This window comes from Patella vulgata, chromosome 5 (genome assembly GCF_932274485.2).
Source record: "Patella vulgata chromosome 5, xgPatVulg1.2, whole genome shotgun sequence".
Lineage (NCBI taxonomy): Eukaryota > Metazoa > Mollusca > Gastropoda > Patellidae > Patella > Patella vulgata.
This window is the reverse complement of record NC_065883.2, coordinates 17,341,348-17,485,526: the sequence shown is the minus strand read 5'-3', so window position 1 is coordinate 17,485,526 and position 144,179 is coordinate 17,341,348. Positions and strand designations below refer to the sequence as shown.

The window sequence follows — 144,179 nt, the reverse complement described above, 5'->3', positions numbered from 1 at the left end:
GGGTAAGCAGAGAATAGCAATTTGATTGGTTGATGCTTTGGGACACGATAACTGTGGTTCTAATGAAGTGATAATGATGAAACTTGGTTTATGGTTTCATTACATCAATACCATGACTAAGTTTGATAATGAGCAAATTCTTCCCAGGTTAAGCAGGGGGAAAGGCAATTTGGTTGGTCGAGACTTTGGAACCCAATTAGGCGAAGGCCTTAATGGACATTTTCTGCTTAGGTCAAGCAATTTGATTGGTTGGTGCGTTGGGACACAATAGCTTTGGTTCTAATTGAAGGGGATAAAACTTTGGTTTATAATTGCACTACATCAATACCTTGGCTAAGTTCGATAATGAACATTTTCTGCTCGGGGTAAGCAAGGCGATAAGAAATTTGATTAGCCGACACTCGATAACCTTGATTATATTTGAGTGAGAGTGGCAAAACATCGCGTATCAATACCTTGACTATGTTCGATGATTTGATTAGCCGACACTCGATAACCTTGATTATATTTGAGTGAGAGTGGCAAAACATCGCGTATCAATACCTTGACTATGTTCGATGATGAGCACTTTTTATACGACCACATTTTCATGTGGACGTATTATGCCGTCGCCCCTGTCCGTCCGTCCACAATTGTATGTGGACTCTCTACAGGTCACAATTCTTATCCGATTTCGACGAAACTTGAAATATAGGTTTATCCCCAAAAGATCTCGGCTGCTTTCGATATTGGCATGTATCGGATCGAAACTTCATGGATTATGGCCCCTGTTTGTACGAAAAATCACGTTTTTAGCTTGTGGACCCTATAGAGGTCACAATTTTTATCCGATTTTGTTGAAACTTGAAATGTAAATTTATAACCCAAAGATCTCGGTTCCTTTCAATATTTGCCCATATCGGACCGTAACTTCCTGAATTATGGCCCCTGATTGTACGAAAAATCACGTTTTTAGCTTGTGGACCCTATAGAAGTCATAATTTTTATCCGATTTAAAAAAAACCGTTCTATTATATCACCGTTACACCCTAAGAATGACTGAGTTCGAATTTCGTGAAAATCGGCCTAAAATTGACAGACAAAATGGCCGCCGTTCGTTCCCAAATAGCGTAAGAATATGGTATATCAAGGTTGTGGACCCTATAGGGGTCACAATTTTTATCCGATTTTGTTGAAACTTGAAATTTAAGTTTATAACCCAAAGATCTCGGTTCCTGTCGATATTCGTGCATATCGGACCGTAACTTCCTGAATTATGGCCCCGGATTGTACGAAAAATCACGTTTTTAGCTTGTGGACCCTATAGAAGTCATAATTTTTTATCCGATTTAAAAAACCGTTCTATTATATCACCGTTACACCCTAAGGATGACTGAGTTTGAAATTCGTGAAAATCGGCCCAAAATTGACAGACAAAATGGCCGCCATTCGTCCCAAATAGCGTAAGAATATGGTATATCAAGGTTGTGGACCCTATAGGGGTCACAATTTTTATCCGATTTTGTTGAAACTTGAAATGTAAGTTAATAACCCAAAGATCTCGGTTCCTTTCGATATTCGTGCATATCGGACCGTAACTTCCTGAATTATGACCCCTGATTGTACGAAAAAATCACGTTTTTAGCTTGTGGACCCTATAGAAGTCATAATTTTTACCCGATTTAAAAAAACTTATTATTATATCACCGTTACACCCTAGGGACGACTGAATTCGAATTTCGTGAAAATCGGCCCAAAATCGTTCGTTCTCAAATAGCGTAAGAAAATGGTATATCAAGGTTGTGGACCCTATAGAGGTCACAATTTTTATCCGATTTTGTTGAAACTTGAAATGTAAGTCTATAACCCAAAGATCTCGGTTCCTTTCGATATTCGCGCATATCGGACCGTAATTTCCTGAATTATGGCCCCTGATTGTACGAAAAATCGCGTTTTTAGCTTGTGGACCCTATAGAGGTCATAATTTTTATTCGATTTAAAAAAACGTATTATTATATCACCGTTACACCCTAAGGACGACTAAGTTTGAATTTCATGAAAATTGGCCCAAAATTGACAGACAAAATGGCCGCCGTTCATTCTCAAATAGCGTAAAAATATGGTATATCAAGGTTGTGGACCCTATAGAGGTCACAATTTTTATCCGATTTTGTTGAAACTTGAAATATAAGTTTATAACCCAAAGATCTCGGTTCCTTTCAATATTTGTCCATATCGGACCGTAACTTCCTGAATTATGGCCCCTGATTGTACGAAAAATCGCGTTTTTAGCTTGTGGACCCTATAGAGGTCATAATTTTTATTCGATTTAAAAAAACGTATTATTATATCACCGTTATACCCTAAGGACGACTGAGTTTGAATTTCATGAAAATTGGCCCAAAATTGACAGACAAAATGGCCGCCGTTCATTCTCAAATAGCGTAAAAATATGGTATATCAAGGTTGTGGACCCTATAGAGGTCACAATTTTTATCCGATTTTGTTGAAACTTGAAATATAAGTTTATAACCCAAAGATCTCGGTTTCTTTCAATATTTGCGCATATCGGTCCGTAACTTCCTGAATTATGGCCCCTGATTGTACGAAAAATCATGTTTTTAGCTTGTGGACCCATTAGAGGTCATAATTTTTTATCCGATTTAAAAAACCGTATTATTATATTACCGTTCCACCCTAAGGACAGTTGAGTTTGAATTTTGTGAAAATCGCCCCAAAATTGACAGACAAAATGGCCGCCGTTCGTTCTCAAATAGCGTAAAAAAAATATGGTATATCAAGGTTGTGGACCCTATAGAGGTCACAATTTTTATCCGATTTTGTTGAAACTTGAAATGTAAGTTTATAACACAAAGATCTCAGTTTCTTTCGATAGATGCGCATATCGAATTGTAATTTCCTGAATTATGGCCCTTGATTGTAGGAAAAATCACTTTCTTGTTAGCTTGTTCTCTATCCATCTCTCGAAAATGCGGGCGTATCCTGCCTGGCAGCCGCTGGTTGCTTGTTATAATTAAAACGTGAAACTATTTATGAATTATTACGTTATTGTTGCTAGGATTTAAATAAGAGCAATTCGACTTGAAAAAAATCCTAATGAGTATTTCTTAATATTGTGGGGAGGGGATCGATCCCACAACAGATAAGGATTATGGCCTCCTTTGCCATCGTGTGGGTTTTCACCCGCTCTAGACTGACATCCCCCACCCCCAGCTACTCAGACGTAAAACTTTCCTTTATTTTGGAATAGATGAATCAAAATGTGGAAACGCCTTTTTGAAAAACGCGTATGACGTTCACCATGGATATCTGGAGATACCAAAGTCGGTGGCTACGGTGTTACGTCTATCTTTATAGACCTGTGGCCCCTGGGAAATTATTATGAAAACCAAAATCAACCCCTTTGTTGATAATAAATGCAACCTTAGACTTCATTTATGATGCATTTGGACAATTACACAGTTCGTTAGACCAACCATGGTTAGGGGAAGAATGGGGAAGAATGCTACACGAGTATGTGGCTGTTGCTACACATGGGACTCCACTTGAAAATGTATTTGGATTTACAGATATAACAGTGAGAGCTGTCTGTAGACAGAGAATCAAAACGTCTACTGCACTGGCCACAAGCGCGTCCATGCCCTCAAGTTTCAATCGGTGGTCACCCAAAATTGACTCAATAAACAAGTTTAGACCTGTTGAGGGAAAACGACATGATTGATAGAGCAGTTGGAAACCAAAGATTAATAATCTTCAAATGACCAGTCTTTGGAATTACATGGAGACCCTTAGCTACGAGAACGTGACTAAAAACGCTTGTTTTTAGCTACGATTGGATGCCTTTAGTTCCAAGTGGCAAACTCAATTTCTTTATTAATGCATGTACCATCTTAAAAATAAGTTAATATATACTATTAGTACTTATTACACATACGCAGTTCAATCTACTGAAACAACATTCATTTATCAGCAAATATTGACAATAAAATAAATCAAGCGTTGTTTTTATCAAAATTGATTCGGACGTTCATAATTACGGCGTATTACTACTGCGCAACTCTGATCAGATTAGTACTTTGATTGGCTATTGCACACGAGCCCCCGCCTTTATGTGTTACAGACGTAAATTTAAAATGTCGGAAAAACCAATCTACTGTCGCTTTGATTTAAAAAGGGGGGATTTGTTGGTTGTGGCAGAAATATTATAAATAACAATAATCAATCGTTGTTTTGATTTAAAATATTGTCAATTTTGTTTACAAATGCCGGGTGCGAATCGCTCCCGCATGTGCTACGTTGAAGTTAAAAGCACCATTTCTTATCTCGAAACACGGGGGGTTGAGAGATAAGGTTTGTTATCTAGGAGATCCTGCGTATCCAGTGAGAGAGAATTTACTATGTTCCTTTAACGGAGACATGATTTTGCCAGCTTTAAAGCGGAATACCGCTTTTTGTCCCGTTCTGTTCCGATTTTTGAAAACACTCTTATAAAAGCGTAATGAAAAGCGAACGCTAATATCATCAAAAATCAGTAGATAAAGGACTTAAAATCTTATGGAGGTGTGAATGATTGGAACAGAAGGTGAGGGCGAGCTTGTGGGATGTTTTATTCGCAACGTTGATACCCGACGAACTATGCCGGAAATAAATTAATTATCGTGGGAGGGGACAGGGAAGTTTAGAATAACACATTTCTAAACAAAATAGACAGAGCCAGTGAAAAGATCCGTAGTCCTAACTGCTCCTTATCTGGTAAATTACGTGGAAGTTGTGCTCTATGTTATCTTCTTTCATTGTATTTGATTCTTATCTTTGTTGCATATTCTGTATATATTTGCCTACTATTCACATACCTGTATCATTTGCTTGATAAAGACGAGAGTATTCTCGCCGAACCGTCGCTTCAGTAATTGTGTATCCATAAATTTGTACCAATTGTGTCTCTATGTTATTAATTGACAGGTAAATTTAGAAAAAACTGTTGATAGAAACACCGTCCCATATAAAATTGATACATTGTTCAAAACTGCTGCACATGTTTAAGAAACAGCTCCAGTACCTCTGACACCACTGAATGACCGTATAAATTATGTTGAGGCAATGGTTATCAATAACCATATCAGCTGACAAAGGGCCCTTGGTGAATTAAGTATGAACCGAACAACAGCCCTATAAAGACACTGTTTGGTTTGAGAAAACATTTGAAGACCAACTTTTAACGACTTTGAGATCTACACCATTATCATTCAATATGGATGAAAGCGCAAGTTCAAATTTCCAAACAATTTTGGTCAGTTATTCCCCCCCCCCCCCCAACAAAAAAAAAACAACAAAAAACAAACACAAAATAAGTCGTGGTGCAGCATTTTGCATCTTTGTCACTTTATAACGAGGTTTGGGACTTTCATGGAAAAACATTATACTCATTGGAATTAGAATTTAATGTGATGCGCGGGTCAAAATCAGGCCTTGAAATTACATGTACTCTAAAAAATGAAAAGGGCTGACATTTATCAAACCTTTCAAGTGGTCTGTTGGGCAACGTTTTAATTATGTATTTAACGACTTCGGGTGGTCTCCAGAATTAAGAAAAAAATTTCAGGACTTAGTGAAATGCATAACATAAAATACACAAAGCCCCTTTACACTTGATAATTACGCCTCTTCTATTGCTTCATAATTTTCGATTTTTCTTGAATATCTTGGTTCCTGTCGATATTCGCGCATATCGGATCGTAACGTCCTGATTTATGGAACCTGGTTGTACGAAAAATAGCGACGTTAGCTTGCGGTCCCTATATAGGTCACAATTTTTGTTATCGGTTTAAAAACCCGTTCGAATATATCACCGTTACACCATAATGATGAGTTAGAATTTCGTGAAAATCGGACCAGAACTGCCGTACAAAATGTCCGCTTCCTGTACACATAATATAGTGTTAAAAGTATGTAACATCAAGGTTGTGGATAGATGTCACAATTTTGATTCGATTATGATGGAACTTAGGACATGTCTTTATATCCCAACGATCTCGGTTCCTTTCGATATTTTTTAAGCAGATATTTAAAAAAAATGTAACCGGTTGGATCATGTTTAGTTTTCTTATTGTTGACCAATATGAAAAGTTATAAACAACTTGTAATACATATGTGGACAGTTTTAAACTTAAAGACTAATGTTTCAATTTAATGTAACACATTTAGAAAAACACATATATTTTGTATTTTTGTTCTACCCTTTGTCTTAATAATTGTATTTTCCTGCTTTTAGCATTAATTTTAAGTTACAGAAATGTAATTGAAAAAGATATTTAGTACTTTCTTTTGTCATTTCCAGGAACTAATGCAGAAAATAATTGCAAAAGACGGACATGACAGAAAGGATAAGATAATAGACAAAATGTGTTATCACAGAAACTTAACCAAGGTGATGATTTGATTCTATTCGTCGGCCTTTCCTCTCCTGAAGCTGTTTGAAATGAAGGCGCCAATAGTCCATGCGGGTAATACGGTTTTATCCCATGAAGACTTCTTCATTTGAGTTAAATAGTAAATGTGAGAACCTTTTATTTTTGTTTTTAGATTTAAACTAGTATTAAATGATATGTGTTATAAGTGAATTTGTTAAAGATTATAGTTGAACATGAATATGTACATTCATAAGTATCGACTAGAAGAGTACTGTAGTGGCGTTATCATAACAAGAGTTAGCTCTCTTTTAGATAATATTTATGTTTGCGCATGTCTCGTATGTACATCGTCGCTTCTAAACAAAATATAGTTTCTTACATTGAATACCAGAGTTGTTTCTTTATTCCCACGATACCACCGAGAATTGACGACGATTAACAGCAATAATCCTAGTATGATGTAAATATTGTATTTTCTGCAAATATGTATTAGATGGAGAGCAAACTGTGTGAATTAACAACATTATTTATTTTTTTATTAAGTATTCTGTTAACTGAAATGAAATGAAATGGGGGTTTAACGCCCTACTGTTTTGCTCCGACTGGGCCAGTGAAGACGGGCATACGCCATACAGTGTGCTATGAGGGAAATTGTACCTGGGCAGCGGCACAACTGCCTACTTATATCGAATTTCAACTGCCAATGTGTACACGGGACCTCGATGTTTCGTACCATCCGAACGACTAGACAGCTGTCCTTGTCAGGCCCTCCATCCTGCGCAATGATATGGGGAAACCACATCGGAATCGAAAAAGCGACCTCCAGGCAAGCGAGCAGAATTTTTGCTTAAATGTAATTGATATTTCTTGAAGAGGGAGATTTAATCAAGGGAGACAACACTATTTAGTGACCAAAATACGAGTAAATCCGTAAATTTTACCAGGACTATCAATATATGTAATTTCCTGTCTAAATCTGCCTGTACTTAACCAAAAATTCTTAGTAAAATAGTTGACAAAAAGCACTTTAAAATTAAGTTTCAGACCCCCTCATTACTTTAATTAATATCGCCAGAACAAAGGGGCACTGTAGCCTCGTTGTGGGTGGGACCCCCTTTATTTTTTTTGAAAACAGATAATATCATGTCTGTTAAAAGCGCTAATCTTACGGCGGTTGAAAAGGACTGGGGATTTGGAAATATAATGAATTTGTTTGCCTTCCTAGATTCTAACTGCCACTCTATGGGAGTCAAGCAAGCAGGCTTTTCCATTTACAGCCTCCTACTATCGAAGAATAATTGGAAAGCAACTGATGTTTTTTTATAAATAAACATCAAATTGGGATATAGAACTTAATATACAGTCCTGCCTCCTTTTACTTTCTCCAATTCAAATTTCATCTTATCTAGCTCTCTCTTACTGTTCCAATTTTAACTTCAGCTGTTCCCATTTTAACTTTGATTCATATGCGGGTTTTCTTTTTGCGTAAACATTATTTTATTTCAAATGGATGAACACGGATCAAGGAACAGTTATAGCCTATATCACCATTCTCAGATAAAGATAAGAAACCGTAACATTTAATTATTAGAATTGTTTCTTCGTCAGATTTCTATGTCACAAATGCAACGAATATAATTATTTTCAAAAAATGTGTACTTCTGGTAACAGTGGGCCTAGGCCTAATAGCATACGTTATGAGCCGAACAAAAGTTACAGAAATTTTAAAAGTTATAAGAAGACGGTTGACAATATAAATGTAGATGATCAAGGTGATGAAGATGAATTTTTCATTGATTCTATAGATGGAAATAGGAGCACCAATGAGGAATGGATAGTTCCTTTAATAAAGGGAGGATCAGTCATTCCTATAAAGTTGGACAGTGGTGCGGAACCTAATATTTTGGGCGTAAAAGATTTTATGCAATTGCAAAGCAGGCCTAAACTGAGAGAAACGTCTGTGGGGTTAAAAGCATATAATGAAACTGAAATACCTGTGAAGGGACAGTGTGTTTTAAATGTTGAACATAAAGGTCAAATATATAAAACTCGTTTTATTATCTGTGACGGGTCAGCCAGACCCATATTAGGAAGAAAATCCTGTGAAGCATTATTTCTTCTAAAAGTTGTCTTTGAAATAGAAGTTGACAACAAAGACAAGATTGTTGATTATGAATATCAGGATCTTTTTAAAGGCCAACATTAAATTGAAACCAGGAGCACAGCCAGTTGTAGAAGCATGTAAGAAAGTCCCATTCGCTTTGCAAGAAAAACTAAAAGAGGAGTTGAAACGGATGGAAGAAAATCAAATCATTATTCGTGTGGAAAGCCCAACCGATTGGGTCAATAGTATAATGTTTAGTACACAAACCAAATGGCAAGATTAGAGTGTGTCTTGATCCAAGAAATTTAAATAAAGAAATTTGTAGAGAACATTTCAAACTTCCGACGAGGGAAGAAATTATGAGCAAATTTGCCAATGCGAAAGTGTTATCAAAGCTTGATGCCTCAAGTGGATTCTGGCAATTGAAGCTAAATGAAGCTAGTTCCTACCTATGTACTTTTAATACTCCTTTTGGACGATATCGCTTTCTTCGTTTACCGTTTGGTATTAGTTCTGCCCCCGAGATATATCACAGAACAATACATCGGTTATTTGAGCACATGCCTGGCGTCGACAATTCCATGGATGACATTATCATCTGGGCATCCAGTAAATCGGAACACGATGATCGATTAAGAAATGTATGAAATAAAGTTAGAGAAGTAGGTCTAAAACTAAATCGTGAAAAGTGTGTTATAGGTGTTTCGGAATTAAAATTTTTAGGTGACATGATTTCAAAAGATGGGTTAAAACCTGACCCGTGCAAAGTGGAAGCAATAGTTGAAATGCAGGCCCCAACTATTGTACCGGAGCTACAATGATTTCTTGGAATGATAAACTATCTAGCACGATATTTACCAGACCTATCTGAAAAGACTGCATTCTTGCGTACACTTTTAGACAAGAAGAATAATTGGAATTGGACACCAAATCATCAGAAATCATTTGATGAACTTAAGGCTTTAGTATCAAGTGAACCTATATTAAAATTGTATGATCCATGTAAACCCATTAAAATTTCTACTGATAGTAGTATGCATGGAATAGGATGTGTTTTACAGCAAAAACAAGGTAGTGAATGGTTTGCTGTTGCATTTGGCTCTAGAGCTATGACTGAAACAGAAAGTCGCTATGCCGCAATAGAAAGAGAAACTTTAGCAATAACATATGCATGTGAACGGTTTCATCAGTACATTTATGGTCAAACATTCGAAATAGAAACCGATCACAAGCCGTTGATTGCTATATTTTCTAAGAGCTTAAATGATTGTCCATCGAGAATTCAGAGGTTAAGATTAAGATTGCAAAAATATGATTTTCGTTTAACGTATATTCCTGGAAAACATATGTATGTTTCAGATAATTTGTCTAGGGCGCCTAATAACGTTAAGGAGGTCTCTAGAACAGAAGATCACGCGAATACATATGTTTTGGGTGTTATGAATGCTTTGCCTATATCAGATAGAAAATTAGAAGAAATCAGAGTTGAAACAAGTAACGATAAAATTTTATCAGCTTTGAAAACTGTAATTTTGTATGGTTGGCCTAATTTAAAGAGAAATTGTAATGTTGATTTATTACCATTTTGGAACTTTAGAGATGAATTATCTGTAATAGACGGTATTGTTTTTAAATGTAATCGAATTTTGATACCATGTAAACTTAGAGCAGTTATGTTAAATAAGATACACACAGGTCATTTAGGCATAGAAAAGTGCAAAATTAGAGCTAGACAAGTTCTATTTTGGCCAAATATTAATACAGACATAACAGACATGATTAAACATTGTGAAAGTTTCCACAGATTTGTTTGAATTAGATAAGAAGCACTATATTATTATTGTAGATTCCTATTCTAATTATCCAGAGGTAATTCAGTTGTCTAGCCAGACTTCAAGGTCAGTAGTAAAAGCTATGAAATCTGTATTTGCAAGACATGGGATTCCAATGCAAGTATTTAGTGATAATGGGCCATGTTACCACAGTGAAGAATTTAAGCAATTTGCAAAAGATTGGGATTTTAAACATTTGACTAGCAGTCCAAGGTACCCACAATCAAATGGTTTAGCCGAGAAGACGGTTCAAACTATTAAACTTATGTATAAAAAATGTCATGAAAATCAAGAGGAAACTGAATTAGGGTTGTTAGCATATAGAAGTACTAAATTAGAACATATTGGGTTATCACCATCAGAATTGCTAATGTCTAGAAATTTGCGTACAAATTTGCCCACTAAATCAGAACTATTAAATGTACCCAATTCTGAAGATGTAACTAAGAAAAGGCAAGAACTACGAGATAGTCAAAAAGAATATTTTGATAAAAATGCAACAAAGTCCTTAAGTTTATTACAGGCTGGCAACGTAGTGACAGTTTTTAATAAAGATGATTCAACATGGTTAGATAAAGGAACCATTGTTAAACAAATAGCTGAAAGATCTTATTTAGTTAAATTAGATAATGATGTACTCTGTCGTAGAAATCATCGTGATCTGTTATTAATACCAGATTCTATTCACAAAGCAAACGAAGAAAATGAAGATGATATTAATAATAGTCTTGATGATTTAAAACATAATACATGTATTAATAATAATGTGTTACGTTCAAAACGACACATAGTACCCCCTGATAGACTTATTGAACATTCATACTTAAGCCTATGAAAGTTAATCATTTACAACCACCATAACATACATAATGTTAATTTTGTTTATTTAAAACTTTTTGGTTTTGTCTCATTTTGTGAAAAAGGGAGATGTAATGATATGTACTAATGTGGAGTGGTCTGAGTCCATGAGGTGTGAGTGACATCCCTTGGCTTGAGGGACTGGGAGAGGGAGAATAAAATGGTAGTCTCCATGTACATTAACACATGTTCAAGCATGACACTTGAATAAAGAACTATAATCAAATACGTCTACTTGAAGTCTTTAATACAGACCAAGACTAGACTTATTATAGGGGGGGGGGGGGTCGAACGGGGGTCCAAGGTCCAAGTAAAGGGTCATTGAATCGACGAAAACCACCCCTTTGTCTTTAGTGCAAGAGTCCAAAAAAGGGCTCCTGAATCGGAGAAGGGCCCCGTTTACATACAGTGCATGAGCCCCTGCTGTCCAATAGTTTTCATTTGTCGTTTTCTTATCTTTGTTCAACACACCGCATTGGGTGCTAGATATTCGCGTTTTGATGGGAGCCTGTTGATAAACAACATTCTTCAAATCAATATACACTGTGCTAAAAGGATTTACCAGACCCCGCGATCAATTTAGTTAATAGTATATGTACGTTTGTTGTCCATTACATGCAATGTCTGTGTATTTATGGCGCATCTACTCCGCGGGTTTGTCTTATTGGTGTGTGCTTATGTGTGGTGCCACTCTCATGCTCCAATGTCAATCGTAAATCACCTGCGTTCTACTAAGAGTCGGATTAAGATTGTCTTTACCTATCTGGACTACACCCAGTAAATTGTTCAAAAATATTCATTTGTACATGGCTAAGATCAATTAACATTCAAACAATTTGCTTTACCTTATTTCTTTCAAACAAATGTATCCAGCAATTGAAATAACTTCCACTTAATCTCTGGGGGCGAAGGCTCCGGCTGACGAAGGCCCCTGCTGCGACCCATTAGGCCCGTAGATGATATTGATCCCGTGGCAGTCATCAACATTTTTCACAAGTCAGAAAGCTTGAAAGAAACTTATTTTGTGAAATATTTTGCATGTTCATTGTCTCATATTTAGTGGTATTTTAGGTTTTATTTTTGTTTCCAAGAAGTGGGTTATTAATTATTGCATACCGTATGCCCGTCATTATTAGTCTTATACAGGTCACAATTCTATGGAATACAATTACTGCGTTTTACTGAGCGACGTTTCGACTAGGCTTCTCTAGTCATTATCAAGCTATGATAAAAAATGAAAATATGACAGGACAATATATACATGTACACCACAATGCTAAGTTAATGATGACAAACCAGGGATGTAACTTAATTACGTGTACCTAATGGTAATCTGATTTAATTGTACGCTAATAAGTAATAATACCAATTAACCTAAAAAATTGACTAATTGATTAATGGATAAGTTGTTGTGGAGTATACACAGTGATTAGTGGGTTTTAATAATACAAACGTTGCAAGAAAATGAAAATTGATGAAATGTTATCAACGACCCCTTTCACTGAAATAAATACAAATGGTAAAAGAATAGATTGTTGTGGAATATTTACAACGATTTGATGAGGTTTTGATAATGACAACATCCCACGAAGATGAGATTTGATTTGTGTTATAACCAAAATAATTGATATGTGGATGTTGATGCGAGTGATTACACTGATATACGAAAAACCCTTAGAACAATGACTGCACAATGATCAATAGTCCCCTGAAGGTTGACAATTTAAAATATTGAGTGGTACTTCACTGGATGTTATGGTGATGTAGAAAAGCAGGGTTAGAAATATTGAGTGCATTAAATTACAATAACCGCAGGCCTGAAAAGCAGAAATGCCTGAAAAGCAAAAATAGTTGGGAATTATTAGTTGTCATTTTTGCATATTATGATGGTTATTACAAACTTAAAGTTATTACTGGAATATTGATAAGTATTAAATATGATAAAAAAGAAAAAAGTAGAATTATGCTTAGCCTTGATTATGTGATAAGAATATCATACGCCCTGGGGAGGAACAATCCTTGATCTCTGTTCATCGTTGGTTTGTGTCGTCGTATATGAATGGCTTCATGTAATCGGCGCGCTCTCTTGTTGCTTATATTCTTGCATAGTGGTTTTACGTTGGACCATTGGACTCTGTGGCGAGGGTTGGAGTTCAAATGTTCAGCTACAGCTGAGTTGTTGGTTGCTGCTTTCGACTTGTGGTCATCTATCCTTTTATTTAATGGTCGCTTTGTCTCCCCGATGTATGCAATCCCACAATTGCATACTATTTGATAAACACATCCCTTTGGTTGTGGTGGTTGTGTAGGATTTTGTTTACCATTGGCTCTTAATATATCTTTAGTGCTGTAGCTTTTTGTGAAAGTTACATCTATTTCTGGTTGTTGCATTAGTAGCCGTTTGATTTGGTAGGAGACTTTGCCGTTGAAAGGAAGGAAGATTCTGACTGGGGCAGTCGGGGTTTTTGGTTTAGCTGCACTCGCCGACAGGGTCTTGTTGATGGCGTTTGTCACAAACTTCCCTGGATAGCCGTTGAAATTTGTGAAGACATGTTTGAGATGATCAATTTCCTTGGAGAGGCTCTCAGGATCACATATCTTTTTGGCACGGTTCACCAGAGTTGAAATTGTGGCCGATTTGACGCTATTCGGGTGATTAGATTTGAAATGAATGTATTGGTCGGTATGAGTTGGTTTCCTATAGACACTGGTGCGGATCGAGTTGTTGGTTTTAGATACACAAACATCGAGGAAAGGTAGTTGGTTATCATTTTCGGTTTCCATTGTGAATTTTATACGTGGGTGTTGCCTGTTGAGGTGTTGTAACAGTGTTTCTGGATCATCTTGTTGATTGATAATAACAAAGGTATCATCCACTTGCCTAAAGAAGCATGTTGGGGTTACGGTGGATGTTTGAAGCATGTGTTCAAACATCCACCGTAACCCCAACATGCTTCTTTAGGCAAGTGGATGATACCTTTGTTATTATCAATCAACAAGATGATCCAGAAACACTGTTACAACACCTCAACAGGCAACACCCACGTATAAAATTCACAATGGAAACCGAAAATGATAACCAACTACCTTTCCTCGATGTTTGTGTATCTAAAACCAACAACTCGATCCGCACCAGTGTCTATAGGAAACCAACTCATACCGACCAATACATTCATTTCAAATCTAATCACCCGAATAGCGTCAAATCGGCCACAATTTCAACTCTGGTGAACCGTGCCAAAAAGATATGTGATCCTGAGAGCCTCTCCAAGGAAATTGATCATCTCAAACATGTCTTCACAAATTTCAACGGCTATCCAGGGAAGTTTGTGACAAACGCCATCAACAAGACCCTGTCGGCGAGTGCAGCTAAACCAAAAACCCCGACTGCCCCAGTCAGAATCTTCCTTCCTTTCAACGGCAAAGTCTCCTACCAAATCAAACGGCTACTAATGCAACAACCAGAAATAGATGTAACTTTCACAAAAAGCTACAGCACTAAAGATATATTAAGAGCCAATGGTAAACAAAATCCTACACAACCACCACAACCAAAGGGATGTGTTTATCAAATAGTATGCAATTGTGGGATTGCATACATCGGGGAGACAAAGCGACCATTAAATAAAAGGATAGATGACCACAAGTCGAAAGCAGCAACCAACAACTCAGCTGTAGCTGAACATTTGAACTCCAACCCTCGCCACAGAGTCCAATGGTCCAACGTAAAACCACTATGCAAGAATATAAGCAACAAGAGAGCGCGCCGATTACATGAAGCCATTCATATACGACGACACAAACCAACGATGAACAGAGATCAAGGATTGTTCCTCCCCAGGGCGTATGATATTCTTATCACATAATTAAGGCTAAGCATAATTCTACTTTTTTCTTTTTTATCATATTTAATACTTATCAATATTCCAGTAATAACTTTAAGTTTGTAATAACCATCATAATATGCAAAAATGACAACTAATAATTCCCAACTATTTTTGCTTTTCAGGCATTTCTGCTTTTCAGGCCTGCGGTTATTGTAATTTAATGCACTCAATATTTCTAACCCTGCTTTTCTACATCACCATAACATCCAGTGAAGTACCACTCAATATTTTAAATTGTCAACCTTCAGGGGACTATTGATCATTGTGCAGTCATTGTTCTAAGGGTTTTTCGTATATCAGTGTAATCACTCGCATCAACATCCACATATCAATTATTTTGGTTATAACACAAATCAAATCTCATCTTCGTGGGATGTTGTCATTATCAAAACCTCATCAAATCGTTGTAAATACTCCACAACAATCTATTCTTTTACCATTTGTATTTATTTTAGTGAAAGGGGTCGTTGATAACATTTCATCAATTTTCATTTTCTTGCAACGTTTGTATTATTAAAACCCACTAATCACTGTGTATACTCCACAACAACTTATCCATTAATCAATTAGTCAATTTTTTAGGTTAATTGGTATTATTACTTATTAGCGTACAATTAAATCAGATTACCATTAGGTACACGTAATTAAGTTACATCCCTGGTTTGTCATCATTAACTTAGCATTGTGGTGTACATGTATATATTGTCCTGTCATATTTTCATTTTTTATCATAGCTTGATAATGACTAGAGAAGCCTAGTCGAAACGTCGCTCAGTAAAAAGCAGTAATTGTATTCCATAGAATTGTGACCTGTATACTCTAGTTCAATTACTAAATGCCATTGAAACAGATTATTAGTCTTGTTGCTGCGAAAGAGGGCGTTAACTCCAATTCATTTGTTTATCTACTGATTTGGACAATGAAATCATGAGTTCCACTTTGTATCTAAATACACAGGAAAGTGCTCAAAATCTCATATACGGCGATGTAATTTTCAAAAAACAAAACAAAACAATTATCTGGTGAGACGGAGAGGAAGATGGTTTCCTTGCAGCCGATGCACACAGATAATGGTTTTATAGTTGTCTTTAAACCATTGCGTTAAATAGATTCATCAATATGAATATTATTTCATGGTGTATGTATAAATATGTATTGTTTGCTATAGTGTCGTACAAAAAGCTTTAAGTTTTAAAACCGGGCTATAAATAAAGATTATTCACTATATTTTTATTGGACTTTATTATCGTATGACTTTTCCTTAACGGCTTACTCAAGGGAGGCAACCCTGTTTAGTGGCTATTGGACTGACACAGTTATAAATCTCATTCCCAAACTACTCTGAATATTAACCGGAGGGAGAGAGAGAGGGAGAGAGAGAGAGAATTTAACGCCCACTCGACACAAACTACATCATTCCGTGACTAACATATGGTTAAATAGTATTTCGATAATTCACTTGCGCGTAGGGGTCTTTAGCAGTAGAAGGAAACCGGGTGATCCAGAGAAAACCCACGAGGTTGGACTGGCGACCCTACTGTAACTAAATGGGAATAATATTTCCCCCAGATTGAACCACAGGTGCATGTAACGTGGAAACTATTTCAAAAATAACATCAAAGTATGACTAAGTATACATGTATGGCTAAAGTTACATACATGTAGGCTATGTTACGTCCAGTGGGGTTGGATGGCTGAATGGTTAGCGTGCGCGCGCTGTATCATAAAGTCTGTCATTGAGTCGACTGGCGTGGTTTCGAATCCCCGGTTGTACGTGACAAGGAGTAAGGTCGCCTGTCCAACCTCGTGGGTTTTCTCCGGGCCCTCCGGTTTCCTCCCACTGCTAAAGACCCGCTCTCTCTCTCCCTCTCTCTCTCTTTCTGTTGCGTCCACCCCTTGGGAGGTCCTGACAAGGACAGCTGTTCAGTCGTTCGGATGGGACGAAAAACCCAGGTCCAGTGTACAAATTGGCGTGCAAAATTTCCCTCATAGCACACTGTATGGCGTATGCCCGTCTTCATTAGCCCAGTTTAGGAGCAAAACAGTCGGACGTTAAACCCCCATTTCATTTCATTTCATTTCTGTTACGTCCATGTTCGTAAGCGAGATTATCAAATAACTGATCTGATTCCAATTTCTTACTCAGGAGCAAATAACTCGTCTGAAACCGATTCTCTTTCAGTAGACCACTTTGTTTCGTTAGTGATCCATGACCGTCGCTGGTTTATTTTTTAGGTAGATATACACAACGACGAACACACAGCTCAGACATAATATACTAAAGTGAACTAGTATAACGCGTACAGTTTTCTTTACAGTTTACCCGTATTATATGGTGAGTTTTAGAATATACTTTTATACTTTTCGAACAGTTTACAAATTTATTAGATCTAGAACAGTTTACAATATTCTATGCCAGATGTGTTCTTTTTTCGTTAGTAAGTGATCATTCTGCACAACCCGTTTGTTTTGTAGCTCGTCCACCAAAAATATGAAACATTCGACTAACTAAGAATTTGTTGATAATGTTATGAACGAGTTTGGATGTGTAATTATTCAGATGACTTCACATATGCGTCTACATCGTTCAATACTAAACCAATAACTTTAGAAATAACTATGGTTATTTTAAGAGAAAATTTCGAACGTAACGTAACATATTTTGTTTCATTTATGCTTTTACATCGTTCAATACTAAACCAATAACTTTAGAAATAACTATGGTTATTTTAAGAGAAAATAAAGCTCAAGGTCGAACGTAGCGTAACGGTGGTTGTGTGACATAAATATAAAGCTAACATATTGTGTTTCATTTAAACCTCAAATATCCAAAGTCTTAATTTGAATATCATTCTTTAATAATAGAAGAGTAAGACAGCATACCTTTTTGGGTGTTGTCACCTCTGTCCGTCGTCCGTCCGTCCGTCCGACATAAATAATTTAAATTTTCTACTTCTCTTCTGTACCGCTGCATATCATTATTATTACTGTTCATTTATTTAACATTTAATGACTAAAATATATGAGATAAGTTCGCTTGTCATCGGATAGCGAATATCTTAAATATATTATAATTCCCTTATCACTTATCATTGTGCTTGATAACGATAAGAGAAACGTCGTGCTTGTGTATAATAAACCAGTGATTGTTGTCCCATATAACTGTATAGGTTTGTAATATCATTTGGGATCTAAATCTTAATATTGTATTTTGAATTCATATTTTAATTTATATTTTTCATTTGTAACTCATTTTGGACATGTGGCAGATTAATTGTAAAATTTAATCTGCATCAGGTGTGGGGTGTCGACATAATATTATGTAAGACTAGAAGAATGCCCGGCTTCGCTCGGGGGTCATAACCCCGAAACCGGAAGTGGTAGACTAACGCCACCTGGCCTATGTTACTCCTCGGTCCGAGCTACCCCTATACCCCCAATTTCAGACTCGGGGCAGACCTAGTGTAGCCGCCAACCCCGAACAGACAGACAAACGGACAGACAAACGACAGTCACAAATATTAGTATAGATGTAATGGGTTGGACAAACTTGTATACTCGGAGTGCCTATATGATATACGATTTAGGCTTAACACGTATCGACACCTTTTGTCTCGAGCTAAGATATGTGACTCTTAATAATTAGTTGTCAATGTTCTGATTACTAATGCTATTAACTGTGACGTGCCTAGCTGACGCGAAAGATATTGCTGTACAGTATAAAAAGCCTAGTTGAGAATCAGACAGGCAGACCCGGAGAGAGACGGAAGAGACCTGTAGAGACCTAGAGGCAATTCGGCCCGGACCTCGGGAGAGTGCCTGCCCTCGATCCCGGAGAAGTTATGTCCTGTGAGGCCTAGGGGGGGGGGGGGGGCAGCTATAGATAGACGTAAATATACCCAACCAAATGATGTTCATATGTAGAATTGTACCTGTAAATATGTTATCCAGTTTTAATATATAAGAGTTATGTATTCTATCACAAATTTACTCACGAATTTGATAATCCCCATGCATAGCTGTATTACTGTAAATAAATATAGATCACATCATGGTAATTAAATTAAATAAAAGGATAGATGACCACAAGTCGAAAGCAGCAACCAACAACTCAGCTGTAGCTGAACATTTGAACTCCAACCCTCGCCACAGAGTCCAATGGTCCAACGTAAAACCACTATGCAAGAATATAAGCAACAAGAGAGCGCGCCGATTACATGAAGCCATTCATATACGACGACACAAACCAACGATGAACAGAGATCAAGGATTGTTCCTCCCCAGGGCGTATGATATTCTTATCACATAATTAAGGCTAAGCATAATTCTACTTTTTTCTTTTTTATCATATTTAATACTTATCAATATTCCAGTAATAACTTTAAGTTTGTAATAACCATCATAATATGCAAAAATGACAACTAATAATTCCCAACTATTTTTGCTTTTCAGGCATTTCTGCTTTTCAGGCCTGCGGTTATTGTAATTTAATGCACTCAATATTTCTAACCCTGCTTTTCTACATCACCATAACATCCAGTGAAGTACCACTCAATATTTTAAATTGTCAACCTTCAGGGGACTATTGATCATTGTGCAGTCATTGTTCTAAGGGTTTTTCGTATATCAGTGTAATCACTCGCATCAACATCCACATATCAATTATTTTGGTTATAACACAAATCAAATCTCATCTTCGTGGGATGTTGTCATTATCAAAACCTCATCAAATCGTTGTAAATACTCCACAACAATCTATTCTTTTACCATTTGTATTTATTTCAGTGAAAGGGGTCGTTGATAACATTTCATCAATTTTCATTTTCTTGCAACGTTTGTATTATTAAAACCCACTAATCACTGTGTATACTCCACAACAACTTATCCATTAATCAATTAGTCAATTTTTTAGGTTAATTGGTATTATTACTTATTAGCGTACAATTAAATCAGATTACCATTAGGTACACGTAATTAAGTTACATCCCTGGTTTGTCATCATTAACTTAGCATTGTGGTGTACATGTATATATTGTCCTGTCATATTTTCATTTTTTATCATAGCTTGATAATGACTAGAGAAGCCTAGTCGAAACGTCGCTCAGTAAAAAGCAGTAATTGTATTCCATAGAATTGTGACCTGTATACTCTAGTTCAATTACTAAATGCCATTGAAACAGATTATTAGTCTTGTTGCTGCGAAAGAGGGCGTTAACTCCAATTCATTTGTTTATCTACTGATTTGGACAATGAAATCATGAGTTCCACTTTGTATCTAAATACACAGGAAAGTGCTCAAAATCTCATATACGGCGATGTAATTTTCAAAAAACAAAACAAAACAATTATCTGGTGAGACGGAGAGGAAGATGGTTTCCTTGCAGCCGATGCACACAGATAATGGTTTTATAGTTGTCTTTAAACCATTGCGTTAAATAGATTCATCAATATGAATATTATTTCATGGTGTATGTATAAATATGTATTGTTTGCTATAGTGTCGTACAAAAAGCTTTAAGTTTTAAAACCGGGCTATAAATAAAGATTATTCACTATATTTTTATTGGACTTTATTATCGTATGACTTTTCCTTAACGGCTTACTCAAGGGAGGCAACCCTGTTTAGTGGCTATTGGACTGAAACAGTTATAAATCTCATTCCCAAACTACTCTGAATATTAACCGGAGGGAGAGAGAGAGGGAGAGAGAGAGAGAATTTAACGCCCACTCGACACAAACTACATCATTCCGTGACTAACATATGGTTAAATAGTATTTCGATAATTCACTTGCGCGTAGGGGTCTTTAGCAGTAGAAGGAAACCGGGTGATCCAGAGAAAACCCACGAGGTTGGACTGGCGACCCTACTGTAACTAAATGGGAATAATATTTCCCCCAGATTGAACCACAGGTGCATGTAACGTGGAAACTATTTCAAAAATAACATCAAAGTATGACTAAGTATACATGTATGGCTAAAGTTACATACATGTAGGCTATGTTACGTCCAGTGGGGTTGGATGGCTGAATGGTTAGCGTGCGCGCGCTGTATCATAAAGTCTGTCATTGAGTCGACTGGCGTGGTTTCGAATCCCCGGTTGTACGTGACAAGGAGTAAGGTCGCCTGTCCAACCTCGTGGGTTTTCTCCGGGCCCTCCGGTTTCCTCCCACTGCTAAAGACCCGCTCTCTCTCTCCCTCTCTCTCTCTTTCTGTTGCGTCCAGGGAAGTTTGTGACAAACGCCATCAACAAGACCCTGTCGGCGAGTGCAGCTAAACCAAAAACCCCGACTGCCCCAGTCAGAATCTTCCTTCCTTTCAACGGCAAAGTCTCCTACCAAATCAAACGGCTACTAATGCAACAACCAGAAATAGATGTAACTTTCACAAAAAGCTACAGCACTAAAGATATATTAAGAGCCAATGGTAAACAAAATCCTACACAACCACCACAACCAAAGGGATGTGTTTATCAAATAGTATGCAATTGTGGGATTGCATACATCGGGGAGACAAAGCGACCATTAAATAAAAGGATAGATGACCACAAGTCGAAAGCAGCAACCAACAACTCAGCTGTAGCTGAACATTTGAACTCCAACCCTCGCCACAGAGTCCAATGGTCCAACGTAAAACCACTATGCAAGAATATAAGCAACAAGAGAGCGCGCCGATTACATGAAGCCATTCATATACGACGACACAAACCAACGATGAACAGAGATCAAGGATTGTTCCTCCCCAGGGCGTATGATATTCTTATCACATAATTAAGGCTAAGCATAATTCTACTTTTTTCTTTTTTATCATATTTAATACTTATCAATATTCCAGTAATAACTTTAAGTTTGTAATAACCATCATAATATGCAAAAATGACAACTAATAATTCCCAACTATTTTTGCTTTTCAGGCATTTCTGCTTTTCAGGCCTGCGGTTATTGTAATTTAATGCACTCAATATTTCTAACCCTGCTTTTCTACATCACCATAACATCCAGTGAAGTACCACTCAATATTTTAAATTGTCAACCTTCAGGGGACTATTGATCATTGTGCAGTCATTGTTCTAAGGGTTTTTCGTATATCAGTGTAATCACTCGCATCAACATCCACATATCAATTATTTTGGTTATAACACAAATCAAATCTCATCTTCGTGGGATGTTGTCATTATCAAAACCTCATCAAATCGTTGTAAATACTCCACAACAATCTATTCTTTTACCATTTGTATTTATTTTAGTGAAAGGGGTCGTTGATAACATTTCATCAATTTTCATTTTCTTGCAACGTTTGTATTATTAAAACCCACTAATCACTGTGTATACTCCACAACAACTTATCCATTAATCAATTAGTCAATTTTTTAGGTTAATTGGTATTATTACTTATTAGCGTACAATTAAATCAGATTACCATTAGGTACACGTAATTAAGTTACATCCCTGGTTTGTCATCATTAACTTAGCATTGTGGTGTACATGTATATATTGTCCTGTCATATTTTCATTTTTTATCATAGCTTGATAATGACTAGAGAAGCCTAGTCGAAACGTCGCTCAGTAAAAAGCAGTAATTGTATTCCATAGAATTGTGACCTGTATACTCTAGTTCAATTACTAAATGCCATTGAAACAGATTATTAGTCTTGTTGCTGCGAAAGAGGGCGTTAACTCCAATTCATTTGTTTATCTACTGATTTGGACAATGAAATCATGAGTTCCACTTTGTATCTAAATACACAGGAAAGTGCTCAAAATCTCATATACGGCGATGTAATTTTCAAAAAACAAAACAAAACAATTATCTGGTGAGACGGAGAGGAAGATGGTTTCCTTGCAGCCGATGCACACAGATAATGGTTTTATAGTTGTCTTTAAACCATTGCGTTAAATAGATTCATCAATATGAATATTATTTCATGGTGTATGTATAAATATGTATTGTTTGCTATAGTGTCGTACAAAAAGCTTTAAGTTTTAAAACCGGGCTATAAATAAAGATTATTCACTATATTTTTATTGGACTTTATTATCGTATGACTTTTCCTTAACGGCTTACTCAAGGGAGGCAACCCTGTTTAGTGGCTATTGGACTGAAACAGTTATAAATCTCATTCCCAAACTACTCTGAATATTAACCGGAGGGAGAGAGAGAGGGAGAGAGAGAGAGAATTTAACGCCCACTCGACACAAACTACATCATTCCGTGACTAACATATGGTTAAATAGTATTTCGATAATTCACTTGCGCGTAGGGGTCTTTAGCAGTAGAAGGAAACCGGGTGATCCAGAGAAAACCCACGAGGTTGGACTGGCGACCCTACTGTAACTAAATGGGAATAATATTTCCCCCAGATTGAACCACAGGTGCATGTAACGTGGAAACTATTTCAAAAATAACATCAAAGTATGACTAAGTATACATGTATGGCTAAAGTTACATACATGTAGGCTATGTTACGTCCAGTGGGGTTGGATGGCTGAATGGTTAGCGTGCGCGCGCTGTATCATAAAGTCTGTCATTGAGTCGACTGGCGTGGTTTCGAATCCCCGGTTGTACGTGACAAGGAGTAAGGTCGCCTGTCCAACCTCGTGGGTTTTCTCCGGGCCCTCCGGTTTCCTCCCACTGCTAAAGACCCGCTCTCTCTCTCCCTCTCTCTCTCTTTCTGTTGCGTCCACCCCTTGGGAGGTCCTGACAAGGACAGCTGTTCAGTCGTTCGGATGGGACGAAAAACCCAGGTCCAGTGTACAAATTGGCGTGCAAAATTTCCCTCATAGCACACTGTATGGCGTATGCCCGTCTTCATTAGCCCAGTTTAGGAGCAAAACAGTCGGACGTTAAACCCCCATTTCATTTCATTTCATTTCTGTTACGTCCATGTTCGTAAGCGAGATTATCAAATAACTGATCTGATTCCAATTTCTTACTCAGGAGCAAATAACTCGTCTGAAACCGATTCTCTTTCAGTAGACCACTTTGTTTCGTTAGTGATCCATGACCGTCGCTGGTTTATTTTTTAGGTAGATATACACAACGACGAACACACAGCTCAGACATAATATACTAAAGTGAACTAGTATAACGCGTACAGTTTTCTTTACAGTTTACCCGTATTATATGGTGAGTTTTAGAATATACTTTTATACTTTTCGAACAGTTTACAAATTTATTAGATCTAGAACAGTTTACAATATTCTATGCCAGATGTGTTCTTTTTTCGTTAGTAAGTGATCATTCTGCACAACCCGTTTGTTTTGTAGCTCGTCCACCAAAAATATGAAACATTCGACTAACTAAGAATTTGTTGATAATGTTATGAACGAGTTTGGATGTGTAATTATTCAGATGACTTCACATATGCGTCTACATCGTTCAATACTAAACCAATAACTTTAGAAATAACTATGGTTATTTTAAGAGAAAATTTCGAACGTAACGTAACATATTTTGTTTCATTTATGCTTTTACATCGTTCAATACTAAACCAATAACTTTAGAAATAACTATGGTTATTTTAAGAGAAAATAAAGCTCAAGGTCGAACGTAGCGTAACGGTGGTTGTGTGACATAAATATAAAGCTAACATATTGTGTTTCATTTAAACCTCAAATATCCAAAGTCTTAATTTGAATATCATTCTTTAATAATAGAAGAGTAAGACAGCATACCTTTTTGGGTGTTGTCACCTCTGTCCGTCGTCCGTCCGTCCGTCCGACATAAATAATTTAAATTTTCTACTTCTCTTCTGTACCGCTGCATATCATTATTATTACTGTTCATTTATTTAACATTTAATGACTAAAATATATGAGATAAGTTCGCTTGTCATCGGATAGCGAATATCTTAAATATATTATAATTCCCTTATCACTTATCATTGTGCTTGATAACGATAAGAGAAACGTCGTGCTTGTGTATAATAAACCAGTGATTGTTGTCCCATATAACTGTATAGGTTTGTAATATCATTTGGGATCTAAATCTTAATATTGTATTTTGAATTCATATTTTAATTTATATTTTTCATTTGTAACTCATTTTGGACATGTGGCAGATTAATTGTAAAATTTAATCTGCATCAGGTGTGGGGTGTCGACATAATATTATGTAAGACTAGAAGAATGCCCGGCTTCGCTCGGGGGTCATAACCCCGAAACCGGAAGTGGTAGACTAACGCCACCTGGCCTATGTTACTCCTCGGTCCGAGCTACCCCTATACCCCCAATTTCAGACTCGGGGCAGACCTAGTGTAGCCGCCAACCCCGAACAGACAGACAAACGGACAGACAAACGACAGTCACAAATATTAGTATAGATGTAATGGGTTGGACAAACTTGTATACTCGGAGTGCCTATATGATATACGATTTAGGCTTAACACGTATCGACACCTTTTGTCTCGAGCTAAGATATGTGACTCTTAATAATTAGTTGTCAATGTTCTGATTACTAATGCTATTAACTGTGACGTGCCTAGCTGACGCGAAAGATATTGCTGTACAGTATAAAAAGCCTAGTTGAGAATCAGACAGGCAGACCCGGAGAGAGACGGAAGAGACCTGTAGAGACCTAGAGGCAATTCGGCCCGGACCTCGGGAGAGTGCCTGCCCTCGATCCCGGAGAAGTTATGTCCTGTGAGGCCTAGGGGGGGGGGGGCAGCTATAGATAGACGTAAATATACCCAACCAAATGATGTTCATATGTAGAATTGTACCTGTAAATATGTTATCCAGTTTTAATATATAAGAGTTATGTATTCTATCACAAATTTACTCACGAATTTGATAATCCCCATGCATAGCTGTATTACTGTAAATAAATATAGATCACATCATGGTAATTAAGATTTTTGAGGAATTTCATGAAAATATACTTATCATTTTGACTAATTTATTCTACTTAAAGATGGGTTCCCAGAAAAGAATTTATCGGGTGGTTATTTCCAATAATAGTATGGTAATTTTGATATATATGGAAAGTAGAGATATCCAATCTTACTAGAAAAATACTGGATTCCCCGAAAAACACTCATGGAGCGTATACAGGACAAAAATAATGTAAGGGTTCCCCTAATCGACAGCCCGGCGATTAGGAATTTCTGCACGCGTGATGTCAAAGATCACACGCGAACATTGAGCGCTTGATGTACAAGACTAGTTGATAAACTTTATGAAGAGTTAGACGTACAACACTTTCTGAGATAAAAATGACGGAAAAAGACGCGGGTAGTGGATAATCCGAGAATTTAATTAGGATTCGATATTTGTAATAAATAGTAAGCGATTAAAGACAACATCGTCTTATGTATGCAATGAATTCTCCTCTGACTTCCAAGAGAGGTAAGTCACGTGACGTAAACATGACCTCGTTTGATTTATTTTTATAGCAGGGCATTTCTTCGTAATTACAATGTTTGAGAAGGATTTGAAGCAAAATTATGACAAATTAATTAGTTTGAATATGTTTTTAGTCCATATATACCATTAAATCACCCAGTTTGCACGCGGGATTGTATCTTTAATAGGTATAGAGCTTGTTTGTATAACAAGTCAGATTTCTGAGACTACATAGGTGTCTTCGAAATCGTGCATATTTCGGACAATATCGACTTTTCACAGCTTAATTTCAATGTTCACTGTACAAACTGCAAATGTCAGCAGGTTTAGTTTTATAATTTGCCACGCTGTATCAAAGGGTCTGTCATTGAGTTAACTGGCGTGGTTTCGATTCCTCGGTTGTATGTGGTAAAGAGTAGGGTCGCTTGTCCAACCTCGTGGGTTTTCTCCGGGTCCTCCGGTTTCCTCCCACTGCTAAAGACCCCTACGCGCTAGGGAATTATTGAAATGGAATATTGTATCATGTGTTAGTCCCGACATGACGTAGTTTGTGTCGAGTGGACGTTAAACCCCATTTCTCTCTTTTTCGCTTTATAATTTACAATTTCCATCGCTCCACAATACCATTGCCACAGTGTTAAAATACAGAATACACTTTTCAATAATACAAATACAGTATAATAATTAGTTTGCACATTACACTTCTACATTCTGCAATTTGCATAATAGACAAATGCATAATAGAACTTATAGCATATTAAAACATATGGGATCTACGACAAAGCTCATGTGCATACGGAAAAAAGTCCGGACTAGGACGGAAATTAGTAATTTACGCGATCAAACTACAATGTCAATGTCAGTAAAGGGGGCAGAGATCAAACTGACATACAATAAGTTGGTTTACCATGCAATAAGGGCAAATCAAGCTAGCATGCAATAAGGAATTCGCTGGAAGACCATGACTCATGCACTCGGTATGGCTGATCCAAGCTTTCGATAAGACCCACATTTTTACTTCATACCCCCGCCCCCACACACACACCTTCATTTCAACTTTAATCTTTTTATCTTTTTTTTTCAAAGTAGGGAGCCATGGTGGATACGTGAGTAAGACGCTGGCTATAACCATGGAGGTCGGTTATTCGATCACTGCATTGGCCGAGAAAGTTCATTAGGACATTCCGACGTAGTTTCACCATGTCAGTGGTGCAGGAAGGAGGGTCAGACAAATAGGTCCCGTGTATACATTGGTGTGCACGTAAAAGATCCCTTGGCAGTTGGAATTCGACAAAAGAACAGGTCATAGTGCCGTTGCTAGGGCAAAATTGCCCTCATAGCACACTGTATGGCGTATGCGCGTGTTCATTAGCCCGGTCGGAGTAGATCAGTAGGGCGTTAAACCCCATTTCATTTTTTTCAAAGTATGTAAATATAAATGTTCCAGAAAATTATTTAAATATTAGAAAAAAGAAATGAATGTGCTTTTTAGTAACATGATATCTGGAATTTGTATTAAGACTTAAGAACTTAAGAACAGTGCATACAGAGATAAAAGGTCAATATTATATATATTATCAAGAAGCATGGCTGGAGGTCAATAAGTTCAATTTGATAACAGTTATAGATCACCTTGTTACATAAACCATGTAAATATAAATGTGCCAGAATATTATTTAAATATTTGAAAAGAGAAATGAATGTGCTTTTTAGTGCTAAGTAATATGAAATCTGGAATTCCTATTAAGATAGGTATGTTAACTTTAAATACACCCACCCACGTGATTTAATAGAGTTTCGTACAACCCGACTATGATCGTTTTTCTTTAGCCTTGTCAGTGGTGCAACACGGAGGGCTTGACAAGGACAACTGTCTTATTATTCGGATGGGGCGAAAATAAAGGTCCCGTGTACACATTACTGTGTACGTAAAAGATCCCTTGATAGTTCAAATTCGATGCAAGAGTAGGCCGTATACAGCGCCGCTGTCCGGGAAAATTTTCCCTCATAGCACACTACATGGCGTATGCCCGTTTTTATAAGCCCAGTCGGAGCAGAAGAGTAGGACGTTAAACCCCATTTAAGGTATATGTTCTAATAGGCTAAGTTCTATTATGCATGAGGGGTTGGATGGCTGAATGGTTAGCGTGCGCACGCTGTATCATAAAGTCTGTCATTGAGTCGACTGGCGTGGTTTCGAATCCCCGGTTGTACGTGACAAGGAGTAGGGTCGCCTGTCCAACCTCGTGGGTGTCCTCCGGTTTCCTCCCACTGCTAAAGACCCCTATGCGCAAGCGAATTATTGAAATAAAATTAAACCATGTTAGTCCCGAAATGACCTAGTTTGTGTCGAGTGGACGTTAAACCCCATCTCTCTCTCTCTCTGCTCACTAATAATTCATTCGAAGACCAAAAGTTGTTGTATGAGATTGTGAGAGGATATCTGACAATTCATCAAAAGAATTGACTGCCAGTAGATAAGTGAACACGAAAGAAAAACAGAAAAAGTCCGTGCATTACCATGTTTTTATAAGATTTACAATGAATATAAACAAGCGAATGTACGGACTATTTCTATTTTTCTCGTGTTCTCTTATCTAATGACATTCAATTACTTTATTTAATTGTCAGGTATCCTCTTACAGTCCCATATATCAACTTTTGGTCTTCGAAGGAATTATTAGTGAGCAGAAATTCGGCCGTATATCCGTTATCACTCGTCACATCAGTCAGTTATATAGAGAGACGGCTCGTGTTTTCCTTTGGCGTTCGTCACTTCCGACTCAGGAAACCTGTATTACTCGGCTATCGTAGCAATGATCTCTGTGCTAAAATTATTTTTGGAATGTGTTTAACCAGCTCTATCACATATGTGATAATGACTGGCACCAATATTGTCCTTTAAATAGTAAGGGCTAATACTGAATTGTCCTTACAATGTATCCTGGTATGTCAAATCACTCACAATGTTATATCATTAATTTTCAAAGCAGCTCAGATCACTGCATTCTGAAAAGTCCTCGCACTTCTCAATAAACAGTTCTTCGGGCATCATTGTCTCCATCCACTTAGGCTCCATTTCGTCATTCCAATCATTGTCACAAGCACCTGTGCCTTCCTAATCGTGGATGCCTGCTGCACACCATTCTCGAGCTATAAAATGCGCTCTGAGTTTATGAAGCTGCAATGTTTGACGAAGATGGCATACCTTAATTGCTCCATTTACGTTCTTGGTCTTTACCCCGTACAGCAGTGATACGTATTCGTCAAGGTCCTCGAACACTTGTGATGGGAGAAACATGTAAATCAATAAGTATAATTGGAGTTATTTTCCTTGGTAAAAGTTTCCATTTGCAAGAAAATGCGATGCTTATTTTTGTTGTGAAAGTTGTTTTGTTTACTTATTGTCCCATAGGGCCACTCCTAACTCCTTTAAAATCATGATGCGGAATTGGCCACTACAATATCTTCACATTTTATTCATGGCCACTACAATATCTTCACATTTTATTCATGGCCAATAGGCAATATCTTCACATTTTGACATTTGATTTATATACTAAAAGCACTTTTTATCAACGGGTACCCTGTGAAATCTGGGACTTCGGCTTTATGTGAGGACTTCTATCGTTATTCACACTCCAAGTCGTGATTATATACTTGACTATTGAGTTACCTAAACGTGTGTAGAGTACCTTTGGTCTTTTCTTTTAAACAGAAATCTCCCAGTTGTTATATGTTTTTACCAGCGTTATAAACAATGGAAGCTAAGTCATTTGAACCCGTTGATGGAGGTGGTAATGTAATGAAACTAAAGAAGATTGGTGAAAGAAGATTGGTCCCAAGTGTTCGAGCTGAAAACTGGTGTGGTATGCGTGACGTGAAAACTAGAGTAGATGACGTCTTTATAATAGAGTATGCCAAGTCAGGTGAAGTACCTCCATTTAGTTGGGAATGATTAAGATATAGCAATATGGGCCATTTTCCTTTATTAAGTTCGGTTTTAAATTTAATCAATGTTTGAACTTTGGGTACATCAACATAAATAACAAAACACTGTGATGTGGACGCGATTCATCCCGTTTTGAAGTATCTGATGAACGCTCATTCATGAGTGTTGTATTTAGATCAGTGACATGGTATTGTTATTTTCTTTTTATATATTTATTGTCGTTTTCTCTTGATATAGGCCTATAGCTAGCCTGGAGGTCGGGTGTTCGATCCATGCATTGGCCGAGAAAGTTCACCGAGATTTTCCGACGTGGTTTCCTCTTGTCAGTGGTGCAGAACGGAGGGCCCGACAAGGACAGTTGTTTAGTCCTTCGGATGAGACGAAAAACCGAGGTCCCGTGTATATATTAGAATGCACGTAAAAGATCCCCTGGCAGTTGGAATTCGATAAAAGAGTAGGCGATAGTGCCGCTGCCCGGGCAAAATTTCCCTCATAGCACACTGTATGGCGTATGCCCGTCTTCATTAGCCCAGTATAGGAGCAGAACAGTAGGACGTTAAACCCCATTTCATTTCATTTCTTGATATATAGGACTAAGTGTATGTAGAGGTGACCATGATTTTGAACAGCAACACATTTTTATCATTTGTCTTGTATAAATTTATTGCTATTTCCTTTTATAAATAGGACTTCATTGGATTTATGAAGATGTGGCCATGCTGCGTCGTGGAGAAACTGAACTAATGAATAGTATTATGGAATTAAATCATATTGACTTTTTGACACCGGCACTTGTGAACCAGATGACATCACCAAGAACTATGTGTACACATCGCTATAGCAATGAATTACCAGCTGATATGTTGGATCAGAAATGTAAAATAATTCAACTTGTAAGAAATCCCAAAGATGTGTGTGTTTCGTATTTTCACCACCTCCGAGAAATGAAAAGTTTAGAGTATGGAGGTTCATTTGATGACTTTATTTCCTTATATAAACGAGGGGACGGTAAGTATCGTAAGCTAGTATTTTATTTAAATAAATCAAAACCCATTCTCAATATTTACATTAAAATTTAAGACAAAATGGGAGGGATGGCCCAGAGAAAACCCACAAGGTTGAACAGGTGATCCTACTCAATGTCACGTACAAGCGGGGAATTGAAACAATGTCACTTGATGAAATGACGACAGACCTTATGATCCAACGCGCACGCGTTAACCATTCGGTACCATGGGGTTTAACTTCCTACTCTTATATCGAATTCCAACCGCCAAAGGATCGTCTACGTGTATGCCAATGTGTTCATGGAACCTTGGTTTTTCGTACCATCCGAACGACTATACGTTGCCCCTTGTCAGGTCCTCTGTCCTGCACCACCCACAAGGTGAAACCACGCCGGAAACTCCCGATGAACTTTTTCGGTCAATCCATGGATCCAACACGGGATCTCCACTGGACTCACCTGGCCCCCGTGCAGTTAAATATCAATTTATGGTGAAAACATGTTACTTACTCAACCTTTGCTATATGTTTATATTTTAAGTCCCCTTTAACTCGTGGGAAGATCATTTTCTTCACTGGAAGAAGTTTAAACATGACAATCCAGGCTATCCAATACATACAATTAGATATGAAGACATGAAAAGTGTAAGTATTTGTTTCATTATTTCTGAGAACAAGCACTTAAAGGTAATGTCCAACTTTTAAAAAACAGACAAGGGCGAGATATGTTATAGATATATATATATTCTAAGCATCATATCCCAACTTTAAATTATTTATTAAAAAATCAAAAACATGTATAAGTGAAATTGACAAATAAACTGTTTTGTCCCAATTTCAATTATCCATATTGTTTTCAATTTATTATAAAATCTTTTAAATTTTTGATATGATATGCATAAGAATATACATATATGTATAACCAATATTTCTTTGTCGGTCACCTTTTCTAACACTTTGGGCGATATTGACAAGAAAATCGCCATTGTCGGTGATTAGGATAATAGGACCGTTTATGCCAAATCTCAATTATTCAAAATTTTGTCAATTTGTGAAATAATTTAAATGTTGGGTATGATGGGTAGATTGGGCATATATATATAACATATATTTCCTAATGGGTCGAATTTTGGGAAGAAGAGTCAGAAGTTGACGCCATGTTTGGACAAATTTAATGGTACCTATAATACTGGTATTTATCCTTCCAATACCATCAATATAACTGTCAAATGTATTCAGATAATTCAATCGACTGTTCCTTAGTAATTGTCTTGACAATAAAATAACTCGATGACAAATGGTTTGCCTTTTTTTAATGCTTGTACCTTACTATTTTTTCAGAGACCAGTTGAGGAGATTAAAAAGATGGCTGACTTTTTGGATATTTCATGTTCTGAAATGATGTGTCAAAATATTGCCCTTGCAACAGCTTTTGCTAAAATGAAGCAACAGAAGGAATCCCTTGAAAATAAGTTTTTGTATGCATTCAAAAGTGGAAAAGAAATAATGTATAGAAAAGGTGAATCCTAAAATGACTATTGTTTAGCTGTGTATTATATAGTCCCCCATTAACGGTTCCTTATAGATCTACGCCTATGTATGGTAGTTCCTTGTAATCTTACAAGGGTCACCCATTACCACCGATTAACGGTTCGGTATAGGTCTGATCCTATTTAAGATGTATTTCCTTATATTTTTTTATGTTTATTTCAGGAGAAACAGGAGACTGGAAAAATTATTTTTCATCTGCAGAAGCAGAATCGTTTGATGCTTATTATCGACAAAAGTTAGATACACTTGATCATATATATCTATCAGATAAACCTTCATCTTCTTCCTCTTAATTTACTGCTTTAAAAGTACTAAACATATCCGACATGATAACATATAACATTAAAGTACATTAAATGGTGAAATTATCTGTGAAAAGTACAAGTGTACGGGTAAATTGAAAATTAAAGTTGCTGGATTAAATCGGGAATTTAGAAATTTAGATGTTGTGTGGAGTTTTCCAAAATATTTTCTTACTTGCATTAATTAAAATTTAGATAAAGAGCTGACTGTTCTTGCTATAATATTTCAAATGAATATCTTGGAAATTACATACAAATTTCTTTATTGTAAGCGAAATTTTAACCGTTAGACGTTTTTACAGGATGTTGCATAACAAATTGTTTATTATCGTAACAACTGTGCTTGTTATTCGAGACAGCCTCGATCGTGTTTTATCCGTTTAAATCTACGCCATCCGATGATTTAGAGAGTTGATTATAGACCTGTCATGTGAATAAATGTCTATAACTTTTAAAACCAGAATAAAGACCTGCAATAGGCAGATTTATCTCTTACATAATGCATCTTTAAGAACGCTTTATTTGGCTCTGCACAGCTTAATCATATAGACATTATACACACTAAACGTATATTCTCTAGACAGCATAACCGTATACATTATACATTCCCTCTAGATAGCATAATCCTATTTACATTATACATTCTCTGGGCGGGGGGGGGGGGATGGCCGAATGGTTAGCACGTGCACGCTGTATCTTAAGGTCTGTCATTGAGTCAACTGGCGTGGTTTTAAATCCCCGGTTGTACGTGACAAGCAGTAGGGTCGCCTGTCCAACCATGTGGGTTTTCTCCGTGTCCTCCGGTTTTCTCCCACTGCTAAAGAACCCTACGCGCAAGCGAATTATTGAAATAAAATTGAACCATGTGTTAGTCCCGAAATGACCTAGTTTGTGTCGGGTGAACGTAAACCCCATTTATCTCACTCTCTCTTTAGGCACCATAACCCTATATACATTGTACAAAGATGTATTTAATCTATTAATCTATAAGTGGTCAATCGAAACTTTGTTTATTATCGTAACAATGGTACTTGACTATATCGTGAAACCTTCAACCACTAATAACTTTGCCCAGAATAAGGAAATTTGACTGAAATTTTCATTATAATCATTTTCGTTATCTTTTATGGCAATAACGGCCACCTCGGTATTTACATCTTACATAATGCATCTTTAACTATTGAATAATGTAATCATATTATACGTCAGTCTGGTGGTTGGTGCCGAATAAATAGTTCTTATCTCTGATGGTATGATTTGATAAATATTTATTCTCTACCATTGTCTTCATTAACCCGCGGCGCGGTTGGTGCCGAAAAGTAGGTCATTCGACGCCATTTCATTTCATGTCATATTCGCTGTCACCTTTCCTAAAGGATTTAGAAGATTTCGGGGTTTTATTTACATGTAGTTAGTACAGTTTTATCAATATACGAATGTAATTTAATATACTATTCTTCTTTCACGCCGGACATACTTCGTTTGGGGGCTGACGATCCCAGGACCGGATCCAGGATTTTGTCGGGGGGGGGGGGCATACATTGGAGCAAAGGGTAATCATCAGAGTGCCGCATGCATTAGTGGTTTGGTGTGGTCCCCAGAGTCTTCGTCGCGGCCTCATTAAACAGAAACTAAAATGTGGGAATCCCATTGCTGGCTGCTGGGACTGGTTTGAACAGTGATGACCTGTCTCACTGGGGCTCGGGGGGGGGGGGAAGCACGGCCCCTGCCCCCCAACCCGGACCCGCGCCTGGTTCCGATAACTTGAACTTATCGATGGTGTGTGTATGTATGTATACCAAGATCCGCCTTGATATGAATTATAATAAATTATCAACCCAGACTCAAAGAAGACGATGAATCCGGGGATATGAACCCTCTGTGACAGGGGCCCTCAGTCCAATGGGGGGGGGGGGTGACATCCCTTGGTTTGAGGGACTGGGAGAGGGAGAATAAAATGGTAGCCTCCATGTACATAAACACATGTTCAAGCATGACACTTGAATAAAGAACTATAATCAAATACGTCTACTTGAAGTCTTTAATACAGACCTAGACTTATTATATGGCGTCAGAAGTAAACCAAAATCAAAATGAATGAGCTTCCAGTACCTAAAAAACTTGACTTAACAGGAAATAAAAGTGATAACTGGCGACGTTTTCTACAAGCTTTCCAACTGTATATGACAAGTACCAACCGAGATACAAAGTCCCAGAAAGTCCAGTGTGCCACATTTTTGACCCTGGCGGGTGAAGAGGCAGTGGAGGTGTATAATACATTCCAATTTTCGCCAGATGAGGTTGACAAATTAGAACCATTGATTGGAAAGTTTGAAAAATATTGTAGTACTAAAAAGCATCATGCTATTAACCAGCATATGTTTAATTCAAGAAAACAAAATGAAGATGAATCGTTTGATGAATATTTGCTAGATTTAAGGCGTTTAGTCAAAGACTGTGGATTTGGGGAATTGACAGATGGATTCCTTGTAGACAACATAATTGGCGGAGTCAAAGACAAGAAACTAAGCCGAAAGCTTCTTAATGATGATGTGGATTTAGATAAATGTATTGACATTTGTAGAGTGTCAGAAGCGACATCACAACACCTTGAGGGCCTTCAGAAGGATTCCACAGAAGTACATGCTGTACACCGGAACAGGAGACCATATAGACCACCAGCCCCACCTGGTCAATATGGGATGGAGTTTAAACCAAACTGTAGGAGTTGCGGGTATTATTCACACAGAGAGGAAGAATGTCCTGCTAAGGGACAGCGATGTCACAAATGCAACGAATATAATCATTTTTAAAAAATGTGTACTTCTGGTAACAGTGGGCCTAGGCCTAATAGCATGCGTTATGAGCCGAACAAAAGTTACAGAAATTTTAAAAGTTATAAGAAGACGGTTGACAATATAAATGTAGATGATCAAGGTGATGAAGATGAATTTTTCATTGATTCTATAGATGGAAATAGGAGCACCAATGAGGAATGGATAGTTCCTTTAATAGTGGGAGGATCAGTCATTCCTATGAAGTTGGACAGTGGTGCGGAACCTAATATTTTGGGCGTAAAAGATTTTATGCAATTGCAAAGCAGGCCTAAACTGAGAGAAACGTCTGTGAGGTTAAAAGCATATAATGAAACTGAAATACCTGTGAAGGGACAGTGTGTTTTAAATGTTGAACATAAAGGTCAAATATATAAAACTCGTTTTATTATCTGTGACGGGTCAGCCAGACCCATATTAGGAAGAAAATCCTGTGAAGCATTAGGTCTTCTAAAAGTTGTCTTTGAAATAGAAGTTGACAACAAAGACAAGATTGTTGATTATGAATATCAGGATCTTTTTAAAGGCCAAGGTTGTTTACCAGGAGAAGTTAACATTAAATTGAAACCAGGAGCACAGCCAGTTGTAGAAGCATGTAGGAAAGTCCCATTCGCTTTGCAAGAAAAACTAAAAGAGGAGTTGAAACGGATGGAAGAAAATCAAATCATTATTCGTGTGGAAAGCCCAACCGATTGGGTCAATAGTATAATGTTTAGTACACAAACCAAATGGCAAGATTAGAGTGTGTCTTGATCCAAGAAATTTAAATAAAGAAATTTGTAGAGAACATTTCAAACTTCCGACGAGGGAAGAAATTATGAGCAAATTTGCCAATGCGAAAGTGTTATCAAAGCTTGATGCCTCAAGTGGATTCTGGCAATTGAAGCTAAATGAAGCTAGTTCCTACCTATGTACTTTTAATACTCCTTTTGGACGATATCGCTTTCGTCGTTTACCGTTTGGTATTAGTTCTGCCCCCGAGAACAATACATCAGTTATTTGAGCACATGCCTGGCGTCGACAATTCCATGGGTGACATTATCATCTGGGCATCCAGTAGTTCTGCCCCCGAGAACAATACATCAGTTATTTGAGCACATGCCTGGCGTCGACAATTCCATGGATGACATTATCATCTGGGCATCCAGTAAATCGGAACACGATGAGCGATTAAGAAATGTATTAAATAAAGCTAGAGAAGTAGGTCTAAAACTAAATCGTGAAAAGTGTGTTATAGGTGTTTCGGAATTAATATTTTTAGGTGACATGGTTTCAAAAGATGGGTTAAAACCTGACCCGCGCAAAGTGGAAGCAATAGTTGAAATGCAGGCCCCAATTAGTGTACCGGAGCTACAACGATTTCTTGGAATGATAAACTATCTAGCACGATATTTACCAGACCTATCTGAAAAGACTGCATTCTTGCGTACACTTTTAGACAAGAAGAATAATTGGAATTGGACACCAAATCATCAGAAATCATTTGATGAACTTACGGCTTTAGTATCAAGTGAACCTATATTAAAATTTTATGATCCATGTAAACCCATTAAAATTTCTACTGATAGTAGTATGCATGGAATAGGATGTGTTTTACAGCAAAAACAAGGTAGTGAATGGTTTGCTGTTGCATTTGGCTCTAGCGCTATGACTGAAACAGAAAGTCGCTATGCCGCAATAGAAAGAGAAACTTTAGCAATAACATATGCATGTGAACGGTTTCATCAGTACATTTATGGTCAAACATTCGAAATAGAAACCGATCACAAGCCGTAGATTGCTATATTTTCTAAGAGCTTAAATGATTGTCCATCGAGAATTCAGGTTAAGATTAAGATTGCAAAAATATGATTTTCGTTTAACGTATATTCCTGGAAAACATATGTATGTTTCAGATACTTTGTCTAGGGCGCCTAATAACGTTAAGGAGGTCTCTAGAACAGAAGATCACGCGAATACATATGTTTTGGGTGTTATGAATGCTTTGCCTATATCAGATAGAAAATTAGAAGAAATCAGAGTTGAAACAAGTAACGATAAAATTTTATCAGCTTTGAAAACTGTAATTTGGTATGGTTGGCCTAATTTAAAGAGAAATTGTGATGTTGATTTATTACCATTTTGGAACTTTAGAGATTAATTATCTGTAATAGACGGTATTGTTTTTAAATGTAATCGAATTTTGATACCATGTAAACTTAGAGCAGTTATGTTAAATAAGATACACACAGGTCATTTAGGCATAGAAAAGTGCAAAATTAGAGCTAGACAAGTTCTATTTTGGCCAAATATTAATACAGACATAACAGACATGATTAAACATTGTGAAAGTTGTCAAAAATATCAACGAAAACAGTCAGCAGAGCCTTTAAAAAGTCATGAGTTAGCTACATATCCCTGGGAGAAAGTCTCCACAGATTTGTTTGAATTAGATAAGAAGCACTATATTATTATTGTAGATTCCTATTCTAATTATCCAGAGGTAATTCAGTTGTCTAGCCAGACTTCAAGGTCAGTAGTAAAAGCTATGAAATCTGTATTTGCAAGACATGGGATTCCAATGCAAGTATTTAGTGATAATAGTCCATGTGACAGACAGATTTTCATTACCAATTTGATGAATAAATTTAACCATGATTTTCAGTTAGCCTTAGGTCTAAAGTGTCCAAAATTGGTTGATGGACATCCGGGTCACTTTGCCAAATGTGAGTTTGGCGGCCATCTTTAAAAAATGGCCGCCATTTTTTTTTATTTGAAATAGTGCAAGTCAGGGAAACCTCCACAACTCCTCAACAGGTTCACCTATGGATATGTAAAATGGCTCAAAATGTTCATAATACAATTCTAAATCTGCTGGTATATGACTCATGTTGTTTAAGAAATGCTTTCGGTTTCAAAATAAAAGACTGATCTGAAAACAGCAATATTTTCGGGGTTTTTTTCATGATGTCTGTTCATAAGTTTACTAAAAAAATCTTGTTCAGACCCATATAAGCCAAATTATCTATTTGGTCAACTAAAGTGATTTACTAGATATCAGAAACATTGATCATAAAAAAATAATCTCTAATATGAGTGTCCAAAATCCAAGATGGCATAAATTCAAAATGGCGGCCAAAAGTTGCTCAAATGGCCAATTTGTCAGATAATAGTTATTTCACAGTTTGATATTACATGTAATATCCAATTGAAAGGGATTACTGACCTTAAAATTAACCAAAACACAGAGTGTTTAAAAAAATCCAAAATGGTGAATATTCATAATGGCGGCCAGAATTTCCGTAAAATGATCGATTTTCTGTTTAATGTAGCTTGTAATGTAGCTTGTAATATGTCTTTTTAAGCAAATGACACACTATTTGTGGATAACAATTACTAAAGTTTATTTCACTGTGACGTTTCAACAAGAATTTACATGTCGTTATCATGTTTTTACTGTTATGGCCTATTGCTCGTGGTTCATTATACCGCTTGAATAATTGTTTGATCTTTTGTTCTTGTGCTTATCTATACCAATTACAGTTTATACCTGTATATGTGCATTTGGTTATCTAACGGCTTGGGACACTACAATGCCCATACCAGCTGACTTTCCTTCGAAGAAAGCAGATGACTATTAAAATGGGTTCGTCTGTCCGTCCGTCACACTTTTTGGGACACAATAAGTCTCTTTCTAATTGAGCAAGAATGTTCAAACTTGGTGTAGGTGTTTATTAGGTCAATGCCTTGATGGAGTTCGAAGATGAGAATTTTTGCTTAGGGTAAGCAGAGATAAGCAATTTGATTGGTTGATGCTTTGGGACACGATAGTACTTTAGTTCTAATTAAGTGAGAGTGATAAAACTTGGTGTATAGTTTCATTACATCAATACCTTGACTAAGTTCGATAATGAGAGTTTTCTGCTCAGGGTAAGCAGAACGATAAGCAATTTGATTGGCCGAGACTTTAGAATACAATAACTCTCATTCTAATTGAGGTAGAATGTTCAAACTGGGTGTAGGCGTTCATTTAATGAATGCCTTGATGGAGTCCGATGATGAACGTTGTCTGTTTAGGGTAAGCAGAGATAAGCTATCTGATTGGTTGATGCTTTGGGACATGATAACTTTGGTTATAATGAAGTGAGGGCGATATTAGCATGACTAAGTTCGATCGTGAGAATTTTCTGCTTAGGCTAAAGAGCGATAAGCAATTTGATTGGTCAGGAATAACTCTGCTTTTAATTAAGGTAGAATGCTGAAACTTGATTTAGCTGAATGTCTTGACTCAGTTCAGTAATTAACATTTCGGGCTAAAGCTAAGCAGAGCTAAGCAATTTCAATGATCGATGCTTTGGGACAAGATAACTTTGATTCTATCTGATAGACAGTGATGAAACTTAGTGTATAGTTGATAATCAGTTTGATTGCTCGATACTTTTGAAAAAAATAAATGTGCGATTAATTAATATGGGTCATCTATTTATTTAGGTATTTCGACGGGGTCATCAGCCTCACTGTTGGCTTGTTTATCAATGTTATATGCTTGGTAAGGACTTGTGAAATCTTGTTGAAACGTCGCAGTGAATTAAACTATAGAATTTGTTAACCATAAATAGTGTGTTATTTGATTATGCTTCAATTACTAAATGCCTGACCCCATGACTCACCTACAATGCCCAACTAGTCTTATGCGGGACATATTGTGATCAATGGCCAACTGATAGCAGTGGCGGATTGGGCCATCGGGCGATCGCCCGATCAGACAAAAAAATGAAAAATATAATTTTGTCCAATTCGTCTAAAAAACCTTTTTCTGCTGAACATTATATGGTGGGGGGGGGGTATTGGACCGGCCATGGAACTACGATGATGTGGCCAGTGTCTTTAACGGGCCGCGACGCCATCACTGGAGTCTGGAATGGGCTGGTAAAATAGACTTTCTGGGCCGGGTGTGCTGGGTGTGGGCCGGAATTCGGAATCCTGCAATGGGGATTCCGAATTCCATCACAGGAGGAATCAACTAGCGCTCCCGGCAACAAAAATGGGACATTTTACAATGAAAATATTCCTACTTATTCAATATTCCTAACTGGTTAATCAAATGGTCAAAATTTTCTCAACTAGTCCCATTTTTAAACCAGTTAAATTCTCTTGACTCTTGACGATACAATGATAATACGTTAATTAATAATATGACGATATGATAATTTCACAGGTTGATGGTTGTAAATTACTTGTAGGTCGGGGTTTTGGCCTAAATTAATCGATTTATGAGATATATTATTTGACAAAGATTATAATCAGATATGCCACCAAATCGCATATTTGGGGTTCATTAAAAGGGGTAGCTCCGACAAGGGAGCCCGGACCGGTTCCCGGCCCCAATCCGCCCCTGACTGAACGTGTACCACTATATTTATCCCTGATCTTGCTTGACCCATTACCCACCTAGCTAGAGTGTCAACAATTTTAATGCGTAACCTACAGTTCCCAACAATTTTAATGCATGGTCTAGTCTGACCCACCTAGCAATTTTTGTGTCGTTTTTTTCGTTATTTATTGATTTTTCGATATTTGGGGTTTTTCGGTAATTAGTATCAAAAAAGTTTTTTCGGTATTTTGTCTGCATTTTTCGGTACTTTTAAGATTTTTATCTCGGTACTTTTCGCATTTTTTCGTTATATGGTACAACCGAACCGGTTTTTCATCAAAGACTCTATGCCTGGCAACTTTTGTGGTATAGTCTAGATAACGTATCCACAGATCCATTTCACAACAAGTTGAAAGTTTAAAAAGAATCGTTGCGAAGATAATTTGAAATGCATTAACGACTAGGCATCACAAAAGTAATGTCGACCAATTTCTTCTTTCGCTTTAGGCAGGCCTATGATATTAAAAGGATATCATCATTGTCGCTGTCCAGATCTCCTGTTTCTTCTTGTACTTTGGCTAGTGTCCATTGCTGAAGAAAAACAGTAGTTGCGATTGTCACAGTAATTCCAATGAGGTGGATGGTTGTGACATTAACAAAGAGGAAATCGTGAGCCATGCTTTTGGGTAAATGTATTTCAAATTATCTCTGTAATTATCATTTTTAAACTTAGAACTTGTTGTGAAATACATTTTACACTTTACACTTTCACAATTGACAAATATGAATCCATGATACCATCTGGCTAGATTCTAGATGATACCACAAAAGGTTGCCAGACTCTTCAAAGTAAAAATCTATCATATTACCATTTGTGGACCAGAAATGAAATGCAATGTGGATTAACGTCCTACTGTTCTAAACTTGGTCAATGCAGATGGCTATTCGTCATACAGTGTGAAATGAGGTAAAATTTGTCCAGACACAGGGGTCGAATTCCGGACCTCGTTGAGCCTTACCCACTGAGCCACTATTTCGGCCAATTTATAAACAAACAGAATAGATAAATTCTTAACAACTAGATATATTTGCAAAGATATATTAAAATTCCTTACAGTTTTGCTCGAATATTATTAAATCTTGTTTTCTGATTTACGAGATCTGGTATAATTAATTCCATCCTCCCCTAAAAAACTACTACACATTTTTATAATAAGCCAAGCCAAGAGAAAGACTGACAATTGTCCCGTTTTGTTCTTAAGCAATAATCTACGATATCCAAAATCTTTTTTTGAGGTAATATTTAAGTTTAGTGATCCTGAAAACCCCATAAATGGCATATTACAAGCCGTACAAAACAGAAAAATGACGATTATCTGAAAAATCATTCATTTTAGGGAAAATCTTGCCGCACTCTTGGATTTTAGCCATCTTGGATTTTGGAAATCCTTTTTTTAGATGTTGTATTTAAGTTTTGTGACATCGAAAACCCCTTAAGCGGCATTACAGGGCATATCAAACTGTAAAATGACGATTATCCGAGGCATCGATCATTTTAGGCAAATTTTGACTGCCATTTTGAATTTTCGCCATCTTGGATTTTGGGAAACTAATTTTATAGATCAACTGTAAGTACAATGACTACGGAAACCCTATATATGATATATCACAAGTTTTACCTTGCGTGATACTCATCCATCCTAACAAGAAATTCATTTTTCGTCAAATTTTGGCGACCATTTTGGAAATCAGACGGATTCAACCGAAAATGACGTCACAGAAGTGACACACTATCAAAATCGTCTTCAGTGACAAATTTTTCTTCAGAAACAACCGGTCCCCAAATATCGGTGTGATTGCGACAACCCTAAATAAACGTTCACATGGTTAGTACCCTATCTCGCCGAGGCACAACATTTTAAAATTGACAGTCTACTCAAGACTTTTGTTGAGTTTGCGGCCACCGCAGCTGTACAGACTGGGTCACTGACCGTATTTATTTATGCCAAATGAATAACTTAAGAAGACCAGACACAAAATTTGGCTAAATTTACCTTGAACATGATTTGGTAGTAAACTTTTAAAATAAATCTTGAAAAAAAATGCCAAAACGTTGCTTTTTTCAGAATAATCTGTTGATTTGGAAAATATATGATTCATTCACCAACATGTGTCATATAACAGCAGCTGTAGAATGTTATTGCGAACATTTTGAGCCATATTCCATATCAATAGGTCAATCTGTGAAAGAGTTATGAAGGTTTCCTTGACGCGCTCAATTTCAATGAAAAAACGGCGGCCATTTTTAAAGATGGCCGCCAAAATGGCATTTAGCAAAGTGACCCGGAAGTCCATCAACCAAATTTGAACACTTCGGGCACCAGGCTAACTGAAAATCATGGTTGAATTTATTCATCAAATTGGTAATGATACTCCGAAATCCGAGGTCTGCCACATGGACTATAATGGGCCATGTTACCACAGTGAAGAATTTAAGCAATTTGCAAAAGATTGGGATTTTAAACATTTGACTAGCAGTCCAAGGTACCCACAATCAAATGGTTTAGCCGAGAAGACGGTTCAAACTATTAAACTTATGTATAAAAAATGTCATGAAAATCAAGAGGAAACTGAATTAGGGTTGTTAGCATATAGAAGTACTAAATTAGAACATATTGGGTTATCACCATCAGAATTGCTAATGTCTAGAAATTTGCGTACAAATTTGCCCACTAAATCAGAACTATTAAATGTACCCAATTCTGAAGATGTAACTACGAAAAGGCAAGAACTACGAGATAGTCAAAAATAATATTTTAATAAAAATGCAACAAAGTCCTTAAGTTTATTACAGGCTGGCAACGCAGTGACAGTTTTTGATAAAGATGATTCAACATGGTTAGATAAAGGAACCATTGTTAAACAAATAGCTGAAAGATCTTATTTAGTTAAATTAGATAATGATGTACTCTGTCGTTGAAATCGTCGTGATCTGTTATTAATACCAGATTCTATTCACAAAGCAAACGAAGAAAATGAAGATGATATTAATAATAGTCTTGATGATTTAAAACATAATACATGTATTAATAATAATGTGTTACGTTCAAAACGACACATAGTTCCCCCTGATAGACTAATTGAACATTCATACTTAAGCCTATGAAATTAATCATTTACAACCACCATAACATACATAATGTTAATTTTGTTTATTTAAAACTTTTTGGTTTTGTCTCATTTTGTGAAAAAGGGAGATGTAATGATATGTACTAATGTGGAGTGGTCTGAGTCCATGAGGTGTGAGTGACATCCCTTGGCTTGAGGGACTGGGAGAGGGAGAATAAAATGGTAGCCTCCATGTACATTAACACATGTTCAAGCATGACACTTGAATAAAGAACTATAATCAAATACGTCTACTTGAAGTCTTTAATACAGACCAAGACTAGACTTATTATTATAGGGGGGGGGGGGGGGCGAACGGGGGTCCTCGGTCCAAGGTCCAAGTAAAGGGTCATTGAATCGAAGAAAACCACCCCTTTGTCCTTAGTGCAAGAGTCCAAAAAAGGGCTCCTGAATCGGAGAAGGGCCCCGTTTACATACAGTGCATGAGCCCCTTCTGTCCAATAGTTTTCATTTGTCGTTTTCTTATCTTTGTTCAACGCACCGCATTGGGTGCTAGATATTCGCGTTTTGATGGGAGCCTGTTGATAAACAACATTCTTCAAATCGATATACACTGTGCTAAAAGGATTTACCAGACCCCGCGATCAATTTAGTTAATAGTATATGTACGTTTGTTGTCCATTACATGCAATGTCTGTGTATTTATGGCGCATCTACTCCGCGGGTTTGTCTTATTGGTGTGTGCTTATGTGTGGTGCCACTCTCATGCTCCAATGTCAATCGTAAATCACCTGCGTTTTACTAAGAGTCGGATTAAGATTGTCTTTACCTATCTGGACTACACCCAGTAAATTGTTCAAAAATATTCATTTGTACATGGCTAAGATCAATTAACATTCAAACAATTTGCTTTACCTTATTTCTTTCAAACAAATGTATCCAGCAATTGAAATAACTTCCACTTAATCTCTGGGGGCGAAGGCTCCGGCTGACGAAGGCCCCTGCTGCGACCCATTAGGCCCGTAGATGATATTGGTCCCGTGGCAGTCATCAACATTTTTCACAAGTCTTAAAGCTTGAAAGAAACTTATTTTGTGAAATATTTTGCATGTTCATTGTCTCATATTTAGTGGTATTTTAGGTTTTATTTTTGTTTCCAAGAAGTGGGTTATTAATTATTGCATACCGTATGCCCGTCATTATTAGTCTTGTTGCTGCGAAAGAGGGCGTTAACTCCAATTCATTTGTTTATCTACTGATTTGGACAACGAAATCATGAGTTCCACTTTGTATCTAAATACACAGGAAAGTGCTCAAAATCTCATATACGGCGATGTAATTTTCAAAAAACAAAACAAAACAATTATCTGGTGAGACGGAGAGGAAGATGGTCTCCTTGCAGCCGATGCACACAGATAATGGTTTTATAGTTGTCTTTAAACCATTGCGTTAAATAGATTCATCAATATGAATATTATTTCATGGTGTATGTATAAATATGTATTGTTTGCTATAGTGTCGTACAAAAAGCTTTAAGTTTTAAAACCCGGCTATAAATAAAGATTATTCACTATATTTTTATTGGACTTTATTATCGTATGACTTTTCCTTAACGGCTTACTCAAGGGAGGCAACCCTGTTTAGTGGCTATTGGACTGACACAGTTATAAATCTCATTCCCAAACTACTCTGAATATTAACCGGAGGGAGAGAGCGAGAGAGAGGGAGAGAGAGAGAGAATTTAACGCCCACTCGACACAAACTACATCATTCCGGGACTAACATATGGTTAAATAGTATTTCGATAATTCACTTGCGCGTAGGGGTCTTTAGCAGTAGAAGGAAACCGGGTGATCCAGAGAAAACCCACGAGGTTGGACTGGCGACCCTACTGTAACTAAATGGGAATAATATTTCCCCCAGATTGAACCACAGGTGCATGTAACGTGGAAACTATTTCAAAAATAACATCAAACTATGACTAAGTATACATGTATGTCTAAAGTTACATACATGTAGGCTATGTTACGTCCAGTGGGGTTGGATGGCTGAATGGTTAGCGTGCGCGCGCTGTATCATAAAGTCTGTCATTGAGTCGACTGGCGTGGTTTCGAATCCCCGGTTGTACGTGACAAGGAGTAAGGTCGCCTGTCCAACCTCGTGGGTTTTCTCCGGGCCCTCCGGTTTCCTCCCACTGCTAAAGACCCGCTCTCTCTCTCTCTCTCCCTCTCTCTCTCTTTCTGTTGCGTCCACCCCTTGGGAGGTCCTGACAAGGACAGCTGTTCAGTCGTTCGGATGGGACGAAAAACCCAGGTCCAGTGTACAAATTGGCGTGTACGTAAAAGATCCCTTGCCCGTGCAAAATTTCCCTCATAGCACACTGTATGGCGTATGCCCGTCTTCATTAGCCCAGTTTAGGAGCAAAACAGTCGGACGTTAAACCCCCATTTCATTTCATTTCATCTTATGACTGTTTTTAGAAATAGACAGGGCTATATAATGAGGCTTAGTAGGTCTATATTATTTTAACTTTACAAATGTTCACAAAATGCAGATACATATTTCTTTTTGACAGTTGATCACCCTTTTATAGAAATATGTAGGAATATATTACAAGGCCTAGTATTATTTTACTTTTAGAATTCTGCCTGATCATTGTTTTTAGAAATAGGTGGTAGGCCTATATCACAAATTACCTACTTATCAAATCAGAACACCTTCCACATGTGCTACGGCCATTTTTGGCCAATCCTCTCTGCGTTAAAAACTTGAATATTTCCCAACCAATCTGCTAAAATAAAACACATGCGTGACATGGTAACGTTTTTAACTGGTCGAAAAGGTTTTTTAATCATTTTAAAAGACACAGTATGTACTGTAATAGTATTTTCCATGTTGACATTATCGGTACTTGGGATTATAACACATATTCTTATATAATTCTTATAGCCATCAAGACATTGAAATTTGAATTTCACTAAGCACCAAATGTGCAGGCAGAGAAATAATGTCCCGTAATGGGTTTGATTAAAAATCATTTGTAAACAAATCTAACTCGGGCCTCTACCTAGCCAATAGCATAGCAAAGGCCAGGGCTAAAACTGTGAAACCAAGGCTTACTATTTCGAGATTAATAATATGAAATATTTTGTTGGAATAAATGTTTAAGTTATTGATTTACATACCTTGATAAACAAACTACAATTTCTGTTATTTATTTTTAAAAACGAAAGTTATTGGTGCCGCGAACGCTTCATTGAATTGACATTGATGATTGATTTGTACTTGTTTGTACTCTGTAGACGTAGGCCTGTACACTCAATTAATGCATTGTGAAGGATCGTATTTTCCGTCCATATAGTCCAAGAATAGCTTTCACGGGTGTAAATACACAAGAACTAACAAGTAATCGGGTCAAAAATAATAATTATATTTTAAAAAATTTCATTCAATTACATGACGTCTAAAATGACATCAATAAATACGTCGAAATCCATGTGTTATTTGGCCTACCGGAAGTAAACATCGCACTTTCATCTTCGCGCATTTGAGGACGAGCATAATTCACTCTAAATGGCTCGTTGGCGTTCCAGTGTATTTAGTTCTATGTCCAGAATAAGGAAATCTGACTTATATTTTCAATATATTCATTTTTATTATCTATTTTCAAACTATACTAAACAGCAAAAAAAAGAACAAAAAAACCCCCGTCAGTACCATTTCAAAATCAGACAGGCACTTAATCAAATCATTCTAGAAAACTACTTACTAAATGGATCAAAGCAATTTTTCGTGAACAGTATGTTTACACATTAGTGATTAATTCATCACAATTCAAGACATTACGAGAAGGTTAAGAGTCTGTACACAGTCTGTACATCAGTATCTGGTGTGTCCACCGCGAGTGTCAATAACAGCAGCGCGGTGTCTGTACATGAAGTGGACCAGACGATTGACGAACTCCATTGGCACCTGGAACCACACTCTCAGAAAAGCCTGGCGCAATCCATCAGCTGTGTTTGGTCTCGGTACGACGTTATTAAGCCTCCTCTGAATTTCATCCCAAAGATGTTCAATCGGGTTTAATTCCGGACTAAGGGCGGACCAGTGCATAACGTTGACACCGTTCTGCTGTAGAAAGTCCCGAGTAACTCTGTCGGTGTGGGCACGGACGTTGTCATGCTGGAAAACTTTGTTTCGATGACGTGCGAAATGTGGTATGACGTGGGGCGTGAGAACTTGATCGATGTAGCGCACTGCTGTGATGCCGCCTCCTGTCACTGGACCAAGATTTTGGAACACCACAGAACGAACTCTCTGATTCAAGCCGATTCCACCCCAAACCATTATGCTTGGACCTCTCATTAGTCTCGTTCTATGACACATTGGTCAGAATAACGCTGGCCACGTCGACGCCATATTCTTGTCCTGTCATTTGTAGTTGATACGCAATACCGACTCTCATCTGTGAACAGAACAGTTCTCCATTGCCTGTGTCGCCAGTTCTGGGGCTGTTGGGCAAACTGTAGACATTCACGTCGATGGCGAGGGGTGAGGATCGGTCCACGGTAAGGTCTACAGCAATGGATGTTCTCTCTAGTGAGACGTCGTCGCACTGTATCGGTACTGATGGGTCTTCCGTGTGTTCCAACTGTCTGACGTGCTGTCTCAGATGCCTTTGGGAAGGGATTCTGCACGTGCTGTCGCACAACATGGCGGCCTTGTCGCCTTGTGGAAAGCCTTGGTCTACCAGTCCGGGGGCGATCATCCGTGGTGCTAGTGGCCCCAAGGCGTTGCTGAAGCCAGTAGATGGTCCGAACATTGACTTGGAAGTGATCGGCAACGGCTTGGGCAGTGTGGCCAGCGTCGAGTCTTCCAAGCGTCTGGTTCCTCTGAGCTGTCATGAGTCGTGGCATACTGCTGGCTTTGTAGTGTGAATGATTCAACCAGGTATGGGGTGTATCTTATAGGGCTGGTCCCGGTGAACAGCACGTCCAGCGTGAGTTACATGAAAATCATGGAGAACACACTACCTTCTCAGAAGTCAGGTTGCGTTTTTGAGAACATTTCCTGGGTTCAGTTCTGTGTTTGGGAAGGAGCCTTATTGCTCGGATAAAGATGGAGATGTTGTCACAAATATACAATAAAAACATTTGGCAAGTTTTATGCAATGCGTCTATTCATAGTAGCATACCAACCTGACGTTTCTTGTGCTGCTTAGTATATTATAGCAATAACGGCCACCTCTGTATTTAAATCTTACATAATGCATCTTTAACGTCAGTCTGGTGGTTGGTGTCGAATAAACAGTTCTTATCTCTGATGGTGTGATTTGATAAATATTTATTCTCTACCATTGTTTTCATTAACCAGCGGAGTTTTATTTAGTTACTACAGTTTCATCAATATATTTCGCCTGTCCAACCTCGTGGGTTTTCTCCGGGTCTCCCGGTTTCCTCCCACTGCTAAAGACCCCGAAATGACCTAGTTTGAGTCGAGTGGACGTTAAACCCCAATTTTCTCACTCTCCCTTTCATCAATATATACGGATCTAATTAAAATTAATTGTTTATTATTTTTTATATAATGTATAGAAAAGGTGAATACTAAAAATATAATACTATTGTTCTCTGTGTATTATATAGTCTCTTATAACTGTAGAAGGTCCACCCATTAACGGTTTCTTATAGATTCTTCTTTCACGTCGGAATACTTTGTTTGGGGCTGACCTTCGGATAACTTGGACAACGAAATCATCGGTTCCAGTTTGTATCTAAACACACAGGAAAATGCTCAAAATTTCATTTTCGGCGATGTAATTTTCAAAGAAAATATCATCTGGTGAGACGGAGATTAAGATGGTCTCCTGCAGCCGATGCACACAGATAATGGTTTTATAGTAATTCAACCCATTCCGTTAAATATATTCATCAATATGAATATTATTTCATGGTGTATGTATAAATATGTATTGTTTGCTATAGTGTCGGACAAAAAGCTCTGTTTTAAACCCCGACTATAAATAAAGATTATTCACTATATTTTTATTGGACCTTTTTTATCGTGTGACTTTTCCTGAACGGCTAACTCAGTCATGGGAGGCAACCCTATTTAGTGGCTATTGAACTGGCACAAGGCCCTAAATCTCATTCCCAAACTACTCTGAATATTAACTGTCGAGTAAAAGGAGAGATAGCAACAGAATGAGAGATTTAAACCTTGACTTCTTTACTGAAGTAAAATTGTGGACACACATAACACACAACATAGTAGGTCTAACTTCAAACCAAAGGTCTATACCTAATAATAAATGACAGTTCATCTGAATCCCTGTCAAACAAAGCTAACAAAGTTATTTTGTTGGCTATGATAAATTTTTCTAGCTAGAGAAAAAAAAAAAATAATTCACTTGCGCGTAAGGGTCTTTGGCAGTGGAAGGAAAGCAGAGGATCCCGAGAAAACCCACGAGGTTGGAGAGGCGACCCTACTCCTTGTCGCGTAAGACACTACGGGGTAGATGTGACTATCCCGGTAAATAAGAGCTAGGCTGTGACACTATCGTCTATGACTTTCTTCGACTTCACGTTGTGGGATCAATTATTTCAATCATCAATTAACTGACTCTGGAACACCGTTTATGTTGTTACTAAGTTTATATAATTAAATACATACAGCAAACTACAAAGTTATGATAGTACTTTTCGAGTTATTAAAATATCCACGGTCTGAGTTTAATATCCTTTCTAACTCAGACCAGAACGGCCACATACTTCTTGATATTTCTACATAAGGTTCGCGCTAGGATGATGTGTTCACCCTAGCCTGTAAGCCGAGGGGGCTACGATGTTCCCCTCTCCGGCCGCTCTATGATATCTGAAGGTAAATCAACCCATATCTTTCCTATATAGATATTATAATGCGTCATCTATTAGGGCGGGACAATTACCATTTTGGGTAAGTGTTTCGTATAGGCACCGTTTTACGTCAACACTATTCTAGTTAATTGTACTAATCTGTGCGCGAGATAACTGGGCCCTTATTCACGAAAACTTAAACTAAGTTACAACTGAAATATTAAGAAATACTGCAACTTCATTGGATATATGCAAATTGATTTTACTGGTCAGCCAATCGAATTGCAGTATTTCTTAAAATTTCGATTGTATCTTAGTTTAAGTTTTCGTGAATAAGGGCCCAGGACTATAGTACCCTACTTCCAGCAATGATACTGACATAACTGTCGGTGAGTTAGTCTAAGATAGAAGTAGAATAATGGAAGCTACTTCATTACCCTAGTTTTCGTCACACATCATTTAGGTAACGAATTTCTATATTAAACAAAACACCTTTCTTAAAGCTAAAATAAACCTTATAGTATTACACACGTACAACCGGGGAATCGAAACCACGCCAGTTGACTCAATGACAGACCTTATTATTCAGCGTGCACGCACTAACCATTCAGCTATATACCCCCCCCTCAAGTAAAGGGGATCTGTTATGTGCATTTTCCATTTGTTTATATATCCCATTCAAATGGCACTACTTCTTTTTTTCTCTGGTCCAGGACCTTAAGAAACTAGGTCATACAACAGGACAAAATATGAGTGAAGTTGACCTAGCTACAAATGCACTGGCCGTAATTTCTGTTTTGGGGGTTTAGCTACTTTTTTTTTTTTAATATCCATTGTATTTCCACGGTTGCCACAAACCCACTCCAGGGGTCATGCAAATTCATTTAGTTGGAATCTAGTCAGGGTTCTCAAAAAGAAGTTAAAATGTCTAAATTTGCCCCTAGAACAACCATGTAGGACCAATATTTGAACAATCCGAGAAGGCACTACACTTTTCTAAAATCCATGAAGTGGATGAATCAATCTAAATATTAAAATTTGCCTCTTTTTTTTTTTGATTACAAGTTTTTGTTGACAGTTTATAATGTTTAATGTCTCATCAATGCAATACTTTAGTCATTTTAAGATGAACATATGGTTCACTTTTATTTCAATAATTCGCTTGCACATAGGGGTCTGTAACAGTGGGAGGAAACTGGAGGAGTGAGGACCCAGAGAAAATCCATGAGGGACAGGCGACCCTACTCCTTGTCATGTACAAGCAGGGAATTCACATTGATTCAACGACAGATCTTATGATCAAATGCTCATTCGTTGACCATTCTGCTCTCCCCTCCCTTCTTAGTCAGATTACAGTGGCCTATCCCCATCAGAAGTAAACACAAAATGACATGCTCTAACACCACTTAAGCCGTGTGTTGAATTCTAGTTTCCTTAAACAATAATCTTTATCCCTGTATTCCAGAAGTATAGACCACGGTAAAATGCAAGTAGCATGAAAGTGCTGTAGTAAAGTTATACAGTGACAAGCAGAAGACAGGCGAAGTAATTAGTTTTTTAAACTAAAAAAAGAAAATGTTGGCTGTATAAATGAATTCATTAATGATAAATAAACTGCTTCATGATATATGTACAATTATTTATTCTGGTAGATGTAACATCACTGATCTCATTATACAAACCCATAATAGAAGCCATGTTTGGAATAAATACAAGGGAATATGCTGTGCTAATGGGACCATTTTAAATAATTAATAATGATACTAGAGAAATGGTTCAAGCCAATGAAGAAAGTCCATAGATCTACCATACAATAAAGAAAGGAGAATAGAAACCTAACAAATCATAGTTAACTGATCATAAATTTACTAGTATTAGTCATTATATTAAAATTGAATAGCTTAAGAATACAATAATATACATTGTGGCCCATCAGCAGCTTAACTTAATCATAAATAGGAAATTATAATGAAAAAAGAAACTTTAATAGCCTATTATATCACATACATCAATGAAAAAACTCACATGTTACTACACACTATCAACATAGAATAAAATCTTCCTCTTTATGTGAATATATTATATATTTATAGCTTGTATTACATGTACATTATGTTCAATATAGAGAGTAAAGAGTTCAATATGAAAAGGCAGCAAATGCGTGGAGAGTTATTTCCCTTGTATTTGCTGATATTAATAAAACAAGAACAATTATACACAAATACAGACAAACATTGAAATGATATTGAACAATAAGACTTCCATTGTGATCTTTATTTCTCTGCAACACAATACAAATAATAAAACTGTTACCAGTTAATAATATTTCATTGTTATTCTTAATTAAACACAAGATTTCTAATCAAAACAAAACAACTGAAATTCCAGATACATTCATGAATAATTGTCGGAATGCTTTTTTTTTTACTAGTAAAATATATCATCTCTGTGAAATCTTTCGCGCCTTGTGTTTTTTTTTTGTATAGTTAAAAGTTCTAGCATGACAAGTATTAAATTAAATACATATTGAACTGATACATATGTTAATTGAATTAAATAATATATCTCTAAAACAATCAGAACAAAACTATTTAAAGACGCACGTAAATAATATATACCAATGGATATCTTTGTCATAGTCCAACCTTAACAACTTCATGTAGTGGTCATCATTTTCTCAACACCTTTCAACATACAAATATGATATAAAAAAAGAAGAGGCAAAAAAAAGAATTACTTCAAGTAATTCTAAGAGATGCATGGATTTATATTATACTTTAAAATATTTCAATTTCAATTGTCTATTGTGCTACAAGTTTCTTTTCAACCAAATTTCTCGATTTCCATTTTCTCAATTTGGAGAACTTAAACCCTAATTCTTTTAAACCACACCCTTTTGAGAAAATATGTTAAAATATTCATGATATAATAAGTTATACTTTTTGAGCATTTCAACCAAAAGGGGTTTAAGAGAACTGGGGTACAGTGGATTGTGGGGGTCGTGTAGGAGAATGTCAGGAAATAAAAGTCAATGCTTATAAAAAGAAGTCATAATATAAATATGGTCACCTATTATATGTTTATAATATTAAATCAAACAATGACATATCTTTAGTTTTTAAATTGATGAATAGAGGATGTGAACTAAAATTCTTGTTTCCGTTTAAAAAAAAAATCCTCAAAAAGAACATCTTTTAATTTAATATCATATACAAACTTCCCACAGTAATACAGAGCTAGGTCTTTTTTGTACACACAATCGATCAGAAGGAAAAACAAAGCAAAATTATTTTTGTCACCATCTGAGAAATAAATTTGGCTTTATTTTTCGACTGCTATTAAAATATTTTCCCCCCATGTCTTTGTAAAATATGTGCTAAACGACATCAATAACCATGTGAAGTCAGCAACCACTTTTCAAAATAAACGGGATGAGTTCTTTTTTAGTGTTGGCTGTGTAAACTGTTAGTATTGATGTTCTCACTATGTTAAATAAATTTTAACAACATCCTCCTCCACTTTGTTTAACTGGAGTGCTTGAATTAATTTTTACTGTTGGTTTATGTTCTGAAGCGGCAGTCACAGGGCCCATTCTGTTCTTGATCTCGGCAGCCATCGTCATAAATGCTTGTTCTACATTTGTAGCATTCTTAGCACTGGTTTCTAGGAAAGGAATTCCTAACTGGTCTGCATACTCCTATAAATATTAAATTAATACAAAAAAATAGAAAGTCAAGGCATACAAGCACACCAGATAGCACTACAGCCCAAATCTTCAAATTTAACCCCCAGTTAATTAATATTGCTAAGATAATATTTGTTATGCCATTATGTCCGCATGTTGGTAACATCGAGGGGGGGGGGGGGGGTGTACCAACAATGGTAGTTTTTTTACATGCAGAGTTTGTTGAAATTTCTATACACAGGTTAAATGCATAAAGAGCAGAAGCTTGGTTTTAATGAAATGTGGTTTAACGTCCTACTGTTCTGCTCTGGGCTAATAATGAAGGGCATACGCCGTACAGTGTGCTATGAGGGAAATTTTGCCCAGACAGAGGCACTACGGCCTACTCTTATATTGAATTCCAACTGTCAAGAGATCTTTTACATGCATGCCAATATATACATAGAACCTCGGTTTATCGTACCATCCGAACGACTAGACAGCTGTCCCTATCAGTTCCTCCGTCTTGCAACACTGACAAGGGAGAACCACGCCAGAAAATCTGGATGAACTTTCTCTGTCAATGCAGGGATCGAACACCCAACCTCCAGGTTAGCGAGCCAGCATCTTACCCACTTAGCCACCGTGATCCCCATCCTGGTTTTAATATATAATTAATATCAATACAATGAAAATAAAATTCTGATTAATTTATTAAATATCTTTCAACCTACCTTTGCTGTTGTATAATCTACAACTTTTTTAGCTGTCAAATCACATTTATTACCCACAAGAAGTTTGTTTACATTTTCACTAGCATACCTATCTATCTCTTGAAGCCACTGTTTTACATTATTGAAAGACTCCTGAAAACAGAAGGATGGAATTTATGTTAAACTCAAACTTGCATTATATTGTTGCAATCAGTATTTCTATCCCGCACATCATCAGCAACTGATGGAAATGGGCCCAAGTTTTCTATCAATCATGTCATAGCCCTTGTTACCAGGGGTCTCAATAACCGGGTTCGAATCGCACTTTGCGAATCAATTCTTGCCCGTTGCTAATCAATTTGCCACAAAATAGCTAACTTGATTCGCACAAATGCTAATCATAAATATTGCTTCTTTTATTTCTCACATGGACAATTTTATGTCCCCTTTTTAACTGTAAAGAGTTGTGGACAGTTTTTATAACGATTTTTCGACATTTTTCGCCAGTTTAGTCACGATCATCTAGAATCTAATATCTATTACTGGTAAAAGCAAAGTTTTAGCACCCCCTATATGTGCAGAGTTACATCCCCCTGATTGTTTTGGGGTTTTTTAATGACAGGCTCTTTTTTTTGATAAAATAAAAATAATCCATTGATTTTCTTCACAAAATGGGATAGATATTATGGAATATATAACAAAGATAGGCACCAGTATTAATGCGGATAATAAATGACGAATTTATAACGGATATTTGCAGCAGGGAATTTTCGATCGACAACAGCAATCTTCGTAGTTGTAGGCTAATGTCTGTCAATTTTTCCGATGTAGGACCGATGCATCGCAAGTATCGATGTTAGATCCTGATGCATCGACACGTAAAATATTATTTGATTGATATCAGCACTGACGAGTGAATGGCTGTTACGTCAACAAATGACATGGTTGTGAATATTGAATGTTCAAAAGACGAATCAACCCAGAAATGTCATCAAAATTATTCTGATAGGCCTACTACGTGTCATGAGAGAAGATACACAGCAATGAGCAGACATTAAAATATTTTTAACAATAATTTTGAAATAGTGGGACTGAATAAACCTTTGCATAATATTGCAAAATTCAACAGATAGATTTTACTTCACAGTTTTCCGAAATTGTAGTCAATTGTCAATGGATATTCACACACTGCTAATCAAAACTGGACATTGCTAATCAATTTGCCTGAATTTATTTAACTTGATTAGCAGTTCTGCAAATTAAGTACGAAAAGTTATCGAGACCCCTGCTTGTTACATATTACATGTCATAAATTTACAAATTAGCGGCTTCAGAAAGCTTGGACTTTGTTTCTTTACTCGCCATTTTGACACAGTCACATCATATACGTTATATTTATAGCACAGCTTTCATGAGTTAACAGGTTTAAACATTGAGGCCTATACCTAATAACGAATGGAGCATGCTATAAATGACTTTTAACATTGACACCTGCTCAACATGCTTGTTGTTATTGCACAGAAAACCCACCCCACTTCTCTATATTTCTACTAAAACTAGTGTATATCAGCAAAAGAGTGCAATAACATTGAACATGTCTAGTTATTGCACGGTTAAGCTCCACCAAATCTACTAGAGGGAAAACCATCTACTTATTCAACAAAAAGAACAAAGGAAGATTTCCCATCCATGTTACAAATGATTTTTATTACATGCCAATTTGTGTTTAATCAGTGATAAGACTATAGATCAAAGAAACTGCGCACAACTGTATCCCCTAAAAGTAGAACATGAGTAACTGGCAAAAAAAAATCAGTTCCAGTTAGTTATACGGGAGCTTAGATCAACGGGTTGCTGCCTATTGCTCCAGTTGCTCAAAAATAACTTGCAACTAGTTCGCAATTGTACCCAGTTCTGTCAATATTAGGTTTAGTGATTTAAACAAATTTGTTAATAATTGGACTGGTCACAAATTGAAATTTTAAAAGTTAATTCTGGTATTTATAGTCTAGGTAAATGCAATGATTGAAGTTACACATACCTGGTCTGTAACATCATATACAACAATAATACCATGAGCTCCTCTATAATAACTAGATGTGATTGTACGAAATCTCTCTTGACCAGCTGTATCCCACTGAAAAAACAATTTCATTATGTATTATCACATACTGTAACCTGTCAGATTTACATAAACAGTTAAAACATTTTATACTTTATTTCAATTACCAATCATGACCTCGGTCAGCTATCAGTACTTAAAGCATGGGCAAGCTATATATGTCTACATTTTGGTTTAGAGCAGAAACGTAAATTTATTTATTGCTTTGAAAAAGTTACGCAAATTTCAGCTTTGCAATAAATACACTAACAGTAAACAATGGGAACATTAAAATACCTCTTTAGCTGGGTGAAAGCATCGGCCAAAAATTACCCACCAAATTTACTTGAACAATGAAAGTTATCAGGGGACTGGGTGACTGAATGGTTTAGTGTGTCCGTGTTAGTTCAGAAGTTCTGTCATTGAGTCAAGTACATATAGTGTGGTTTAGATTCCTCTCATGTACATAACATGGAGTAGGGTGACTGTCCAACACTGTTTGTTTTCACCAGGTTATCTGGTTTTCTCCCACAGCTAAAGACCAATTCTCAAAGACTGCTACTCATTTTGATTGTTAAAAGTGTTACATTTTTTGATATTTGAAAGTTTATTCATTGTTCACGTTTTAAAGGAGTAAACACTACATAACATGATTTGATTAAATTATTAGTAGGCATGTCACCAACATTTGGTGTCCCTTTACATATGAAACTGCAATACTCAGTATCACAGTAAACCTTCCCATGTTGAAGTTTCATACTGATTTACAAGTAGTCCATATGGATTGTTACGGTAAAACAAACTTCAACAATTTTTTAAAATCGTTATTTTATTAAAAATCTACAGGGACTATTCAGTTTGTATCAAGAATTTGGGAATATCTGTGTAATCGACATTCGCTGGCTAGAGGTGTTGGCACCTCACCCAAACTTTTAAACAATAATTTAAATGCTTCACTTTCCATTTGTATATTGTAACTATTCCTTTGTATTTTTTTGTTTATTTGTATATACATGTATGCTTGTTTTGTTTTTTATAATCATATCTACATTGTAAAGCGCCACAGAGCAGTCAGACTGACTGAATGTTCAGCGCTATAGAAAACGATTATTATTATTATTATTTATTACACTATTTCTGCTTAGATTTCTAATGAAGGCACCTCAGTTGAATAATAATACATCATAAACACATTAGTATTTCTTATACATGCACAGAAATTTAGTATTAAAAGTCTAATTTGGTATCCCTTTACACAAGAAATCTGTATGAAAAACGTTTTTCTTGGGAACTTGACAATAAGAAATCACCAACTGTCCCTCAAATGGCATACATTATTCATATTATTGGTATAATTTTATCAGTGATTGAGATTACTTAAAATTTTAGTATCTATGTTACACATTGGACCCCATATTAATGGAATAACCATTCTCCAAAACCGCCGACCGGAAGTAGTCGACACTTTGTCTAGAGATTGAAATGAGTTGGTAATTGCGGTCTGCAGTCAGCCACATGAAATATGTTGTAACATGTTATCTCGGAAGCCGCTAACAGGGAGTGGACGATATTTTGGCTACTCCAGATGTAATTAATATTATTGTAATCTGTGAGTTTAATTGAAATCAGTTGATAATTGTGGTCTACAGCCATGCCACATGAAAATGTGTGGTAACCCCATACACTACAGTGCTGGAGTTTGGGACTATAATCGCCGAACAACGCGGAAAAACACTCTTTCGTGGTGGAATAGCTAGCAATACGGCAGCTAGCCAAATCACCGCGAAATAGGGTGTTTCGCGGTGAATTATGGGGTTTCGCGGTGAAACACGGTGAATCGCTTGAGTGCCGATATCATCCCGATGTAAGCATGTTGACGAAAAATGTAATTTATTTAAGTTGAATACAAGATATGTTAACCGTTGGCGAGGCAGCTACGTTCGTATTTCTAACACACTGTACATGTATAACGTGGTGCCACAATGTACGTGTATGCAAACAATGAATAACTTACAATTTTTTAAACGTATCATTTCATCTTATTGGCTGCTATCAAATCCAAACTTTAAATTATATTCGATGAGATTTTACACATAACTTCATTACTCGCAGCTTCAGTTAATCTAAATCAACCATTCATAAATCACAGTGCCATACATGTAAATCACTCCCCAATGCGGTTAACCGTACGTCACGTGGTCAGAAACGCGCGAAAACATGAGATGTTGGGTTCGACACGGGGACTATATATTCTTACGCTGTGTTACTTGGCGAAAAGTATTTAGCAAATCTTGACTGTCACCGGTATATGATAATAATGTATTATGACGTATTAAAATAATATGGGTGGGAGGGGGTACACTGCGAAAGTCACAAAAGTGACAAATAGAACTTGCAACGGGAGTCGAAAGCGCTTTCAAATCAGACATAAGAAGCTCGTACCTACCGCAAAAATGAAATGAACGCGACACAAGTCCCCGATGTGAGAGAATATTAGTAAAGTATAACCGCTATCAAATCCACACAAAAATCCAAGGAAATCATTTTATTTTTGAAAAGAATAACTGTAGGCTCGATAGAAGAGCCTATTCTTCATGAACCCCAAACCAATGGTAACTGTCAACTTGTATGTTGTCATTCTCGTGCAGATTTGTTTGAATAACAGAAATGTCCCGTGTATCAAGATCAAAGAATAAAATCGCACGTAGCCATTCTTTGTTGTTTTTATGCGAATTCAATTAATCTAAAAGGGGCTCCGGCGCAATTTAAGGAATTATTTTTGAGCCAATATTAACCATCGCCAATTTTTTAAATCATGGGATAGAGTCAATTAACAAACAATACGGGTCTACTTTATTACAAAAACATTGGTGAACTTACCATTTTGTCTAAAATCATAACGCTAATCAACAAACAATACTAGTGTTCTTTATTACAAAAACATCGGTGAACTATATTGTTTTTGTACATATTGTATTTATTTATTTGTTTGTACTATATGTTATACCTGATGAGTCTTTGGCTTAAAGGAATAAAGAATTTGAACTCGAACTAATCGCTGTCGGGATGGCGAGCCAAGCTAGTTGATTATTAGGTAAATAAAACAATATAAACAACCAATGAGTAAAAGTGATCTATTCTAATCAATTAAATAATATACAAGTCAAGTACCGGTATTACCTTAACCGTGGACGGGTTTGCTTGTGGACGGATTAACGGACACTCAACTTACAAATATTAAATCATCGCCGTATTGGCACTGACTGACGGCACTTCGTGCACGGACTGTTGAATTCTCGTTTAATTTATTGTGTTAATTTCACTATTGTTTAAAATGTAAACAAAATCTTATCTCGACTACGTAGTACCGTATATCGAGCTAGTCTAGTAAGTAGTAGGCTAGGTTAATCCAGACTAAAACGAAAGTCCTTTTATTGTATTAATAACATTGGCTTCTGGTAGACTCGATTGTCATCTGAGGGATTATATTTTCTTTACGCGGTCTATTTATAGAACAGTAAAACGATTGTAAATATTGGCGCGATAAAAATTTAATTATAAGTCCAAGCTATTGTTGATAGAAAATAATAATGATTTACGTGTATCATAGATAGATAATATTAAGTAACAATAGAATGAAAATACTGTTTGTTGTTTTTTGAGTTTTAGGCCATTATTACTTATTTTATGCATATTTTTGGTATGAACTTTTTTGGACCAGTAAAATCTCATTCGGTCCAGCAATAGTTGGAATAATACCTGCCCAAATGTCCAGTAAAAAAAAATATCATTTCGCATGGACTGCAGGGTACATAAATATGCAGTAGGAAATCGACAAGTTGGACGTACAAAAGAATGGAATCATTCAGAAAGTGTACTCAAAATAAGTAAATTATAACGGGGTGAAGACGAGAATTAACACACTCGTGGATATTGTATAAATATATGAGGCGCATGTAATGTACACGTATGTGTGTGTGAAATGGCTTTATTCAATATCTGCTCCCACCGAAATGAATTGGGTGACATAAAGTAGATGTATATTGTCACAGCGGATATTATTCGCCGAGTAAAACAGCGTAAGAATATACATGTAGTCCCAATCTTTTGGCGCGTTTCTGACCACGTAACATACCGTTAAGCGACCCGCGGAGTGATTTACTGTACGTGCTGTATGGATGATTGATTTAGATTAACCGAAGCTGCGAGTAATGAAGTAATGTGTAAAAGCTCATCGTATATAATTTAAAGTTTGGATTTGATAGCAGCCCCAAATTGACGGATTACATCTAAGTTATAAACGAAGATGAAATGAAATGAAATGAAATGGGGTTTAACGTCCTACTGTTCTGCTCCTAACCTGGGCTAATGAAGACGGGCATACGCCATACAGTGTGCTATGAGGGAAATTTTGCCCGGACAGCGGCACTACGGCCTACTCTTATATCGAATTCCAACTGTCAAGGGATCTTTTACGTGCATGCCAATGTGTACACGGGACCTCGGGTTTTCGTCCCATCCGAACGACTAGGCAGCTTTCCTTGTCAGCCCCTCCGTCCTGCATCACTGACAAGGGAGAACCACGCCGGAAAATCTGGATGAACTTTCTCGGCCAATGCAGGGATCGAACACCCGACCTCCAGGCTAGCGAGCTAGCGTCTTACCCACTTAGCCACGTGATCCCCTAAACGAAGATGAATTGATATGTTTAAAAAATTGTAAGTTGTTCATAGTTTGCATACATTTTGGCCGGCGTTATGTATGTATAAAGTGCGTTGGAGAAAAAATCCTAACCGATACAGAATGCCGATAAATGTCTTCCCGAGATTACCTTACTCATTTGTTATTCAAACCTGCCTGTACATTATACATGTACACGTTTCCCGGGAGCATTACTATATTACAACTCCTTTAATTTATTATAGACAATATTATTTCGACCCTAGCTTAAGGTAGGCTCGCGAATTCCTTGCGGGAAGCACAGCAAAACACGATGTATTCTTATCGAAACACAGTGAATTCCTAGAGAAACACGGCGAATTCCTAGAGAAACACGGTGAATTCCTAGCAAATCTTAGAGAAAAATCGCCGCGAAATCAAGCGAAATTTCACCGTGAAATCTAAGAGGTTTTTTTCGCCACGTCGCGGCGATTTCGGTCCCAAAAATTTGGGAGGAACTGTATCTTGGAAACCGCAAACCGGAAATGGCCGAAAGTTCAGTTACTCAGATATTATCAACATTATCATAATTCGCAAGATATCGTAAAATGGATAATCATGACTTTGTTTTTATTGTAACAACGGTAGTAATGACGATCAAGGTTAGCCTAAAATTGAATCACTAATATATAAGTTCAGAGCAAAGACATTTGACTGAAATTTTTGCATGTTCTCTTTTTATTATCATATTTTAACTATAGCGAGAACTTTCAGCTCTTTATCTAATCTTACCTAATTCCCCTTTAACATTTAATGAGACCTGTGGTGGGTTTTTTTTGTTAGTGTTTATTTCCAATGTATGAAAAATCTTGTGTGCAGAATTTTCAACTATCTGAAAAATCTCTGTGCTTTCAGATTCAGAACAAAGAAATTATTCAGAATAAACAGTCAATATATCATGCTTTCAGTGATGGAAGCTATTAATGCAACCTACAGGGAATTCAATGCAAATTATATGGCACATCATCTGTTATATTCTCACTCAACTGTTTTGGTTTTTTTCTCGATGAATCATCAAATTTATTTGATTACACAACTAAACAAAGTGATTCAATTGACATTTTAAACAAATAAAATTGCAATATTGCTGTTAAATTTCCCCCCCGCAAAAAAATTATTCCTATTCAACATTTTTTTTTAGGATAGTATAATATTCTTATGAATATTCATTTCAACTTTATTCCATTAGGATTCTTAAATTAAGTTAAATAATGATGAACAAGTGAACCTGAGTGAGGCTGATGTCCCTTGCCGAAATCCCCAAATAAATAGATGACACATATTAATTAATTTCATGTTTATCTTTTTCAAAAGTAGCGAGCAATCAAACTGATTATCAACACTACCCAAAGTTTCATCACTCTATCAGACAGAATCAAAGTCATGCTCAGCTTAGTTTTAGCAGGAAATGTTCATCATTGAACTCAGTCAAGACGTTCGCCTAATGAACATCAACATCCAGTTTAAACATTCTACCTCAACTAAAAGCAGAGTTGTTATGTTCCAAAGTCTTGACCAATCAAAATGCTTGTCGCTCCTTAGTCTAAGCAGAAAATTCTCATCAAACTTAGTCAAGGTAACTATATAATGAATCTATACTCGGGAGTTTCATAGCTCTCACTTAATTATAACCAAAGTTATCGCGCTCAAAAGCACAACAATGTTCATCATTGAACTCCATCAAGGCATTTATCTAATGAACGACTACGCCAAGTTTGAACATTCTACCTCAATTAGAAGAAGAGTTATTGTGTTTCACAGTCTCGACCAATCAAATTGCTTATTATCCTCAGCAGAAAATTTTCATTATCGAACTTAGTCAAGGTATGGATGTAAAGAAACTACACACCAAGTTGTTGTGTCCCAAGGCATCAACCAATCAAATTGCTTATCTCTGCTTACCCTAAGCAGAAAATGTTCATCTTCGAACTCCATCACGACATCGACCTAATAAAAACCTGCACCAAGTTTGAACATTCTAGCTCAATTAGAAGAAGAGTTATTGTGTCCCAAAAAGTGTGACAGACGAATCCATTTTAATAGTCCCTTTCTTCGAAAGACGGGGGACAATAATAAAACTCAGTTCAAAGGGTTTCATATTAAAATAAACACAACAGTTCAATGGATAACAATTACTGTATTTCTATTAAAGCTACATTTCAACAATGGTTCCCTTATCGTTATCAAGCCCAATACTGATACAGGCAGAAGGTACGAAATGTACATACTATGTACAATCTAAACATTCAATGAAATCATTGATAAAAAAAAATGAAACCATATGCAATTATGAACGTCTAATCGTAATGTATACATAGATGAACACCAGATAATTAATAGGGGACGGAGTGTTAACCATGGATGTACATATACCTTGGTGTAGGGAGAGAGAGAGAGAAATGGGGTTTAACGTCCACTCGACACAAACTAGGTCATTTTGGGACTAACATATGGTTTAATTTCATTTACATAATACGCTTGCGCGTAGGGGTCTTTAGCAGTGGGAGGAAACCGGAGGCCCCGGAGAAAACCCACGAGGTTGGACAGGCAATCCCTACTCCTTGCCACGTACAACCGGGATTCGAAACCACGCCAGTCGACTCAATGACAGCATTTATGATACAGGGCGCGCACGCTAACCATTCAGCCATCCAACCCCCCCTTGGTGTAGCGAGATAAACTATATTAGCTGTCTAATAGGACAACAGAAAAGGGAATAGATCACATTGTACCTTAGTGCCTACAACAACACTGAACTATATACTTACAATTTGTAATTTGATTGTTTTACCATCCAATTCTATGGTACGGATTTTCTGAAAAAATAAATTAGATGTTTGTAAGTCACAACTTGCTTTTGTGTATGATATAAATTAAGAAATGCATTTTGAAACTGTGTGGAGGTCGAGGGGGAATCACTTTATATCAATAAGCTTCTTCGTGAAGTCTAACTATTATCTACATGTACCTGTTCTGTGGAAAACACCTAAACACTTAAAATGTGCCACTGCATTAATTCATGAGAGCATGATTATTTTTAGTACCAGAGCCCACAACCTACAAGCAGCTAATGAGAGGCCTGGCTGCTAGAGGTATGCATCAGTGGTGCTTTTTCATTGCATCTTAGTATATTGCATTATAAATATTCTAAGGTCTCAGTGTATGACAATACTTACAAAGTCAACACCAATTGTACTAATATAACTTTCTGTATATGTGTCATCCTGAAATACAAATAAAGCATTAAGTAGGCTTTAATTCTGTTAAAAAAAAAAAGAGAAGAAAATACATGTAATATAATTAATATATTTTAAGTGCAGCGCAATAAGCTGTAAACAATAATTTCCCCAATAATTCTAAATATTGAGCAAAATTTACTTAGCCCTCAATTATATATTTACTACATATATATACAACCCCATAACATAAAATTATTCAGTAATAACTCACTTTTAGAGTGTTCATTCTAAATTAAACAAGTATTATTTTCACTGAGAAAATGACAGACTTTTATGTTGACTGTGCACATGCAAGTTACACAGTAAGCTATATACTCCTAGACATGTTCTAACTATACCTATTCAACCTCAATAAACACACAAGTTACTTTCAATAGTGTCTGTTTGAATTACACAATTTAAAGAGAAATACAATTTGCCAAATGATAATAACATATATGTTCATCTTTTTAATTTTGACGAACTGACTAATAGTCACATTTTGCCTTCCTTTCAATAACCAATAATACAATGTACCAATAAATAAGAGATTTCATAATTGAATAACAGCTTATCAACACAAGTTTGTGTTTTGACTAATCGATGAACATCCTGTTTATAAAAGTGAGGATCTGTACTTGTTAAAATTGAACCATTGTCTAGATACATTAGAAATGTTATACTTACAGCAAACCTTAATAAAAGGCAAGATTTTCCTACACCAGAATCACCAATGAGAAGGAGTTTAAAGAGATAATCACTGTAAAAGAACAAAACAATCAATTATCACTAAGACAACCATAAAGTCATAAACAAATCTACCTAGGACATTTATCTGGATGAACTATTATTTAGAAGAGAAGTATTCTTGGCTTTTGAATATTATGTCATATCTCTTTAAATTGTGACCAACAGTTAGCCATTTGAAAAAAAAACGAAACAGGCAACTTTTGTCAGTCGTTGTTGTTTGTATTTTAGAGGAGAGCTGGCAAAAGCTCCTCTCAATCAACAAATTCAAAAAATCACTCCCCTTAAAAAGCTCTCCCAGTTTCGATAAGAAGAGTAATTTAGAAATTAAGGAGAGTGATCTGATATCAAGGAGGGTGATTAGTTGTGTGTATGAGAAATGGTTCTGAATATCAATAACTCCATGTCAGGAGTTCATTCCTGGATTTATAAATGATAATAAACCCCTAATGACATTGTAAAGGAGAGCGATTTTTGATTTTAAGGAGAGGGAAAAAAAAACTCCCCTTGGTCAACATTCAGGTGAGTGGCAGGAGCTCGAGTGATCGCTCGCCTTAAAAAGCAATGACTGTTTTGTTATTGTACAGTATGCCCATCACACCTTGATGGAAATTTTGCATTCTTTTTCGCTGAATTACATTGCCAGACCCATTAACTGCATTAGTTTTTCTCTTCTTTCTTTATTAATTTATAGTTTAAACTTAAAGTGAAAAGTTGCTCATTGTATACTACACAAGTTTCTCTGATAAATTTATCTACGGTAAGCTTATACAGACTACATCCATGTATATTTGCACAGATATTTAACTATTTATATATAACAGTTTTGCCAGAGACTGAGGAATTATCGTACGTAACTAACGTACGAAAATTAATTGGTGGCTAGCTTTTTTTTCGCACGTATACAGTGAATGGCCATTTTGCCCAGTAATCCCAGCCAGAATTTGGCTATTTTCTAAATTTGCGTTAAAGTTTAAAATATTTGTTTTAGAACTGAAACACATTAACTATTAGTCAATCAAAATGCTAAAAACATCAACAGAATTGACTGCGTATATCTGAAATAGACCCGACCGACGCACAAAATAATGCAATATGGCGGCCTCTATGAACAACCCTCGCAGACGCTGTCATTGAAGACAACATCAATTCTATTATGAGTTGTAGATGTTATTTTTGTGAAAAATCATTGGAAGAAGAGAGAACATGTTGGGACTGTACGAATTATATAGTCTTTATGGGTGCAACGGACACAATGCTGAAGATAAACCTGCATAGAATTATTTTCATAATTATATAGGATCTATTGTTCTATCCCCAGAAATAGGCTTACTAATTGCAAGTAGGTCATTGACTTGATTACAAAAAAAAGGTAAGCAAGTTTATTTGGAATATGCTGTACACCATAAAATAAAACAAAGATAATTATTGACTTAACAGTCCCATTGCCCATTCGAGAATGTGACCCCCATGTACCTTTAAGTCTATAAATAATAGACTTTGAGTTGACTAGTCTATTCTTTACTGTAACTCACTAGGCTACTCAGTCGATTTCAGATTTGTAGATTCATAATTCATTTTATATTATTATTAATTATTCCAAGATTTTTATGATACTTCTCTACACAAAATAATGATAATACGTAACAGTATACCGTTATTTACAATATAATAAGTCGCTCTCGTAAACGGTAAAATATTTTTGAACAACGCATTAGATATTACTGGGCGTATTGCTTCTTATGTTGTGTCAGCCATACAGCCACGGCACAGGACAGGTGCTGACATCATTCATAAACATTCGTTTACAACTCGTATTCATCAATATTTTCACCGTTATGTTAATAATTACGTCTCGTGTTGTATACTTACTATTCTGGATTCATTTTAATTAATTATTAAGAACACAGGATTAAGAAAAATAAATATATTTGGCTTCAATAATTGATGTTAGTTCTTGAAACAGTATCGACGTAAGCAGACATATACGCCTGCGAATAAAGATGGCTTCCTTCTTCCGATTTACAATTGCCTTGAGAGGGGGGTATATCAATTGCTATGAAAATGACGTCATGTCCCAACGTGGCATCATGTGTTTTCCGTTTCCGGTTGACGATTTATATGAAACGTTTTCATGTTTTATTCGAATGAGAATGAGTAAGACACAGTTAATAGCCGGAATGAATACTAGCTATAAATATCAGTGTTTTGGTTAAATAAAATGATAATGTATTCCTGATCAGTCTTGATATAATTCCGTCATAGATCGTATATGATTCCATTGTTATGTAATGCGAAGTTAGCACCACTATTCATGACAGTTCCTCGTAATTTTGTTGTTTTTGAAAATATCTGTGCTGCGGTCCGGATCAAAACGTCATTTATGAAAAGCCGCCTGGGTTTTCTCCGGGTTTTCCCTATTGTTTCCATCACTGATCCGAGGCATATTAACCCGATGCGCAATTTTTGTTTGTTTTTTTGTTTTTTTTTGTTTATAACATCTTTCGTGCGGATCAAAAGAAAAAGTAATCTATGAAAAACCGTGAGTGGGTTAGCCAACCTATTATACCTAACCTTAATTCAGGTTATTCCCATACTTTTTGGTCATAATAATATGGTCGATTATGCAACGCTTTCAATTATTTATTTATGGCTGTGCTCAAACGTACGCTATTTAATTCGTGCCGTGCTTTTGATCACATACTTGTGTGATCTGTCCCCGCAAAGCTGTGTCAATGCACTTAAACGTTTTATTACAAAAATGAAATGACATTAATGTGCGCACGCATTTTAGGGTGCCGTACTAGGCCCCACATAAAGGAATATGAACCGTTTTTATTTGCCAGTAGCACATATTGGCATGCGAGATATGTGTAAAAATTATCTAAAAACAACACGCTATAATTGTGCAGAGATATTGAAATTTATATGAAAAATCATTACAGACAAAGTTGATAGAGGACAGATCCTACACGGGGCGTCTAACATCCTACTTTGATCCTACACGGGGCGTCTAACATCCTACTTTGATCCTTAAACACATCGAGGAGTAATCAGCGCAAAGTTGACAATCCGCGCACCAGCGGGGTGATCACTCGTCAAACCTCGGGAGATTACGTTACTCTACATCTAGCCTCGGCTGTAATGACGGTAAGTGATATGTACCTACGTCTATACAATTGCGATGCGGCACCGGTTTACTTATTAGGAAAACTTGCCGCTTTAAAAAAAAGGGATCAAAACATTCTCCAAAGGCGTCGTCATGGGCAACGCCGTTTGTAATCCGGGAACTTGAAAGTAGTTTCAATGGCGGACTTCGTCATACAGCTGAGGCTAGATGTAGGATACTGGAATCTGCTGAGTTTTGCCGAGTGGCGGGGGGATGAGAATGCGCCCAACATACACATATCTTGCGGAGATTTTTGTCCACACTGACACCTGAAAATTGCTTTACAGTGTCTTACATCGTATTTTGCCCCACCCCCCCGCAATTACGGGATCTAGATAATTATTGGAAATAACTCTTAGATATTGTGGCTGATTAGTATCATGTCGTGATGTCGCCCTTCATAAGGCGACAACCCGATATCACGACAACCCGACATCACGCCATTTTAACCCGGCAATACGACATTTTCACCCGACACCACGGTACGACATCAAAAATGTCATAATGTCGCGTAAAAATGCCGTATTGTTGGGTTAAAATGTCGTGTTGTCGTGAAGTCGGGTTGTCGTGGTGTCAGGTTATCGGCCATATTCTTCTCAATACTATGATTATATACACTGATCCTGGTTTTGGTCCAGAAAGTTCCCCGGGATTTTGCAGCGTGGTTTCTCCCCGTCGGTAGTGCAGGACAAAGGGTCTGGAAAAGTACAATGTATAGTTGTGTAGATGGGACAAATTCAAGCTGCTGTGTACACATTGGCGTGCACATAAAAGAATCCTTCACAGTTAAAGTTCGATGAAGAACCCCCCCCCCCCTCACGTCCAGGCTAGCGAGTCAGCGCCTTACTCACTTAGCCACTGTAGCTCACCTCAATTCATTTCATTTCATTTCCTACTTTTCCGATCCAATCTGACTATTGAAGATAGGCATACGCTATGCAGAGTGATATGACGGAAATTTGTAATGAACCGTGGCATTTCTTCGTCGAATTTCGACAGTGAAGTATTCTTTTATGTGCACGCCAATGTGTACACAGGAGGTTGTTTTTTTTGTCCTATCTACAATACTAGACACTGCTCTTTGCCAAGCTCTTTGTCCTGCACTACCGACATATGGAGAAACCGCGCTGCATAATCCCTGGGAACATAATCAAAGCATTGAGAGGAATATGGCGGATAACCCGACACCACGACAACCCGACACCACGACATTTTAACCCGACAATACGACATTTTTACGCGACATTACGACATTTTAACCCAACAATACGACATTTTTACGCGACATTACGACAACCCGACATCACGATATTTTAACCCAACAATACGACATTTTTACGCGACAATACGACATTTTTTTATGTCGTACCGTGGTGTCGGGTGAAAATGTCGTATTGTCGGGTTAAAATGTCGTGATGTCGGGTTGTCGTAGTGTCGGGTTAAAATGTGATACCAATCAGCCACCATACTTAGACGAGCGGTAGAGCCCCCAGTTTAATGGATATTTTTCAACGGTCTAGACAGATCCTCTATAAAACTATTCTGGATTCGGGCATTTTTATTTTCAAAGCTTTAGCCTTCGGATTTTGGCGGAAGGTGGGGTGGGGGTGGGGTGTTAAAGTAGCTTTCATTTCGGTCAAATTACTTTACTCTGAACCGAGATGTTAGCTTTGAATTTTAGGCTAGCCTCGATCATCATTACTGAAACCGGTACGATGAAAAAACTCAGTCTTGATTATCCATTTTTACGTTTAATTTTTTTTTTTCAAAAAATGTATCCGCTAAAGTAGCTTTCATTTCAGTCAAATTACTTCACTCTGAATCGAGATATTAGCTTTGAATATTAGGCTAGCCTCGATCATCATTACTGAAACCGGTACGATGAAAAAACTAAGTCTTGATTATCCATTTTTACGTTTAATTTTCTTTTTTCAAAAAATGTATCAGCTAAATATCACAGGCTAGCAATGGCATCGAGAGAGTTGATTATGGTCGAGATAAGTTAAATTATGTCTAATTAATAATTTAGATAACATTTCGGGCCTAAAGAAAGACCTGCAATAGGAAGATCTAGCTCTTGCATAATGTATGTTTAAATGGCTATTGTGGAGTGGACCTTATAACACTGACCTTCTCCTCCATGACAGCTTAGAGGTCATTTTATGGGAAATTCTACTCCTACTTTATATCCGACGCCCTGCTGTCAGTTGTCATCGACTGGATTCATATCTTTGACAAGTTCATAGTCCCAACTCAAATAAATTCAAACGATTTGCCGCGACACGATTGATGCAGGATACCATACGGATATGGAAGAAGATGGTATATAGTAATAAACGACATGAATTGATTTGTTTTAATGTGAGATTTACTTTGTATCAAAATACTCAAAATAGCTCTTATTATATGACACAGTTGAGCAAATCATTCGTCAAATGTGATATGACGGAAATGAAATGAAACAGTTGTTTAACGTCCTACATTTCTGCACCAGACGGGCTAATGAAGACGGGGTCATATTAGGCAATATCATGTATACTACCGAGGGGGATCACGTGGCTAAGTGGGTAAGACGCTGGCTCGCTAGCCTGGAGGTCGGGTGTTCGATCTCTGCATTGGCCGAGAAAGTTCATCCAAATTTTCCGGCGTGGTTCCCCCTTGTTAGTGATGCAGGACGGAGGGCCTGACAAGGAAAGCTGTCTAGTCCTTCGGTTGAGACGAAAAACGAGGTCCCGTGTATACATTAGAATGCACGTAAAAGATCCCTTGGCAGTTGGAATTCGATATAAGAGTAGGCGATTGTGTCGCTGCCCGGGCAAAATTTCCCTCATAGCACACTGTATGGCGTATGCCCGTCTTCATTAGCCCAGCATAGGAGCAGAACAGTAAGACGTTAAACCCCATTTCATTTCATTTTATGTATACTACCGATGTCTATTGTTTAATCGACCCAAATATTTCAGAACATTCTTTTGTGTTTCGATAATAGCTTCCCCGCTTTGATTAATACGAGAGCATTAATTGAGTTCGTTTCGGGTAGGATTAAATGTAATTAGGTGTTTCAGAAATTCAATATATAAGAATAACAGATATCTATGATTATTTTAAAGAAAAAATGTGATTGTTTTAGCAGCAGAGTTTATGTCAGAGTGATTTGCATTGGCTGTAGCTTATATTGCCAAAATAGCTTTCTGTACGCGAAACACCACCATCATTTATTGTGAGCATAAAATTCGTTGTTTGGTTGTAGTTGATAAACCAGATCTTCCAAACATTTGCTATTGGTTATACTGAAACTCTTAAAATTTCGCTATGTGACAGAGGGCGTTAAAAGTTATAAATCCCATTTCATTTTACATGTATTTGGTTTCGTTAATAGATGGATGGAACGGAAGATCAAGCAATTCGACAGATCAATGAATACCCACGGTTTCTGGAATCTGTCTGCGATATGTTTGACTTATCCAAAGAATTGGCAATATCACGGTTGTTAATGTATACTATCTGAAATGTATATGCCCTTGGTTCCCAACCTCTGGGTCGCGACCCCAGCTGGGATCGCCAAGTGCTTTTCGTGCGGTCGTGGCGGACTACACTGACACTTTTGAAAAAATGTTATGATTTCATGAAAAACATATACATCTCTTATCTATACACCTCTTGCCACATTGCTAATCGTCTTTCCTCAATTTTTATCAATGTGTAAAATTGTAAACAATTTAAGTTATCAAATAAGTAAAACAATAATAAATATATATAATGATGATATTTCATAGTAAAAGGTGACCTTGTTCTTCGAGTGGTCGCGATCAAATGCTGGTTTCTGAAAAGGGTTTCATTGGTTGCAACCAACAAAGGGGTGGGAACCACTGGTATAATATGCACCATGGGTGATGACACGAACCGTGGTCCATGGTGTTGGTAATCAATTCCCGTTCAGACATAATTGGATTTGATTTTAGAAAAGGTTGAAGGGTTGGACATCACGGGAAACAAAATCTTAATTTTAATATCCAAAGTAAAATTTTTGGTATATGATCGTGTCTAACGACGGTAATTCCACCAAATAAACATTTTAATCCTGACTAAAAGTCTAGAACAAAACACGGATTCAGTTTTTCTAGGACTTCTGTTCTCCTTTCTGAGGAAATATTGAGGAGTAAGGATCGAACAAACAACGTGACAGAGGCAGATCATCAAGAACAGACACCAGGTTTACCAGAGTTTATGGCATCTTTGATATAATGTTAGATTGTGGTCCGATTTCTAAAAGATTTCTACTAAAGAGATGACCCGTTTATGGAAGACCAAACAGTTCATTTTTCAGCTTCTTTAGTTCTAAATTCATAGTCCTTAATTCTTAGTCCTTCATTTGTTGTCGTAGTTCGACATTTGTGTACTAAAATCAATATTTATATCTTAAAATCAATATGTATATCTTAAAATCAATATTTATATCTTAAAATAAATCAATATTGTTTTATAAATCAGACATTTGTCATATCAAATTTGAAAATTGTATCTTTGTTTTAATAAATTATGTTTTAACATAATGATAAAATTTCTTTTAGAAAATCAAACAATTACATTTACATTTAGCCAGAAAGATACAACGAAAAACAAATCTCGAACAACAAATCACTAAATATAAATCTCCAAATACCAATCTTGCAAACCCATTGTCTTAAAATGTGTGCTTCATGACAAAACGATTATCTTTAATGTAAACGAGCTCTCCTGTATTTCAACGAATAAACCCAACAGCATTCCAATGCACCGATAAAAATATATGAAATGAAATGAAATGAAATGGGGTTTAACGTCCTACTGTTCTGCTCCGAACTGGGCTAATGAAGACGGGCATACGCCATACAGTGTGCTATGAGGGAAATTTTGCCCGGACAGCGGCACTATGGCCTACGCTTATATCGAATTCCAACTGTCAAGGGATCTTTTACGTGCACGCCAATGATAAAAATATATCGAAGAATGAAAAGATAAAGAGTATATACCCTTCTTTTTAACTCCTAACCTGTGACTATATATATGAAGAATATATTGGAATTCCTATACGCATAAATCTGAAATTCTAAAACACTTACTATGGATTTACATATTACTAATAATCGGGTTAATTCGATAATATGTTTCAAACTACAGATGTGACGTCATCCTTTCATGTTGGCATTCCATTATTTCAATTAATGTTCGTACGGGCACTGTGCCAATCGCATATTATGCATATAAGATGGTAAAAAATACTACGTAATGTCTCGCTATATAGACCCTTAAACCATATGTATTAGACAGCACAAATAACAACCAAGCATGCAAAGCCTTTAACTCTTCCCTACGAACCAGGAGGGCAGCCCCCCCCACCCCACCTAACTTTCGGACAGTCTGACTTTTCGGTCAGACGGATAAAGTGAAAACAAAAAATATTATTTCATCTTGTTGGCAAAATAAATTGTCTGAAATGTATTGTAACACGCTTAAGGGCGAATCTTGCGTTTTGATTGGTCAATTAGACACGAATCGTGTACCATAATGCGTTTCAGGCCTATTGTAACAAGGGACTCGAAGAACGAGGCTAGAGATATGTCAAACGGTGACGCCATTCTGATCTGGAAAGCATGCGCAATAACATTCGGCAAACCTCAGCAGACTCCAGTACCCCACTCGGCAAACCTCGGAAGATTCCGGAACCCTACATCTAGCCTCGGCTGTATGACAGTAAGTGATATGCACCTACGTCTATACATTTGCGATGCAGCACGGGTTTACTAAGGGAAACTTGCCCGTGTTTAGAAAGAAGTTCTCAAAATTGTGTCGTTCGAAGAGTGTGTAGAATTTTCAGTGCAAAATTGTCCTTGTCTAAAGAAAATCGGATAAACTTGAAAGAAAAACAGCTTCAAACTTTGAAAATTTTGTATGATAAAACATTCTTCAAATATGTCGTCATCAATGACGTCATTAGTCGTCATGGACAACGCCATTGTAATCCGGGAACTTGAAAGTAGTTCTAATGGCGGACTTGGTCATACAGCCGAGATTAGATGTAGGGTACTGGAATCTGTTGAGGTTTGCCGAGTGTCCAGTACCCTACATCTAGATGCAGGGTACCGAAATCCTCCGAGGTTTATTGAATGACGCAATAAATACTTTGTTGACTGGAATAACCAGACGCTAGAGATTGCCATTCGATTGAAACTTCTAGCGTATTTAGCCGAACATAACTGATTTGAAATTAGAGTAAAAACGAAAACTATTGAATGTAAATCAGTTTATATACATTCATGTTACATTTTATATGCGTTGCGACCCAGCCTCTTATACCCTTACTTCACATTAGTGATGTATTTATAATATAAATCCTATTCTGCATGCTGATTAAATTAATGGAAAGCAGAAGCGGTTTATACCGGAGGCGTCTCAGACGGCAGCCTCTAAGTCCAACCCAAATTTTTTTGGATAATGTCCATAAAGAAAACAGAAAGAAAAGGCCAAAGCCAGGGAGAAAACTTGACACGGAACCTCTGATACAATTAACGTTCCCCCTCACCCCCCCCCCCCCCCCCACCATTTTCACTTGAGGAGTCCTCCGGTTGGTGAAGTTCATTTTTCTTTAGTCAATTTTGTTTCCAGGGAGTTGGTGATTAACAATTACAGAAGCTCTGTTCAATTAGAATCCTACATCTGTATGGAAAATACTATTTTTGTGCACAAAAATACCTATTGTGCACAAAAATACCTATTGCTTGGTAACCGTGCTGAGTAAAGTGAAACCTTGACAAAGAAACTTTGTGGTATTATGAATAATTGTCCCATTTATCATGTATTTCACCTCTGTATACATCTGTGCCATGTCAAAAATGGCAGATTCTTTATGTACAATCAATAGGTCACCCTTGTTTTTCACCATGGCGAATATAAATGAAAGTCCAATTTTTTTGGACTAACCAGGATAATGAAGATGTGTATAGGCCTACTCCATTCAGTTGGTATGTGGGAAATTTTACCATTTTTTCGATTTTCATCTGCCAAGAATTATTTTACGTTCACACCGGTTTTTTTTCGTCTTCATCCCACCCGAATGACTCGACCCTGTTCCTCGTCAGGCCTCTGTCATGTACCATTGACAATGGGAAACCACACCGGAAAATCCTGAGTAACTTTCTCGGCCAACGTCAGGATTGAAAACGGTAACTTGAAGATAGGATTGTTTTTCGTCAGATTTGGGCATTGAAATCATCGTTTCCGGTTTGTATCTAAACCAACAGAAAAGTGTTCTAAATCTCATCTGTCGCTAGGGCCCAATGGAAAAAGCAGCCTCAGACGGCCAATCCCTTAATCTGCCCTGATGAAAAGTTTATGCCTTGTTTATGTGGGATTCCATCTGGTTTGAACAAATTTAATAGCATGCAATACACATCTTACTGGGATCTTTAACACAAGGCATTCAGAAAATCACTCATGCAAAATGGTTAAGATGGTGAATTGTTAGATTTTCCATTGTTGAATCAAAGATTACTTTCAAAACAGTATATACAAGGGTCATAATCCGGCAGTAATTATAGAAAATTGTTGAAAATAAGTTTATGGATAAGGTACAGACAGCCAGGGTGATAACAATATATGACCACATTTAAACGTGGGCCTATAAAAATGAATTACATTTGGAAATGGCAATACCTCATTGAGTTCTATTAATCATATACAGGACACAATTCTATGGAATACAGTTATTGTGGATTTCCAGTTCAATTACTAAATTCCATTGAAGCAATTTGATTTAATCAATACCCAATTATTAGTTGGATATAAATACTTTTTCTGCTACATCACATATAATTTCAATGGCAGGGAATATGAATTTAACAATGTATGCTATCAACTTTTATTAAATAATCAATAATAAAGATAATATCACTTAAATAAAATTTTCAAAAGTAAATAAGGACCTGTGTACAATTTTATACTGTTATAAAATGACATCAAAAGCAATGTTCTCTGATTGATGAAATTAATCAAAACATACAGAAACACAATGAAAACGCATCACTGATTTCACTGAAAATCCTGGAGAGATATCAAGCAGCTAAAATGTAAGTTTTGTTATAATTGAAGGCTGGGCATTTACTGCAAATCAATATATGCCATAAAACATCCCCACATAGGGGAAATAACCTTCTGAATGGATGCATGTGTGATCCTTCTCCACTCTTTTGAATTAACACAACGATGCACTCTAGGTGTCCACGTATCAACCTTGGCATATCATTGCATCTTCAACAGAACTGTATGAGTATACTTACATGTGTAGCCTAGATTTTTGAAAGCCACATTTTATACCCCATGTCTGCACCATAGGAATGCAAATTTCAACTTTCCCATTCAGTTAAATTCATTTTTTTGTATGCTCCATCTGTGGTACATTTATGCAATCATGAAAACATCATTCTTGCAAACTATCAATGTGATCTGATATTACAAGACTACAAGATTAAATTCATTGTACCTCTCAAATCATCTATGGTTTGTTTTCATTGCATCTCTGTATATCATATCAGAAATTTTAAGACCCTCTGTCTTGTCTTCTAACAAACAGTCTGAATTTGGAAATTTCTCCTTAACGTTGCTGCAAGAGATTATGACTACAGTCTAGTAAGCTACGGTACATATGTTCTTATTCTAATATATCTTACTGAAAATTGATCTTTAGGGAGTCTACAAGTGGTCTCTACAAAATTTTCCAAACTAAAGTAAAGGGAACTAATCGAGAAACATATCACAAATGAAAAAGGGTGAAATGATAAGGGTTTACAGAAATACAGGATTATAAATTCAAACAAATACACGGGATAAAGACTATAAATAACCTATTTATACAAAACAAAAATTCAGACATACAAAATTATTCAACATGAGGTTTATATACTATTAATTCTGAATAATTTATAAACGATATAATTTTCACGACTACAAATGCATAAATGCATTGACTATACAAAACAGTCTATATCTGCACATTAAGATCATCTGAAGTCTTCAGCTGAAAACATTCCCTGAAACAAAAGATGAATAAATTATATAATGCTCTTTGGTGGACAACCCAGTAAAGTGAAATACAAATATGATATTAGCAAGTCATTTTTACAGGTCTGTGAAGTCAACGGGGTCTTTCGTGAAAAAGGAGGGGGAGTAAACTTCAGCATGAAATTGTAGGTATTCGGATAATGAATTTCATGAGCCGACATCACATTAATAGGAATGGTGATTATCTTGCTATGGGTTAATGTACCAAATTCTTTTTAAGAATAGCTATTAAGATGGCCCATGTTAAGATTTTATATGAAAATCGGTGGCACAATCAATGGGAAATTTGATTGAACAGAGTCAATGGGTCACATGGTCCTCAGAAATTGGTAAAATTGGTAAGAGTCTGCAAATTAAGTCATATAAACCAGAAATTATGGTACTAGTATTCACAAAAGGTCAAAAAAAGGGTATTTCCCTGGCAAAAATATTTCTTAAATGATATAAGCTAAAGCAGAGTTTTTCAAAATCAGTCACAGCATATTCATGTGTAACCTTAAAAGCTCATCCCTAAACCAATCCCATAAAAAGTCAAAATATAATTAACTGCCAATAATTTAGTGGAATCACTGATCATTGACTAGCTGGGCCTATTAAAGCAGAAACTGACTGGTCCAATTAAAGTTGACATACCTTAGCTCGTCTTAAAATGGAATCTTTGGAAGCATCATATGGTGCATCTTTACTAGGGATTTCTAGAACAGCCGGTATGGGCTCTGTATGCTTCTCTATTGCATGTCTAATCATCTCTGCATACTAAAAAGGAAAATATAGAAATTTTGAAAATAGTGCTTCAAAATATGTGCAACAAACCCCTAAAAAACACTACAACAACTTGTCACCACTCACCAGTATTCAGTGGGAAGTTACTTGCTCAAATAAAGAACACACTATCAATGCCTATCTCACAGTACTAGTGTTTTTAAAATTCTTCTACAAAGTTTAAAAATTAAACTTACTGTTTGATTTATCAGTATAATAGCTACATCATCACGTTTAATAAATGATTTAAAAACTTCCTCTATTTCTGGTACACTTGTATCTGAAACAATATACATATGTATTCTTTTTAAAAATTAAACTTACAAGTTCTGGGATATGAAACTACTCTCCCCAATTTCATATGACCAAGCAGAAAGATTTTTATTAAAGCTGGTGATTGTCATTTGCATATTTCGGAAAATATGTAATATTTTTTTACAGCTTAATCAATGCTAAAATGTTGTCAAATATATTAACTGATATTTAATTAAGAAAACAAAATCAAAATATCAATAGCAGCAGTGATTTATGGAGTGAGCTCATATCAGCTTTATAGCAGACAGTACCATATTCCATGGTGCATTGTGATGCATGCAATCTGATTAAAATACAGATCCATATTTCACTTCGTTTTGTTATACTTTCGATGGCCTCTACTACATGAAGAACTGACCGGTTGTAGTGAAAGGTCGCGTCGGAGGTTTTTTACCCTTTTACGTCAGACATTTGATTAACCAATCAACATTGATGTTTCTAGTGGGTTACCCACAGTTCCGTGCACCTCACGCCAAAAACTCGCCGTAACAGACTATTTCATTGGCTACTCCCTAACATCACCCAGAACGTGGGTTATATAACAACTCCCCCTGATCCTAGTGTAGTAAAGACAAGTAAAACAAAATTTTGAACTATAAAAAACAAAACGAAATAGGATCTGTGTTTTAATCAGATTATGATGCATGCAACTACAAACTGATTTACAGAAAGTCGTCATAATGGAATTTCTTCTCCCTGATCAGAACACGGTGATCGATTCTTTTCAGTATTTTAACGTAATTCCAGCATTGAACAGAGGAAAATAAAATCATTTACTCTTCATGAACCTAATACGAAAAATGCAAATCCTGTTTCAAATGTCAGATTCACATTTTATAGTCATTTTTTTCATTTTTCATTTCAGATTGCAAATTTATTCCGTTTCAAATCTGCATTAACTAAATTACATTAATGACATATAAATGTGATCTATGTTTACCGTATCAATTTGAGTTAGTATTTAACTGAACTTACTTTTATCTACAACTAAGAAATTTGGACGTCTATTTTTGTCGATTTCTCCTATTCCACCTAAAACAAACCCTGTACAGGTGTCCTGTAATGAAAAATATTGAATAAAATGCAAACACCATTCATTATGGCTATTAATATTTTAAATTCAATTTTTTAATACAGGGGTCTTATAAATCCACATCAAATGCTCTAAGCGCTGACCACACACCAAGCCCACTATAACACAAAACACACATAATGTCCTAATTAAAGATAACATTTGAAAAGATAGGTCTTGGAGGTTTGATTTAAGGAAGTTAATGTTTCAGCAAACTTTAGTTTTAAGGGCAAGGAATTCCAAAGTGTTGCAGAGATACATGTAAAAAGGCCTGGTACCAAATGTTTTCAATTTGTATTTGGGTGTCTCAAGTAGACATTGGTCAGAAGATGATGAAGGTCATATCATTGTAGATTCGGAGCAATATATAGATATGTGATTTAATATACATTATCGATTCTAATACAATTAACCAAGACGTATGTTGGATGGTATTGGGTAGAAATTTTAATATAGTACCAGTACTAAAATAAATTTATAAATATTTTAATGCTTTCTTATGATTTATGTGTGCATTCACTTTATCTTCCAACATATACAAATATTTTATATCTATTTATACAATCATGGTTTCACCTCATAAATATATTTGTGCCTTGGCAACCCAAAAATTTTAGCACCTTATGTTCATAGCATACTGTTACTTTTAGACCCTATTATACTGTAGATGCATATTTATATACAATCTAAATCTAAATAATAGAATCGATATTGACAATGTCAACAAATAAAAAATAAGATGTCGATGCGGATGTATTTGATGTCTGACGTCAATGCAACGATTACAATAAAGATGTTGAAAAAAGATGAAATCCGAACATGAAAATTGTCCTTGTTGGTTTTAGAAATGGATTAGAAACAATTTTTGGATTCGGTGGACTGCAAACGTTTTATATAAATCCAGTAAAATAGTTTAAATATACACAGCCTGTTATTTAGTTTACTTACTTCGTCGCCAATCACCGCGATAAGTCTCCCTTTCTGAGCTGCTCGGATCGCCATTTTGACTATCTTAAAATCACATGACTATAAGTAGCCTCTGTCAACTTGTCGAACGACCAGATACACACTATTCTACCAAACCAGCCGACCTATCAAACAAAACATTTGAGTAGTGTGTTTCTATGTAAATATATTGAGTATTTCTGACTTACATTATAGGTATTTTTTTTCAATTTTCATAGTGAATAATTTTGTTGCAAAGGAGATTTGGTCAAACATTAAAACCACCATAATAATGTTTTTCCTCAGATGTGAGTTATTCGCGTCTCTATATACATTCGGTGGACTCCGGCATAAAACTAACCAATGAAACGTTTCTGACCCAGTTGGACGAAGGAGTGACTAAATTTCGATTGACCAGACCCTAATAATGGATTGACAGGTATTCAAGCAACTCCCAAAGAAAAAAGAAATTTAATTAGAAGGAGCATGCAATCATTCAGGAAATAGATAAGATTCAGTGATATAATTTTAGTAATGAGTTATCTAATGAATTCGTGTATAAATATAAAATATCCATTGCTTGAATCTTACAAGGTAACATATAGATGCATTTAGGCCAATTTATATTGACTATTATTGCTGTTGTTAGTTGTTATTCAGTTATTGATAAATGCAGCCCCACTCAGACTCAGTGTCAGACTAAAAAAATGGTTGAAAAGATACCAAAATTACAATGCACCAAGTTATAGTACCTGGCTGTACCATAAAAGATCAAATCTCTAGATGAATTATTAACTGAATATAGAACTGTCAACTACACAACTACATGTAGGTAAACCTGACACGATCCTAGGAATATCAAGCTCTCTATTGACTCTATAATCCAGTAACAAATAGCCTGTTACTTATAGTAAGTAGGTGTTTAGGTATTTAGGCACAACGACACCATCAAACTTAGCTGCAAGTTACTTGTGGCGTCTTCTCTTGTCCGAGACAAGACGGAAGATATCAATAGTGGAACCATAGTCCAGGTCCAGACAATGGCACAGTGAGCAATTATATTTTATTATTAAAGAAGTTCTTAAGTTCATGATGTCATCAGATAGAAGTTGGAGGTGGACTGATGCACATTATTGTGGTTTAACATCACAAACTAACATTTATGGTATGACTAGAATATCGAATGTGAATGGAACTAATCGTCTGTTGGTCGCTTCCTTGAAGGGAGATGTTGTCTCTGTTGAGTATAAAAAGATACAAAATAAACTAAAGCCATGTTCAAGAGCAGTGCAATTTACTTATATACCAGGTAAACACAAGACTTTATATTTTATAATGCAATGGATAAGGCCTATACTGTCTAATTTATTATCATCATAGATTGCTTGATTACGGTGGGAATTAATGCCGCTTATACTGTCTAATTCAGTATATCATCATACATGTACATTCCTTGCAGTGGGGATCGATAAGGCTTTAACTCTCTCATTAGTGTCATACATTTGTATTTATTGAATTGATTTGCCTATTAGACTTTCACATAATCCGTTTGACAGGTATAAGGAGAGACTGTCCCTGTACACATGTCAGTGTCTGTACCGTACCTTACTTAGTCACATATTCCAACCATAACCCCAACTCGAGGTACTGTTACAATACACCATCATTGCACTGCAATACCTATCTTGGAGCAGTTTTTGAAATGAAAAGATTATTGCTCTGGAAAATTTGGTGAGAATGTTTTATTAGTACTAGCCTTACCATATGAAATCGATCTTGTAATGTCATCAGTTAGTATGATTTAAATTAAACATGCATTATGCAACAGCTAAATCTGATTATTGCAAGTCTTAATTTAGGCTTCAGATGTTATAGAAATTATAAATTAGATCTTTATTTAAACAACAAGACCAAAATCAACTCTGTAGACCCACGGATGGCTCGGCTACAGCTCGGATTTAAATAGGATTTCACTAATTGATTAAATCAGATAAGGGGTAACCTGATGAAAATACGTCAGTTAGATCGAGGCTAAATGATAGAGTGTACTTAGCGAGGCCGCTGTAAAGTGTTTCCGTATGCCATTGAAAACTTTACTTGATAATCGAGATATGTAGGTGGAGTTAACGCCTGTCAATCAAACGATCTGCGAAGGTGAAGACACATTTCGCTACCATTTCTAGGCAAATATTACAACAATGATAACTATGTTCAGAATAAAGTAATTTGACTGAATTTTTCAATATATTCTTCTTTCATCATCTACTTTTGAACTGTTATAGCAAGAATGGCCAACTCTCTATAAAAATCTCCCATAATGTATCTTTAACAAAGGATATTATTATTGACCAACTTTAAAAAAAATATGCACTTTGTTTCCTCATAGCTCCTTCACTATGGAGTGGTCTCATTCTGTTCTACTCCACTATACCCTGAGTTCATCCATGGGGTATTCACATATTTAAATTATCTGCCCTTGATCATAGCTTGAGTCTACGAATGAATCACAAATCAGTTTACAAACCAGTCTTAGCCTCATTGTTTACGTTCACAACAATATGGTGGCTTGTTTGCTTGATTAGGAGAAAATTTGCAAGAGATTTAATATAAAAGTTGTGACATGCACACAAAAAGATGCCATAAAACATGTTTTTGATGGGAAAGATGTTATTATGTCAGTCCAAACAAGCAGTGGCAAGTCGTTATGCTATTAAGCGTATGGTACATGAAGATAAGAATAGCACACTCATCAAGGGCAGATAATTTGAATATATCTCCCCCAAAGATGTGGAATGGAATGAAATGGGGTTTAACGTCCTACTGTTCTGCTCCTATACTGGGCTAATGAAGACGGGCATACGCCATACAGTGTGCTATGAGGGAAATTTTGCCCGGGCAGCGGCACTATCGTCTACTCTTATATCAAATTCCAACTGCCAAGGGATCTTTTACGTGCATTCCAATGTATACACGGGACCTCGGTTTTCCGTCTCATCCGAAGGACTAGACAGCTGTCCTTGTCGGGCCCTCCGTTCTGCACCACTGACAAGAGGAAACCACGTCGGAAAATCCAGATGCACTTTCTCGGCCACCCGACCTCCAGACTAGCGAGCCAGCGTCTTAACCACCTAGCCACCGTGGCTCCGTATAGTGGAGTGGAATGGAATGAGATCACTGGTGATACAAAGGATTGGTTCTTTTACGTGCTTACTGAAAACCTGGGTGGATCTTGGTTTTTCATAACATCCGAAAGACTAGACACTTTTTCCTTGCCAGGCCCACTGTCCTATACCACTGACACAGGGAAGCCAAGGTGGAAAATCCTGAGGATTTCTCGCGCAACTTTGGGAGTGAACCTGAGCATCATATACACTGACCCACCGTGGCTTCACAGATGCTTAAAGATAATAAAGATTATATCATTCGTGGTGTGAATATTGCGATACAACAATATGTATATCAATGTATTATAACAAACATTTGTTTTATCTTCTTGTAGCGGATGCAGAGATAGTATCTATTGATATTATGAATAAATGTGATCCTGGTTCAGGCTTAGTTGTTGGAATAACTTTTATTAGGGTAAGTATCAATGATGTATATGTGTACAGTCTAGATTTAAGGTTTGCCATTGAGTATAGGAAGTATCTCTCCTTCCCACACCACATTGGAAAATCTAGAGGAACTAGTTTGTGAGGCAGCATCTTACTCACTAAGCCACAATGGCTCCAGGTCTTGTATCTGACATTTAACCTTTGTGACAGACATGTATCAAAAATATAAAAAAAATAATACAGAAATTCTACAAATCTATGCCTGACAGGCAGGCATAAGATATCGTCTGTAACAGGTGGCGTATTTTTAGTCTTGTTATTAGTATTTTGAGAGTTGGAGAAAAATAGAATAAGGTTTTTTGTTCACGTTTCTTTTGATTACAGCTTCAAGGTGGTGACAATAAACCAACTGGTCAGTTTTTGAATCTGTATTTTTCTTTCGAAGAAAGTAGTGAAGAGGTTAAACAAGATATAATGGCCAGTAAGTAGAGGTTGTAATGATATTGTAAAATGGAGTACCCTCCCTTCTACTGCATTAGTATTCTCAGAAAAAGAGTTGAAATGTGCTGCAATGACTCGGCTAATGAATGTGGCCATGCACCATACAGTGTGTTATGAGGGGAATTTTGCCCGGACAGTGGTGCTATGGCCTACTTTTACATGTATATCGAATTCTGACTGTCAAGGTTATTTTACATACTCACAGGACCTCGCTTTTCCATCCCATCTGAACAATTAGACGCTGCCCTTGCCAAGTACTCATCCTGCACCACTGACAAGGGGAAACCATGCTGCAAAATCATATTGACCAACACCGGGAATTAACCCCAGATCTTCTGGTTAGTGATCCAGTGCCTTACTCTCTGAGCTATTGTGGCTCACTATGACTTATGATTAACATGGCCAATACATAAACTACTCTTTACTTGTTGCCAGCCTTGTCTTTCGATTGATGCCCACATAATTAGCCTGGCCCGCTAACGAGACAGAGGTGTTTAGTTTAAAGTAAATAGTAAATGAATAAATTTAAAGATATTAATGATATTAAAATATTAGTTATTTTGTTAGAATTCTAGCCAAATTATTTCCAGGTCATTCTTTATAGTTTTCATAAAGTTTATCCTGAGTAAGAAGAACCTATTGTGTTCAATGTAGAGAAGAACTTTTAGATTGTTGTGTTAGTCTCAGAAAATCAAGTGACACTTTAATAAACAAATTACTTACTGTAAAATAAATATTTCAATTTAGTGATGTAAGTGCATATTTTAATGTGATCATGTATTAGTATCACTCATCTGTCCATTATTCACAGAGGCGAAAATAATCCTGACAAGGACAGCTGTCTAGTTGTTTGGATGGGACAGAAAACTGAGGTCCCGTGTACACATTGGTATGTACGTAAAAGATCCCTTTGCAGTTGGAATTTGATATAAGAATAGGCCGTAGCACTGCTGTCTGGGCTAAATTTCCCTCATTGCCCACTGTATCATTTTGAAAATTGTATGAGTTGTTTAGCTCCTAACTATTGCAACTTTGCTGCCAGTAGTAGGCACATATTTTATTGCCTAGTAACCTATGTTATTGTTGTTTTGTTTTTTAGAAACTATAGAGTTGTCATTTGTTCCATACCAATTAACACACACTTTGTAAGTATCATTTATTGTAGTTGTTTTTATACGTCCACATTGAAATGTGGTCTTATATTGTCGTTGCCCCCGTCCCGTCGGTCCGTCCGTCCGGTGGTCCGGCGTCCACAATTGCTTGTGGACGCTCTAGAGGTCAAAGTTAATATCTGATTTATACACAGCGTTTAAGGTCATGAGACGAAGAATCCTATTGATTTTCAGCGATTTCCGATTATTACTGCCAGAGTTATGGCCCTTGATCACTTTGAAAAATCTTGTGGATGCTCTAGAGGCCTAAGTTAATATTCGATTGACTTTAAATTTATACACAGTGTTTAATGTGCTGAGACGAAGAAGCCTATTGATTGTCAGCAATTTCCGATAATTACTGCCAGAGTTATGGCCCTTGATCACTTTGAAAAATCTTGTGGATGCTCTAGAGGCCAAAGTTAATATCTGATTGACTTCAAATTTATACACAGTGTTTAAGGTCATGAGACGAAGAAGCTTATTGATTTTCAGCGATTTCCGATAATTACTGCCAAAGTTATGGCCCTTGATCACTTTGTGACGCTCTAAAGGCTAAAGTTATCATCCGATTGACTTTAGATTAATACACAGAGTTTAAGATCTGTTTAAAAAGTTAAACTTGAGAATGCCAGGAGTTCAATGTAAACCTCCACCCCCAAGAAATTAATCCTATATTTTACAGACCAACTACCAAAATATGAAACATGAATAAATAAGCCATTTCAAAAAGTTATCTTCCAAGTTCTCACCCGACAAGATATTTTGAAATGGAACAGCACCTGTTTTTTCTGAAATTGTGATAAGACCACTTCATTGAACTCTGTTTTTTTTATTGATCTATATTTTTAGGTTGGTACACAATAATGACAACAAAGAATCCATATTCCTGTTGTGTGGTAGTGATAATAAAATTCATATGTACAAAGATGTAAGATATTTTTTCGTTGATAATTTAACTAATATGTTTATAATCTAGGCAATTTAACCATCTTCACAGATCATGAGTAATAATTTTTTTTTTAGGGGGCAGGGCCAGCATTAGGCTTTGTATATGTATTTACTGAATCATGGCTAATGAAATGGGGTTTAACATCCTACTGTTCTGCACTGACTGGGCTAATGAAGAAGGATATATGCCATACAGTGTGCTATGAACGAAAATTTGGCCCGGTCATCTGCACTGCAGCCTATCTTATTTCGAATTCCATCTGTCATTGTGTTCACAAGACCACATTTTTTGTCCCATCCAAACAACTATACAAAGAATTTTTTTGACCAGGATTGAACATGGGACTTTCAGCTGGTTAGCGAGTCAACATCTTATGCTCTGACTGAGCCACCGCTGCTCCCGGGCTAATGGTCCTGTTGGAAAAACTGAAATGACCTATTAAATCACTGTGAAAGTTAAATACTTTCTTAGATAATAAATTATAAGCTACTGAGTGACAATTTATTTATTTTATGAAGGAAGCAGACAATAATTTTTTAGAAGAAAACCCTGATGAATATTTTCCAGAATTTAAGGATTGTGATAGCAGGTTTGTAAATGTTTTGTAATGGCAACATTCTTTAAAGCCGCAGATTGTCATTTGCATTTTTCAGTCAATATCTCATTTTCACGGCAAAAATTGACTGAAATTGATTATTTAGCATTTGATTAAGAACAGAAATCCAAAATATCAATGGTAACTAATCATCCGACTTGTATTCAATTGGAATAAGGAATCTGATGCAAAATATTTAATTCATCTTATCTTGTTCAATACCAAACCAGGGCTCACGCTGGCTTTCAATTTTTTTCGCCAAAATTGATGATAATTCCTATATAAAAAAAATGTTCATATTTTTTCCCGCCAACTGGAATATTTTATCTGCCAAAAATGTGTGATAAAAAAGACAACATCTAACAATGTTATGTTTCAGTTAGACTTATTATAAAAAAATTACCGATATATACAATACAATATACAACAACTTTAAAAATCTGTCTTTACATAATAGATTAGCAAAGTTTGGATTTAATAAGATCAGATTTTATTTTTGGTGACTTTAGTCTATTTGAGCACCGTACTGCACAATATATTTTTAGTATTTACACGTCAAATCCCATCCAGGGATTGCCAATTAATTTTTATACGCCCACATTTTCATGTGGACGTATATTGTCGTCGCCCCTGTCTGTCCGTCCGTCCGTCCACAATTGTTTGTGAACAGTCTACAGGTCACAATTTTTATCAGATTTCAATGAAACTTGAAATATAGGTTTCGATATTGGCATGTATCGGACTGTAACTTCATGGATTATGTCCCCTGATAGTACGAAAAATCACGTTTTTAGTTTGTGAACACTGTAGAGTTCACAATTTTTATCTGATTTAGTTTAAACTTGAAATGTATGATTATAACCCAAAGATCTCGGTTCCTTTCGATATTCGGGCATATCTGAACATTCTACAGGTCACAATTTTTATCAGATTTCAATGAAACTTGAAATATAGGTTTCGATATTGGCATGTATCGGACTGTAACTTCCTGAATTATGGCCCCTGATTGTACGAAAAATCGCGTTTTTAGCTTGTGGACCCAATAGAGGTCATAATTTTTATCCGATTTAAAAAAACGTATTATGATATCACCGTTAAACCCTAAGCGTAAAAATATGGTATATCAAGGTTGTGGACCTTATAGGTCACAATTTTTATCCGATTTTGTTGAAACTTGAAATGTAAGTTTATCACCCAAAGATCTCGGTTCCTTTCGATATTCGCGCATATCGGACCGTAACTTCCTGAATTACGGCCCCTATCCATCTCTCGAAAATGTGGGCGTATCCTGTCTGGCAGCCGCTGGTTTATAAATTTATGTGTGCGTGTACAATGGGCAAATTGTTATTTTCAGGTACTGTAGAGGTATCAGAATCTAAATCCCTGATAGAATGATATAAATTTCAATTATATTTGTAAGAGATGCTTACAATTATACCTGTCTTTAACTTTTAGAGCAATTTGGCGACGGTAATATGATACAAATGGCGAACTGTTTTCTCGCTCAAGAATCGTCACTATTCTTCTTTTTTTTTATGTTTTCGACCAGTGCTAATAATATAATTTGAAATAATATCCAATATGCATGCTTGTATATTTTACATGCCGTATATGAAACCACTGTAAATGGAATTCAGCTATCAAAATAATTAATTCTCTTCAAAAGGAACTGACGGCCATTTTGATTACATGTATTACCATTCTTTTTAAGACGAAACGAAACATCAATCAAGTAATCACCGCTTAGATTAATCATTAGGAGTAAATAATGACTTGGGATAGGCTTTCTATAGATCACTGGCAATTATCAATCAACTAATCATTAATCCAAGACAGTTGATTAGTATTACTCATTGACGCGATCCGGATTATCAGCCAGTTGATTAATTTAAAGTACCCCGCCATGTGATTGACACTAAAAGTAGCTAAGTCTCTAACTCAATAACATCCAAAATCTTCGACATTGAAAACACGAATTATTGATCAATTTAAATCAACATGATGTTGTGATCTTACCGGGAAAAGATGGCCTTCTGATATCCAATATTTAAGAAAAAATAAACATTTTACAATTGGTACATGAATCGTGTACCATAATGCGTTTCAGTGCTATTTGTAATAAGGGACTCAAAAAACGAGGCTAGGCATATTCCAGAAGTCATGTCAAACGGTGACACTATATTCTTATCTGGAGAGCATTCGCAATAAATACTATCGGTGTAGACTGGAATAACCAGACGCTAGAGATTGCCATTCGATTGAATCTTCTGGCGTATTTCGCCCGAGCCTTACTGATTAGAAATTACAATAAAACAGAAACGATTGAATGTAAATCAGTTTATATACATTCATATTACATTATTGTATGCGTTACGACCCATTTGTGTCAATTTCTAGGTCCCAAATATTAGCGATTTAGCTCCTTTAATAATGGTTAATCCAGGATAAATAGGATTAGAATTTGAAGGAATCGCCTGTACCGCAAAACATTATCGCCAAAAACAAATTTTAGTCGCCACTTACATATTTTTATCACAAATTGCTACTTTGCCGACCGACAGTGTGACCTCTGTACCAAACAATCTGATTAAAATACAGATCTATATTTCGTTATGTTTTTTTATACTTTCGATGGCATACACTACATGAAGATCTGACCGGTTGTTTTGGTAGGTCAGACATTGATTAATCAATCAGCGTTGGCATTTCTAGTGGTTTAGCCACAGTTCCGTGTATGGAATGCCAAGAAGTCACCGTAGCAGACTGTTTCATTGTCTTATCCCTCACTTTAATCAAAATGCCGGTAATATAACAACTTTTCCAGATCCTAGTGTAGTAAAGACAAGTAAAACGAAATTTTGAACTATAAAAAACGAAACGAAATAGGATCTGTGTTTTAATCAGATTGAATACAAATGAAATCAAATAATTTTGGGACTGACATTCCTTTTACATTTTCATCTTTTATAATCTTGTAGTTTTGCAAAGGATTCAGAATCCCTGAAATGACGATTAGTGGTTTTAATTGTTGATAAATCCTGTTACCTCTGTCTAAATACCTGTAATTTTGAAACCTTTATAACCTATCCTCTGTATTGCAGTTATGCACGGTTTGAATTTAAAATTTCTAAGCAAACTAAAAGATTTGAATTGATGTAACAGTAAAAGTAATCTAAAGAGCTGTGTATATGATTTCCTGTATTAATGTTTCAGTACACTACGACTTGTAATTAAATATACAGATAATTACACCAAAAGATTAACGGCTATGGGCTTCCAAAGTGGAACAGTTAAATTTTCTTTGGTTGATGTACAAAAAAATGGTAATTATACGCCTGCTGTGGTTGGATATTTCCATCACCCCTGTCCATCTATCTCTCATTCACATTTCCTGTAAAGCTCAAGAGGCTAAGGTTATCATTCGATGAACCTTGAATTTATTTGCAGTGTTATGTTATGTTCATCAGACGAGGAAGAAGATTGATTTTCCATGATTAGCTATAGTTACTTACAGAGTCATGGCCTTGCTCTCTATAAAAGTTTTGAGGCCACTCTAGCTATTAAAGTTACCATCTGATTTTCAATCGGGTCCATTTATTATTCCCATGATACAATGTAGCATATTGATTTTCAATTATTGATCAAACTGAAAGATTGCCCAAGTGAAATGAAATGAAATGAAATGAAATGAGGTTTAACGTCCTACTGTTTTGCTCGGAACTGGGCTAATGAAGACGGGCATACGCCATACAGTGTGCTACGAGGGAAATTTTGCCCTGACAGTGGCACTACGGCCTACTCTTATATCGAATTCCAACTGTCAAGGGATCTTTTACGTGCATCCCAATGTGTACACGGGACCTTGCCCAAGTGAAAGAGAGAAATGGGGTTTAACGTCCACTCGACACAAACTAGGTCATTTCGGGACTCTCATATACGGTTTAATTTTATTTCAATAATTCGCTTGCGCGTAGGGGTCTTTAGCGGTGGGAGGAAACCGGAGGACCCGGAGAAAACCCACAAGGTTGGACAGGCGCCTAAGTGAAAGAACCTTATTTGTTGGCGCTGATGACTTTGTTGCCTGGTAACCTATCTTTATGATCATTCTTTCAATTATATAGGGGATCACGGTGGCTAAGTGGGTAAGGCGCTGGCTCGCTAGCCTAGAGGTCGGGTGTTCGATCCCTGCATTGGCCGAGAAAGTTCATCCAGATTTTCCGGCGTGGTTCCCCCTTGTCAGTGATACAGGACGGAGGGCCTGACAAGGACAGCTGTCTAGTCATTCGGATGAGACGAAAAACCGAGGTCCTGTGTACACATTGGCTTGCGCGTAAAAGATCCCTTGACAGTTGGAATTCGATATAAGAGTAGGCCGTAGTGCCGCTGTCCGGGCAAAATTTCCCTCATAGCACACTGTATGGCGTATGCCCGTCTTCATTAGCCCAGTTCGGAGCAAAACAGTAGGACGTTAAACCCCATTTCATTTCATTTCATTTCATTTCAATTATATAAAGGGGGCACAATTTTATTTTTAAGAATGACATCGGTATGTCAAGAACAAGGCAGAATTAGTTTTTATGACATTTTCATTGACTATATAGACATAATATTTTGAAATATTAATGAAAAAAAACAACCTTACCAACCCTGCAAAAGTATTGTTTGTTAATATGAATTATTGATGTTATGTTATTTGTATTTTAAGAGGAGTATATTTCATATTCAAGGTAATAATAAGAACCCTGTCCCGTCCCAATATCCACCTGCCTAGTAATTTTTCTTTGATCTGCCTAGAAATAAGCATGCAAATAATTCTGGTTTCATAGTATATATTTTTGAGGTTATTTTATTCATATATTTGTAGTTATATTAAAAAGTTGGTGTTCTACACATGGGAACCCTATTACTTCTATAGTTATATTTAATCCACAAAATCAAGTTCCATGTCCATCTTTTATAGAGTCCTCACAAGGTATGTATGATGTAAACAATTTATTGATACATATTTAGAATGCACACTAACATCCATAAGGGATTGACGGTTCATGTTCTACAGATTTGTTTTATTATAAATTGCCATGCAGTGTGCTATTAGAACAATTTTACCCAGGCAGTGGTGCTACTGTCAATGGTTCTTTTGTGTGCACACCAGTGTGTACACAGGACCCCCCGAATGACTAGACACTGGCCTTTGCCAGACTCCATCATGCACCACTTACAAAGGGAAACAACTCCGGAAAATCCTGAGGAGTTTTCTTGGCCAACACCAAGATCCAACCCGTTCCCTCCAGCTTATCGAGACAGCACCTAATACACTGAGCCACTGCAGCTCCCAAAAGATAACATTAATGATGTTGGAAAAACTTATGATCCATGCATATTGATATATGCTTTAGGTATTATCTTGATATTGTGCAGTGTGTGTTAAATACAAGCATGATAGTTGAAGTTAATGCCTTGGTGAAATTCATCTCATTATTTCAAACATAACCATACAAAACAAAATGCCAATATTAATCTAAAATTATGTAAATAGTTGCTAGATCTTCTATATACCTCTAGTTTCCTTTCAAGTGAACTATGGTTTTCTTTTTATTTTCAGAAAATGGTGGCATAGACGAAGAACGCACATTAATATATCATTTATTAGTTACAAGTGCTCTTATGCCTGCTGTTGTTTATAGGTAAAATTTATTAATAGAATAAGTAAACTTTTTTCAGTTCAGAACAAAATGTACATTGAACATTTCAAATAGCTAGACCTCGTGGATTTGCAAAAATTCCTCTACTTCTGTGAAAATATCTCTTCTACTGTATGTTAACATATCTCTTCAACTGTATGTTGAAATATCTCAACTTTTTGTATGTTAAAATATCTCTTCTACTGTATGTTAAAATATCTCAACTTTCGTATGTTAAAATGTCTCTTCTACTGTATGTTAAAATATCTCTCCTATATGTTAAAATATCTCAACTATTGTATGTTAAAATATCTCAACTTTTGTATGTTAAAATATCTCTACTGTATCTCAACTTCTCTTAAAATATCTCAACTTCTGTTAAACTTGTTTTTGTAGGAATGTTTTAGTCGAAGGATTAGAAGATTGTTTAACACTACCTAACAGTGAGAAATATGATTCACCATTATGTTCTTGTGTTGTTGATATAGATTTTGATGGTCAAAATGAGATCTTAATTGGTACATACGGTCAGGTAATAAAAAATTTATTTCTGTCTTGGATATTTTCCCAAGGAATCTTTATTCTTGCATTTTCTGAAAACCAGTGAATAAAGTCTAATGGTGATTGACAGAATCACAGTGTTGAGAGGTTGGATACGGTGATATATACATTAAAGTCAATGGAGAAATTAATGGTGGTCTACCTCTAGGCCAATAGGGGATTTACTCCCCTTGATTGGAGTTATTGGGAATAGTCAGTCTGGACATCCCAAATTGACAGAATTGCGTAAATGTGCAGCAGATTTAAGCCCTGTCACAGTTCTGTGCAGTCCCGACATCAGAGTTGCTGTGAGTAGAATCAAGACGTAATTAAACACAACAAATATGTTTCAGCAGCATGGTTGGTTAAAATATTTTCTTACGCAGTCACCACATGCGTTGTAGCCCGAAATCTCCCATTTCACTCATTTGTCACTATTTTCAGGATTGAGAGAATTCGATTCCGGATTGTTCATTTGAGTGTCCCCCTAGAGAGTAAATCATAGAACAGAAAAGTAAATCTGAAAAATCTAGGTTTATTTAATACACTGATTGCTAAACTAATTAGAAATTTATAAAATGAAATAAAAAGAAATGGGATTTAACATGTTACTGTTCTGCAACAACTGGGTTAATGAAGACGGGCATATGCCATGTAGTGTACTTTGAGGGAAATTTAGCCTGGACATCGGGGCCATGCCGACTCTTATTTCAAATTTGAAGTGTCTAGGGTTCTATTATGTGCACGCCAATGTGTACATAGGACCTCCGTTTCTCTGCCCATTGGAACGAATATACATTGTCATTTGCCAGACTCTCCGTCCTGCACCATTGACAATGACGGAGAACCACACCAAAAAATCTGGATGAACTTTCACGGCCAAAGCAGTGATGGAACACAGGACCTCTAGGTTAACGAGCCAGTGTCCTACTCACTGAGTCACCATGGCCCCCGATTTGAATTTTATACCCCGACATTGTCATGCATTTGTATATTGTCATCACTCCTGTCTGTCAGTCTGTCATACCCAAAAACGTTTTATTTCTTTAATATTAAGTGCAGTAGACCGGTAAGTAATTTAAATTTTACTGTACAACGCTATTATTTGTTTTATTTAACAGGAATTGTTGGCCTATAAATATACTCAACAAGATGCCGGTTCAACGTTAAAACAAACAGAAGACATTATACCTGACATTAAAAAACGATTGAAATTTAAAACATTGAACGAGGAAAGTGAGACTTTAAATTTGAAGAAATTAAAAAGTTCATTGGAAAGTGTTGCAAGTTGTGCTAGTCGGAATCAATCAAATGAAAGTTCTCCTGATAGAAACTATAAAAAAGAAGGTTTTGAGTTATTGTGGACGAGAAGTTTTGCTTATCCTGTAGTTGGAGTTGATAGTATAGATATTATGGGGGATGGTATGGAAGATTTAGCAGTAGTAACATTAAAGGGCTTGCACATATTACAGGTATGGCATATCATTGTTAGCTTTGGCCTTAAGATATTTTGGACAGTATGTTTAACATATTACAGGTATTGCATATAATTGTTAGCTTTTGGCAGATATACTCCGGTAATGTTCCGGACGTAAAATCTATCTGAGTCGTTATCTAGTTTTTAACTATCATAGTGAGAACTGCCAACTGGTTATCGAATCTCCCATAATGTATCTTTAAAGGGATAAATTTCAACATATTTGATGTATTCCCCATAAACTCATGATGGTTTTCAACTAAGTTTGAAATGTATTTCCAGGATTGTGACTTTTTCTAAATGATTGATGGAATCAAGGAAATATGGTCTTCTATGTTAGCATTATTCTCACTATGTAAAATCCTAAATGCACACATGGGTTTTCTCTGGGTCCTCCAGTTTTCTCCTAGAGCTAACGACCCCTACACGCAAGCAAATTATCGAAATAAAATTGTTAGTCCCAAAATGACCTAGTTTGTGTCGATTGGGTTTCCTGTTTTATTCATAATAAATAATTTTACTATTTTCAGCCTGATTTAAGTGAAGTAGCTAAGGTCTGTTTAGAAAGATTACGTATATTGGCCGATACTGGATCAGAGGTGGATGATGCTTACCTGGAACTACAGAATGAAAGTTTAGAAGGAGAGATATGAAATATTTCAAATTAAAATATTTATCTAATAAAATGTAATTGTTCTTCTTCCATGATATGGGTGGGTTGGATGGTCGAATGGTCTAACGCATGCGCTTTAGATCATAAGATCTGTCATTGAGTCAAGTTGCGTTATTTCGAGTCGGCACTTGTATGTGACAAGGTGTAAGGTTGCATGTCCAACCTTATGGGGTTTCTTTGGGTCTTCAGATTTACCCCCACTGCTAAAGACTCCTATTTTATCATGTTATCATATGACCTAGTTTTTGTTCAGTAGATGTCAAACCCTATTTTTCTCTCTCTTTTGTGATATCAGAGGAAGCTACGGTTGTCTTGCAATAAGATCCAGGGTTTGAACCAGGCATGAGCTATAAGCAGAACCCCTGGATGTCATTTGTCAGGGATTGTGGCTAAAGAGCGGGAAACAGGGCTGTAACTAGCTCAGAGCAAAGAGTAGGGGGGAAGTGTTCTCGGGGATGCTGTAATATTGACGAACAATGTATATCTATGTTTTTTATGGGCCGAAAAAATTTTCACAGGGGGGGGGGACTTTTTTCGAGCCCCCCCCCCCCCTCTGTGCCCCCCTAGTTACGGGCCTGGCGGTAAAGGAAAATGTGTTTAGTCATGTACAATTGAAGGGATTTATAAATTTGTCCCCATAAAGATGTTGATATCCCATGGGTGAACGGTTAGCTAAGACGTATAATAGCTAAGACGTATAATACGCAAACGTAATACGATAGAATTCATAACCGGGCCAAAACGCATGAATTTTTTTGGGTGAAAATTTTGTTATATCTGACGTAAGAAAATTTAAACAAGAATACTACGATATAGTGATAATAAAATTAAATCATATAAATTAAATAAAAGGGCTTGGTGGACACTTTTTAAAAGTCATGCTTTTCATACCGTCAAGTCCTCCAGGGATTCCCTACCCTGAAAGTTAAAGATACACTGTTTTATGGCCGATTGTGAAAAGGCTTATATTTTAAACTATTATTTTTCGAGTCAATATCATCTTGAGAATGATAACGATGATCCTCTGGAACTTTACGTTATTTGAAATTGAACAACCTGTTTACACAGCAGCTGAGGTAAGCGATCAGTTAACCTCACTTTCGACAAATAAAGCCAGTGGACCTGACAGAATTAGCATTATTTTGACACAATGTGCTACGTCCAGGGGCGTGGCTATACTATTTTGAGCCCGGGCCCTCTTTCGCGGGGGATAGGGGGGGGGAGTCCGGTGGGGGGGGGGGGGCTCTGCCCCCGGCCACCGGAGGTCGAGAAATTTTGCAAAATAGAAAACATTTTGGTGCATTCGGACATATCCTCCAGTAACAGTGTATAGAAAACGATTGACTCGGACTCGGGAGACCCTTTCCCTTTGCCAGAGGGGCCCCTTTGTCTGCCTTTAGGGTCCTCCCTAACTAGGGTACATTTTCATTTTTCTCCAGCACCCCAGCTATAAAACGCTTTTGGCTACGTCATTAATCCGCCCCCTCTGCAAATTGTTTAATTTCTTACACAATGTATCTGTATTTCCGGACACATGGAAACAGGCTATCGAAGCTTGGTGACATTCTCGATCCTTCGAATTATAGACCTATATCATTATTAAGTTTACTTGAAAAAGTCTTTGACGTTTTTAAAAGACTAATTTACAAAGATATACACAATTTTTATTAACTAATCATCTATTAAGCAACTTCATTGGATATATGCAAATTGATTTTACTGGTCAGCCAAGCGAATTGCAGTATTTCTTAAAATTTCGATTTTATCTTAGTTTAAATTTTCATGAATAAGGGTCCTGTACTATTTGTCAATTAATGGTTATATTTCTTCAGCTCTCGATAACGGTAAAGAAGTAAAAGCCATCTTTAGTGATATTCGCACAGCCCCTCGACCGTGTGTGGCATAAGGATTTGATTCACAAACTGAGTTGTTTCGGTATCCGAGTTAACTCCTATATTATACTCTTCAAAAAAAGTAGGGGATATTCAGAAACAATACAAAACTGCGGAAATTCACTTCTGTTTTTATTAGAGGTAACCAGTGTATGTTAATAACAGGCCAATTGCCTACACATGAACATAAACAGTTTATATGGGCGGCTTATCTGACGGCCCCATTTCACTCGCAAAGAGATACACCGTCAAAAGTGAAAATGGACGTTTTTGATTTGTGTCTTAATAATGAGTAATTATTGCTCCACCAATCCTCAGACATTCGGCAATTCGTCGTGGCATGCTCCTAATCAACCGTCCAATCACGAAATGGGGCAATCTGACCCACTCCTCTTGCAGTGTCACGGCCAATTCTTGCAGTGTTGTCGGTTGACGTCGACGAACACGTCTCCCGATCAAATTAAACGTAACACACTAAAGATACGCTAAACAGTAAATCGTATGCAAGAACCGATATGAAAGCAAACATGGATAGATTAACCAGCACGCGGCAGTTTTCATAAACCCTTCCTTGAAGTGTCAAATTTGACAATGAACTCCTCCCACGTGTATGGCACTATTGCGTGTCGCATGTGCAGCTCAGTGGTTCTGTTGGGGCGATAAGTTCTTCATCTGTGAACATACTCTCAATGCATGTCAAGTATCCATGACTATTTATCATATCACGACCTGCATAGGTATTTGCATTTCAATATCCCCTACTTTTTTTTTGAAGAGTATAGATTAGAATAGAAAATAACCAGTAGTTAGTAAAGGCGAAAGCTCTAACTTAAATAATATAACCGTAGGTGGCCCACAAAGATCAGTATTTGGTCCACTTCTTTTTTTTATTTATATCAATGATAATACTGAAAATATCGATTCTCATATACGTTTAGCTTTGTATCTAACAATTGAAAATCCAGATGAATGTGAAAATAATATTAAATTTAGAATTGAAGTTGATTAACAGCTGGTCGACTAAATGGAAAGTAAGATTTAACCCCATGAAAACAGCTTCCATGACATTCTCTAGAAAACAATTCCAAGCTTCTTTTGAATTAACAACGTAAAAATTAAGGAATCGATATACTACAAGCATATTGTCAGTGAGATAACCACATTGAATATGTAATATTTAAAGTTAAAACACTCTATTGACTGTATCCGTGGCTTAAAAAAGCGCGTTTCTTGAATGTCTCTAGAAATTATTTACAATGTATTTATTTTTAACCTTATTTGACACCCTGGGTTGGGACAACTGTAACAAATTTGAGTCCTTAAAATTAGAAAATCTCCGTTTAGATGCATTAAGAACCATAACAGGTCTTGTTCACGACACTTCCCATAATGTACTTTATACTATGAATATTTATATAACCCACTAAGTCTTCTTGTACCGCCTAAAATTTCTGAAGCACAGTCTTGCTCTGTTCTTAAAATGAAATGAATTGAAACATATTGCTACTAACACTTTGGAATAATCTTTCTAATGATACTCAAAACGCCTTCACTACACTAAATTTCAAGATTAATATAAGTGTGAATGATCATAAAATACATGTACCCAAATATTACTACGTTTGTGAACTTAAATTTTAGATTATCTATTCCAGACTTTATTTAATTGTATTGAAATACATAATTTACAAGCTTCGGCTTGTTTTCATATCCATTATATCAGTATTGTAAATACTCATGTTGTACTCGAAGTAAAATATTGTTTAAACCAATAACAAAACCAATGAAATTATTCATATTTTGCAAATTCATAAATTCAATTTTGTCGAACTTTAATTAGTGCCGCTAGGTAAATTTATACTGCTTATATTTATATTCTTTCATTATGCATTAGGCGTGTAGGTAATAGAACTCTTGACAGTTGAAATTTGAAATAAGAGTAGGTTATAGTGTCGCTGCCGGGCAAAGTTTCCCTCATAGCACACTGTATGGCGAAAGCCCGTCTTCATTAGCCCAGTCGGAGTAGAATGCTAAACCCAATTTCATTTCATTTCAGTTTATTGTGTACTTCGTCGTAACTTTGTTCGTGAGAGAGTGAGAGAAATGGGGTTTAACGTCCACTCGACACAAACTAGGTCATTTCGGGACTAACGTATGGTTTAATTTTAATAATTCGCTTGCGCCTAGGGATCTTTAGCAGTGGGAGGAAACCGGAGGACCCGGAGAAAACCCACGAGGTTGGACAGGCGACCCTACTCCTTGCCACGTACAACCGGGGAATCGAAACCACGCCAGTTGACTCAATGACAGATTTTATGATACAGCACGCCCACGCTAACCATTCAGCCCCCCCCCCAAACTTTGTTCGTATAGATGTCGTTATGTGAAATAGATGAATACAATACCAACTGAAGTTATCACCAATTATGAGTCACCACCCAAGTATAATAAATATTATATAAAGTAAAGTCATTTTAAACATATCTGTCATTAGTTGTATTAATTTTTGTGGGTGTTTGATTGAGTTGAGACGGAAGGTTTGGTTAGATTGATCATTTACAATAATACATGAAACAAGTTAACCCAATAGAAAATAGCCGATAATACTTTTGGTTATACAAGATTAGATTGATCATTTACAATAATACATGAAACAAGTTAACCAATAGAAAATAGCCGATAATACTTTTGGTTATACAAGATTAAATTTATGTGACAAAACAGGTCAGCACTAGAAGCCAACCGTTTTGTAAATGGAGGCAGTAGCCATTTAACTAACTACGGCAGTTAGTTATAGGAAAAATAAAATCGGAAAAATTAATTCAAGATCGAATCCATACTTTTAATTAAACAGGTTTTTTTGTAGTGAATGACCACATATTTTGTAAATTTGTTTCCCACCCGATTAAGTATATTTGAATTTTTAGTCTTTGATATGATCTGTGGTTATCTTTTTGGTAGCAGGGCATTTATTTCAGGTTGGGCCGCACATGTTCAACATTTTTTTTCTTCAGACTTGCCGGGATTATTTCCTTTGGTCAAAAAGATTATCCCCGTCGAAATTCAGTAGGCCTATGTTTCGAATGCATGTCGCAGAAGTATCGCCTCGTTTACGTCCACATGGAATCCCGTGAACGCAATTATACAGGACAGTGTTCTTGACAATTGTTTCCTGTGATATTGTTCATATTTTTAAATGAAATGAAATAGGGTTTAACGTGCTACTTTTCTGAACCGACCAGGGAAATGAAGACGGCGAGTAGCATTATTCTGACTGTTAAAGCTTTTGAACCCGATATAGAAAAAAAGTTCTTAAGGAAATTCTTAAGAATTTGTCTGGATATTTTCTAGGTTGTGCATTAAGATCAACCCAAACTTTGGGGAACTTAAGGAAATTCTTAAGAATTTGTCTGGATATTTTCTAGGTTGTGCATTAAGATCAACCCAAACTTTGGGGAACTTAAGAAATTAAACGTTTAACGTTTATCTTGTTTTAAAGGAGCTAAGTCGCTAATATTTGGGACATAGAAATTGGTACAGATGGGTCGCAACGCATACAAGAATGTAATATGAATGTATATAAATTGATTTACATTCAATCGTTTCTGATTTTACTGTAATTTCTAATCAGTTATGTTCGGCGAAATACGCCAATATTCTCAATCTAATTTCAATCTCTAGCGTCTGGTTATTCCAGTCTACGCCGATAGTATTTATTGGGCATGCTCTTCGGATAAGAATATAGCGTCACCGTTTGACATGACGTGTTGAATATGCCTAGCATCGTTTTTCGAGTCCCTTATTACAAATAGCGCTGAAACGCATTATGGTATACGATTCGTGTACCAATTAACAAATGTTTATTTTGTCTTAAATATTGGATATCAGAAGGCCATCTTTTCCCGGTAAGATCACAACATCAATGGTGATTTAAACCGACAAATAAATCGTGTTTTCAATGTCGAAGATTTTGGATGATATTGAGTTAGAGACTTAGCTACTTTAAGTTACTACTATGGCAATTAAACGGGATACTATTGATGGATCTCAAACTCAAAACTTATATACAATAGAGTGGGTACGTCGACTCTGAAGACTGATCCTGGTATGACATTATCCATCCCTTGCTAATTAAACACTGGTATTAATATGCCTATTCAGTTTTGAATCAGATTATGTTGATAGGTTTTCTTTGTAACTGAATCATGCATAAAAAAAAACCTTTCAAAACCCTTATGTAAGTGCTGCACATTATAATCTTTGGAAACCAATAAACGAGTTAAGAGTCCAATTGGTAAGTATTTCTGTCCCGGTAGTTATTTATATCAATGGCAAAGTGATTTTTTCTTTTGAAAGTTGTTGTCAACAAGGAAATTTGTTTTAATAAAATTTAAAAATGGGGTACACGTACTGAAAGTTAGTGAATTGTACAGTTACCAACAGTTCTAACATTAATAGAGAGGATCATTAAGTGATACAGTTTGAAACTGTGTTGACGTATCCATTCATTATATCATTGTTTACCCGGAAATTGCTCCCAAAAAATTTGAAAAATATAAAAAAATGAAAGCATTTAGATGAACGATATAGTTCCCTGGGGCCCTTGTAGTTTTAGTAATTAGTTATTTATAAAACACTATATCACCATCAATAGGCTTAATTACGGCGGATAACGACGTTATATTATGATGAATTGGAGACAATGACGATACAAACTAAAAACAAAATGTATAAAAGAAAGCGTAAGGAACTATAGCCTTTAACCAGGATCAAAGAACAGAAGAGAAAGGAAACAACAAGTGACATAAAAACAACAGTAAGTGGTCTTTCTTTTATCCTTGTTTTATTCGTATGCTGGGTGTTCAAACACTGGAGTCTTTCGAGTCCGTCTCCGAATTATAAACAAAACTTCTGACACAAACCGTACGTATGTTAAAGATCTCTTTGCATCGGGAATTCCAAAGACGAGTCCAGGGGCGAAATTTCTCCCCTGCATATCCCACTTTTTAGGATAGAAACTTAAACTGCTAATAGTCGGCGGAGATAAGGCTGAGAAATGATTCAAAAACGGAGTTAAAGCCCCTGTCATCAAAACCTTGAACACCTTCCAATTGATTAAGAGTTTGAACAACTAACTATTTAAGAGTTTTAGATGGAAGACAGGTTCTATGACTGAGCAACATACTGTGACGCCCTGCCTCCACCAAATAACTTTCCTTACATTTAAACATGTCAAAACCGTGATTCATGTCTTTAGAAGCATACTGAAGTAACACGTCTATCCTTTGATGATCCATGACAGCGGGAATTCCATGACGAGTAGGCGAAAACGCAAATGCACTTGCACGGGTTTTATCCGTGTTCATTGGGCCGGTTTTATGCAGAACAATAGACATTAAATCCCATTCATTTTCTTTTCTGGAACATCTAATACAACTTTGTTATGGGAGCGTCAGTCACTTTGACACGTTCGCGAGGAAGAGTTCACGCACTGTTACTATGCTTCTATAATATGTACGTTTTCTCCGCATTGTCTCCAACTACTTTAAAGTTACAATTTCATATTTTTAAGTTATATCTTTAAAATGTATTAAAATAAAGCCTTAAAATCGATGCTATGTATAAACAGTCCTACCTTGATAAAGAATAATTCTATTAATCCTATAATTCACTATTGCCAGTTGATAAATTGGCAAAAATATTATTTTCAACTTCAAATTCAAACGTTTGAAGATAGCTACTCCATGGTGGGGAATAGAAAACAAGGGAGTTAATTGAAAGGTAATTGTGTTATTATTTCCGGTGTTATGATTTTTAAGTGTGAGAAAGACGCCTATGATCGTATGATATTGAGTTGACAACCTATTGAGCAAAAGACATAGAAATAATTATGTTTTGACTTTCTTAGAAAATGTGAAATTGTAACTTTAACTGCATGCACGGAAAGGATAGCGCTTCTTATTTTCTATACAAAAACCCAAAATGGCGTTTTATTCCTGCATATATTATTATATCAAGTATTCTGCTGCTCGTACAATAATTGGTATTGAAAGTTCTTCATTGATTTATTTTTGTTTTTGTTTTTCAGAAAAAAACCCCAAACATGATGTTATCTGTATTTACCCTGGCGATGTGTGTTGCCGTAGGATTGGCAGTTTATGATCCATATGATCCAAACTGTATAACAAATCAAGGTATAAGTGCTATTGGTGTTGACCCTAACTGGCGAATTAACCGCGGAGGTAAGTTTTAAATTTAGTCAGTATTATGACAGTGTACCCAAGATCGCCCGTTATGAAAATAGTCTAATTACTCATTGGCGATAATGTGCTCAACCCTCTCATGAGAGATGCCCACAACACTGGCAATATATCGAATGGTCAATCATCGATAAACCAAAATCATGTCAGGCACCCGGGTAATGTTTTCTTGGATGGTTGCTCTCTTTGCGCCGCTTAAATTCCGCAGCCCAATTCTTAATTGTGGAGAAGGAAGGGGCATCATCTTCTAAAATGGAGACCATTTCGGCATGTATTTGTGTTGGGGTTAGTCCTTCCGTTGCAGGTACTTCATGATTGTCATATAACCAGTTTTTCAATAATAACACTACGGCTGTAGTTCTTATGTGTATGATTCATTGAATGATTGTACTTGTAGGTGGAAAATGTTTGTTTCAACCCAAATGATCTATTAGTACGGACGGACGGGCAGGCGTGACGACAATATATGTCCACATAAAATGTATATAAATAGTTAAAATGAAAAATACAGGTTGCGCATATACAATTAACATTTAGATAATAAAAGTTTATATCTTTTAAAAAGTTTAAAGTAGCTAAGTCTCTAACTCAATATCATCCAAAATCTTCGACATTGAAAACACGATTTATTTGTCGGTTTAAATCAACATTGATGTTGTGATCGTACCGGGAAAAGATGGCCTTCTGATATCTAATATTTAAGACAAAATAAACATTTTACTATTGGTACACGAATCGTGTACCATAATGCGTTTCAGCGCTATTTGTAATAAGGGACTCGAAAAACGAGGCTAAGCATATTCCACAAGTCATGTCTAACGGTGACACTATAATCTTATCTGGGGAACATGCCCAATAAATACTATCGGCGTAGACTGGGATAACCAGAAGCTAGAGATTGAAATTCGATTGAGAATACTGGCGTATGTCGCTGAACCTAATTGATTAGAAATTACAGTAAAAAAGAAACGATTGAATTTAAATCAATTTATATACATTCATATTACATTATTGTATGCGTTGCGACCCATTTGAGTCAATTTCTAGGTTCCAAATATTAGCGACTTAGCTCCTTTAAGTCCCGTTTTCCATGTTTTTCGCGGCGTTTGACAATATATCACAGATTTCGATAACAATACACTGGCTACTTATGGTCCGATCTGGGTAAATTTAGATTTATTGTTGAAGTGTATAACTGTGTATATTTCAGGTTCATTTATTGGGCGACTACAACCAGATATGCATATCGGTAAGTAAATACGATCTGATATTAAATAAATTAATGTAATTAAATATATTATGCAAGAGCTAAATCTGCCTATTTGCAGGTCTGTCTTTAGGCCTGAAATGTTGTCTAAGTTATTAATTAGACATTAATCAACTTATCCAGACCATAATTAACTCTCGATGTCATTGCTGGATTGCGATATTTATTGGATTGGGATCTGATTTGCTGCTCAACTTTCATTCATGATTTAATCATGAAATGGATAATCGAGACTATGTTTTTTATCGTACCGACTTTAGTAATGATGATCGAGGCTAGGCCGAAAATTAAATCGCTAAACTCCCGGTTCACTTTACATTAGGCAACACAAATAAAATAACTTGTTTCTCGGGCACCGCCCGCACGCAAAATTGGTTGCGCGTGCAGTCTATTTATTAGTCTTGATGAAAAAAAAATAAATATGTAACGCCCGCCCGCACATCGACAAGCAAGTCGTAAAAAAAATATCCCGCATGTACCTACATCCGCCATACATGTATATCTATTCAAATGTATTAAAACTGATTCAGATGAGCATGCTGTCTTTTTTATCCGAACAATGGCGAAGTTTGGCAGATTTGCCTTTTTTATTGATATCGAAAGAACCTCCATTTTGTATCACGTGATATTAATTACCTCCCCTGATAAACTAGAATTTGATTCGTGTTAAAAGTCATTGGCGACAATATTTCAATCATTCGATCGTAATCGGCTCATTATTGCCGGCTTCAGTCGGTCCTTGTTTGGAAAATCCTATTGATAAAATAATGAACCGTAGAACAGGTTAATTAATTATAGCTAAGAATACGATACGATGACAATAGTCGTCATAATGCATACCTTAGAATCTGGGTCATTATTAGCACATTTACGGTAGTTTCGATAATCCGGAAAATAATAATTGGATTACCGATTTGATGGTTTTACTGACCAGTTGTTAGTTAGATTTAAATAGTCATTCAATATAAACACCGGATAGAACACATCGAATATCCCAAGAAACAGTATTTCCGGCAATCTCCAATACCGATGACACGGTGTGACATGCATTGGTTGGAATTCGGTAAATAATTATAAATAAACCGGCGATACTAGATTTAGTTTTAAATACTGTTTACCATGATTATTATTTTTGATACACCTGGTGAAAGAGGCTTAGTTTTTAAAAATATTGCTGTCTTTATGGAGGGCTATTACATAGTCGTATGGAATTTTATTTTAAACCAATTTCAATTATGTGAATTAAATATGGAAAATTATTTTCCTTTCAGTCAGTGTTCAGTCTCAGTGTTTTAGTAGACTTGATTTTGGGTTTATGTTTTAAATATGTACAATAAAGTTGAATATAACGGAAAGCAAAAACGTAAACAAGTAATGACTTTCTCATTTAAAAAAAAAAAAAAAGAAAGACCGCCCTCCCGCCCCAACAATTTTCAGCAATAGCCAAATTTTATTTTGCACCATCAATGAGTAAAAAAAAAAAAGAAACCGCCCTCCCTCCCTACAGTTTCAGCTGTCAGTTGCCCGAGAAACAAGACATTTATTTTGTGTGGCCTTATTTAGTGTTTATCTATTATAGTAAGAACTGCCAGCTCTGTATCTAATCTCCCATAATGTATATTTTGGTTTATCAAAAATACAAACCTCTTTGTGATATTATGCACGATGGTTGAATCGTTTATACATGTGTATATCTTTGTTGTCTGTACACAAAACGCCGGCGATAAGTTCCCAGCATGATCAACAAGAACCAGCGGAATCTAGCGAGTGAAAAATGTCTATTCAGCCCGACCATGGCGACTCTAAGCCATGCCCCCCCCCCACCCCGCCCGTACGCTACCAAAAATCCAAAAATGGCACATCTCTTTCCTCGATTCCTGTCTAGCCTACATGCCTATCTTTATATATTCTTATAGGTAATCGATGGAAGAGGAGCACTTACAATGCCAGAGGAGTTGACTGGGCAAGAGATAGTATATGGGATAACGATCGACGGGGAAACCGACGTGGCAACCAATGGGACAACGGCCGATGGAACTCACAGAGAGGCAATGGCAGATGGAGGAACAGCAGACGGTGGGACAATAGAAACAGAAATAACCAATGGGAGCCACGAAGAAACTATTAAAATCTTTCTTGGTATATATTAAATATCAATAAAAAGCTGTGAAATGATACAATAGTTCATTCTTTTAAAATGAATAGAGATTTCACTTGCGCCTCAATTTTTTAAAACCTTTGTGTATCATTTTATAATTACTTCGTGAAAAGGGTGTATCAAATCGTCAGTTGAGTCACTATTCCATCACCAATGATTACAATTACAGTTGTACGTTAAAATATACAACTTGATGGAATTCTCGGAATATATAGTCAGTCGCTTGTGCGGAAAAAAAAACATCGGGGTAGATAAAAAAAAAAATAATTATTCGTCGTTTATAGATATTAGCCATTATCGACGACACCTTTGTTTACAGTCTTTTGGGTGGCGGAGCCACGGTGGTTAGATAACTTGGACGTCCCGTCTTCGATCCCTGCGTTGGCAGAGAAATTCATCAAGATATCCCAGCGTGCCCCCTCCCCCCACCTTTGTTAGTGATGCTGGGCAGATGGCTTGGCTAGTGACAACGTATTGTCGTTCGGATGTCGTGCACGTAAAAGATCCCTTGCTGATCGCACAAAATTTCCCTGTATGTCGTATACCCGTCTTTATTAGCCCAGTAGGAGCAGAACAGTAGGCCGTTAAACCCCATTTCATTTAATTTCATTTGGACAGGACAAGGATAAATGTCAAATAAATTATATGTAAAATAATTTAGGTCGGGTTATAAAATAGTTTATTCGGCTAGGTGGTATTAAAGGGTCACATCTTCGAACAATACTGATTATTTCACTGCTTCTTAATTTCCACTAAAAAGTACACAAATTAATTTCTTGAACATCTATTTAAGAAACCAAAACAACGAACGAAATCAGATTACAAGGAGGCTGATCAAAAGATTTTACCCGGTACTTATAGGTGGCACTGACCTGTTGATATCGTCAAGTATATATTGTGAGGTGGATACATAAAATATTATATGGGAGTCCCTTTAGGGCCTTTTATTAAGAACATCCCGTCAACAACTTAAATTTTCCAAATGGACTTAAAATGATAATCTTATTTGTACTGTAATAGTACATCTACTGATTGTTGTATTTTGTTCACAAAAATTCATACAAGTAAGATCAAATCATCCACAAGGCTACTTGAGCTACCACCCATCTTCAGGCACACCAATTATTCCATCTGCCTTTTCGACTGTGTTAGTCTGTTCATATATTTGACCAATAGCCATAGTTGAAACCTCGGTTTTACTCTCCACTGTGAAACTCCAGGACCAAATAGTTAAGCCCACACGAACATTAAAAACCACGGGTGAGACTTTGGTAAACAGTAAGAACTAGTATCAGATAAATTTGGTTTGCGGAAATGATTTAAATAATTATTATAGTGTTTATCCAAACGAGAAACACTGAAATCACAATCACAGAAGCGTGATGAAATAATCAAAGATAAAAGAATATCTCTCACAATAATGACCCCCCCCCCTCCCGCACCGCCACCACGAGCTCTGAATAATTAAAGAAAATGAGCATTAATATAAAAGGCTAGGTACGGACTAAACAATATCATGAATCGTAGAAAACAGTTTTTTTATGGTCTACCATAGGGTTTCTACACCCCCAAACGGCCTCTCCACCATGCATCATTTCCACTCTAGCATTTAATAGCAAGCGTTTAATATTTAATATGGCACAAAATATATTCAAGGCAATTCAAGAGTTCTAGAATCAAACAAGGCAATTTGGCGAGATTTTATCTCAAAAATTGATAATTCGTTGCCCGAAATGTCGACCATTTTAATAATGGTCGCTATCTTGGATTTTCAGTTGGCTAATTAGCTTTTTCAACAGAGTAGTCCCCAGTTGTATTTGTACCAATTTTGATACATGTATCCATCCTTGAAATATTCCCTAGATAAATGCAGTTATCTGCTGGTTTATATCTTATCCAAGGACATAAGAACTCGACGCACATCCGGGCTTCAAATTCTACTCAATGCCCCAATCCAACGAAAGCCCCGGGCTAATGCTGCTGTCAGTCATTATTGATTACCTGGAAAGTAGATTTTAAAAAAACAACAACATAAAACACACCATATATTATGATGAACGATTTAGTCCCTAGAGGCTCATTGCAGTTTTACATGTAATTATTTATTTTTATACAAAAATCCTACATTGTGCTAGTCTTCAAGCCGTGTTTTTATGGAATCCGACAGTCACAACTATTAGAGAATCCAGGTTAATCCTAATAGAAATAGGTTAAAAATATATCACACCTATTCAAAATCATCTTCCCTGGTGCCATATCAAACGTAATACGGTTATCAAGTGTACTGCCCACGTTGTGATAGTTGAACATTGTGTGGAACACCAGTGTCTATGGTGATCCATGTGGATTTAAGCTATCTCATATCGAAACAGTTAGAGCAAATTGTCACAGAAACACCACTGGTGACAGGTTGGCCAGATAGCAATGAAATGGGGTTTAATGTCCTAATTTTCCGATCAATTTTGTCCAGACAGCGACGTTTCCGCCTATTATGCTCATCATACTCATGACAATGATATGCCAAGGCTGACACCTGAACACCGAAAACTCGCCATTGAGTTAATGCAAGAGGGCATATAAGAGTCGATGGACGCAGCCTTGCAACGAGAGTCGAAAGGGATTTCACACGTATACTGCTTTTAGAAATGGGCACACACTCTACGTTTCAATGTAGTGTAAAACTGTTATGGTCCCTGTTGGTTACTGTCATTATTTTCAGGTGCAATATATCTCGCCAGCATTTACAGTCAAATCATTGCGTATTTTCGTTGCCCACTATCTTCTCGACATCTATGCTCAGTGCGTTGTTATTCGGTCAATGACACATGCCATGGCAGTAATTCTCTTCGAAATTATATGACAGGAGAGCTGATGCCGGAATAACAAATGGATGGAGACACAACGGATGGAGAGAAAATAATGGATGGAGGAATAACAAATGGATAGAGACACAACGGGTGGAGAGGAAAAAAAATGGATGAAGGAATAACAAATGGATTGACACATAACGGATGGAGCAAAACAAACGGACGGGGAAATAACATGAATGGAGACATAAGAACGAATGAGGAGAAAAATACTAATGGAGGAATAACAAATGGATGGAGACATAACAACAGATGAGGGGAATATCACAGATGGAGGCAACACCGGGTGAAGACATAACAACAGGTGGAGAGAAAATAACAGATGAATTAATAATAAATGAATGGAGACATCAGAAAAGAAAACCAGGTTATATACTCGGGGAACTTTCTAAATCAGCACCGGGATCGAACGATTATTGAGCCAGTGCTCATTGATTCATGTCGACGAATTATTGCTTTTTAAACAGTGTAGCCCAATTCTCTACCTTATTGTACATGACAGTATATCTTTCTGGGTATTATATAACGAATTTATTTTCCTAGGGCACCCGGCGGGTGCATAATATGTCGTATCCTGAAATAAAACACGTGCTCTGCTTATTGTCTATCGCCAAAGTTTGTCAGAAACCATTAAGATTTTGGGAGCCAGGTTAGGTCCATTCCCGATGTTGGATTTTCCGGCATAGATTTCCCTTGCCAGTGCTGCTGGTGGAAGGGCCAGGCGAGGAACAGTGTCTAGTCGTTTAGGATGGGACTGACCGATGTGTCGTGTACACATTTACGTAATAGGCCCCTTGACAGGTCGTATCGTAGCATACTGCACAGGCTTTACTCACAAAAATATACATGACACAGCTCCATTAAATCAATAGGTTTTAATTTTATAACTAATGCATCATTGAATTGAATTGGAACTTAAGGTTCTACTTTTTTTACCGGACAGCGGAGATTACGTTTACTCTTCATCCAATTCTAACTGTCAAACATTATTTCAGTGGGCGCCAACGAGTGCACGAGACCGCGTTTTTGTCCATCCCAGGGATTAGAAGATCTCTGACCTAAACCACTGTCAAGGGAAGGGAGACCCGAAATAAAATCGAACCCCGGACCCGGCGGTGAGTCTAGTGTGCCAAGTGCCTTACAAACTGGGGTTTAACGTCCTATTTTTCTGTTCCAACCGGGCTTCCGAAGACCTATAATCGCAATGCAGGGTACGATCATGGAAATTTTGCACGGATAGCAATTGGATTCCAACTGTAAAGGATTCATTTATGTACGCGCCAACGTGTGCACGGTGCCTCAATTCATCGCCCATTCGAAGAACTAGGCACTTCCTTGCCAAGCCCTTCTTTCTGCACTATTGACAGGAGAAGTCAATCTGGGCACTCAGGATGCAATAAACATATATATCACAGGGTATCACCTGGAGATTTATTTGTGCGTCATCAATTCATTTATCATAACTTAATTATTATTAATCATCGGTCATTATTAGAGTATATCACCCGATAGACTATATAGGAGTATGTTGTCGGCTAAATATATCGATATTATTGAAACATTAGATTGCGTAACAAATATCATTATTAGCATATCACAGCTTGTCAGATATATAGTATTTTCTTCTAATATAAAATCATTGAGTCGATTAGTATGGTTTTAAGCCTGTGTGTGTGCCCCCCCCCCCCCACACACACACTGCCAAAGACCTCTACATACAAGCGAATTAATGATATAAAATTACCTATAGTCTTTGTTTTGTGGACGTTAAACCCCATGTTCTCTAGCTGTCTAGTTAATTTAATGTGGTAGACAATGTTTCGTACGAAATTTGCCAGAGAATCCGATCGTGTTTGAAAGGCTTACCCAAGCATAAATTTTCGCGTCGCGTAAATATGCGTCTCTGAGATGAGCTTAGTTCTATTACAGCATGATTACAGATATCTCCAAAGATCACCATAACAACTAGCCTACAATTTCCCGGGGGGGCTGAAGTCGCTCGACAGTCGCTGGGCTATTAACAAATAATTAATGTCGAATCTTATTAAAGAATTCTTCGGCTTCGACTCGGGAGCAATTGTTGGTTTCACTAATGTATCATTTCAGAAAGTTAATACCCCTTTACCATAGAATAAAATAATTTACAGATTTGCAAGGTTCCACCTCCTTAAAATTAGCACGTAGATCAAGCAGCATGCAGACAGGCAGACAGACAGACAGCAAAAGTATGAAAATTCCGAGAAAAACCCATCCAAAATAATGATTAAATTCTAGTCGTTATCATGGTTAAAATCACATCAAATATACACCTTTGTTTTCTAGGATACACATAGATTCATAAAAACGCCATGATACAACATTTCTTCGTCTAAAAGTAGCAAAAAAGACGACAATTATATACGGGCCTTTTCCGTATAACAGCCGTTCGATACGTGCTTTCGTATCGGTGTGCCGTATCACAGGTGAGAAATGCACACACATTGATGACGTCACACTCAAAATCCATACGGATACGCGATAGGGACCAGAAATTTTCGCTTGCCAAACGTCTCTATTTGTCACCCACCTCCCCCATCTTACGAGAGACGCCAGCTAAATTAAATTTGTAAAAATGATACAAACTGGGGTTTAACGTCCTATTTTTTTGTTCCAACCGGGATTCCGAAGACCTATATACGCAATGCAGGGTGCGATCATGGAAATTTTGCACGGATAGCAATTGGATTCCAACTGTAAAGGATTCATTTACGTACGCGCCAACGTGTCCACGGTGCCTCAATTCATCGACCAATCGACGAACTAGACACTTCCTTGCCAAGCCCTTCTTTCTGCACTATTGACAGGAGAAGTCAATCTAGGCACTCAGGATGCAATAAACATATATATCACAGGGTATCACCTGGAGATTTATTTGTGCGTCATCAATTCATTTATCATAACTTAATTATTATTAATCATCGGTCATTATTAGAGTATATCACCCGATAGACTATATAGGAGTATGTTGTCGGCTAAATATATCGATATTATTGAAACATTAGATTGCGTAACAAATACCATTATTAGCATATCACAGCTTGTCAGATATATAGTATTTTCTTCTAATATAAAATCATTGAGTCGATTAGTATGGTTTTAAGCCTGTATGTGTCCCCCCCCACCCCCACACACACTGCCAAAGACCTCTACATACAAGCGAATTAATGATATAAAATTACCTATAGTCTTTGTTTTGTGGACGTTAAACCCCATGTTCTCTAGCTGTCTAGTTAATTTAATGTGGTAGACAATGTTTCGTACGAAATTTGCCAGCGAATCCGATCGTGTTTGAAAGGCTTACCCAAGCATAAATTTTCGCGTTGCGTAAGTATGCGTCTCTGAGATGAGCTTAGTTCTTTTACAGCATGATTACAGATATCTCCAAAGATCACCATAACAACTAGCCTACAATTTCCCGGGGGGACTGAAGTCGCTCGACAGTCGCTGGGCTATTAACAAATAATTAATGTCGAATCTTATTAAAGAATTCTTCGGCTTCGACTCGGGAGCAATTGTTGGTTTCACTAATGTATCATTTCAGAAAGTTAATACCCCTTTACCATAGAATAAAATAATTTACAGATTTGCAAGGTTCCACCTCCTTAAAATTAGCACGTAGATCAAGCAGCATGCAGACAGGCAGACAGACAGACAGCAAAAGTATGAAAATTCCGAGAAAAACCCATCCAAAATCATGATTAAATTCTAGTCGTTATCATGGTTAAAATCACATCAAATATACACCTTTGTTTTCTAGGATACACATAGATTCATAAAAACGCCATGATACAACATTTCTGCGTCTAAAAGTAGCAAAAAAGACGACAATTATATACGGGCCTTTTCCGTATAACAGCTGTTCGATACGTGCTTTCGTATCGGTGTGCCGTATCACAGATGAGAAATCACACACATTGATGACGTCACACTCAAAATCCATACGGATACGCGATAGGGACCAGAAATTTTCGCTTGCCAAACGTCTCTATTTGTCACCCACCTCCCCCATCTTACGAGAGACGCCAGCTAAATTAAATTTGTAAAAATGTTACAAACTGGGGTTTAACGTCCTATTTTTTTGTTCCAACCGGGATTCCGAAGACCTATATACGCAATGCAGGGTGCGATCATGGAAATTTTGCACGGATAGCAATTGGATTCCAACTGTAAAGGATTCATTTACGTACGCGCCAACGTGTCCACGGTGCCTCAATTCATCGACCAATCGAATAACTAGACACTTCCTTGCCAAGCCCTTCTTTCTGCACTATTGACAGGAGAAGTCAATCTGGGCACTCAGGATGCAATAAACATATATATCACAGGGTATCACCTGGAGATTTATTTGTGCGTCATCAATTCATTTATCATAACTTAATTATTATTAATCATCGGTCATTATTAGAGTATATCACCCGATAGACTATATAGGAGTATGTTGTCGGCTAAATATATCGATATTATTGAAACATTAGATTGCGTAACAAATATCATTATTAGCATATCACAGCTTGTCAGATATATAGTATTTTCTTCTAATATAAAATCATTGAGTCGATTAGTATGGTTTTAAGCCTGTATGTGTCCTCCCCCCCCCACCCCCACACACACACTGCCAAAGACCTCTACATACAAGCGAATTAATGATATAAAATAACCTATAGTCTTTGTTATGTGGACGTTAAACCCCATGTTCTCTAGCTGTCTAGTTAATTTAATGTGGTAGACAATGTTTCGTACGAAATTTGCCAGAGAATCCGATCGTGTTTGAAAGGCTTACCCAAGCATAAATTTTCGCGTTGCGTAAGTATGCGTCTCTGAGATGAGCTTAGTTCTTTTACAGCATGATTACAGATATCTCCAAAGATCACCATAACAACTAGCCTACAATTTCCCGGGGGGACTGAAGTCGCTCGACAGTCGCTGGGCTATTAACAAATAATTAATGTCGAATCTTATTAAAGAATTCTTCGGCTTCGACTCGGGAGCAATTGTTGGTTTCACTAATGTATCATTTCAGAAAGTTAATACCCCTTTACCATAGAATAAAATAATTTACAGATTTGCAAGGTTCCACCTCCTTAAAATTAGCACGTAGATCAAGCAGCATGCAGACAGGCAGACAGACAGACAGCAAAAGTATGAAAATTCCGAGAAAAACCCATCCAAAATCATGATTAAATTCTAGTCGTTATCATGGTTAAAATCACATCAAATATACACCTTTGTTTTCTAGGATACACATAGATTCATAAAAACGCCATGATACAACATTTCTGCGTCTAAAAGTAGCAAAAAAGACGACAATTATATACGGGCCTTTTCCGTATAACAGCTGTTCGATACGTGCTTTCGTATCGGTGTGCCGTATCACAGATGAGAAATCACACACATTGATGACGTCACACTCAAAATCCATACGGATACGCGATAGGGACCAGAAATTTTCGCTTGCCAAACGTCTCTATTTGTCACCCACCTCCCCCATCTTACGAGAGACGCCAGCTAAATTAAATTTGTAAAAATGTTACAAACTGGGGTTTAACGTCCTATTTTTTTGTTCCAACCGGGATTCCGAAGACCTATATACGCAATGCAGGGTGCGATCATGGAAATTTTGCACGGATAGCAATTGGATTCCAACTGTAAAGGATTCATTTACGTACGCGCCAACGTGTCCACGGTGCCTCAATTCATCGACCAATCGAATAACTAGACACTTCCTTGCCAAGCCCTTCTTTCTGCACTATTGACAGGAGAAGTCAATCTGGGCACTCAGGATGCAATAAACATATATATCACAGGGTATCACCTGGAGATTTATTTGTGCGTCATCAATTCATTTATCATAACTTAATTATTATTAATCATCGGTCATTATTAGAGTATATCACCCGATAGACTATATAGGAGTATGTTGTCGGCTAAATATATCGATATTATTGAAACATTAGATTGCGTAACAAATACCATTATTAGCATATCACAGCTTGTCAGATATATAGTATTTTCTTCTAATATAAAATCATTGAGTCGATTAGTATGGTTTTAAGCCTGTATGTGTCCTCCCCCCCCCACCCCCACACACACACTGCCAAAGACCTCTACATACAAGCGAATTAATGATATAAAATTACCTATAGTCTTTGTTTTGTGGACGTTAAACCCCATGTTCTCTAGCTGTCTAGTTAATTTAATGTGGTAGACAATGTTTCGTACGAAATTTGCCACAGAATTAAATCGTGTTTGAAAGGCTTACCCAAGCATAAATTTTCGCGTCGCGTAAGTATGCGTCGCTGAGATGAGCTTAGTTCTATTACAGCATAATGGCAGATATCTCCAAAGATCACCATATTAACTAGCCTACAATTTCCCGGGGGGGGCTGAAGTCGCTCGACAGTCGCTGGGCTATTTAAAAAAATTAATGTCGAATCTTATTAAAAATATAATTGTTGGTTTCACTAATGTATCATTTCAGAAAGTTTATACCCTTTTACCATAAAATAAAATAATTTACAGATTTGCAAGGTTCCACCTCCTTAAATTTAGCACGTAGATCAAGCAGCATGCAGACAGGCAGACAGCAAAAGTATGAAAATTTCAAGAAAAAAACATCAAAAATAATGATTAAATTCTAGTCGTTATCGTGGTTAACATCACACCAAATAAAAACCTTTGTGTTGTAAGATACACATAGATTCATAAAAACGCCATGATACAACATTTCTGCGTCTAAAAATAGCAAAAAAGACGACAATTATATACGGACCTTTTCCGTATAACAGCTGTTCGATACGTGTCGTATCACGTATGAGAAATGCACACACATTGATGACGTCACACTCAAAATCCATACGGATACGATAGACGCCAGCTAAATTAAATTTGTAAAAATGTTATCTTATCCGCAACTTTATTAATGAACAGTTTATTTACAACAAATTAGATGATGCTATAAGCTGGTGATCGCCATTACACAACTGTGACTACATCAAACCAGATTAAAGCTGATACCAAGAACAATCGATCGATTACTAATTATTAGAAGATTATCTAACAATTACCAGCTAACGGTAAACAATTAACAACCGATGATGATAATCGATTAAAGACAGCTATTATTAACCAGATTAGTGTACAAAAGCCAAATCACAAATCATTAAAACTGATTATCAAACAAATGCTTTAATGAGAGTTATGAAATGAAATGGGGTTCAACGTCTACTGTTCTGCTCCGACTGGGCTAATGAAGACGGTCATACGCCATACAGTGTGCTATGAGATAAATTTTGCCTGAATAGCGGCGCTATAGCTTACTCTTATTTCGAATTCCAACGGTCAAGGGTTCTTTTACGTGCACACCAATGAATACACGGAACCTCGGTTTTTCGTATCACCTGAACGACTATACGTTGTCCCTTGCCAGGCCCTCCGTCCTACACCACCGACAAGGGTGAACCAAACCGGAAAATCCAGATGTAATTTTTCGGCAAACGCAGGGATCGAACACGGGACCTCCGGGTTAGCGAGCGAATGTCCTACCCACTGAGCCACCATTGCTCCTGGCCTTGGTACAAATTACTGGACATCTGGTTTAACAACAGTTATGGGTAATGAATGAATGAAATGGGATTTTAGTTTAACGTCCTACTTTTCGACAGGATTATTGAAAACGAGCATACGCCACGCAGTGTGCTATGGGAGCAATTTTGTCCGTGCAAAAGTATACAAGAGGTTTTTTTCGACCCATCTGAATGACTATGTGGTGTCCTTTATCACTGAACTACCGTCACCTCCGTGAGTGTCCCGTATTCGACGACCGGCTTAAGTCTGGTTTTCAAGTGTTAGGGTAGACCATGAACATATGGGCATAATAAAATAAAAACTTTGATAATTGGCATTCGATAAAAATATACTGAAATGCCGTTGATCCGTGTAAGAATGCGATACATTTTTTGAAATTTTATTTGGCTACAATTACAAAAAGAGATACAAATGTCTCGAAATCATATGGCCCATTGGACCAATATAGATAGATAAATGCATATTTCTATAACGGGCCTTTGTTAAAATGCTGTTCTACTAATCACGGACAACAGCGTCCAAAGTATACACATCATAACCGAATGTTAAATGGTTTCATACAAAAAACTGACAAATTATGGGTAATTGAAATTGCCCCCCCCCCCCAAAAAAAAAACGCCCATGTCGATAATCGGGAAAACCATTTTTGTTAAAATTACAATCACCCTTATTTTCTTTTTCAAATTATTTTAATCATTTAAATTTTGGATATGATGTAAAAACAATATGCATATCTATAACATACTAGACCAATATAAATGTATAAATGCATTTTTCAATAGGTCTTTGATAAAATTGGCAAGTCAAAAGAACTAACGTCGCCCTGCCAACATTCTTGTTGCTGTGTATTGCTGTCCTAAAATTAATAAATAGTCAGATACAAATATCTCGCAATCAAGTAGTCCATGGTAACGATTTAAATATATAAAATGCATTCTTCTAGAACGGTTCTTTGATAAAATTGCTACGAAAAAACCCAACGGTCTTGTTGTTGTGTTTCGCTGTCTTGGAATTAATAAATAGTAAGTTAAATCATTTGCAGTATAATATAAGATCTCGAGGGTTAAATAATAAGAGAATTCCTGAACTTGACAACTCTATTAGCGATGTTCTAGTGGTGCGGAATATTAAAACTGGAATACCTCCGCTAGGACCGTGCCACCTGCTGGGCGGATCCTGTAAATACAATAGACTATGTTAGAGAGGAGACAGGCAGTTAGTTCAGAGATCCAAACCTCACTTGACGTGTATATAGTGTGGGACAATCACAGGAACCTGTTGCTGACATTTTGGGCAACTTATTCTTATAAATTGGAAGCATGACAACGCTTCTGTCACAATAAACGGAACAATTGTACAAGGACGCACTTCGATTAAAGGAACAACTTTGATTGGTAAGTTATTTGTTTAAGTTTTTTTTTATATAAGCATAATTGACTTAAATTGACTTTAACTCACATGGTATATCTTTAAATTTTCATAAAATTTTCCGAAAAATAACTCCTGTGTTAACGTATATCCAGAATTGTGTCAACGTTTTGTTTAAACTGTAAGTTTGGTGTCCTGACCATCGTATCTTATCTCATCGGTTTCGACAACTACTTGATCTTATCTTCCACATGTAATTGTACATGTATATTTTACTTTGGCTTTCATGTTATATTACTTTTAAAAAAATGAAAGTGAAATTTGGCTTTGGTATTGTAAACGACCCCACCTCCCCACCACCCAATAAAACAACTCTCGCAATAATTTAAAGGATTAAGAAAATTATAATTATAAATTTAAATTAAAGAAATGAAAATTATGAATTTCTTTTATTTTTGGCATATATGTTTTAGAGTTACACTGGCTTTTAATGTTTCTTCTGGCTGGAATAAGTTTTTTAAAAACCGCGGTAAATTTGTTGGTGTTAAAATGTTTTTCAAATATTTTTCAAAACTAAAACATAATAAACTAAGACATAATAAACTTATGTATGAATTTAATAAGTTGATAAATTCATACATAAGTTTATTATGTCTTAGTTCTGAAAAATATTTTAAAAACATTTTTTCAAAGCTAAAACATAATAAATTTTGTATGAATTTATGAACTACATGCACACTTCGCTAATTCTGATAAAATATCCAGATTTCTTGATGACACGAATAATTATTGGTGCTCAATTTATATATTTAAATATATTATATCCAAAATATTTAATCATTGAATGGAAAGAATATCGCATCTAACAGGAATGGTACATTTGTTACCAAAAATATCGTGTCTTTCGAAATACTTCAAGGGAAAGTATTTTATTTTTGATAATCCACAACTTTTAGCGTAGCCCCAATTTTTCTATTTTGTGAGCTTGCAGGACGAATAATGTTTCAGCACTGTTTGACGCTCTGTAATATCCTGGTTGTTAGCCAGCGTCTTACTCATCGAGCCACTGTGGTTCTAAAATGATCGTGATATGTTGAACTATGTTTCAAGATGAAAATATATATACAATAGATAACACTCGTAATTACTGTTTTACCATTCTTTCAAGGTACACGTAGTTCTATTATCTTACAACGATGTATTGTTATTACATTATCGATACCATTAAACAACACCTCTGCTCTTTAAAGGCGTCAGATCCACACTTGATAAAAATAATGTGACAAAAAGAAAAATATAACAAAATGTTTACTTTAACATCAGTCAAGTGGAACGAAAGCCCCCCCCCCCACACACACACCTCATCAGACTAGATCAACCATGAAATGTAGAGTCATTAAGATGGATGGAACCTTTAAAGAGTTTGAACGTCATTTATATTTTAAAGTATTTGATAACCAAAAGATAATATTTGCGAAAGATAATTAAGTTTTTTATTGACCAACTAAGAGTATTGTCGTGGGATATATTAATTTATTTAGTTTTTAATAGGTTGTTGCGGCTTAAATTTGTTAATGAATAATAGCGATTCTTTGTATTTCTAAATAATAATGATAATAATATGAAAATTTACATCCAGTTACGGATCAAAACCCATGAAATCTTTTGAAAGCCTTTGATTATACAGAAATTCGATTGACTGTCGTATTAACATCAAGCGTCCAGAATGCGCTTTTCTTCAAAATTTGTATTATTTTTTTTTTATTAAATTGGCTTAAAACGACCATTGGTAATCTGTCTTTTTTAATTATCCAGAATAAAATGTTATTTAATTTTAATTAAAGAATGGATGAATGAAGTGGAGTTTAACGTCCCACTTTTCTGAACCTATCGGGCATTATGCAATGCAGTGTTCTATGAGGGAATTTTTTTCCGGGCAGCAAAGGAATTCCAGCTGTCAAGTGTTATTTACGTGCACACTAACGTGACACAGGAAATGTAATGTCATTATTTATTTTCAGACACAAGAAACAAAGAAACAGATATGCAAAAATTGGTAATAGCACTAGTCCTGGTGGCAGCAGTGATGATGGTAGAGGTTACAGGTCAAGATTCTATGTTGGCGCCACCTGACAGGCCCTCAGAGTTCAGAAGTCCCGACGAACTCCGCAGATATCTCAAAGCTCTCAACGAATATTATGCAATTGTAGGACGACCCAGGTACTGTAAATCATGCATATCTACTATTCAAACATTAATAATAAAGACATCTAAATGATGATAAAATGAAATGAAATGGGGTTTAACGTCCTACTGTTCTGCTCTGATTGGGCTAATTAAGACGGGAATAGATGACAAAAGAAAACACAAAAGACAAACAATTTGTGCTATGTACGATGCAATTAATATGCTATGAGAATAGCTGGATAAACATGAACACGTATTGTTTTAGATAGTCTGTGAAGATGTTTTTTGTTGCTTAGGGGGGGGGGGGGGGGGGTACTTGGGGGTAAAACAACCCCAACAAAACGTTGAAGGTACACTGTCCTGGGCAAAAAGTCTCTACCAAAAGGTCAAGCTACAATAAGTTTACTAGACATAAACATCTTTAATGTATACTAAATTATATACCACCATTGATACGTTTTCTCAAATTCTCGAGCGAATTTGAACATATGATATGATTGTAAATTAGCTTTCCTGGAATGGGTTTCGTTACTGCTGAACACTTAGGCGATGATCGTTTCAAAGTTGTTGAGTTTCACATCGATTCAATCGTTATAATCACTTGAATAGCTAACAATATCAACGCCGACAAATTAATAATCATGATAGGTTGTCTCTATGGTTACAGTCCGTTATGCACATTATCCCATTACGTTACAAACATACGTTAAACGTTAAATTTCACAGCGTCGGTAATCCAGATGATTGCACCATTATCACATATTATATGATTAATTAAGTCTACGGAATTTCCCTTTATCAATTATAATTAACGTATATTAATTAATATCATGCATTTACAGGTTTGGAAGAAGTGTGAATAAAAGATCCGCTGACAATTTTCTTTTTAAAACGGCCAAAAAACTCGGTAAGCGTATGCTACAAACAATGATTTTCTTAAATATAATTATATTCTAATTAACACAAGTAACATTAACAATTATTTTTCTGAAACTTACAATTTTACCGTGACCAATAATATGTCATATGACTATTTATCATAATTATGACACCTATGTTATTCCATACATTTATTGTAACCGTGACCAGCATGTCATGTGACTATTTAGCATAATTTATTACCTAATCAAATTTTATTGTTTATTTCTTGTTAGAATAGATTATGGTTTCCTGTACGACGATGAGGACTGGATGCCCCAATACTGAACCTCATAATACCAAATGACTAGTCTATTTTTAAAATAATAAAATACAAGAAAACTAATTAATATTTATACGTTAAATCGGTTATTTAAAAGAAGAAGATTAATTTAACTGTATGTTAACCAATAAAATGACTTAAAACCACCTTAGATTTATTATTTAAAAGAGAACATTCTCTACTCTGTACAATATTCGGACTAATGTTTATTAGTAACCTGCATATACATTGATTAGTCTATAAATAAAATGAAATGGAGCTTACGTCCTACTTTTCTGCACCAACCGGGATGATAAAGATGAGTAAGCAGTGTGCAATGCGGGAAATTGTAGCTGGACAGCGGCACTACGTCCCACTCTTACTTCGAATTCCGACTGTCAAGGATTGTTTTACATGACGTCACCGCGGTTGATTCATGTGATCCCATTTATAATGTGCTTATTGTGTTAGTAGACCATGGAAACATAGACAGAGATGGGATTTAACGTCCACTTGACACAAACTAGGTAATTTCGGGACTAACATATGGTTCAATTTTATTTCAATAATTCGCTTGCGCGTTGGAGTCTTTAGCAATGGGAGGAAACCAGAGGACCCGGGGTAAACCAACGAGGTTGGACAGGCCACCCTACTCCTTGTCACGTACAAGCTGGAAATCAAAACCACGCCAGTTGACTTAATGAGTGACCTTATGATACAACGCACACGCACTAACCATTCGGCCACCCCCACCTACATGTACAAGTGGGCAATCAAAACCATGCCGCCTGACTCATTGACAGATCTTCTGACCCAACGCGCACGCGTTAACAATTCGCCCCCTCCCTCAATCCCACCCCACACACATAGGCATAGACGCTAATTTTATTGTGTTATGATGCAAATTCTCTTACGGTATAGTAAATGCCGGGAGTTATGTAGTTTACATATATATTATCTCATGTGTATGTAAGATATTGCCAGTACATATAATTAATTATGTACTGGCGGCACCTAATTTGCATATGAAGTGCGTTTGAGTCACATGGTCACATCTGAAATAGGCGTAATATGTTCGCAAATAATATGGCAACATGCATATTCATTATGTTATAGTCAATAAACTGAATTTCGGTAATGGCGGGCTTAATTTACATTTTCTGAAGAAAACGCTCGAGGGTCTACACACCTCAAAGATTTAGAAACTGCAAACATATAACTGTGTGGGATGTGTGTACCAATTGTACCCCCCCCCTCCCACACACACACACACACACACCCACACACACCCACACCCACACTGCCGGCCTTTCACTGCCCAATTAATATTTGTGTGGGGTTTTAATGACAGTTCTCTTGAAGGGGTATGGTTGTTATAAACCTCGTTATTAGCGCCTCCTTTGATAGATCTCGAAAGCCTAGAACTGAAAAATATTTTAAACAGCAAACGCTGTTTCACACAGCAATAGTTTCTGGATGAATCGCCGCATTATTAATGCTGGCATTGGTTGGTTAAACATAGATGATTTAGTGCTAAATGCGCTGAAAATTTCACGGCCTTGCCTTTCTATGTAATAAAACAACGTTACAAGGTGAGGGGGCATAACTCTTAAAATACAGATGGAAACAGCCCACCAAATGTTCCTACGCGAAATTTATTTATAGTCTTTCTCTCTCTCTTTCCCTTTTCTCTCCATTTGCATGGCGATTTTTGTTGACTTTTTGGTGTAGAATCAAAGAAAAGGGTTTGAAAATACATTTTCTGCCAGGTGTTGGTGAATATTCATGATTATTTTGAGGCGGAAGGATACAAGAGTTGAGAAGTTGGTTAGGGGCCGAAAATTGCATGTTTACTTATCTCTACTTCCAGCTTGTGTATCTCAAGTTTTTCATGAAGAACCTCATACGTGCTTTTGGTCAAGAGGCTGTCACATGTTGCTCCATCTGTGGTAGAAAGCGTTCTTCCCAACAAAAATTTGGGAAGAAATTAGAGCCGTAAGAAGGGATTCTGTCATGATAAAATAGGAATACCTTGGAATTTGTGGGTTGTTAGGATTAGTACGCCCGATAAGTTAAGACATGTTGATCTTGGGCGTATTTCAGAGATATTTTACTGTAGTTATTATAGGAAATTCCATTTTAAAACGTTTACAATTAAGGGTAAACGCCAAAGTTCTTTGCATTCCGGGTGGGATGCTTAATAACTCATTTATTTATTTATAAATATAGGTATCAAAGATATCTTGAGTAAACGAACGCAACAATACGAATATAATCTGAAAAAAAAACTTTAAGGAAGCCTGCAAATAAATCCAAGATACTAAAATTTATAGTTTTTCTGTTTCTAGTAGTTGAACTAGAAATGTGGCGTTAAATAGACAACTGACAATTTTCAATGCACACTTAGCGTCGTTGGTCATGAAAAATCATCATAGGGAGTTAATGGCAAATGATAATATTATTGTCGCACCGAACTTAGCAGACGGTTTATACCTCAAGGATAGAGGCTTATCAAAATTAATAACAATTTTGCTATTCCTTATGTGTAGGACGGCGATAATTTTTGAAGCCATGGGCAATCGTTATTGGTATTTCTGTAGCCTGTTATTTAGTAATATTAGTGAATGTGTATTCACATTCTACTCCACTAACCCCTGGGTTAATCTATGGTGGGGGGGGAAAACGTTTTTAAGTTATTCGCCCTTGATGATTGTGCTATTTTTATCGACCAATCCCATAAATCTTTACTTGAAAAGGAAGTTGGCAAAGGGAAGTAACTCCCATCGGACAAATTTAGGAGTTAGTCAGAAAGTATCCTAAATGAGAGTAGTCCAAATTATTCTAAATGCGTATTTTTAACAACAAAGTTTATGATATATTAATGAAGACCGGGCGTTTATATGTATGTAGGTTCAAGAGTTTTAATGAGAATCGTTCGTTCCCTGAGTTTTACGTCCACGTGATGTCGTAGACAAACTATTGTGAATCAAATTGCCAAGTATAAGTTCAATAATAATAAACATAGCAGAATAAAACATTTCAGACAAAGAACGAATAATAATAACATAGATGTTACACATATTTGAAATCAGCGAAACATACTACAGATTTTGATAATACAATTAAATATAAATGAATTAAAAATATATACATTATTTACATAAATCATTCAGTAAATGGACATAAATATGGTTATCTACCCTTATAAAAACGAAGGAGAAACGAATGGTTTGTAATCAAGGCCCGGGCAGATAATTTGAAATCCTGGAAACCCTATGGATTAACCCAGGGTATAGTGGAGTAGAACGGAATGTGAACACTGGGGATACCGAGGATGCAGTACCTCTAGTGGTATCGTTCCGGTCTACTCCACTATACCCAATCTGTTTTTGCAGACCTAATGCGACATCCGTCTTTTATCTCTGTCCAAGATGACTGACCTTTAAAAGGTCAGACCGCTGTAGTTCTAAGGGTGACGTCACATCACAATGTTTACCAACAAAGCAAGGTGGCATCGATAACACTAAAAAAAGATTACTTCTGTGGCTTGTTTTTGTTGTTTTAAAACAAACACGAGCAGGTCAATCAGATTAGACGGTAAAAAATGTACTTCTGAAAGAATTCAGAGTAAACAAACAGAAAAAAACGTCAAATTGATGGTCACACGTGCGTTGTAGTAATATGAACTGGTACGGGCAAAATTATATCGTTTTACCCATTATACGCCTCCGCGTACTATTTTTTGTAGCTATTTACGCTAAATATGGAATATTTTTTTTATCAAGATATACTTCAAACACCTTTATTTATTTTTCTAATACTAAAAAAAAATGTTTCAGAATTTAATTTGTCGAAAGAAAAAAGTTAATATTTTGTAGTCATTAAGTCGCATCGATGTCATCCTTATCAGTGATTGTAGCGGCCAAGCGAATATTCACTGCGGATCAGTGTGCACTATACCCTGTAAGTGACACATTATTCAGGTATCAAAAGGATGGGTAGCGTCAGCCCCTATAGATCTCTAAAGTTTTGGCAGTGTCAGCTTGTAAGTGACATACTATTCAGATCTTGGCAGTGTAAGTCTTTAAGTGACATTTTATTTAGATTTAAAAACTTTTGGCAGTGTCAACCTGTAAGTGACATATTATTTAGATATCAAAAGTTGTGGAAGTGACATAGTTGTGTAGGTATCAAACGTTTTGGCAATATCAGCTTGTTAGCGACATAGTATGTATATATCTCAAATGTTTTGGGGCAGTGTCAGTCTGTAGGTGACCTATTAGTCGGATCCTCGAGAGTTTTGGCTGTGTCAGCCTGTAACTGACATATTATTTAAATCTCAAAAGGTTTGGCTGTGTCAGTCTGTAATTGACATATTTAGATCTCAAAAGATTTATCACTCAACCATCTAATCTGCAACCCAAATCTCTCACCCGATAACCAGTATAACACATAATTTGAAATATGCCTTATCCCTTAAGAGACAATATTTAGATTTATTTGAATATACGACAATCTTCCACAAAAAAATCGAGGTGCATTCCTTATAAACAAAAGAGATTTTACCTGTTCCGCACAGACGGCCTTCAAATTATCTGTTCTCGAGGGAGACCGGGTTTTCCAAACCAAAACGAATGTTCCAATTCGTACCTCTTTTATCTACAAATAAACGAAATAGCCCATAACTGACCAAATAAAGAGTCCACGGAAGATGCAGCCATTCTTCACTGATAGATGCACAAAACCGACCTATTTCTCGGCTTTTCTGGACAATCATCTTTATGGATCTTGCTCTTCCCATTCATATCCTCATAAACAAGAAACTGACGCACAGCGAAATAGGTGACATCATACAGTTTGATTCCGCCAACTTTCTAACAAACTTACGATAAGAAAATATAATTTGTTATAAGATGTCAAAAATAGACCGACATTCAATTACAAATTTAGAACAAATTTACGATTAGAAATGTGTGATGAAATGCCAAATTATAGGCCGACACTGTCAACTGTCAAACAAGAGAGAGAGAGAGAGAGAGAGAGAGAGGGAGAGGGGGAGGGTTTAACGTCCACTCGACACAAACTAGGTCATTTCGGGACTAACATATGGTTTAATTTTATTTCGATAATTCGTTTGCGCGTAGGGGTATTTAGCAGTGGGAGGAAACCGGATGACCCGGAGAAAACCCACGAGGTTGGACAGGTGTCCCTACTCCTTGTCACGTACAACCGGGGATTCGAAACCAACTGTCGAACACATATAATTTTAGAAAGAATAGAATAATAAATAACCTGCGCCAAATCGTCGAGATCGACAGTGCGCCAATTCACAGTTATAGGCTGACATTTGCAAAGCTTTGGAATGTAAATATATCAATTACTGGCTGACACTGCCAAGATCTGAATAAAGTGTCACTTACAAGCAGACACTATCAATATTTTTGAGATCTAAAAATTATGCCACTTAAAAGCTGACACTACCAAACTTTTTAATACATGAATAATGTGTCACTTACAGTCATAAACTTATCACGAAACAGAATCTTTATTGATTTTTAGTCAACAAAGGGCCTTAATTTAGTAAAAATAAAAGTGAACTGAGTCCCATTAAAATTAAAGTTTATCCGACAAAAATCGAGACAAACGTGACAAAAGCGAAATTGGTAATCTACGTGACGTAAGCTGCGTTACCTAACATTACATTACGCGACATTATTCGCGTCAACGTTACATTTTGTTCACTCAAAGTGACCTCCCCTTTCGACCTTCACGCTTTGAAGGTTAAATCGTCCTAGATGCCATCTTATTTTTCAACGAGGAGAACTTATACTATAAACCGTTATTTATGTAATTTTCAAGGTAAAATATTTCAATTTTGGATTTTTTTTAAAACAAAAACTAATTTATTTCAATGTTATATAAAATATACGCTTCTCTTTAAAATTAAAGGAACAAAATCATAAGTGCTAGCTTTCAATTGAATAGCCTAGATTATGTTATGAAATTAAACGCTCATTTTTGAAAGCAAAACAGTAAATATATAGTGTTATGATGCCCATTGCGAGATTGGACATTTCATTATTATTGTGGTTGGACTTAATATTTATTTCTATGTAAGATCCTCATCCGGTGTATCTTAATTATTAATTAGACATTAATTAACTTATCCAGACCATAATCAACTCTCGATGCCATCGGTAGCCTGTGATATTTAGCGGAATTGAATAAAAGTTTTGAAAAATAATTAAACGTAAAAGTGGATAATCTAGACTTTCTTTTTATCGTACCAACTTTAGTAATGATGATCGAGTCTAGCCTAAATTTCAAAAACTCTCTTGGTTTAGAGTGTAACAATTTGATTGATTTGTTCAGCATATTCTCTTTACGGTATCTATTTTTAACTATTATAGTAGTCTATTATAGGTAAAACACGAGCAGAGATTCAAAGAAACTACAGAGAAAGAAAGAAGACCAAAGAAGGTGAAATATATTTCGCCAAAGAACGACTAAGGACAAAGAGGTATTACGTTCATCGTTCATGTTTGAATAACACCGCATATAGAAAATGATGAATTAAATTTTGGTGATTACCGATTCAACGGAAATATTTTCACAAAGTTCCTTGCCTGCAGAATCGGTCATTCGAACGATTATTTGCACAGTCATCGAAACCTTTTAATCTCTCTAAACTTATATTCGTTTCAGACCCCTATTAATAATTGTTAAATTATAGTCAATATAGTGTTATATTATCCATGTATTTAAAGTGTTGGGAAAACAATACGTGCAGAAAACAATATGAATCATGTTTTATAACATAACACGTCAGGTCAATTGCATAATTACACTGTGTCAGTTAAAATGATTTTAAAGAGACATAACATAAAGAGACCGTCGCAAAATTTCAACACTTGTGTCCAAGCGAATAATTCGCAGAAAGATATCCAATCGACCACGCGCCTGTCTTTCCACGCCGACGGAGTAAGAAAATATTGACATATTTCTGTCCATGGTTCAATAATAACCGACAATTTTGTTCCCCGCCATGTAGGTCGTCTGTCAGAGAGAGAGAGAGAGAGAGAGAGATGGGATTTAACGTCCACTCGACACAAATTAGGTCATTTCGGGACTAACATATGGTTTAATTTTATTTACATAATTCGCTTGCGCGTAGGGGTTTTTAGCAGTGAGAGGAAACCGGAGGACCTGGAGAAAACCCACGAGTTTGGACAGGCGACCCTACTCCTTGCCACGTACAACCGGGGATTCGAAACCACGCCAGTCGACTCAATGACAGACTTTATGATACAGCGCGCGCACGCTAACCATTCAGCCATCCAACCCCGTCGTCTGTCAGACGTGTAAAGCGGACCTCCGACAAACCGGTCGCCACATACTTTATTACGTATAGAATGAATATAAACAAGGGAATGTACGAACTATTTCTATTTGTCTTGTTTTCTTTTATCTTGTGACATTCAATTACTTTTTATAAATGTCAGATATCCTCTCACAGTCTCACATAACAATTTTTGGTCGTCGAAGGAATTATTAGTGAGTAGAAATTCGCCCGTGTATCTGTTATCACTCGTCACTTTAGTCAGTTATATAGAAGGATAACTCGTGTTTTCCTTTTGCTTTCGTCATTTCCGTTTCTTGAAATCTTAATTAAGCATCTATCGTAGCAATGATCTCTGTGTTAAAATTATATTTGGAACCTGTTTAACCAGTTCTATCGCATATGTGATAATGACTGACACCAATATTGCCATTAAAGACCAAATATGTTATACACTTCTGGATCTTGAGGTGATATTAGTATATCCAGCAGTGACTTTTGGGATTTGAATACCATACGTTCTGTGTGATACAACACCAGAAACACGTGATTTTCACTTTACAACATTATTAGTATTACCTTATTGCTTATTATATATTTTCAAAACCGTGGGATAATATTTTAGAGTAGTTGTTTGTGGGTTTTAAAAATAGTAAGTCAGGGTTCTTCTTTGTCGGTATTAACCGCTTTGCCAAACCTTTCAATTATCCATAATTTGGTCAGTTTTATTTGCTTTTATGACGTCATATAAATTTTGGATATAATGTGTAGACTATTTCAATACTTTTGACACTATCGCCAAAATCGTGATTATTACTTTAATATTTGCTTTTAGACCAATATTGGTATAATTTAAGGTTCCAAAGCATAGAGATATACGCCCTTTTTTCAATGGTAAAGTCAACAATTTTAACCTTTTCTGCTAAGCTTAATGTAAATATAATATTTCACGATAAATACATCATAAAAATCAATCTATTCACGATGTCACTAAACTGTATATTTTTTTTTATCCTGGGCTATTTCCCAATGAAATATAAATTAGAAGCAGTTGATTTGGAATCTGTTTGATAGTGTACATTGTTCCAGTAAAGACATAAGCCGTTGGCTGTTTTCGTGTTTAGTTATAAAAATTATAGTGTCTTGGAGAGTGCGCAAAACTACAATCTCTGGAAATACTCATATTGCAGTTTTTAGTACGATATATTAAACAGGTGGTCATTTTAATCTACAGCAGGTCATCCATTATTATAAACAGTTTCTTGCTCAGCCACGATCTTGTCTTGTACAGATCGGAATCAGACAAGACGTGTTTCAGAATAAACCTAGATTACCAGTGATGCTTTCTACAGTTCCCGCAAACCAAGAGGCTCGTTTCTGGTCAGGTTAAAAACGTTTTCTTAAAGTTCAATATCGTTTTGTTTGTTGTTTTTTTTAAAAAAAAAGAAAAGAAAAAGAAGAACCACATCAACTTTAAAAAACAATTCAGGAATAACCAGAACCACAGAAACTAGAAAAGCATGAATAAGATTGGAATAGTGAAAGCAAACAACATGGCACCATCCTTAACAGAAGGGATATTTAAATTTTTCGATGTAACTTTTATGGTGTCTGGAACATACATGACTGTAACAAAGAACACCAAATCCAAATTGCATCTGATGTATTGTTTGTTCGTGACGTGCATGGCGTTGTTTCATGCTGGAAGAATAATTGGCCTTTTTCTGCAACCGGCTTCCTTAAAAGACTATCTAGCCACGTATGTGGCTTATAGTTGCTTACAGATTGCCAGCCTGTTTTTGAATCTTTTCCATTGGATTGGTTTCCGCAGAGATTACGATTCATTGAAGAAAGAATTTGGGTTTTATGAAATTAATTACGGCTTGACAATTATTAAAACGAGGAGGAAATTAATCAAGAATCTAGTGATGGGTTCTCTCATTTTCTTTATAGTGTTTTGCACCGGCTTTATGGTTTACATTTCTCCGGAAACAAAAATAATATTCTTTCCATTTAATGAATTCAGTGGATGGAAATTTTACGTCAGTCATCTTGTTATTATGCTTACAGAAATTCCCATATTGCTGCAATACGTATCAATCACCATGCTTTTTTGTTTTTTTTCTTTCTTATTAACAAAGGAATTTGCAAGAATTAATGGATTGATACAATCCGACGTTCAACAAATGAATGTTCAAAAACTGAACACCCTAATGAAGCAGCACCAAGCATCCTGCGATCTGTTGTCAGCAGTTAATCGGATTTGTAAGCACTATTTGGTATGGAGTATTCTTGCTTGCTTTACGGCTGATTGTTTCATGTGGGTCACATTAACCAACGTTTCATCACTGACAACTTTATATTTCACTTTTATATTATCTCTGTCTGTATACATCTTCTTGCTGTGCACTGGTTTGCTGTTAATTGCCTCGCAGGTCAGTACAAAGGTAAGCTAAAAATGTTTAATTTCTGTTGGGTACGTTGTTTTTAAAACGGTTTTAAATGTTTGAAAAATGTGATTTAAACCAATAAATTGTTGGCGAGTTGAAATGTATGCCCAAGTGGCATTTTAATAACACCAGATGAAACAATTTAATTACGTACATTTCAAATCACACTCTTTGGAATGCGGTGCGTGGGGGGGGGGGGGGGGTTAGCGTCAACAAACTAACATTATATGATTCAATTATATTTCAATACTTCGCGCGGGCGTAGGGGTCTTAATAGTGGGAGGAACGTGGAGGACCTGGAGAACACCCATGCGACTGTACTCATTAATTGTCACGTACAAGCGGGGAATCGAAACCACGTCACTTGGCTCAATGACAGAGGATCTAAAGCGCACACATCATTTGCCCCCCCACCTCCCTTGCTCTTTTGAACCCATTACTTTTTTCGCAGTAATATATATAATTACTTTCAGGAAATATTTCACAATTCACGAATAGACTTAGTTTAGCTTTGTACCATTATTTCATGCTCTTTCTTTTAAAGATAGGACTTGATGTTTAATTTCAGGCTCATGAAACATTAGAGCAATTATGGAAGATCGATTTTTTATCTCTATCAGATAGAGGATTAAGAATGGTAGGCATTTAATTGTTCGATAATTGCGTCAATTTCAGATATATCTAATACATGGCTGTTGATGTATTGATGACGTACAATATAATGTTCACATAACATATGACTATTATTTTATATATATATATATATAATTTAAAATACGCCAACACAGCAGCTTTGTCTCAATTGTAGCCTATCCGAAAGAAAAACTTGGATATTGGGCTCATTGGCTTCGGAACGCAGGCAATGAAATGAAATGGGGTTTAACGTCCTACTGTTCTGCTCCTAACCTGGGCTAATGAAGACGGGCATACGCCATACAGTGTGCTATGAGGGAAATTTTGCCCGGACAGCGGCACTACGGCCTACTCTTATATCGAATTCCAACTGCCAAGGGATCTTTTACGTGCACGCCAATGTGTACACGGGACCTCGGTTTTTCGTCCCATCCGAACGACTAGACAGCTTTCCTTGTCAGCCCCTCCGTCCTGCATCACTGACAAGGGAGAACCACGCCGGAAAATCTGGATGAACTTTCTCGGCCAATGCAGGGATCGAACACCCGACCTCCAGGCTAGCGAGCTAGCGTCTTACCCACTTAGCCACGTGATCCCCCGGAACGCAGGCACAATCGCGTTTAATGTATGGATATTTTACTATTCATGCATATGGATGTAAATATATGAGACCATATTCTATATTACAGATAGATGTATTTACTACGAAGTTAAGTGGACCAGCAATAGGTTATGATCTATATGGTTTGTTTACTATACAGAAAGCAAGCATATTGGCGGTATGTCTTTTTATAGACGTGAGGGTGGGGCAACATAAAGGAGCATATTTACTGAGGTTTTTTTTTCGATGTCATCTTCGAAATTGGTCGATGGATATTTGTTTCTTATTCAAATCTTGTGTTCAGATTTATCACAATGGGCTCACCCCCGGGCCCGTGAGGGAGTGGGGGCAGCTGGGGCACTTGTCAAGGGGCCCGGAGGTATGCCGAGTAATATGTTTTAGAGAGAGAGAGAGAGAGAGAGAGAGAGGGAGGGTTGAACGTCCACTCGACACAAACTAGGCCATTTCAGAACTAACACATGGTTCAATTTTATTTCAATAATTCGCGTGCGCGTAAGGGTCTTTGGCAGTGGGAGGAAACCGGGGGACCCGAAGAAAACCCACGAGTTTGGCCAGGCGACCCTACTCCTTGTCATGTACAACCGGGGAATCGAAACCACGCCAGTTGACCCAGTGACAGACCTTAAGATACAGCGCGCACGTGCTAACCATCCACTCGCCCCCCCCCCCCCCCCGTAAAGAAGAAGAAAACCGGTGACTTTCTGAATATGGGTACCTAATGGCATGGGTAGGATTAGAAGCGAATTCAATCGTTCCACTTTTTTGGAAAAATTGGTGAATTAAAAACTATAAGCCACCTGCCTGGCCTTTCGCGCCAAGGAGCCCCGGCCCGTCCTCGTTCCGTTTGAGGCTTTCGTCACCGTCAGTTTATCCGGGCCCGACCGGTAATTGGGGCCTACTCGTGGCCTGTAGAACGAAACAATGATGGTGAGTGCGCCAGTGTCGATCACTCTAGGAAGGCTGAACTAATGTGATGAAAAACTTGATATTTTGGCGTCGGATGGTTACCGTTTTTGTTTCTCCATTTGTTTGCTTGCTTAAATACGGTGGCTGATTTAGAACACGCAAAAAAAAAAAAAAAATATCTCGAGCGTTCGAGATATTAAGTCGAGCGCTTGAGATACTAAGCCGAGCGCTTAGCCTGTAGGCAACACACAGATACACAAAAAAATGGGTGTGGTGTTGATCCTGGGGGCCAGGCAATCACCAAAAAAACAATAGGGGTCATCCTTAGGGTATAAGGAATAGGTATGGAAAGCTTCAAAAGGATCTGTTAAGAATTGCGCCCTGTCCCAGGGGGTCGGACATGCACCAAAAATAATAGAGGTCATCTTTAGGGCATAAGGAATACGTATGAAAAGTTTTCAAGATGATCGATTAAGAATTGCGGCCTGTAGGGCCCGGGGGTTGAATGTAGAAGCCCGGCAGGATCGCGCCACTTGCGCCAGAGTAAATTAGGCAACGATAAGGTCCTGCATATGAAATAAATAACCTTGGGTCAGACCCGAGCTTCTAGATAAGAGCAAATGTCAGTCCTAGCAAAAGTCTGTAACCTCGATATATACAATTATTTATTCGTATAATAACATGCGATATACTCCCTATTTGGAAGGGGGTAAATATAACGGGAAATATTTAGTGGTGGTGATGAGCATGGGATGGAGTGTGTGTGTGTGTGTGTGTGTGTGTGCGTGTGAGTAGGGAGGGGGCCGCTCCGTCACTGCAGCTTTGGATGGGCTGTAAAAACGAACAAATGAATATCTTTATTCTGCAAGTTTATCATTAAATAATGCACAAAATTATACAGATTAAAACATCGATTATCTCGAGTGCTCGACTTAATTATCTCGAGTGCTCGACTTAATTATCTCGAGAGCTCGACATAACTATCTCGAGCGCTCGACTTAGTATCTCAAGTGCTCGACTTAGTATCTCGAGCGCTCGAGATATTAAATTATTTTTGCGTGTCCTAAATCAGCCACCGTACTTAAAATAGTACATCAGTAAAATTAAAATGTAGTACATGTACTTGCAACGTCAAATCTCAGTTTCTGTATTTGAGCAAAGTGACCTCCAGTTACCCCAGATATACGCCAAAATGACGCTAGAAACAATGTATCTTTCAAAAATTCTTCAGCACGGGTGGCGAGAACATTACCGGATCCGCTCCTCGCCCATTTGCATGTCTCAGTGCCCGGCGGGTCCTGTCACGGGACCCGACTCACCTAGCTGGTTTCCAGTATTACGGGGTTGGTTCTCTACTTATCCGTGCTAGGTGCTACTGAACATGGGTTAATTTAATTAATAAATACTGGAAGACAACTTACATAACGCGGAAGAGTCATGATTTAAGTATACTATTCAAAAAAAGTAGGGGATATTTGATTTTGGGGGCATAATACTAAAATATGCAAATGACTACGAAAAAAGTCACTATAGAACCTAACAGAAGAAACATTTCCAGTTACATGTGACGCCCAAACGCACCAATAGCTACCGCATGGAATGCAGGTGATGCTTGGGATCATCATGGGGGTCCAACCCAAGATTTGCACGACTCTGACTTTGAATGTTACAGTCATTGTGGCATTGAATTCCAGGGTGGAAACATCAGTTTAATTTGATATGCGTCGGCTTACCCAAAATGAAAGGTTACGTGCCCTTGGCATGCTACAGATCGGCACAACACAGGCGGTTGTGGCGCGGACGATGAATGTTTCTCAGTCTGTCATAAGCAGGCTATGGTCCAGATACCGTGATACACAATCTGTACAGGACAGACCACGCTCAGGTCGACCAAGGGCGACAACTCAAGCCCAGGATCGATTTATCCGTACCTTGGCCTTGAGAAATCGTGTCATCACAGCAAATCAGATCAGCGCTCGTCTTCAAACAGACACTGGTGTGAGAGTGAGTGGCCAGACGATTCGGAATCGACTGCATAGGGGTCACCTTCGCGCCCGACGTCCTCGCGTGATCCCTTGTTTGAGAGATCATCACATTCAGGCAAGACGTCGTTGGTGTAGGGATCGTCAACACTGGGATAATCGACGCTGGAGCAATGTGATGTTTTCAGATGAGTCAAGGTTCACTGTTGATTTTTTGGACAGACGTAGGAGGGTGTGGCGTCGTCGAAACGAGCGCTTCCAAGACGTTAACGTCATCAGACATGATCGATTTGGGGGTGGTTCTGTTATGGTGTGGGGAGGCATCACTGTTGCTGGAAGAACGGCTTTACATGTTGTTGCAAGGCGTGTTACAGGCCAGTACTACCGGGACAACATCTTGGCAGTCCATGTTGTGCCGTTCGCACGACGTCATGGCCGCCGTTTCATCTTCCAGGATGACAACGCAAGATGTCACAGGGCCAGGATCGTTACAGGTTACCTCCAACAACAGAACATCACCACATTACCTTGGCCAGCACTGAGTCCCGACCTCTCCCCCATCGAGCATGTCTGGGACATGCTTGGACAGAGGTTACGTCAACGTCAACAACGTCCTGCCAATGTCCAAGTACTTGCTGCTGCGTTGCAACAGGAATGGGACAATCTGGACCAAAATGACCTTAGACGTCTCATTAGGAGTATGCCACGTCGGATCAATGCTTGTTTGGCAAACAGAGGAGGATTTACCCGTTACTGACTTGGTTGTGATGCTGTGGTAACTTTGCTGTTTGACCCGGGTATCATCTTACCCTTATAATGGTCAGTCTGTGCCTTACTTAGTCTAACGATCATTTGGAATAAATCGATGAATGTGAACTTCATTTCATTTTGTCATTTGTTTCTTCGTCAGTTTCATTAGGTGACTTTAATAACACTTAAAAATCAAATATCCCCTACTTTTTTTGAATAGCATATTATATATTAGTGTTGTAATACAATGCAGCAAAGTCACACACGTGTTTTTGAACAATATTTCTGTATTTCAGATATGTGGTACACTCTTGACATATTTTATTGTAGTAGTACAGTTTAAACCTGGTGATAATGGAGAGAAATGTTTGGAGATTCTCAAAAACCTGACATATATTCACTGAGAAATGCGCATGCGCCCCATCAAAGAAGTATATGTAAGAAACAGGAAACGCGCCCATACAGCAGCTATATCTGAAAAAAAAAGATGGCTAGACACCAGCATATCATTTTATGATTTCCAAAGAGCACTTGAATATAATGAATTAATCGAATTGCAATAAACAAAACCCCATAAAGTTATGAATCCAATCACTGTCTTATTTCTATATAGCAGTTTGAATATAATTAAAGGGACATTATGGGAGATTAGACAAAGAGCAGACAGTTCTCGCTATAATAGTTAAAAAATAAACACCGTAAAGAGAATATGCTACACTCTGTACCGAGATATTAGCGATTGAATTTTAGGCCTAAAGTTGGTACGCTAAAATTCAAAGTCTCTATTATCCATTTTCACGTTAAATCATCTATTACAAAATGTATTCAAATCCAGTAAACTTCTTAGTAAACTATAGCCTGGATAAGTTAATTAATGTCTAATTAATAATTTAGATAACATTTTCTGTCCTAAAAAAAGACCTGCAATAGGCAGCTATAGCACTTGCATAATGTATGTTTAATTATTTGGATGGTAAAACCCAAAGTAAACATATCTAATATCCAAAGATGTAACTATAACAACTAAGTGATAAACATATATGCAGGATATTTTTATCCATATTTTACTGCTCTGGTACAGGCATATAAACTGATCTGACTAGAGAGAGAGCCATTGGGTACGTTAACTGGACACAACTTGACAGATCTTATGATCTAAAGCGCGAGCGTTAGACCATTCAGTCACCCACCCACCCTATGGTCGGAAAATAAGATTAATAACTTTTACATTAGAGAGAAATTGGGTTTAACGTCCACTCGACAGAAACATAATAATATGGTTCAATTTTATTTCCATAGTTCGCTTAAGGGTCCTTTAGCTGTGGTGATAACCCACGGTGTTGGAGAGCGACCCTACCCCTTGTTTGGTACAAGCGGGGATTCGAAACGGCGCCACGCGACTCAATGACATATCTTATAAACTAAAGCGCATGCGTTAAACCATTCAGCCACCCAAATCAAATAATTACCTTTTACATTAAAGGAGCTAAATCGCTATTCTTTGGCACATAGAAATTGACAGAAATGGGTCGTAACTCGAAACGATATAATGATGTAATATGAATGTTTATAAACTGATTTACATTCAATCGTGTTTGTTTTTAATGTAATTTCTAATCGTTTATGTTCGGCGAAATACGCGAAGAGTCCGAATTGAATTGTAGTCTTTGGCGTCTGGTTATTCTAGTCTACACCGTTAGTTTTCTCCTACATGGGATATGTTTAGCCCGGTTCATCGCGTCGCTTCATACAAATGGCGCTCGGAAGCATTCTGGCACGCGATTCGTCCGCCAATTTTAAATATATATTGGATATCGGAAGTCCAACTTTTCATGGTAAGATAACAACGTCACTGTTGATTCAAATTGACCAATAAGTCGTGTTTGCAATGTCGAAGACTGTTAATGATGTTGAGTATAAAACTTGGCTCCTTTAATTTATGAACCTTTAGGTTGTTTTGGAACAATACTGATTTTTGATCAATGTAGGTTTGTGATACGCATTTACATAAAAGACAATTGTGCACATTTATCAAACACTAGAAGAATGCCCGGCTTCCCTCGGGGGTCATTACTCCGAAACCGGAAGTGGTAGACTAACGCCACCTGGCCTATGTTACTCCACGGTCCGAGCTAAGGCCATTATTACAGCAAGTTTAATGCGTGGAAACTGTGTTGAATTGATTGTATATATTTTGCTTTTAGATATAACTAGAAGAATGCCCGGCTTCGCTCGGGGGTCATAACTCCGAAACCGGAAGTGGTAGACTAACGCCACCTGGCCTATGTTACTCCCCGGTCCGAGCTACCCCTATGCCCCAAATGTCAGACTCGGGGCAGACCCAGTGTAGCCGCCAACTCCGAACAGACAGACAAACAGACAGGCAAACTTCATAAATATTAGTATAGATTGTCATAACATTGTTATAAAATCATTGGAATATCTTAGTAAACAATCCATCCACGAACGTCATCGTAAAGTACTCCATGACCCAACCGTAACGAATAGTGCGACTTCAGTATCTTACCTGTAGAATATAAATCAGGAGATGACAGAACAGTGAATCACATAACTCATGAAATATCATCAGGCATATGAGCAAGGATTACGAATATTGAATCAATTTGAAGAATTATGTTAATGCAGGAGCTACCAGAGATTTGTATTACATCTCGAGTACAAAATGTTTGAGAGATGAACTCATTAGATGGTGGGATGGGAACCTCCGAATGACCATTCTTAAGTTTTCCAATTGGTGCATTAAGTAGGGGCCGCTGCTTGAAGTGTTCCCCAAAGTCAGTTTAAATTACATTTTTAAGTACATCGATCAAACTGGTGCCAAAATTTTCATTTTGTCGCTGTGATTACAGATGCGTCATTTTGAAGTGATAAATTTGATGCGAAACGCATTTAAGAACGGCCTTAAGGGGAACGGGGGAGGGTATTTTAGCACATTTAAATCACATTTTGATTACATTAATGATTGTTGTACTTAATGTTAAACGTCCGCTTCCACCGAAGGTGATATCGCAGACAAGTTGTCTTATTTTCATTTTAGTGATATTAGCGCACGCACAGGGGTCTTTGCTGTGGGAGGAAACCGGAGTACCCGGAGTAAACCCACGAGGATGAGAAGGCGCCCCTATCTCCAAGCCACATTTGCTCACACCAGGGATCGAAACCACAACCGCAAGCCAGAGGTGACAGGCCAGCTAGAAGTTGAAGCGTGACACTCTAGACAACTAGGCTATCACATTGATGAAACTTTGAATATATTTTATACCTGCCTGATGAAGAATCAGTACGGTACTTCTTAAGTGTCGAATTTGGTGCAAAGAACGGTCTAAAGAGGGCGCTATTTTAGCACATATAAAATTCATCTAAAGTACATCAGTTTGACCTTATAGATATACTCTTTTGACCTTTCTATAAAGGATCAGTAGTTCTTAAGGTGGCTGTAATACGTTTTCACAGAGAGCGGGCAGTGAAGTTAAACCTAGACAACGTGGTCGAATGCTTCGCTAAAATATACCCATACTCCTATGAATTCGGGAATGTTTTAGCAATAGTTTTCATTAAAATCATTATTCTTGGGTGTTCTGATAGCAGCCTGCAATTCATTGTTGAATTATTGCATTTCTGCCTTGTAGTTGTTTTTTTTTATAATTTTCACTGCTCTTGAGCAGTCAATTTTTATAATTTTTAGTTCGTCCCCTCAAGCTTTGCTCCTTCTTCCACCGGCAACTGGCGCCGCAACCTGCTAGAAGGGACATAACTCTTAAACTACAGATGTGCCAAAACATAACACAAGTCAAGTAAAATACGAGATTTTACCCATACTATACAGAAACCTGGATTAAAATAATTTTTCGTTTTAGATTAATGAGAAAGCAGCAATTTTTTTTCCGGGCATGTACATTATATGTAACTTTGCCTCGAACAATAGTATATGCATACTGCATAGTTGTTGCACCATGTATAAAGCAAAAGGTACATTTGAAGTTTAACTTTCGTGGGACTCCGTTCAGTTTTTATTTTTACCGAATGAGGACACTTTGTTGAATAAAAATCAAGATTCTGTTTCGTGATAAGTTTAGGTTAAACCTTGAGATATTTGATCGAGATTCAGTACACCATTTATTGTATTCCATTGATTATATATTCACCAAAATGTAGCCACAATAGCAATGCCGTTTAACTGAAATGAAATGGGAGTTAACGGACTACTGTTCTGCTCTAGGTTTCAACAGATTTCATTTACGTTATCTATTTATTTAACTATTATAGCGAGAACAGACAACTCTTTATCTAGTGTCCCATAATGTATCTTCAAAATAAAATGAACATTTTATAAGCGGTACCCGAGTCGTGTATTCTATGGTATCGTGCGTCATTAGTAATGAACAAAGAAAGACATATCCTGCAATACAACGGTGATTAATTATTTATGGCTGATTCACAAACGACAAAATAATAATTTAAAAACTCGCGTCGAATGGACCAGGTAGGCGTAAACGTTTGTGTACAACTTGAACTGTTCACTTATTTTACGAACATAATTGATTAGAAATTACAATAATATGTTTTAAAATTGAATATAAATCACTTTATATACATTCATATTACATTAATATGTGCTTTTAGACGCTTTTAGTCGTATGTTTGACGGTTACAAAAAATAAAGCAATACGCTCTTTAAATGCGAGAGATAGAGAGAGAGAGATAGAGAGAGAGAGAGAGAGAGAGATAGAGAGAGAAATGGGGTTTAACGTCCACGCGACACAAACTAGCTAATTTTGGGACTAACACATGGTTCAAATTAATTTCAATAATTCGCTTGCGCGTAGGGGTCTTTAACAATGAGAGGGAATCGGAGGACCCGGGGAAAACCCACGAGGCTGGACAGGCGACCCTACTCCTTGTCACTTACAACCGGGGAATCGAAACCACGCCAGTTGACTCATAACAGACCTTATGATACAGCGCCCACGCGCTAACCATTCGCCCCCCCCCCCTCCATTTAAGCCGTGAACGCACTAGCTGAATCAATCGGCATCGGATTTATTCGGCCGAAAGAGTGGACATGCTATGTGAATTCTACGCCCGATTCAACCGTCGATTGCATCCCCTTTCAAGTCACATAAATAAACATGGCAGCGACCATGTCTTCGACCCTGTGACTTCTCGACATCAGTTGTAATTGGCTAATGGATTCTCAAAATCGTAAATGTCGAATCCCAATTCGTATGTGGTAAAGAGTTCTAAAGCAGAGGTTTGAGGGCTATAACACATTTTTTACCCCTAGATCACCTTGGAAAGACATGCCTTAAGTTTTGTAACCTGTGCATATACCTGGAAGCGCTCCCCACCCTCCCATATTTGATGGGAGTTAAAATTCAATGTCCATCCACAATTAACACTAAGTAACAGAATGCATGACTTAAAAGCATACAACGTTGTGCTAACGCTACTTAAGAGCTTAATTAAATAGCCCTAATTAGTGGCAGTAATTGAAATTTAAAGTCCATAATTGAAACAAAGCCGAAAAGCTAGCTAGCCTAGTCATGAAACCAAAAATATCACTTATGTGCGACAAAAGTTGAACAAACCTTGCTTAAGACTCGTTCAAAGCTAACAAA

The 144,179-nt window shown here is 36.8% G+C and overlaps 3 protein-coding genes and 1 long non-coding RNA gene across 5 annotated transcripts; 3 read left to right on the top strand and 1 right to left on the bottom strand.

Moving 5' to 3' along the window:
- The first annotated feature begins 24,133 nt into the window (after nucleotides 1–24,133).
- LOC126820986 (sulfotransferase 6B1) lies at nucleotides 24,134–33,851 on the top strand. The gene is made up of 6 exons (XM_050549229.2): nucleotides 24,134–24,215; nucleotides 30,150–30,360; nucleotides 31,071–31,391; nucleotides 31,930–32,033; nucleotides 32,730–32,907; nucleotides 33,102–33,851. The coding sequence occupies exons 2-6, from the start codon at nucleotides 30,192–30,194 to the stop codon at nucleotides 33,230–33,232; spliced, it is 903 nt and encodes a 300-aa protein (XP_050405186.1). The 5' UTR covers nucleotides 24,134–24,215; nucleotides 30,150–30,191; the 3' UTR covers nucleotides 33,233–33,851.
- Nucleotides 33,852–53,033: 19,182 nt separating this feature from the next.
- LOC126820989 (ras-related protein Rab-1A) lies at nucleotides 53,034–68,607 on the bottom strand. The gene is made up of 7 exons (XM_050549233.2): nucleotides 68,446–68,607; nucleotides 66,514–66,586; nucleotides 65,785–65,832; nucleotides 65,377–65,424; nucleotides 57,830–57,925; nucleotides 55,810–55,941; nucleotides 53,034–55,108 (listed from the first exon to the last, which is right to left on the bottom strand). The coding sequence occupies exons 1-7, from the start codon at nucleotides 68,457–68,459 to the stop codon at nucleotides 54,911–54,913; spliced, it is 609 nt and encodes a 202-aa protein (XP_050405190.1). The 5' UTR covers nucleotides 68,460–68,607; the 3' UTR covers nucleotides 53,034–54,910.
- Nucleotides 68,608–82,337: 13,730 nt separating this feature from the next.
- LOC126820979 (KICSTOR complex protein kaptin) lies at nucleotides 82,338–97,069 on the top strand. Of its 2 annotated transcripts, XM_050549216.2 has the most exons (13): nucleotides 82,338–82,526; nucleotides 83,008–83,241; nucleotides 85,432–85,514; nucleotides 85,871–85,967; nucleotides 87,087–87,132; nucleotides 87,991–88,069; nucleotides 88,609–88,679; nucleotides 91,899–92,008; nucleotides 93,550–93,657; nucleotides 94,288–94,369; nucleotides 94,763–94,898; nucleotides 96,028–96,378; nucleotides 96,914–97,069. In XM_050549216.2, exons 2-13 carry the CDS (start codon nucleotides 83,022–83,024, stop codon nucleotides 97,034–97,036), a joined length of 1,506 nt encoding a protein of 501 aa, XP_050405173.1. In that variant the 5' UTR covers nucleotides 82,338–82,526; nucleotides 83,008–83,021; the 3' UTR covers nucleotides 97,037–97,069. The 2 variants fall into 2 exon arrangements, with proteins under 2 accessions (XP_050405173.1, XP_050405172.1); XM_050549215.2 differs by having other exon boundaries at nucleotides 82,338–83,241.
- A 6,649-nt stretch (nucleotides 97,070–103,718) lies between these two features.
- Nucleotides 103,719–108,638, top strand: LOC126820993 (uncharacterized). The gene is made up of 4 exons (XR_007680213.1): nucleotides 103,719–103,764; nucleotides 105,037–105,190; nucleotides 106,419–106,457; nucleotides 108,392–108,638. It is a non-coding gene; the product is annotated as an uncharacterized LOC126820993 (long non-coding RNA).
- Nucleotides 108,639–144,179: the final 35,541 nt, after the last annotated feature.

Excerpts from the sequence above, each read along its gene's own strand:
- LOC126820986 (XM_050549229.2), top strand. The coding sequence starts at position 30,192 with ATGGAAGCTAAGTCATTTGAACCCGTTGATGGAGGTGGTAATGTAATG. Across the intron at positions 31,392-31,929 it reads CTTATATAAACGAGGGGACG|TCCCCTTTAACTCGTGGGAA; the intron begins GTAAGTATCGTA and ends TTATATTTTAAG. Across the intron at positions 32,908-33,101 it reads AGAAATAATGTATAGAAAAG|GAGAAACAGGAGACTGGAAA; the intron begins GTGAATCCTAAA and ends TGTTTATTTCAG.
- LOC126820989 (XM_050549233.2), bottom strand. Across the intron at positions 65,425-65,784 it reads GTACAATTGGTGTTGACTTT|AAAATCCGTACCATAGAATT; the intron begins GTAAGTATTGTC and ends TTATTTTTTCAG. Across the intron at positions 55,109-55,809 it reads TAGATTATACAACAGCAAAG|GAGTATGCAGACCAGTTAGG; the intron begins GTAGGTTGAAAG and ends TAATATTTATAG.
- LOC126820979 (XM_050549216.2), top strand. The coding sequence starts at position 83,022 with ATGATGTCATCAGATAGAAGTTGGAGGTGGACTGATGCACATTATTGT. Across the intron at positions 88,070-88,608 it reads AAATTCATATGTACAAAGAT|GAAGCAGACAATAATTTTTT; the intron begins GTAAGATATTTT and ends TATTTTATGAAG. Across the intron at positions 92,009-93,549 it reads GGTTGATGTACAAAAAAATG|TTATATTAAAAAGTTGGTGT; the intron begins GTAATTATACGC and ends ATATATTTGTAG.